This window comes from Rhinatrema bivittatum, chromosome 16 (assembly GCF_901001135.1).
Source record: "Rhinatrema bivittatum chromosome 16, aRhiBiv1.1, whole genome shotgun sequence".
Lineage (NCBI taxonomy): Eukaryota > Metazoa > Chordata > Amphibia > Gymnophiona > Rhinatrematidae > Rhinatrema > Rhinatrema bivittatum.
Genome location: NC_042630.1, coordinates 33,696,592 through 33,830,727, shown reverse-complemented (window position 1 = coordinate 33,830,727; position 134,136 = coordinate 33,696,592). Strand labels below are relative to the sequence as shown.

At 48.3% G+C, this 134,136-nt stretch overlaps 3 protein-coding genes across 6 annotated transcripts; 1 reads left to right on the top strand and 2 right to left on the bottom strand.

Annotated features, from left to right (window-relative positions):
- Positions 1–32,579: 32,579 nt before the first annotated feature.
- Positions 32,580–77,798, top strand: BCAN (brevican). 3 transcript variants are annotated; one of them, XM_029581663.1, is made up of 15 exons: positions 44,423–44,887; positions 44,959–45,046; positions 45,644–45,729; positions 48,254–48,643; positions 48,817–48,991; positions 50,108–50,235; positions 51,666–51,959; positions 52,455–52,922; positions 54,411–55,889; positions 63,455–63,562; positions 65,603–65,761; positions 70,242–70,324; positions 72,377–72,521; positions 75,698–75,914; positions 76,726–77,798. In XM_029581663.1, the coding sequence occupies exons 2-15, from the start codon at positions 45,021–45,023 to the stop codon at positions 76,739–76,741; spliced, it is 3,774 nt and encodes a 1,257-aa protein (XP_029437523.1). In that variant the 5' UTR covers positions 44,423–44,887; positions 44,959–45,020; the 3' UTR covers positions 76,742–77,798. The 3 variants fall into 3 exon arrangements, with proteins under 3 accessions (XP_029437525.1, XP_029437523.1, XP_029437524.1); XM_029581665.1 differs by lacking the exons at positions 44,423–44,887; positions 44,959–45,046 and adding an exon at positions 32,580–32,802; XM_029581664.1 differs by lacking the exon at positions 44,959–45,046.
- Positions 77,799–78,513: 715 nt separating this feature from the next.
- HAPLN2 (hyaluronan and proteoglycan link protein 2) lies at positions 78,514–89,091 on the bottom strand. 2 transcript variants are annotated; one of them, XM_029581900.1, is made up of 6 exons: positions 88,949–89,091; positions 87,320–87,434; positions 84,100–84,453; positions 83,503–83,619; positions 81,870–82,052; positions 78,514–80,736 (listed from the first exon to the last, which is right to left on the bottom strand). In XM_029581900.1, the coding sequence occupies exons 2-6, from the start codon at positions 87,405–87,407 to the stop codon at positions 80,453–80,455; spliced, it is 1,026 nt and encodes a 341-aa protein (XP_029437760.1). In that variant the 5' UTR covers positions 87,408–87,434; positions 88,949–89,091; the 3' UTR covers positions 78,514–80,452. The 2 variants fall into 2 exon arrangements, with proteins under 2 accessions (XP_029437760.1, XP_029437761.1); XM_029581901.1 differs by lacking the exon at positions 88,949–89,091 and having other exon boundaries at positions 87,320–87,719.
- A 30,109-nt stretch (positions 89,092–119,200) lies between these two features.
- PIGM (phosphatidylinositol glycan anchor biosynthesis class M) lies at positions 119,201–121,815 on the bottom strand. The gene has a single exon (XM_029581377.1). The coding sequence runs from the start codon at positions 120,679–120,681 to the stop codon at positions 119,401–119,403; it is 1,281 nt and encodes a 426-aa protein (XP_029437237.1). The 5' UTR covers positions 120,682–121,815; the 3' UTR covers positions 119,201–119,400.
- Positions 121,816–134,136: the final 12,321 nt, after the last annotated feature.

Genomic DNA, 134,136 nt, shown 5'->3' with positions numbered 1-134,136 from the left:
TAGTTACACCCAGCCTCTGAAGCAATGTAATTGAATTTATGCAGAGAAGGTTATTAGATTTTTTTTTTCCAGATTGTTATTAATTCCGTTGTGCATCGGGTTCTGCCTGCCTGGAGGATTTGGGTCTCGGCCCAGGCGTACCTGGGAACCAAGGTCACCGTTCAGCCGGCGGAGGTGAGACCGTACCCATTCCATTAGATCAGGTCTCAGCTGGCTGATTTAATGAGTTTGAATCTGCCCCAACTGCACCCCCCCCCCCATCTCATTCCACACCCCCCCCCCGGCAACGCCCCCTTCAGTATTAGTGGAGTGCACATCTTATCTCAAGGCCCTTGGACCGTGTCCAGAGACAATTAAGGCCTTTGTCGTCTTGAGGGAGGCCTGGGCTGTCTGAATGGAGCCCACACAAAGCCTGCCTGCCTAAGCGATGACCTCAGTGTGTTGACCTCACTCGGTCATCCAGCATCCCGAGCTCAGAGCCTTATAAGGAATTAGCAACTAAAAAAAAATAAATAATAGTACCCTTCCAAAAAAAAAACCAAAACCCAGTTTCTAAAAATAATGACGAGCCCTGTCGACTTCCTGTACAATCCATTCTTTATCGAGTTCACTTCTCATCCTGTGTGCGAGAGCTGTTTCAGTAGCTGTTCCTTACACTGCAGAGTGTCTTCCAACATTTCATCACCCAGAGAGACGTTCTCACATCTGCTGTGCTTCTGGAACAACAGAAGGGGATTTTGGACAGGGATAAGGGGGTGGGGTGAGGCGGTGGGGAGGATTAAGGATATACTGAGCATCCAGGGCGAGCTTTCATTTCACATCATTCTTCGGAAATTGATTTCAGCTCCTGATGATAGTTCTTCCTGCAAGAAACTGGGAGAGAGATTTCAGTGTCCCTGGCTCTGTAAAACTCATCTGCAGCTCCTTCCTTGGTGGAATGAGGTATATTTTGACATACAAATATGAATCTGCTGTAGCCGAAAAGTATAATAGAGAATTTCGGGAAAATCGAGAACCCCCCTCGATAGTTCTGTATCCCGGCTGCTGTAACTGCAACCTTTTTTCTTGTATCATTAGATAAACTCTCCTGACATCCTTCCAGACCAGTTCATGTCATGTTCGCTAAATGTAAATCATTTAAAAGAAAACCTTTTTCTGTGCATTTAATAAATAAAATCTTATGAACATTTTATCCAGAAGCAGAGCACTGGACCCTGGCAGCGGGAGGCACCTGGGATAAGGTACTCAGATGGCTGAGCTCTGGTAGCTGCATTGGTGCCGGAGAAAGCTGGGAGCTTCGCCTATGCTGGACTAACATAAGAATTGGTCAAAGACAGGGCTGCAGGTGAGATTTAGAGACCACCTGGTTCGCTTCTTCTGAGGCTAATGCAACGCACTCTAGAGATCCCCCCCCCCCCCCCCCTTGGTGGTAGGTAAGGACCCTATATCCCTGGGGTTTTCTGGGTCCTGATTATCACAACTCCCGTAGGCGTTTAGCCCCATTATCATAACTATCGCCTCTTCAAGCTCCTGGACCTGCAGCGGCTGAGGGGGGCAGGAGAGACTGAAGGGGGGCAACACGGGAGGCAAATCTGAGAACGGGGAAAGAGTTCCCAGCATGAGAAGAGGCTGCTTCCTCTCCTAGCGACTCCCGACGGAAAAAGAAGGCCCTCGGCCCTCCTTATCCCTTCCCCAGAACCTAATTACAAATCCTCCGAGGGCAGCTTGAGTTCTGCAGCTGTTGGTTCTACACTTAACAGCTGTTGCCAACATGAGACCAGAGAGACAAATGGTAGTTGGTTTTGAGGGGGGTTTTTTATTTTCAGTCCAAGCTGCAGGGGAGACTGACAGCCGGGGACAGAGCGCTGCAGGCTTTGATGGAATGGGGAGGCTGACGGGCCTGGTGGATAATCCCGGCAGAGAATGAATGAGAAGCTTCTCAAATGTTCTGCTTGAGCGTTGATGGCAACGCTGGGAAAGAAAGGAGGCGGGGGGGGGGGGGGGATTTTGGGGCGAGGTGGCCAGATTTTTTTTTCTGTTTGCTTTTTTTTTTTTTTAGCAAATAATTCATAGATGAGTGGAGAGAGAAGATTCTTTGCAAACTGCGACATCTTTTATCGCACCAAGGTAAAAACGATCCCGAGATGTTAGATATGACACGAGATCAGTTTTTGCCACTTTTTGGTAATTGTAAGGTTTTACCGGACTGCAAAGAATCCGGCTTTTTTCCCAGGACCGGGACAGGTACTAGGACTGCTGTCCTAAGGAGCAGGAGCGATGGGCCACGGACGGGATGGAGCTTGGCCTCTTGGGCCCGGGCATTGGACCTCGGATGAGAGGGAGGGGAAGCCGTTCCTTTCGGGGTCCCGGGACAGCTCATCACCCCCCACGCGGCCGGGCAGTTAGCTCCAGACCTGGCCCGGCTCCTAGGTGTGGGTCAGAAATTCACCCCCTAGCGTGGCGGTGCCTGCCTCTCCGTCTCCCATCTCCGCTCCCGCTGTCTGAGGACAATCAAGGCGCTTGTCGCTGGCAATGGAAGCTTCCAGAAGCAGCAGCCGCTGTGCTGAGCTTTCTTCACCGAATCCCGCCTTCCCAACCCTTTCATCCCTCTGCCCTTTGACTTTCACAGGGTCCCCGAAACGGGAGCGATACACCTTAAATCTTGGAGAGCCCCCTTAGGCCACTGAACCAGGCTAAGCAAAATGACAGGCCCAGGACTCAGCAGTCTGAGAGCACCCGAGCGCGCCCTCTGTAAACAGTTATTTTATGATGGCAACCATGAACTCTCCCATTAAAATAGCCCGTAATGTCAGGTGTGTGACTGCTGGGCTATCATTAGACAACAGACTAATAATTAAAGACTGAACCAAACGATGATTGTCCTGGAAGGGTCTCAACGCCTTAGGTCATTACCTCTCAATTGAAAAGAGCAATCCAAGATATCCCATTACTGGTGCCATCGCCGGGCAAATGGCATCTGGGATTCAGGCTTTTAGGATACAGGGAAACATCTGTATGCTGAGAACCTTAGTGAGGCCAGATGGTTTTCTTTCCCCTTAATATGAGGTTGCGTTATTTCTTTCAATTGGTGACAGCATCCTTGCGGCTCTTGAAGGTGAAATTCTGCCTTCAGACCTCTCTAAATGTCCTGCCTTCCTCTTTCCAGCTCTCCTTCTCTTAGTCTCTCTGTCTCTTTCTTTTCCTTTCTCCCTCTCCCTTCCTCTCCACCTGTCTTTCTCACCTTCTGTCTCTCTCTTTGCACAAAATCTTTCACATACCCTATGTGGTTTCTACTTCTATCGAATTTGCTGCGTGGTCAAAAGTTCCTTTTGACTTTCAGCCCCGCACACTTGTCCTGTCTTCTCAAGTTTCTGCATCCTCCGTGAGCCCCATTTGCTTTCTAACAATATCTACAAAAGATATGGCCGGGATTGGAAAGGGCTGCCCGGCTCAAGGGCCGAAGCAGGAATGTGTGGAGCACCCTCCTGGAGCAGGTGGCTGAGAGCTAAAACAGGGAGAGACTTCAGGAGGGCATGGGATAAGCACCAGAAGATCAAAAAAAGAGAAGAGAGAGCAGATGCTTGACCTAGCAGCACATGTTTAATATGCCCTCCTTGAACGATTAAAGGATGAGTGCCAGGGCTACCAGAATCTGAAATGTTTAATGCAAGCATCCATGCCTGTCAGGCTTCTGGTACAATAATAACCAGCAATCCTAGCGGAAACCCAGACGTTCATATAGAAGGCTTTGTTTGGCGTGGATGTTCAAGCAACAGCTATGCTACTGTTGGAAGCCATTTTGATTTTTATAAAGCTGTGTGGTTGTCCATGGGAAGGGAGGGTGCTGGGTGTGAAGTAAGGGGTCGATTTTATATAATCATCTGCCAAAGATGAAAGAATACAAAGCAGGAGGACATAAAAAACTGTCCTGGATAAGGAGAGACATCTTACAAGTGCTCACACTGCATGGTTGGCAGCTGAGCTATATCCTTAGCAGTGTGGGCCTGCTGGTCTTTTCCCGCCATCATCTACTGTGCCACCATGTTACTACGTAATAGAGAGATAGCCTTAAAGGCCACCAGTGCTCCCTAAAAGATCAAGTTTAAAAGCCTGGCGTGCACCAAAACCAAGAGATACGCGAGTGTACCTGGCCGGTGCAAGCCACACGGATTTTAAAAGGCACCCATGCACGCGCGTATCTCCTGGTACGCACACAAAGATGTTTTTCCAAAAAAGGGCAGGGTGAGGGCTTGGGCATTCCAAGATCTATGAATGAAACCAGTGCGGAAATATGCGCACAAGCGCACGCCGTGGTCCCCTACCGCGTAACTGTACGTCTGCTATGGATGATGTGTAAGTCTCAAAACAATAAAAACTAGGCTAGTCAGCGGGGTTTTAAGGGTCGGGGCCTACAGGGTAAAAGGGAAGCTTATTAACTAAGGAGATTAGGAAGTCCTGTCCTTTATCTGGGCAAACTGGGAACAAACTGGGGAAACTGGTAATGGTGTCAGCGCATGTGCCTACTAAAATCCCCCCCACTCACGAGGTAGAGGTGGCCTTTGTGCGCACATGCGCGCATCCGTATAAAATTGTGCGCACGTGTAATCGCCCGCGGCCTATTTTATACCGTGTGCGCATGTGCTCGCGTATGTTACGAAATGGCTGCGTTCGTTGGCGTGAGCCGACATACGCACGTACATGTGAGCTGGTGTCAAAGTTGCCCGGTCTTGGCGTGCTCCGGGCTTTTAAAATTCACCCCATGCGAGAAAAGTCGTGGCCTGGAGGATAGAGTAACAGGAGTTGGGAGTGCACAGATCCTGGCTCAAATCCGTCTTCTACCAATGACATCCCTCATGACTTTGGGCAAGTCACTTTATCTCCGGGTATCTCAGGTGCTCCTCCTTCTACAGTTTTACACTGAAGCCATCTGATTTCCCCAGGGGTAGCTCCTATTTATTTCTGCAACTGGCATTGGGTAATCATGAAATGTTCCATGATCTGTTCGTCTGTTCCTGAGAGCCAGAATTGCTAGCCATTGGCCAATTGGCTAGCCCACGTGGCACATCAAAACCAGAGACCTTCCATGTCTGGTCTTCCACAAGCTATTTATTTATAGTTTCCTGTAGTGCCCATTCAGCTCTCCATGCTTCATCAATGTTAAAATTGCTTTGCTCAAAGTTGAAACCATGGATCTGGAATGGGTTACTTGATGTTAATCTCTGTGAGAAATATTGATAAATGTTAGTGGCTTGGAAGATTTTCATTAACCTCAGGTACTTAGACTATAAGGTCTTTGAGGAAGGGACTTGTATCTGTATGTGATTTCTTATATTTCTTATAAAGAATTTTACCAAAGTATAAATACCATAGTAAAATAAATAAATAAATAAATAAATAAAAAATATATATATATACCCGGTGGAATATCTGAAGAGCACATAATAAATAGCAGAGCACTCCCACTTTCAAATGAACATGTTCCTTCTGTATTGTTAGATTTTAAAATTCTGTAAGCCATCCTTCCCTTAGTTCCCTAGTGATTAGCCACGTTGGAAGAGAGTCATAAATCACATTCCCATGCTCTGATTGGCTCAATCAGTGTGGATGTGATATTGCCTATGACATCACAGCAGGCACAGACCAATCAGATTCGGTGTACTGTGAACTAATCTATGACTTTCTTTTCAACATGGTTGCCTCTGTGAATGCAAGGACACGGGTAAAAAGAAACAAACTGGGGAACATATTCCTTGCTGTGGGATGTGTAATAGTCAATAGTTAATTGCTACTCAGTCTGTGCTAGTACCAAAGACAGGGAAGAGTCTCAACCAGTCTGTGCTAGTGCTAGGCTGGGAGAGGGACTACTTCAGTCTGTGTGTCAGAGATAGGGAGAGGAGTCCCTCAGACAGTGCTAGTGTCAGAGAGAGGAAGAGGGGCTCCCTCAGTCTCTGCTAGTGTCAGAGATAGGGAGAGGGGCTCCTCAGTCTCTGCTAGTGTCAGAGATAGGGCGAGGGGCCCCCTCAGTCTGTGCTAGTGTCAGAGATAGGGAGAGGGGCTCCCTCGGTCATTACTTGTGTCAGAAATAGGGAGAGGGGCTCCCTCAGTCTGTGCTTGTATCAGAGATAGGGAGAGGGGCTCCCTCAGTCTGTGCTAGTGTAAGAGATATGGAGAGGGGCTCCCTCAGTCTCTGCTAGTGTCAGATATAGGGAGAGGGGCTCCCTCAGACAGTGCTAGTGTCAGAGATAGGGAGAGGGACTCCTTCAGTCAGTGCTAGTGTCAGAGATAGGGAGAGGGGCTCCTCAGTCAGTGCTAGTGTCAGAGATAGGGAGAGGGGCTCCCTCAGTCTGTGCTAGTGTCAGAGATAGGGAGAGGGACTCCTTCAGTCAGTGCTAGTATCAGAGATAGGGAGAGGGGCTCCTCATCAGTGCTAGTGTCAGAGATAGGGAGAGGGGCTCCTTCAGTCAGTGCTAGTGTCAGAGATAGGGAGAGGGGCTCCTCAGTCAGTGCTAGTGTCAGAGATAGGGAGAGGGGCTCCCTCAGTCAGTGCTAGTGTCAGAGATAGGGAGAGGGGCTCCCTCAGTCAGTGCTAGTATCAGAGATAGAGAGAGGGGCTCCCTCAGTCAGTGCTAGTGTCAGAGATAGGGAGAGGGGCTCCCTCAGTCAGTGCTAGTGTGAGAGATGGGGGAGGAGCTCCCTCAGTCAGTGCTAGTGTGAGAGATAGGGGAAGGGGCTCCCTCAGTCAGTGCTAGTGTCAGAGATAGAGAGAGGGGCTCCCTCAGTCAGTGCTAGTGTCAGAGATGGGGGAGGGGCTCCCTCAGTGCTAGTGCCAGAGATAGGGGGAGGGGCTTCCTCAGTCAGTGCTAGTGTCAGAGATAGGGAGAGGGGCTCCCTCAGTCAGTGCTAATGTGAGAGATGGGGGGAGGAGCTCCCTCAGTCAGTGCTAGTGTCAGAGATAGAGAGAGGGGCTCCCTCAGTCAGTGCTAGTGTCAGAGATGGGGGAGGGGCTCCCTCAGTGCTAGTGCCAGAGATAGGGGGAGGGGCTTCCTCAGTCAGTGCTAGTGTCAGAGATAGAGAGAGGGGCTCCCTCAGTCAGTGCTAGTGTCAGAGATAGAGAGAGGGGCTCCCTCGGTCAGTACTTGTGTCAGAGATAGGGAGAGGGGCTCCCTCAGTCAGTACTTGTGTCAGAAATAGGGAGAGGGACTCCTTCAGTCAGTGCTAGTGTCAGAGATAGGGAGAGGGGCTCCCTCAGTCAGTGCTAGTGTCAGAGATAGAGAGAGGGGCTCCCTCAGTCAGTGCTAGTGTCAGAGATAGAGAGAGGGGCTCCCTCAGTCAGTGCTAGTGTCAGAGATAGAGGGGATCCCTCAGTCAGTGCCAGTGTCAGAGATAGAGAGAGGGGCTCCCTCAGTCAGTGCTAGTGTCAGAGATAGAGAGAGGGGCTCCCTCAGTCAGTGCTAGTGTCAGAGATAGGGAGAGGGGCTCCCTCAGTCAGTGCTAGTGTCAGAGATGGGGGAGGGGCTCCCTCAGTGCTAGTGCCAGAGATAGGGAGAGGGGCTCCCTCAGTCAGTGCTAGTGTCAGAGATGGGGGAGGGGCTCCCTCAGTGCTAGTGCCAGAGATAGGGGGAGGGGCTTCCTCAGTCAGTGCTAGTGTCAGAGATAGGGGGAGGGGCTCCCTCAGTCAGTGTCAGAGATAGGGTGAGGGGATCCGTCAGTCAGTGCTAGTGTCAGAGATAGGGGGAGGGGCTCCTTATCTCTGAGACTTGTGCCAGGCTGGGTCAGACCCAGGTCCTTCGAGCGCAGCTTGCTGTCTCCGACAGTGGCCAGTCCGGGTCACTTGTACCGGCAGATCCCAGATAGTTGATCTACTTCTTGTATCTCGCTCCAAAGGATAAGCACTGGCTCTCCCGAGTCTACCTGGCTAATAACTGTTTATGGACTTTTTCTTACAGGGACTTGTCCCACCCTCTTTTGAAACCCCACTATGTTCCTTCCCTTGACCACGTCCTCCAGCAGCAGATTCCACAGCTTGATCGTGCGCAGAGTCACGAAATACTTCCTACAGATCGTTTTAAATCTGCCGATCGCTTGTTTCATGGAGCGTCCCTTAGTCCTAGTGTTGTTTGAAAGGGTGAATTAACCGTTCCCTATTTACCCGTTCCACCTTGCTCATGATTTTATAAATCTCCGTCATATCCCTTCTCAGGCGTCTCTTTTCCAAGCTAACGAGCCCTCATCTGTTCAGCCTTCTCCATAAGGGAGCTTATCCATGCCTTTATCATGTTGGTAGCCCCTCACGGTCTGTGCTAGTGCCTGAGATAGAAGGGGGGGGGGGGGGGGCTCACTCAATCTGTGCTAATTTTAGGGATAAGCAGAGGGCTGTGGACAGCCTGCCAGTGTCAGAGAGGCCGGACACTCCTCCCTGTGATCTGATTTTCTTATGGCAGGGCAGCCAGCACAGCTCGGCGCTAGTGACATCAGCCCAGACAGCCCCTGCCCTTCCTCCCAGCCGGGAAAAGGCATCGACCCCCCAACGCCAGGAGAAGGAAGAACTGGCCCGTTCCATACCCATTCCTGGCCCGCCCTAGCCAGATGTGGAAATGACCTCAGCTCTCATTCTGTCCCTGGCTTCCTCGGCCAGGGACATCTATCCCTGGCCGAGGAAGCCAGGGATAGATGTCCCTGGTTCCTCGGCCAGGATAAGGGGTCCTGGTTCTCAAGGCGTTCCTTGCTCCCAGGGTTTGAGCGTTTGCTTTCTATGCGTGGATCTGAGTCAGCGAGGTTTGAGAGGAAGCGCTCCCTCAGCCCTCCTAATTTCCTCTAGCCCAGCTGGACCCAGGGAGAACAAACTCATTTTGTTCAGCGGGAGGTGAAAGACAATAGCCCTGGTGGACTCCTGCATCAGATGTTCGCTTTAGCTGCTGACTAATTCCTCCGGGGATTTGTGGCTAATCGCTAATGACTTCAGGATGGGATATGCCTGCTGTCTTTGGCAGATTGCCATGTGGCAGATGGGGAGGAATATGTTCGAGAGGAGAGGCACGGTCAATAGTTGCTTTTACTATTGCCCCGCGGACCACCAGATCCCTGCACGGTCCAGATTCCAGTTTCGGGCCTCCTGCGGGGTAGGTCTCTTGGGTTCTCCTTCTCCTCCAGCAGCTTGACTGCAAACCACCCCCTCTCCCCCCTTCTTCTCTGCTGCGGGGAGGGGCTGCGGGAGCCTGTGCGTCTCCCCCAGCCCAACCAGAAAATATCTGAAGGGATTGCGGTCCTGGAGCCACCTTCAGCAACTGGGCTGCCCGGTCGGATTTAGCTGTGACCCCCCCCCCCCCCCCACCATCCCTGACCTGACTGAATTCCAGGCCCCCCTCCCCCCCACCCAGCCTCGGGGGAAAAGAGAGATTTCTCAGCTACTGCTGCATAGAGGGGAGGGAGAGCAGTGGAGCTGAAGGTCTGATGGAATTCGCCCTCCATTGTCTCAGGTGCAATCCTAGGGCCTCCTTCACCATTCAATTTATTCCACGCACACAGAACAGGAGAAGAGCCTCAGTCAATCAGGCCCTTAGGTTGTGAACCCACAGTCAGCGTTTACAGTATCAACGTTCATATTCATGGTCAACGGACAGTGACCACTCTTCCAATTCAACGTCACAGAGAATACTGATTCTGGTTCGTAATTGTACATCTACATTGATGTCAAGGTAGTTCTTACCTAATTTAGTTCACATTAACTCATTCTGGGACTACATAACAGTAAAAAGATTCTCGTCATACCAGGAAAGCCTTTATCTCATTCATTATCTACTGATAGTCGGACGAGCGCTATCTCTTGGCCTGTCGGAGCCAGTCTCGGTATTGTGCTTATTCACGTTATCTCGCAAGCCTTTCTAAGGAGTTCCTGTTTTCAGTTCTTTCTTTCCGTTATCTGCCGCGACGGCTCTGGGAGTGAGCCCCACGGCTCCGGGCCCGCTATGGCGAGCATTCGGTCTCTTGTTCGCGTTAGGCGTGTGCTCCGAGTGGAGGGCACCATCAGGAGACCTTTGTTTTGTGACCTTAGGGCCCTCGGTGGTGTGGAGAGTTGCAGCGCCACTCCTAATGGGCATGGGTCGATGTTGTTGATGATGCTGAATGTAAGTGACAACACTTAATAATGGATTCTGTTACCCTGAATCAGTTCCACTTTCATACCATCCCTGCTAATTCATTCTTTCTATCCCCTGCCTCCCATCCGCTTCTTACCCTCTCTCCCACTCCTCTTTCTCTCTTCTCACACCTTCTTTCTCTTTCTCTCCTGCTCACCTTCTCCCCGATCCCTGTCTCTCGTCTCTCCTTCCTCTCACTTTTTTCTCCCTCTTTCTCCTCTCCCTCTTTCTCCTCTCCCCTGTCATCTCCCCTCCTTTCTCTCCCCCTTCCCCCTCACCGTCAGGGTTTGAGGCTCTGCTACTATTTTGCATCCCCTCTCTCAGTTCTCAGTATTGGATTCGTTTTGGGTCAGCTCCTGGAACCCTACCATTATTCAATTATTATATTTAGTTTTTTGGTATTTTTCAGGATTCAGTGCCAGACTTTGCTTACTCTGGTGCAGTAAAGGGTGCACTCAGCTTCGACCCATCCGAGGGGGATACAGAACCCGTGAGAATGTCTTCTTTTTTGGGTTTACGACTTGACTGCTGTCAGTGTTTCAGCATTATGCAGGCAGTGGGCGCCCTCTGGTGGGGGCAGAACCACTATGGATCCCTTCATCCCCTCTCCCATTCTCCCCCCCCCCCCCATCCACCAAGCCTTCAGGGTACAGCGACAGAAATCAGTCGGGGTCGCAGAATTGCTAGGCTCCCCGCAGTTTTGGGGAACAAACCGAAACAGCTGCCGCCTTTGGGAAGTGCGCTGGAGCAAACCGCGTTCTCATGAACGGCGCTGGAAAATGATTAGCCAGTCAAATTACCGACCCGGCTAACCTTCCCCATCTCTGCCCCATACTCTAGATCTCATCCAGCGAAAGTCCACTGTGCACCAAGGAAGAACTTTATAATCTGTACCTCTCTTCTCTCCCCCACCCATAATCTGTACCTCCTCTTCTCTCCCCCACCCACATACTCCTCCAGTCTATTGCTAAGGACCTGTAAATGAGAACTTAAAAGGCACTGCATAGCAAGCTAAAAGGTGCAGTTGGTGATGTCTCTTATTATATAATGGTAGCAATCATAAGTCTGGACCACCAGGACCTCTTGTCTGGCTGACCTCTTGCCGAATGTGAGAACGACGACCCACAAGTGATAAGAGAGGCCCCTATGTGGACAGCTGCAGTGATGCCCATAGGGAAAAATAATTCACACCATAGGTACACCATCCAGGAAAAAGATCTTGAAATCCTTGTGGACAATACATTGAAATCCTTGGCTCAGTATGCGGTGGCAGCCAAGAAAGCAAAGAGAATGCTAGGGATTATTAGGAAAGGACTGGAGAATAAAGCAGAGAGCATCCTAATGCCTCTGTATCGCTCCATGGTGCGACCTCATCTTGAGTATTGTGTGCAGTTCTGGTTACTGCATCTCAAGAAAGATCACAATGTTCCTTGTAACCCAATCACAATGTTCCTTGTAACCCAATACTATATAATCACAATGTTCCTTGTAACCCAATACATATAATCACAATGTTCCTTGTAACCCAATACTATATAATCACAATGTTCCCTGTAAACCGGTACAATGTGCAAACAGTTATCGGTATATAAAAACCACTAAATAAATAAATAAGAATAAATAAGAAAGATAGAGGGGAATTAGAAAAGGTACAGAGAAGGGCAACCAAAATGATAAAGGGGATGGAACAATTTCCCTGTGAAGAAAGGCTAAAGAGGTTATGACTCTTTAGCTTGGAGAAGAGACGGCTGAGGGGAGATATGAGAGAGGTCTACAAAATCACGAGTGGTGTGGAATGGGTGAATAAATCAAGGTTATTTACTTTTTCAGGTAGTACTAGGACTAGGGGATGCAACATGAAACAAACAGCCAGCAGATTTAAAACAAATTGGAAAAAGCATTTTTTCAGAGAAATGCACCAAGTTGAATGTGGAATTTGTTGCTGGAGGATGTGCTCAAAGTTAATAACATACCTGGGCTTAATAATGGTCTGGATGTGTTTTTGGAGGACGGGTCTATTAGCCCTGATTAGCCAGGCAGGGATTGGGGATCACCACCTGCAGCATCCGGGAGCTAAGATCTAAAGGGTACGTCCAAGTGATCTGGACTGGCCACTGTCCGAGGCAGGCGATGGGGCTTGAAGGACCGTTGACATGATCGAGCAGGGCGCTGCTTGAAGGCAATTTTCAAAAGCCACTTTAAGTGCCAATTTATCCTGGTTGAAGGATTGCATGGAAGTTGTCCATTCTTAACCAGGGGTTCTACAACGCCTTTTATCCGTTCCTGGAGGTGTATTTTCGTCAGGAGAGGGAAATGATCATGGCCAGATGGCATTCCCGAGTCCCTGCACGTTGCTTTCCGTGGGGAAAATAAAGCACCCATGGAAAATGCAGGTGCAAATGTCCTGGGGGCGCCTTGTCCCTATGGCTCTTTCAATTTCCAAATTTGTGCGACGATCCAGGTTAAAAAGCACCAATGGACTGCAGCAGTGTGGTCAGTTTGACACTCCCCATGGTTTAGAAATGTCTGTGTTTCCTTGGTTAATATTTTTATTATCTATTCAGGGCCATTGTCTGCGTCTTCTAGGGTTCTGTCGCCCGTAGTCTCATGCATTCCTGCTGCTGATTTGTATTTCTTGTTAATGAGATGGACGAATCTTTATACCCCACCCCCATATGCTGTAACATGGCCTTGTCGGGTTTTATTTGAATGCATTTATTCTTATTTGTATTTTAATTCTGTATTTCTTATGATTGACACTTTATTTCACATTATTTATATCAAATGCTTGAATTTGGAAACCCGCATTGATTTATTATATATTACTAACTAGTGAAAAGGACCCAGCCTTGCTCAGGTTGTCTGGTCCGTAACAGATATAAATTTTAAAATTGAACAAACGTAACAATGATATTCCGCATATGATTTTATTTTATTAAGTAATTAACCGAAAGCCTGTAAAAACTTAGAACCTCTCTATAAACTGCATTGACAATATATTTATTTATTATTTACTAGCAGTACCCGGCCACGCGTTGCAGTGGCAGAGTCAGGTTCTTTCCCCCCCCCCCCCCCTTCCCCTTGCTCATATACCTCAGTCACACATCGTCCTCCCCCTTGGTCACTCACCCCCCCTTTCCTCCCCTGTCTCCACTCCAACTCTCACCCCTCACACTCACCTCTCCCCTCCGTGTCTCTCCCCTGACACTCACCGCCCCCTTCATTCTCCCTCCCCTCACTGTCACCTCTCCCTGCCTACTCCCTACCCTTTTGTCAGTGACACCGCACCCTCTCTGAATCTCCTTCCCTGACTCTGATCCCCTCCCGCTCGCAATGCCCTCCCAGCTGATCCCCCCACCCCCCGTCCCTCTCCCTCTTGTGCGGTTCTGCGCGGCCCGCTCCCGAAGACGCGAGGTCAGCGAGGATCCCTCCCTGTCGTGCACGTGAGCCGTACCAGATCACCGCCGCAGCTCCTCCCAGGTGTCGAAGTTCGGCCGGCCGACACCACGCCCGATATTGCCGCCGGTCCGCCGCTGCTGCTCCTCCCAGCACCATGCTGGTCCCGCTGTGCCCGACGTGCGCTCCCGCACGCGCACACGCAGTACAGCAGCTTCATTTCCCAAAGTAGATAGCGTGTGTTGCATGTCTGTCCAACAGATGTCGCTGTTTTCCCCACACACATGTAAAAACATGTTTTTATCTGTAACCGTGTGACATCTATGTAATCTAGATAGAGAAGAACCTTGCCGAAAGTGAGAGCAAGGTTGTGTCCAAATTTGAAGGCAATTGGTGCAGTAGTTTCTGAGATTATTGATTACGTCCAAACTATTTTACATTTTTATTTATATAGATTTAAAGTTTTTTTTTACCGTCATTCGTCAGGGACATCATGCCGGTTTACATGGAACAAGGGTAACAAGTTAATAATCAGTTACAAAAAACAAGGGCATAGAAAACTGGGAGTTGCGACAAAGTATATAACTATAGATAGGACGGATTGAATTGGAACAGTAAAGATAACTGATGATGAAGGATATATTAGCGGGAAAATAAATAGGTAAAATTATGTACATGATATGTTTCTAAATCTAAGGCAGCAAAGAGCCAGGGGCTTAGCAAAGTGGCAAGTTTTCTACAACAAAGAGCAAGTTTCCTGAGGTTAGGAAGGGAAGCTAAAGGCAAGAAGGAAATTTGGGGAGATCGCGGAGAGAGCTAGGTGAAAAACGGAAGGAGATCCTTGGGGGTTAATGTGTGGCAGCTGAAGAGGCCTGCAGGATGCCCGCCGTGGATCCCATCCCGTGGCAGCCACAGCTGCCATGGACTCCATCCCTCTGTGGCCAGAGAAGGAGAGGGCTGCCACAGACCCCATCCTGCATCAGATGAAGAAAGGGTCTGGCGGTGGCTGAAGAAGAGGCCCTGTGTGTATGTGTGTGTGTGTGTGTGTGTGTATGTGTGTGGGGGAGCCTGTTTGTGTATGCATGTGTGTGTGTTTGCAGCTTGTGTGTATGCGTATATGTATGTGTGCGGGAGCCTGGGTATATATGTATCTCTGTGTGCACGTGTGGGTGTGCCTACATGCTTGTGCATGCCTGTGTGTGTGCATGCCTGTGTATGTGTTTGTGTTTCTCTGTGCGCGTATGGGAGCCTGACAGACAGGGCTTTGCACAGTGCAACTTTCACTGTTCCGGGCGCCACCTGGTGGTCAGACACAGACACGACAGTGTGTGACTGACTGACATAACGCAAGCCTTTTATATATAGATAGATTTTTCTCTTTTACATGCATGTATTTATTTACTTATTTAGTTTATTATATTTTATAGATCGCCTTTTTCTGACTTTCCTACTACCTCTCCAACCTCCACAGGGTTATGAGTGTTGCCTCCGCAGCAGCCTCAGCCCCAAACCCTCTCCCTCCACCAACCCAGAGAGCAGACCTGGGCATCAGAAACCTGGGTTTTGCATCCCCTAGAAGTGCCCCCTAAGCAATATCCGGTTGCAGGTGATGCGCTGCTTCCTTAGCTTTGCTTAAAGAGGTTGCTACACCTCCGAGACCGCACAGCTCCCTTCTTCAGAATAGAATCCCTGTGCCCTGTCCCCCCCCAGGGACTATCTAGTCCTCCGCCCCCCCTTACACACACACACACACACACACACACACACACACACACACCACCTGCTCTGCAGCTGTTTTGTCTTGGACTTTTGATTTCACCTTCCCCTTGCTGAGATCTTCTGCGGCTGCCGGTTCCTGGCTGGACGGAGTTTCTGGATAATCTTGTGTCAGACGCTCTGTCTGGCCAGCACTCGCCCCCCCCCCCCCCTTCCTCGGGCATGAAGCCCACTCTGAAATGCCATTGCAGCAGCTTCTGCCAGGTATGATGACAAGACACCAGGAATACGCTCAAGTATTTCTCTAAGAACGTTCCTGCCAGGCTTTCACAGATGTTTTCCCTTTTGGCTGCGTATTTCCAGTGGAATCGGGCCAAAATAAAACCTTTTTGAAGACAAAAAGCCAAGTCAGATCCATGCTGCTAAGGCCCAAAGCATGGCCGAACAGCGGTTGTTAGTATTTAATCCCTAATTAATTATTATTTGGCTCTTGTATCGCACGGATGGCGCAGACATCGCCGGGCCAGGTCACCAGTGCTAATTCAGTTCAAGACTGGTACAGGTGCGATAGGTGAGGGAGTTCCTTCTCCGAAGAGCTGAGCGGGAGGACAGAGGTTATGCAAAACTATGAGAGGATGGATAATAATTTGATGGGTGGATAGCCACTGAATTTCTTTCCCCCCTTATTGGAAAAGGGATTCCGGTCTTTTATTCGGGCCCTGTCCTCCTTATCCACTCCAGTCCGTCAGGCATGCTGTGTGTGTGTGCGGAGGGTGAGAAGTGATGTTATGCACGTGTCTGTGTGTGAGTGCTGTGGGGATGCATGAGTTTGTGGTGTGGCGTACAAGAGAGCATAAGGTTCGCATGTGGTTATTTATGTGTGCATGGAATGTTTGTAAGGCATAGCATGTGTGCGCTTGGTGTGTGCGTGTGTGCGTGTGAGGAGGGAGCGTTAGAGGAGTCTGCATGCATCTATGTGGAGTATTTGTTTGTCTATGGTTTGTTTGTGTGCGTTGGGCGACGACGCACGTTCGTGTATGTGGGGGGGGGGGGGGGGGGGCTATGAGGAGGATTTGTGACCCAAGGTGTCCGGACTGTGGCCGCTGGGAGAAGCTGACAGGCCGGGTTATCTGAGTAGCCCTGCGAGATGACTTTATAAGGATTTGGGGAGAAACGGACCTGTGTTTTTCCTGGCCCTACGAGTCAATGCTTTGCTTTGGTGAGCCCAGGGGAAGAGGAGAGCCCTGGGGAATACAAGATGGAGTGCGCCCCCTTATCTAGGACAAAAACAAGTTTGTTATTCAATACAAAAAAAATTGCAGAGTTGTATGACTGATAAGGGGCTTTATTTACATGGGTGAGATAAGCCTGGCAGGTTTGATGTTAAGCATTGACCATAATTACTCAAGAGCGGTGGAGAAGGCTCGGAGATCTGCGCCCAAAGCAATTACCAGTCACTGCAGAAATGCATGTGTCAGAGGGAAGAGAGGGGGAGAGGCGGTGTCTCCGGTTTCTAATACTTTTTTTCCTTGACCTTATTCCAAGGAACATAGTCAGCACTGGTTCGTTTCATCCAAGCCAGAATCGAGGTCCGGCGATTGCCTGGGTTCTGTGGATTCCGGAGCAGGGGTGCAGCGCCTCGGTTGGATCCACGTGGAGGGGGCTTGCAGGGCTGAAGTTCCTAGCTTTGCATTAGATGTCCACCTTGACTGCGTTGCAAGCTCTACGGAGCAGGGTCGGTCTCGTATGTGTTTTGTGCAGCACTGTGTACATCAAGTAGCCCTAGAGAAATGATAAGTAGTAGTAGTAGCTGATCCAGTTCGCAGAAATGTCTGCATCACTACAAAAAAAAAAAAAAGAAATGCAGAGAAAACCCTGCCGCCTTCACACTGCCCTTGCCCATGTTGTCCATGAGCCTAGGGGGTGGAGGTGGGGGGCAGAGTGTGTGTGTGTGTATGTCTGTGTGTCTGTGTGTGTGTGTGTCTGTGTGTGTGTGTCTGTGTGTCTGTGTGTGAGTGTGTGTGTCTGTGTGTGTGTATGTGTGTGTGTGTGTATGTGTGTGTATGTGTGTGTGTCTGTGTGTGTCTGTGTGTGTGTGTGTCTGTGTGTGTGTGTGTGTGTCTGTGTGTGTGTGTGTATGTATGTATGTGTGTGTGTGTATGTGTCTGTGTGTCTGTGTGTGTGTGTCTGTGTGTGTGTATGTGTGTCTGTGTGTCTGTGTGTGTGTGTCTGTGTGTGTGTATGTGTGTCTGTGTGTGTGTGTGTGTGTGTGTGTCTCTGTGTGTGTGTGTGTGTGTGATAGGATAAAAAGGCAAAATGTTTACTGATGAGCTGACTTCAGTATGAAGTGACAATCCCACGGGGTGAGGAGAGCAGCTCCAGATCATCGCGGGCACCTTGTGCTATCCATTGAAAACATCCAACCCTGCATACGATGCAGTAAGGAGGAGGATTAGAGTCGGAACGCAGGCCCCGGGGCCCAGTGCAAATCAGCAGGGAAGCAGTGTTTGCACTTTTCTGTTCTCTTTTTTCTTTTTTTTGCCTTTTACAGAAGCAATGAAAGAACGGCTAGAAATACCCAATGCAATAGCACATCTCTATTTATTTCAGTAATTCAGATTGCACCATATCGAAAATCCACGGCGGATCACAAAAGAGCAATCATAGTGCGATAACACGTTTCAATAGAATGAACTGATTAAAACCAACAGAATAAAACCATCGAAACATAGCAAACCACAAAAAAAAATGAGAGAGAATTATTCAGCAAATCGCCGATTCCTGCAGTATTACCTGCAGAGGAAATCCAGGGGCTGCCGAGTCTCTCAGCCGCCCCATCCCGCCTGAGCGAGGCAAGCGTCAGGACATGTTGTCTCGAAGGCCCCATCCCCCCAAAGGGCAGCTCTTTTCCCGGTCTCTACTGCCGGAAGAACACGAGATCACTTACCAATGGAAGTCAGAAGGCCGCAACCATGGGAAGGGTAAGCCAAGGTCAAACTCTGGCATTCCAAACCCAGAAGCACAGGGGGAAAACAAGGTGACCCGCCCCAGGGTCGCACAGGGAGTGCCGGGGACAGGGCCGGGATCTGAAGTGAGGCTCATCCCAGGGTCACACAGAGCCAGTGACAGAGGGGAAGCCTTCAATTCATGTCCCAGAACTTCTGATAACATTTCTGCATGGGGTATCCCGCAGGGAGCGGCAGTTACTACCTTTAACAGAAACATGCGGGTAACCTGCAAGGAGCGGCAGTTACTACTAACAGACACATGGTGGTAACCTGCATGGAGCGGCAGTTACTACCCTTAACATAAACATGGGGGTAACCTGCAAGGAGCGGCATTTACTACCCTTAACAGAAACATGCGGGTAACCTGCAAGGAGCGGCAGTTACTACTTAACAGACACATGGTGGTAACCTGCATGGAGCGGCAGTTACTACCCTTAACATAAACATGGGGGTAACCTGCAAGGAGCGGCATTTACTACCCTTAACAGAAACATGGGGGTAACCTGCAAGGAGCGGCATTTACTACCCTTAACAGAAACATGCGGGTAACCTGCAAGGAGCGGCAGTTACTACCCTTAACAGAAACATGGGGGTAATGTTACGGTCGTGGACCCTTGGGCTGGCTGAGACAGTGGATGGGATGCTGTGGAGGACCACAGCGAGTGTCACAGCCGGGAGTCAGTACAGAAGAGACTCGGAAGAGGCTTCGCCACTGGAAGTCCGAGGTCCCCCCAGGAGGAGCCCGTAGGACCCTGACCTCTTGGACTTAGGTGGGATCCTATGCGACCAAGGATCCGGGCTGCGGCCGAAGAGATGGACGAAGGACGGCTGGACCCAGGTAGCAGAAGAGTCTTCACCCTTGGAAGCCCGCGGCTACCCCGGGAGGAGCCCGTGAGAGCCCGAGCCACTGGGACAGGAGAATCCCTCTGGGTCAGCAAGTACCGGATACTTGAAATGATGGATGAAGCTGAGTCGGAGTCCAAGAGCGAAGCTGGGTCAGAAGCCAGAAGTCCGAGATCCAAACCAAAGCCAGGGACGCAAGCAGAAGACTGAGTCCGTGGGACGGAGCCGGGTCAAAGCCAGAAGTCAGAGGACGAACCAAAACCAGGAGCGGAAGCTGGAAGCGAAGTCAGGAGATGAAGCCAGGTCAGAAGCCAGAAGTTGGAAGTCAATACCAAAGCCAGGAGCAGAAGCCGAAGCCGAAGTCAGGAAGAAGCCAGGTCAGGAGCCAGAAGACAAGATGATCAGACACACTGCAGCAACTAGAGCGTCAGGGAACCTGAGGAACCTCGTTGCAAGGCCCCGTCCTGATGGAGCTGCAGGGTTCCCCATTACCTCTTGACATTGAAGCAGAGAGCAATGTTGGAGTGGCAGTTTACTGTCCTTACCAGAATGCAAGGGGGTAACCTGCATGGAGTGGCAGGTACTACCCTTAACAGAAAGTGAGGGGGTAATCTGGCCATGTTTCGACAAGATGTCTGCTTCAGGGGCGATTACATGTATGATCGTCGTGATCCCGCCTAGCTAAGAGGAGAAGCGGCTGACCACTGGACCATAAACGAGCTTAAAAGTCACCAGCCTAAAAACAGCTGTAAAAATGCATTCAATCTAGGGTGAAGTGCTGCAGACTGTCCACTGTGAGCTCTGATTTCTGCTTGCAAATAACCAAGGAAGAATTTTCAGGTTTGCCATTTCTGGTGCCTCTCAGGGTGCCTTGGAGTTTTTACAGCTGTTTTCAGGTTGGTGAAGCAGACATCTTGTGCAAACATGGCCAGGTCCATCGTTGTGCTAATTTTATGTTTCATTTTATTGTAAATATGCTTTTATTGACATTAAATTTGTAATATCACACATTTTAAATATTTATTATGATTATTATTTTTTGTGTACCACTCTTGTTGCTTTCATATTTATTTATGTGGTTCACTTACCTATTTGTTTTTGTTGTTTTTTTTATGTTACTATGTTCTACTGAATGACAGTCCAGTACTGTCTCTCCTAGTTCACTCCGGACCCTTTTATTTCAGGAATCGGAGCAGATCTGAGCCAAAAGTCACAGAACAGAGCCCAGAGTTGCCAGGAAGACCTCATTGCATGCCTCCAGGCTTCTCTCTACTCTGTGCTTGTGGGCACGCCGCTCACCCCCCACCTCCATGAATGTTATCTTTCCAGCCTGCACCCCCCCTTAATTTTCTCACCATGCCAGCTTTAAATGAAATTCCAGGATTGGCTGATGGCCGTGTATTCATTTTCAGAGCCTGAAACCCATTTCCAGGACCTGTCTGGACAGGGAAGATGATGCGACCACTGCGGTGTCAGCCGTGCTGTCCTGATTTCTGTGGCGCTTCCCTAGTTAACCACCAGAGGGCGCCAGCCCCCCAGCCAGAATGGAACCGAAGCTTTTTGCTGGGGTATCTTTAAACTGTGGTATACGAAGCTGCCTGTATGGGTCATTTGTTTTTTCCTACTTAGGATTTCAATATGTAAAGTAAAACTAAATGTAAAATATGGCCCAGGCAGGAGTTATAAATGAACAGAATGTGTCCTGTTAATGAGATCCAATGAAGGGACAAAGAGGCAGCACACATGTTTGGTTGGCATAGTAACACTTTTCCCAGATGTTTGACAGAAGATAAGGGAGGGTAGCCGGTGGAGGAGGTTCATGTTGATTTGGGTCCTATGCTGCAGACAGCCCAAGTTCCACCACCCGTAGATTTTTATAGAGCTGCCACTTTGCCCCTGGTCAGCCAAATGGCCTGATCCGGTCCTGGCTTTACCTCCTACAGCAGGGGTGGCCAACTCAGGGCCTTGAGAGCCACCAACAGGTCTGGTTTTCAGGATGTCCACAATGCATGAGAGAGACCAGCATGCATTGTATGCAAATCTTTCTCATGCATATTCATTATGGATATCCTGAAATCCAGGCCTGTTGGTGGCTCTGGAGGCCTAAGTTGGCTACTTCTACCCTTGAGAGAGAGGCTGTGTGCAGATTGTGCTCCTGCAGCAGAGGTTTAAAAACTCTTATGTTTGTTTACTTAGGCTTATAAGTTTGCCATATTTTAGTTAAGTTTGTGTTGTGGCATCAGTCCTCACTTTTAGTTGGAGTTTATTTCATTTATTTGGACTTGTATTTTGTTTGTTTGTTTCAGGGGAAGGCAGCTCCTCTGCCTTCCCTTGTATACTGACTGCAGCCTCTCTCCCCTTCCCCCATTCACTTAAACACACCCTTTTATTAGTTTCAGGGTGAGTTTTATTTTTGGCCAAGGTTAAGCCTATGGCACATTTTCTCTCTTATTGATTTGGTTTACATTCATTTGTAAAAATTCTGTTCACTTTGTAAACCGTTATGATGGCTTTCCGAATAACGGTATATAAAACTCTTCAAATAAATAAATAAATAAATTTGTGCTCTGCTCTCCAGCTCCCATAGGAGCTGAAGGGCAGGGTTCTTTCTCTACTGTTTTTGTTTGATTTAGTTATTTAATTTTAACCCTTCCCCCATAATTCCCTGTTTTGAATTTATTTTAGTTTTATAAACTAAAAGAGCAGCAAGCTTTTACCTTTTTTTTTTTTTTTTTTTTTTTGCTTGGGGGCGTGGGTGGGAGAAAGGGCCACAAGCTCTGAAGCGCCACTGAGCTAATCAGACACCTGCTGCAGTAGCCCTCCCAGTAGAGCCAAGGAGCCAAACATTTCTTTTCAAATGAGCTTCATCTTTAGTTTGTTTTTTTTTAAACACTCACTCCCTCTTTCATTTTTTTGGCATACTGGTTTACTTTCTGAATATATTTTTCACATATTTTATTTGTTATACATTTAATAGAAAAAAAATCAGAAGTTAAATATCCACCACTTCCCCTTTCAGTTTGCAAGAGGCTGCTTCAACCCCAGTCTCTATTGCCTGTATCTCAAGAAAAAAAACAGCCTGTGCAATAGGGAAGAAGAAGCCTCAAACAGGCCCTAAGAAAGCTGGGGGGAGGGAGGAGGTTCCAGCTGGAAATCAATGCCAAAAGTAAACCTCTACCAGCTTCTGGCTGGCACCCCTAAAGCCGCTGCGGCAATAACAGCTGCAGCTATTTTCCCCCTTCCTCCCCCCCTCGTGCATCTCTGACAGCTGCACCCCCTCAAAGTGCAGTTTTCACCCCAACGGTGGCTAATAAACTCTCCTCTGCCACTGCTGGGCACACTGCTCCCACCCCAGCACTATGAATTGCTGGGGCAGAGACCCCTCTTTTGAGGTTGCGAGTTCAGAAGCTCTGTTAAACAGGAAGAAAAACTTTTAAAAAGAAGGCAGTGGCAAAAGGATTTTCCCCAATCTTCACTGTTGCAGTCAGTGTAATAGTGCTCTCACACACTGTAACAGAGAGACACAGGCATTGCTTTCTATCTGTTCACTGGAGCAGGGTAGGACTGGAGATTAAAGCAATGCCAGTGAAGACTTTGTCTGATGCAGCACACTGAGCAAACATTATCTGCAGACAGAGAAACACAGCCTTGTCAGTCTTATTGGTTCTCTTTCTAACATTTGTTTTTTGTGTGTGCAAAAGCAGTGCACACACATACACTAGATGTGTGTGTGTATAACAAAGAAACATTTTTGCATACTGTGAAGGATTGCCCCAGAAAGACATAGACTGGTTTGTGCCACTAGCAAGAAGTTAACTTTGGCAAGTCGGCAGTGCTGGCTAAGCACTGAATGAGTGTGTGTGACAGTCAGACAGTCAGTATTAGAGCGGTACTAGTTAGTTGTACAGTATCAATAAAGTATATTGTAACATCAAAACCTACAGTAGCCAAATTATATCATGCCACAGCGAGGGGAGGGGAGAAAATGGCAGGGACAGAGGATTGGGTGGTGCAACGGTGCCAGCCCAGTCTGAAAAGTACAAGCAGTACTAGTAGTAGTGAGAAAAAGGGAGTCCTCCCTAAACTTAAAAGAGACTTTTTTGGCACCGAGAGCAGAACAAAATTTGGAGAACATGTGCCACTGCTGTCTGTTCATCTCCTCCTTGCTTTGAAGCAGATACAAGAAGCAGGAAAACTATCCCGGGCAGACGTGGGCAGGGAAATGGACAGGAGCAGCAGAAATGCAACACTCAAAACCAGGAGCACACCCCTCCGTGATTACTGCTTCTGAGATAATGGAGCCTTGGGGTGTTTTGGCCACTCTTGCTGCTGCTTTGCTCCTCTGATGGTGTCTTGGAGAATGGCTTCGACTGCTGATAGCTTTTTGCCCCACTACGGGTCCTTGGGCTATTCATGCCATGTTTGGTGCCACGTTGACACATGATGTGTTGGAGTGCTGATGCTGTCTACCCAAACGTTTCATTAGAAATGATTAGATAACCCCAATTTGGGAGCCCAAAATAGGCTTTAATGTGACTTTAATGTGAAACAAATGAACAACTGAAACGAATAAACGAAACCTTTTCTTGCTTGAAACAAACCCAACAAATGATTTCGAACTATATAATGAATAAACCAATTGAAACAAAATGTTCACCTCTGCACATTCCTATTCTACCACATGGTGGGGGCAGAGGCGCTTTCAAAAACTTTACACAATTATTTCTTACCCCAAAAAATGAAATAAGAATCAGAACATAGAAGGGAACAAGAGATTCTGTTTCTTTTCACCGCTCGGTTGCATCAGATTTATAAATATTTTCTCATTCTGCTATGTAAGTCGGTTCTTCTTGGCTTGTACCCAACTAGACTGGAGATGGTGAAACTAACACAGCCGCAGTGAAGTCAGGAGCGCCCCCTGGTACCCAAAACTGGGCATTTCAGCCAAAAAACATGGGGGTCGACAAAGTCGCAGCCCCATTTGCAGACACCTGTATCACACTGCAGTGACTCTGGAGATTTTAGGGTGGCGGCGGAGTTTGTAGCTCCCGTCCCAACACATTTTGCTGCTTGTAGAGAGGCAGGAGAGGGAGGCTTAAGTTTAACTTCACAATTGGGGCAGCTGGTTACAGCGCTGCGTATATCTAGCAGCGTTTTGTACCCGATAAATAGTAATAGTAGTAGCGGTAGTAGGGTTTGGGCCTGGGCTGGTTCTGGGTCAGTCTGAGCTTCTTTTTGCCCCCTCCTCACATCTGCGGCTTGCAGGTTTCTGGTGGCCCAGGAGCGTTCAATAGAAGAGTCAGTTTGGATCCGTTTTAAGGATAGGGCAAAATTAAGGGGGTGGGGAAACTCCGAAAAGCAAGCCGAAACATTTCTGCAAAAAAGCAGCCCTTATCCTTAGATGTAGCGTTTGGGGCTGAAGGCCCGCAGGACATTCTTTGCATGTACAGATTTTTGTTTTATGAAATGTCTCCATTTCAAGAAGGAGTGAGAGAGAGAGAGTGAGATTTTGCTGGCTCTCCGAGTTTCTCTGCCTGGGATAGGAGTTTCCATCCGGTCTGACCACCAGAATGACTGAAGACGTCGCCCGGCTGCCAGCGGGCAGGCCAGCTCCCAGCCTCAGAAGCGCTGAGTGGGCGATTTCCAGGAACCCAGACCCCTGCTTCTGCCAACGCTGGGAGGCTTTCCCTGGTGGTGCGGCTGCTAAAAGCTGGAAATGAAAGGGAGCCGAGTCTCCTCCGGTGCGACGACGTGGTGTGTCTGCAGGGCTCTGGGCAGAGGCAGGGATTCAAACATTCCTCCAGGGCCTGCTTGCCAAGGACAAATGGCACTCGCCATGTACTCCCCTTCCCAATGGGGAGGGGGGAGAGAGGTGCTTTCTTTCCCTGGCGAGTGCACCCTCCCACATCCCCAGTGTAGCCTTCCCAATTTCCGCCTCCATCGTCCACCCCACCCCTGTGCAGTTCTGTCTCCTCTTCCCCCCCCCCCCTTGGAAACCACTGTTTCCAAGGCTTCGATGGGGTACAAAGGTGCCTCCCCCTACTCCTGGACTGCTGCTGTCACACCCCCCCCCCCTCCCCCAGACCCCAGCTGGGGCCAAAGAAGCCTCCTCTCTCCCTCCCTGCAAAATTCCCTTTTTTATAACATAATTTCACGCACACACACACACATTTCTGTAATTTGTTTCACTTGCATGTATTCTTTTGGGAAGTGGGGGTGAGCAGCATCGCCAGGGTAAAAGGCTTAAGCTCCTCCCACTGTGTCTTTGTACCCATTATAAACACTGTGATATCACCTCAGTTCTTAGTTACCCCTTCTCTTCTATCCAAATACATTCACATCACCACCACATCCGCACACTCCTCTACACACACACACATCCACACCCATCCATACACATCCACACACTCCTCTACACACATCCACACACACACACACCTACACCCATCCATACTCACACATTCACACACTCCTCTACACACATCCACACACACACACCTACACCCATCCATACACATCCACACACTCCTCTACACACATCCACACACACACCCCTACACCCATCCATACACATCCACACACTCCTCTACACACATCCACACACACACACACCTACACCCATCCATACACATCCACACACTCCTCTACACACATCCACACACAGTCCCACACATACCTATACCCATCAATACACTTCCACACACTCCTCTACACACATCCACGCACACACACACACCCCTACACCCATTCATACACACACATCCACACACTCCTCTACACACATCCACACACAGTCCCACACATACCTATACCCATCCATACACATCCACACACTCCTCTACACACATACACACACACACACACACACCTACAGCCATCCATGCACATCCACACACTCCTCTACACACATCCATACACACACACACCTACACCCATCCATGCACATCTGCACACTCCTCTACACACACACACACACACACACACACATCTATACCTATCCATGCACATCCGCAAACTCCTATACACACACACACACACCTATACCCATCCATGCACATCTGCACACTCCTCTACACACACACACACACACACCTACAAGCATCCATGCACATCTGCACACTCCTCCACACACACACACACACACACACACACCTATACCCATCCATGCACATCTGCACACTCCTCTTCACACACACACACACCTACACCCATCCATGCACATCCACACATTCCTCTAGACACATCCACACACACACCCATCCATACCCATCCACATGCTCCTCTACAGACATCCACACACACACACACACCTACACCCATCCATACACATCCACTCACTCCTCTACACACATCCACACACACACACCTACACCCATCCATACACACACATCCACACACTCCTCTACACACATCCACACACAGTCCCACACATACCTATACCCATCCATACACATCCACACAATCCTCTACACACATCCACACACACACACCTACACCCATCCATACACATCCACACACTCCTCTACACACATCCACACACACCTACACCCATGCATACACATCCATACACTCCTCAACACACATCCACACACACACCCGTACACCCATCCATACACATCCACATGCTCCTCTACACACATCCACACACACACACACACACACACACCTACACCCATCCATACACATCCACACACTCCTCTACACACATCCACACACTCCTACACCCATCCACACACACACACACACCTACACCCATCCATACACATCCACACACTTCTCTACACATATCCACATACCTACACCCATCCATGAACATCCACACACTCCTCTTCACACATCCACACACACACACACACCTACACCCATCCATACACATCCACACACTCCTCTACACACATCCACACACACACACCTACACCCATCCATACACATCCACACACTCTACACACATCCACACACTCCTCTACACACATCCACACACTCCTCTACACACATCCACACACACACCTACATCCATCCATACACATCCACACACTTCTCTACACATATCCACACACCTACACCCATCCATGAACATCCACACACTCCTCTTCACACATCCACACACACACACCTACACCCATCCATACACATCCACACACTCCTCTACACACATCCACACACACACACCTACACCCATCCATACACACACATCCACACACTCCTCTACACACATCCACACATAGTCCCACACATACCTATATCCATCCATACACATCCACACACTCTACACACATCCACACATACACCTACACCCATCCATGCACATATGCACACTCCTCTACACACACACACACCCCTATACCCATCCATGCACATATGCACACTCCTCTACACACACACACACCCCTATACCCATCCATGCACATCTGCACACTCCTCTACACACACACACACACCTACACCCATCCATGCACATCCACACATTCCTCTACACACATCCACACACCTACACCCATCCATACCCATCCACACACTTCTCTACACACATCCACACACTTACACCCATTCATGCACATTTGCACACTCATCTACACACACACACACACACACACCTACACCCATCCATGCACATCTGCACACTCCTCTACACACATCCACACACACCTACACCCATCCATACACATCCACCCACTTCTCTACACACATCCACACATCCACACACCTACACCCATCCACATCTGCACACTCCTCTACACACACTCCTCTACACACACACACACACACATACCCATCCATACACATCCACACACTTCTCTACACACATCCACACACCTACACCCATCCATGCACATCTGCACATTCCTCCACACACATCCATACACAGTCACACACACACACACACCTACACCCATCCATATATAGCCACACACCAACACCTCATCTCTATTCACAACCCAATACACATCCACAGTCACACACACTAACGCACCTAAATCCATAACATACCTACACTCAGCCACATATATCCACATAAGTCATACACTCTAACACACCTAGACTCATCACAAATCACAGGCATTCACATATACTCCCACACACTTATACCCATTTACATACATTCACACACATCTACATACGGTCACACATTGCTCTCCCAACTGTCCATCTGAATACATATGTACAGTCACGTACATCTATATGTGCACATACACACTAACAGACAGTCACACACATGACACATACATCCATTCAATAAACAGATACAGACACACAAATATAAGAATATGCCATACTGGGTCAGACCAAGGGTCCATCAAGCCCAGCATCTTGTTTCCAACAGAGGCCAAACCAGGCCATAAGAACCTGGCAAGTACCCAAAAACTAAGTCTATCCCATGCTTCTGATGCTAGTAATAGCACAAGCTACAGTCAGACATATAGCAATGCATCTATTCCCAGGCACACGTAACAGATAGTCATATATGATTCATACTCACTACACATGCACTGACACATGTTCACAGTCACTCATACACACACCAAAACACCCATCTACACGCAGTTACACACAGACACCTAGTGACACCTCTCCCTGTGCACACACATCTGCACAACCCCCACACATGCCCTACCCATCCCTTCTCCAGACTCTGGCTATGGTAACACACCAAGCAGTGCCTCAAATGAACCATTAGTGAGAGAATGGAAAAGGTTTTGAATCCCACTCTGTTTCAGGACATTAAGTATTTGGTTTTCATGGTAACAGAGACTTCAGCAAAAGTACTTTCCACCAAGGAGAAATCCGGTAAAGCTTCAGCTAATAATATGCTTCATGTTCTGTTGATATAAGGCAGAATTACAGTATCCGGCTCCTCGGAAAATGACCCTTATTGTGCAGCATTAAAGGGACTAACCGAGGAGGAAATGATTTCCATGCTGTAGCATTAAATTTATCGTCTCGGGGGGGGGGGGGAAAAACCCTCCAGGATGCTCCCTTAGGCTCTGGGGAAAATGCCCCCCGCCCCTCCATGGTGCAACATTACAGAGACCGACTCTAGAGGGGAAATGACCCCCGTGCTCCTCTCACGTGGAGCCCTCTCCCCCCTCCAAGCCCTCAGTCTTTCCTGCCCTCCACATCTCCTGCCAGTTCTCCTCTGCCCACCCAGAAGTGGCCTCTTCGGGAATCCTGGGCATGGGCCCCCATCTCACACCTCCCCCCCCCCCCACCCCCACTGTGATCGCAGGGCTATGGAGTGGGGATGAGGGTCGTTTGCCCAGTGGATTCCTGAGTCCTCTGCAAACAGGGCTCACTCCCCTAGTGGAGAGGAACTGGCTACGAATGGGCTTCTAACTGGGGCTCTGCGTGCCACGAGCTCCGTGCGTTCGGGAGCTCTGTGGGTTGGCACCTGCAGTCTGAGCAAAAGCTGTCAGGGGGGAGAGGAATTTCGGAGCTGGATGAGAGAAGAAAACATTAAGTGCAACCTCAGCAGAAAAGGGGGTCGCGAAATGTGCCCTGCAGGACTTCGATTGAACAGCAGTAAGGAAGAGATGAGACCGATGTAAAGTTAATAAATATTTTTTCTGATTTTATTATTTTTTTCTAGATAAGTGCCAGAACCATTGAGCACAAGGTCCCTGGGGCCAGCCCCAGGGGCTTAGGCTGGCACACTCAGGGCTGTGACGGGGAGATCTCCCCCCACTCACACACAACCCAGTGGGGAAAGGCAGCTCCCAACCTCCTAACCTGTGGCTCTGATGATGCTACACTGAGGGGGTATCTCTGTAGTCTTGGGGTGGGTGAGGGTCACCAGCCCTGCCTGGGCATGACTGGGAAGGAAGCTGGGAACGATGGAGATCGCTGCCTTCAAATCTGGGGTCACTTTCTCTTCAGCACTTCCTCCTAACGCCCTCTCTGCACCATCGCTTATGGGAATCTCTGACTTAAACTGAGTTCATGCCAAGAGTTTTCCAAATATCCTGTTTTCCATGGGCTTCAAACACCAGGGCCATACTGGAGCAAAACTGGGGCAGAGCTTGCTCCATCTGCCCCTACAATCCCGAGGCTTTTTCCAGGGTTGCCACCTCACCCCGGGCCAGCAGAACAGACTGACCTGGTCCTGGTTTTGCCCCAAATGCATGCAGGGAGTTGCAGTTCCAGTTTCCTTAGGGCACTCAATGGGAAAAGTCAGATCTCAAACTCCCTGCATGCACTGGGGCAAAACTCAGGACTGGATCAGGTCTGTTCCAATGACCTGGAGTGAGCTGCCAAGCTAAAGACATGGCAGGGAGGTAAAACTACAATCCTCGATGGCTGGAAGCCAGTCCATATTTCCGTATATCCCAAAACGAATATGCATGAGGCTATTTCCACCTGCACTGCATCCACGGTATGCAAATATATGCACATTGCATATTTGTTAGGGATATCCTGAAAACCAGAGGGGTTTGTGGCCCTTGAGGGTTGCAGCTCGACATGTCCTAGTTTTGGCGAAAAATCTTTGATGGATCCAGAGGTTCCTGCAGAGGGGAAGGTTTTGAACCAAATGTGCTTGGGCTTCAGTTGCAGTTCAAGGCTTTGCGCACTAGGGCTGCACCTCATTTGCAAAGGCACCGATCTCTCAGGCTAAGCCAGGGAAAAAGCTTTGGGGGGAGCTGCATCCTTCACCCACGCAGTGACAGTTACCGCATGTGATTGCATCAGGTTAGGAATACGATTCGTATGTTTCTAGGGTCCACGACCTGAGGGCTTCCAGGCGAGACGGCGGGTAACACAAAGCTTCAAGTAGATAATGAGCAGCATTGGTTGGGATGGTGGGAGGTTCAGGCTCGCTCTGCTGCCTCCCCCCCCAGTGTTGAGCCAGGGAAGGGACAAAAAAATGCCAAAAGCAAAACCAACCAGTCCCCTCCCAAATACATAGTCACCCCACAGCGGAACTGCCCAAAATGTGTCCACGTCCCTGGACCAGCCCCTACAATCCAAGCCACCCACTGATCAGTGGTGAGGCTGAGAGCCAATCCTGTCCCTGGTGGGGGAAACCACAGTCCACAGCCTCAGCCCCCTCAGGTGTGCATGGAAGGGGAGGGGGTGGATAAAGGCTGCTCTCTCATCCAGGTCAATCCCCGAGAAGCTGATCTGGTCCTGCTCTGGCCTCCATTGCACGCAGGGAAAAGGAGGGGGGTCCTATCTCCAGGTCTGCGCCGGCAGTGAAACCAGGACTGGGTTGGCCCTGGGTGAGGTGGCAGACCCTAGGTTGGCGGAGGGGATTTCATCGACGCTGTGGCCCGGTCTTGGCTCAGCATTTTCCCCACTGGGACGCTGGCATGAACCAGACTCCAGCCTTTTTTTTTTTTTTTTTTTTTCCCTACACACTGCAGTAAAAAATCTGGATAAATTCTGCCTGGATATACCTTAACCCTCACTCCCCATCCAAAAGCCTCCTTCCCCAAGGCCATGCTGAAGCCCCAAATCTCTGCCCCATCCTTGCCCTGCGAGCTGCTGCTTGGCTGCAGATCCAGCCCCTGCCCTGCCTGATCCTGGCAGACTCTCCGGATGTATTTATGCAATGCTCTGGGCAGGTATAATTTCTTTGTTGTTGGTTAACAGTAACCCTCAATCAGTCCACGAGGACACCCAAACCACAGGCCCCCTCAGAAGGCAGATTCAGGCACCCCCCCCCCCAAAAAAAACCAACGTGGATTTAACTAAAAAGTCCTTGCTGCAGTTTATCTGCAGTGAAATTGATTAATGCCCTCCCCCACCTCTCCTCAGCAAATATTTCACCTCCCAAAGCTTTCACACCGCAGCCATGCACTTATCACGAGAGTTTAAAAAAAAAAAAAATCCCCGGTAGAGTTCCCCAAGCCAAATCCTATTTTCTTCTCGGCATCATAACAGCTGTAGTCCTTCTGGCAGCTCACCCCCCTTCCTTTCAGCTCACCCTGTGCCTCCCGGCCCTGTGTTGGGAGCCCCCCCCCCCCCCCGGGGCCCCCACTTCGCCCTCTCCCGTCGGTGCCCTGCGTGGAGTACTGCAGGGGGAATCAGGACTGCGGGGGAAGGGCTGTGTTCGCCAACCTCTAAAATCTCGCTTCAAACACAGATGCTGCAGGGTTGTGGGTTGGTTTTTTTTTTTATATATATATATTTTATTGCTATTGATGGAGTCAGCAAGTTCTAGTGCCACCGAATGGAAAAAAAAACCCCCAACCCCAAAACACCTCCCCAAACATATTCCACTCCCTCCTGGATCTCTGCTCCTGTAGGTTTGAGTCCTACAAAGGAGGAGGAGGAGTGTAACCGCCCTGCCATTGCCAGCCTGGTGCTGAATTAGAAATACACGTGTCAAGCCTGGGCAATTTACTTGGCAATAGATAGATACAATTTGGAGGGTTTGTTTTTTTTAATTCAGGGCAAGGCGTGGGGATGGGGGAGGGGGGGGGGTGGAGTGGAATAAAAGAGGAGAGAGAGACAGGCGAGGTCTCTCGGAGGGGTTGGTCCTGGATTGCTGCCGGCTCCGGAGCAAGGGGGAGGGGGTGGCTCACTTCTCAGCTGCTGCCTGCTCGATTTCGGACTGAGCCGCAGTTTCCCACTGCATCATCATCATCATCATCATCATCATCATCTCTCTCTCTCACCCCTCCAACCTTACCCCTGCAAGATCCCGGGAGAGGCTAAAACTTCTTGTCCCCCTCCACCAGAAGAAGCTGCTCCGGCCAGAGCCAGAGGTGGGTAACACCCTTTCAACCATAGCACAAAAAAACCCCTAAAAAAATAGGAAAGGAGCCGGGGTGGAGGTGAATTCTTGCACAAAGCTCCCGAGGTCCCTCTGGCTCGCGCAGCCCGGGATCCCATTCATTCTGCGGGACCTCTGTAGTCAGTGCATGCTCTGGGAACGCGTGTGCTCTGCTGTTTGCACTTATCCGGCTGTGTGCTTAAAACAACCAAAAGCCACCCCGGAAAAGTCCATTCGATGTTGGGATATAATTTCGGGGGGGGGGGGGGGGGGGTTGATGGAGAGCTGTATCTGTGCCATGCATCCGTCTGCCTCTGTAAAACCTGAAATAGTTCAAAGACAGGCAATGCAGGAATGGGTTTCAGTGATCGGAAAGTCCCCCCACCCTCCCCATCCCTCCAGGACCCCTCCACCCCCAGCACCTCCGCTCTCTGGATACTTGATCAGCACCGGGGATGCTGACCCCCGGTCCGTTTCCTTTCTGTGCAGTTGTCATTGACTTTTGACTTTCAATTGCTGCTGCCTCTGCCCTTCCCGTCATGGGATCATGGGATCAATCCTGCAGAGGTCTCCGGTGCTCTTGTGGCTGTAATAGCAGAAATATTCGTGGGGGGAGGGGTGGTGGTCTTTCTTTATGTCACCCCGCTGCATTTTATGTGTGTATCTGTAAGTGCATGTGCTCACCTGCACTTAACATCTTGCTTTGCACTGTTGTAGTCAGGGGAAGCGGGGAAGAGAGGGGACTGGGACTCAACCAGAGATCCCTGTGATGTTAATTGCCAGAATGAAATAGAAAAGTGACTCGTCACCTCATTCTGTGGGGTTTGGGAAGCCCAGTGGAGATTTTTCATCCTTATGGTCTTGGCTTGAAGTTAGAAAGGACTGTATATCCGAATTTTCTCATTCCTCGCAGACATTACAGTTAGAGATAGAAAGATCTATGGGGGATGCAGATACATCCTTGAGGTCATGGATAGAAAGAATCCTGAGGACGCAAATAGATCTCAGAAGACGCTCATAGATCCTTAGAGAAACAAATAGATGCATGGGGACACGGATAAAAATATCCCTGGGAACACAGATCAAGTCACAGAGGCAGAAATTGGCGGGAGCATGGATAGAGAGATCCTGTGCATATGGACAGCAGGATTTCTAGGGACACAGCTGGAAAAATCCCTAAGGTCTCAGACAGATCCTTGAGGACAGATCCCTGGAGACATGGATAAAGAGAACACTGGGGACACTGATCAATCCCTGGGGACATAGATTGATCCCTGGAGACACAGATGGTTGATACATGAGAACACAGATAGAAAGATCCCTGGGGAAATAAATTGATTCCCGGGGATTCAGATAGAAAGATTCCTGAGGACTGAGGTAGAAAGATTCAATGGGACTCAGTCGGATCCCTGGGGGCACAGGCAGATCTTTGGGAACATGGATAGATGGATTCCCAAGAACACAGAATGATCCCTGGGAACATGCATGTAAACATCCAAGTGAACACAGATACAAAAATCCCCGTGCACACAGATCTCTGGGGACATGGATAGAATGATCCCTGGGGACACAGATTGATCCATGGGAATGCAGCTAGAGAGATCTTTGTGGAACCAGATAGATCCTTAGGGACACAGCATGATCCCTGGGACACAGATAGAAAGATTCATTGGGACACAGGTAGATCCTTTCGGACATGGATAGAATGATCCCTGGGACACAGATAGAAAGATTCATTGGGACACAGGTAGATCCTTTGGGACATGGATAGAATAATCCCTGGGACACAGAAAGATTCATTGGGACACAGGTAGATAATTTGGGACATAGATAGAATAATCCCTGGGTCGCAGATAGATCCTTGGGGACACAGATAGAAAGATTCATTGAGACACAGGTAGATCCTTTGGGACATGCATAGAATGATCCCTCGGACACAGTTCCTGGGGACACAGATAGAAAGATTCATTATGACACAGGTAGATCCTTTGGGACATGGATAGAATGATCCCTGGGAACACAGTTAGATCCCTGGGGACACAGATAGAATGATTCATTGGGACACAAGTAGATCCTTTGGGACATGGATAGAATGATCACTGGGACACAGATAGAAAGATTCATTGGGACACAGGTAGATCCTTTGGGACATGGATAGAATGATCCCTGGACACAGATAGATCCCTAGGACACAGATAGAAAGATTCATTGGGACACAAGTAGATCCTTTGGGACATGGATAGAATGATCCATGGGACACAGATAGATCCCTAGGACACAGATAGAAAAATTCATTGGGACACAGGGAGATCCTTTGGGACATGGATAGAATGATCCCTGGACACAGATAGATCCCTAGGACACAGATAGAAAGATTCATTGGGACACAGGTAGATCCTTTGGGACATGGATAGAATGATCCCTGGACACAGATAGATCCCTGTTGATACAGATAGAAATATTCATTGAGACACAGGTAGATCCTTTGGGACATGGATAGAATGATCCCTGGGACACAGATAGATCCATGGGGACACAGATAGAAAGATTCATTGGGACACAGGTAGATCCTTTGGGACATGGATAGAATGATCCCTGGGAACACAGATAGATCCCTGGGGACACAGATAGAAAGATTCATTGGGATACATGTAGATCCTTTGGGACATGTATAGAATGATCCCTGGGACACAGATAGATCCCTGATGATGCAGATAGAAATATTCATTGAGACACAGGTAGATCCTTTGGGACATGGATAGAATGATCCCTGGGATACAGATAGATCCCTGTTGATACAGATAGAAATATTCATTGAGACACAGGTAGATCCTTTGGGACATGGATAGAATGATCCCTGGGAACACAGATAGATCACTGGGGACACAGATAGAAAGATTCATTGGGATACATGTAGATCCTTTGGGACATGGATAGAATGATCCCTGGGACACAGATAGATCCCTGATGATACAGATAGAAATATTAATTGAGACACAGGTAGATCCTTTGGGACATGGATAGAATGAACCCTGGGGACACAGATAGATCCCTGGGACACAGATAGAAAGATTAATTTGGACACAGGTATATCCTTTGGACATGGATTGAATGATCCATGGGACACAGATAGATCCCTGGGGAAACAGATATAAAGATTCATTGGGACACAGGTAGATCCTTTGGGACATGGATAGAATGATCCCTGGGACACAGATAGATACCTGGGGACACAGATAGAAAGATTTATTGGGACACAGGTAGATCTTTTGGGACATGGATAGAATGATCCCTAGGACACAAATAGATCCCTGGGGACGCAGATAGAAAGATTCATTGGGACACAGGTAGATCCTTTGGGACATGGATAGAATGATCCCTGGACTCAGATAGATCCCTCATGATACAGATAGAAATATTCATTGAAACACAGGTAGATCCTTTGGGACATGGATAGAAAGATCCCTGGGATACAGATAGATCCCTGATGATACAGACAGAAATATTAATTGAGACACAGGTAGATCCTTTGGGACATGGATCGAATGATCCCTGGGACACAGATAGATCCCTGGGAACACAGATAGATCTCTGTGGACACAGATAGAAAGATTCATTGGGATACAGGTAGATCCTTTGGGACCATGGATAGAATGATCCCTGGGAACACAGGTAGATCCCTGGGGACACAGGTAGAAAGATTCATTGGGACACAGGTAGATCCTTTGGGACATGGTTAGAATGATCCCTGGGACACAGATAGGTCCCTGGGGACACCGATGGAAGTATTCCTTGGGACACAGGTAGATCCTTTGGGACATGGTTAGAATGATCCCTGGGGACATAGATAGAAAGATTCATTGGGATACAGGTAGATCCTTTGGGACCATGGATAGAATGATCCCTGGGAACACAGGTAGATCCCTGGGGACACATAAGAACATAAGAAAATGCCATACTGGGTCAGACCAAGGGTCCATCAAGCCCAGCATCCTGTTTCCAACAGTGGCCAATCCAGGCCATAAGAACCTGGCAAGTACCCAAAAACTAAGTCTATTCCATGTAACCATTGCTAATGGCAGTGGCTATTCTCTAAGTGAACTTAATAGCAGGTAATGGACTTCTCCTCCAAGAACTTATCCAATCCTTTTTTAAACACAGCTACACTAACTGCACTAACCACATCCTCTGGTAACAAATTCCAGAGTTTAATTGTGCGTTGAGTAAAAAAGAACTTTCTCCGATTAGTTTTAAATGTGCCCCATACTAACTTCATGGAGTGTCCCCTAGTCTTTCTACTATCCGAAAGAGTAAATAACCGATTCACATCTACCCGTTCTAGACCTCTCATGATTTTAAACACCTCTATCATATCCCCCCTCAGTCGTCTCTTCTCCAAGCTAAAAAGTCCTAACCTCTTTAGTCTTTCCTCATAGGGGAGTTGTTCCATTCCCCTTATCATTTTGGTAGCCCTTCTCTGTACCTTCTCCATCGCAATTATATCTTTTTTGAGATGCGGCGACCAGAATTGTACACAGTATTCAAGGTGCAGTCTCACCATGGAGCGATACAGAGGCATTATGACATTTTCCGTTTTATTCATCATTCCTTTTCTAATAATTCCCAACATTCTGTTTGCTTTTTTGACTGCCGCAGCACACTGAACCGACGATTTCAATGTGTTATCCACTATGACACCTAGATCTCTTTCTTGGGTTGTAGCACCTAATATGGAACCCAACATCGTGTAATTATAGCATGGGTTATTTTTCCCTATATGCATCACCTTGCACTTATCCACATTAAATTTCATCTGCCATTTGGATGCCCAATTTTCCAGTCTCACAAGGTCTTCCTGCAATTTATCACAATCTGCTTGTGATTTAACTACTCTGAACAATTTTGTGTCATCTGCAAATTTGATTATCTCACTCGTCGTATTTCTTTCCAGATCATTTATAAATATATTGAACAGTAAGGGTCCCAATACAGATCCCTGAGGCACTCCACTGTCCACTCCCTTCCACTGAGAAAATTGCCCATTTAATCCTACTCTCTGTTTCCTGTCTTTTATCCAGTTTGCAATCCACGAAAGGACATCGCCACCTATCCCATGACTTTTTACTTTTCCTAGAAGCCTCTCATGAGGAACTTTGTCAAACGCCTTCTGAAAATCCAAGTATACTATATCTACCGGTTCACCTTTATCCACATGTTTATTAACTCCTTCAAAAAAGTGAAGCAGATTTGTGAGGCAAGACTTGCCCTGGGTAAAGCCATGCTGACTTTGTTCCATTAAACCATGTCTTTCTATATGTTCTGTGATTTTGATGTTTAGAACACAGGTAGAAAGATTCATTGGGACACAGGTAGATCCTTTGGGACATGGTTAGAATGATCCCTGGGACACAGATAGATCCCTGGGGACACCGATGGAAGTATTCCTTGGGACACAGGTAGATCCTTTGGGACATGGGTAGAATGATCCCTGGGACACATATAGGTCCCTGGGGGATTCATTGGGACACAGGTAGACTTTTGGGATATGGATAGAATGATCCCTGGGACACAGGTAGATCCCTGAGGACACAGATAGATCCCTGGGACACAGATAGAAAGATTAGTTTGGACACAGGTAGATCCTTTGGACATGGATAGAATGATCCATGGGACACAGATAGATCCCTGGGGACACAGATATAAAGATTCATTGGGACACAGGTAGATCCTTTGGACATGGATAGAATGATCCGTGGGACACAGATAGATCCCTGGGGACACAGATAGAAAGATTCATTGGGTCACAGGTAGATCCTTTGGACATGGATAGAATGATCCATGGGACACAGATAGATCCTTGGGGACACAGATATAAAGATTCATTGGGACACAGGTAGATCCTTTGGGACATGGCTAGAATGATCCCTGGGACACAGATAGATCCCTGGGGACACAGATAGAAAGATTTATTGGGACACCAGTAGAAGGAACCCTGGGTCACACTAATAGGGACGTTCGTAAGGGGCTGTTTATGAAAAGATTCTGTAAACCCTGGAGGGGGAATTTTCAGGCTCTGTTAAGGCATATGTACCTCCTTTGCTCTCAGTATTTGCATCTTTGGGATATCCTTGCTTCTCATCCAGAAGAGATTCCAACCCAACATGTTCATCTTAATAATTTACACTCTCACCTAGTCCACTTGCATGGCAGATGCTTCTCCCATTGGGAATAATGGGAATCCCATGGATTGATGGCGTTCAATGCCCATCATCCATAATTTGGATCGCACTATCTGCTTTGCTGTCCTGCTGTCCTTGGGTGTGAATTATTGCTTTCACTTTTGCCCACTAAGACGAATCTCCGCTTGGTTGCACTCTAGATATAATGAGAGCAGTCACCCCCTGCCAAGGCCGGCTATCAATCCCGGCTCATGCTGTACACTCTGTGGCAGAAGAAGGTGGAGGTGACGGGGAGGAGGGGTGGCTGAGCGTGGACAGCTCCTCTTCACAGGGCCAGTCTGTCCAAGAAAAGACAGCAAAGCCCCTGCCGCTTAGACTAAAACATGCCAAGGCAGAATTGACTGTGGTAAGGAGAGGCGGGGGGAGAAAGGATTGGCCTGTGGGCACAGTAGGCTTGTGGGGTAGAGAGGAGGGGGACAAAACCCACCACTCCTGCAATGTACAGACCGCAGAGAGCATTAAGGCAGGGATGTGGACTCGCCAAGGGCGTCCCTTTGGTGATCATTTCCATGTTTGTAACTTCGTCTTGCTACTGATCTCAAGGTGATGCTCTTCTCCAGCTCAGCGAAGCTAAGGGTCCGTTTTCTTCTGTCACGTTAGTTTTTCAGTTTCTTCCCTAATTACCCCAGCGAGCAGGGTTCGCGTGGAGAGTAATTACACACGTCCTTTATTTTATCATCCACAGATTCTGTTTCCACACACCCCCCCTCTCCCCCTTCCCCATGTCCTGGGAGCAGAATAATAATAATTCCCTCATTCTGATGGACGTCGGTGGACCTCGCTGCCCTGCCCCCCGCCCTGTGCTGACCCTAAGAGGGGAAGGGAGAAGCGCTGGTCTGTATTTGTGCATTTGGGGTGGTGAGAGACTGGGGGGTGGGGGGGACGACCGGCTCCGGGCGATCCGGACAGGCCGAGTCGGCCCTGGGTCTTACAGCTGAAAGCCCAGAGATGGGAGAAAGCCAGAGAGGACTGGGAAAGGAACCGGCGACCACGGGGAAGGCAGGGAGCACGATCCCCAACTGCTGGCTTCCTTTTCCAGGGCCCTGATGCGATGATTCAGGCAGCTGTGCTGGTCCCTGGTCGACTTGGGAGGGCGGAAGGGCACCAGTCTCTTTGGGACTTGCCAAGTTTCCTCACCAAGGCGACGTTTTTTTGTTTTAATTTTCCTGGCTTTCTTGGACGTCTCTAGACGGGTCCTCTGTATTCTGAGGCCTGTTTTGCATTTGCTTCCTTTCTTTTGTTCCATTAAGTTATTTTCAGCTGGTGGCGGTGGTGGTGGGGGAGGGGGGGGGGGATGAGTCCTGTGTGTCCTGGCCCGCTGTTGGGTTTTACATTAAGCTAAAAAAAAAAAAAAAGTGCAAAGCACTTCATCGCCCCAGCCTCAATGCTTGGTCTTACCAGGCAAGCGAAAAGCTGCCAGTTTTGTGGTACAGTCCTGTGCACTGAGAGCTGTGCCCGACTGTCCAGCCGTTCCAGAGACGGCTCCCGGAAAAAATATGACCGCAAAGGAGGTGGCGAGCGAAAGCCCAGGACCTGGCGATGTGGCTAAAAGGGATGAAAGGTGCAAAACCGGGGTCCTGAAGTTTAAGTTTCACCAGCAGAAGGTGCCCGGCTGCGGCAGGGGGTGGGGGGCAGGTACAGAGGGCAGGGGGGTAAGGGTGAGGGAGACAAACTGGAGATGCGAGCAGGGTGTGCGGCGACACCAGCAAGCAGGGCGTGAATGGGCAGACTGCTGGTGGGGGTGGGGGATGGAGCACACTTACCACCAGCCTTAACACTTAACAAGGCAAGGTTGCCTTCCCAGACTCCAGCTGGCGAGGGGGGTTATCCCTCCCAGTTACCACCAGCCTGACCATGCCCTGCCACCCGCTGACTCCTCTGCCTCCAACTTTCCTGTAATCCTTCTGGGCCATTTCGTTCTCAAGCTGTTTCCAGGGGGCTAGGATGCCTGAATTCCAACTGAAGCCCACTGGTTGCCCTTCCCTGAGAGCTGACAGATCACAGCTGACTGTATTTCTCCTTTGGAAGTGAGGCCTGGGCAGCGCACTTTAATTTAAAAACATTTAAGAATCGCTCAAAGCTACGTACCATCAATGTCATATAATACAAACCGGCTAGGATAAAACAGAGCAGGACAAAACTCTGCACACAGAATTAAAATGCTGAGCCCCTCACCTAACAGCCTAGATTAGCCCTCCAATGTACTTTATTTACTGCTACTACTGCTCCCCTCCCTTCCATACAACTTAACTGCTTGCCTTGGTTGGGTTTGAGGCTAGAAAAGGAGCTGGGGTGGGGACAGAGAGAGACCCAGGACACTGGTTGGTACCTCTGGCACCTTGTGCCACTGGGGTTCAAATCCTGCTTCTCCCACTGCTGCTCCTTGTGACCTTGGGCGAGTCACTTCAGCTTCCATTGTACTCAGGTACAAGATTGTAAGCCCTCTGGGGCAGGGAGGAACCTACAGTGCCTGATGTAACTCGTCCTGAGCTGGCATTTGCAAAGGCCGGTAATTAAAAATGCAAATCCAAACTGTCCGATTCATTCTGCAGGTCACAAGCAGCCAAGATGACCTCTCCACCCCCCCAACTCTCTCCTTCCGGTATCTGTCTGTCTGTGCCTGTTACATTCCAGTTTCTTATAGCAGTGGATTTCCACTCAAAAAGCTTTCTCCATACCCAGCAAGCTTCGGCTCCCATCCTGACTCTTACAAAGAAAGCTGACAGTAAAATCTGGGATTTTTTTTTTTTCGAGGGGGACAGAGCAGGGTGCAAGTCTTCTTAACCCCTTGACAATATTTCGTTCTTGCTCAGCACAGGCTTCGGTAACCATGCAATCTTGCCGTTATGGGAGGGCCACGTCTCCTAAGGAGTCCTCCTAGCCAGGAACCTGTTTCCAGGGTCTGATATTCCTCAGCCTGGCAATGTGGCCCCAGGGAGCTGCAGGGGCCCAAGGGGGGGGGGGGGTTGGAGGAGGGGGGAGAGTCCCAGTTATTTTCATAACACTGTGAGTTCTCAGCTAAAAAAAAAATATATATATATATATATTCAGGACTAAGAAAAAGATATTTCCCTTCCAGGTCTTCAAGCTGCTTTTACAGCAATGTAGGAAGCCGCTGGGTTGCCCGGGCAAAGCTCTTCCACGGAGGGGCTGCCTGGTTTCAGAGCTCTGGCCAGGCTGGTTCTGACCGCTTTGCGCTACCAGCTGGCGTTTGAACCCCTGCCAGATATTCACATAAAAAAAGGCTTTTTGTACTTCGGGCTTTCTCTCTCTCTCCATTTCCCCCAAGGAGTTGCAGAAATGCAGCACAGGCTGTGAATTCCAAATGATCTTTGCTAGTCTGAAGCAGCTTCGTTTCATTAGTGCTGCCCCTCAGTGAGGAGGTCCCAGGGGGGAAGGGATGGGAAGGGGGCTGCTCTGTATTTTAAGTTCTTTCTCGCATTGGAGGGTGGGGCAGAGGAAGGCTGGGGGGCAAGCATTACCCATACACAGGGACAAAGAAATTGATGTTTAAGAACATAAGAACATGCCATACTGGGTCAGACCAAGGGTCCATCAAGCCCAGCATCCTGTTTCCAACAGTGGCCAATCCAGGCCATAAGAACCTGGCAAGTACCCCAAAAACTAAGTCTATTCCATGTAACCATTGCTAATGGCAGTGGCTATTCTCTAAGTGAACTTAATAGCAGGTAATGGACTTCTCCTCCAAGAACTTATCCAATCCTTTTTTAAACACCGCTATACTAACTGCACTAACCACATCCTCTGGCAACAAATTCCAGAGTTTAATTGTGCGTTGAGTAAAAAAGAACTTTCTCCAATTAGTTTTAAATGTGCCCCATGCTAACTTCATGGAGTGCCCCCTAGTCTTTCTACTATCCGAAAGAGTAAATAACCGATTTGCATTTACCCGTTCTAGACCTCTCATGATTTTAAACACCTCTATCGTATCCCCCCTCAGCCGTCTCTTCTCCAAGCTGTAAAGTCCTAACCTCTTTAGTCTTTCCTCATAGGGGAGCTGTTCCATCCCCTTTATCATTTTGGTAGCCCTTCTCTGTACCTTCTCCATCGCAATTATATCTTTTTTGAGATGCGGCGACCAGAATTGAACACAGTATTCAAGGTGGGGTCTCACCATGGAGCGATACAGAGGCATTATGACATTTTCCGTTTTATTCACCATTCCCTTTCTAATAATTCCCAACATTCTGTTTGCTTTTTTGACTGCCGCAGCACACTGAACCGATGATTTCAACGTCTGTTCCTCTGGCATAAGTTGGTAACTGCTAGGAGAGTGACAAGCCTGCTCCATTTTACTGGGACAGACAACTCCAGTCCTGGTTTTACTCCATTGCATGTAAGGAGTTGTAGTTTCAATTTCTCTGATAAAAAAAAAAAGATTCAGGGTGCATGTAAATACTGCAGAGGTAAAACCAGAACAGGATTACCCTGTCAGTCACCCTAATCAGTAGGGAGAGCTCTTCCTCTGTCAGGGGCATGACAAGGCTCTAAGCTATGTTAAGTTTAAGAGATGCCCCAGCATCACCAAAAATTGCAAAACTCAAAATGTAGGAGTTTCTTTGGATTTAGAGACCCTTCATAATGTGAGGTTCTAGACTTAGGCCCTAGTTTAGGTAGTTTATGCCTAAATATGGAACTAGGTAGGCAGAACAGGCAGCTAAGAGGGCTCTTCCATTGGCCGGTGGCTGTAGCAGGGAGTGCAGGCAATTTGGAGAGTTCTTCCATTGGCCGGTGGCTGTAGCAGGGAGTGCAGGCAGCCTGGAGGGCTCTTCCATTGGCCGGTGGCTGTAGCAGGGAGCGCAGGCAGCCTGGAGGGCTCTTCCATTGGCCGGTGGCTGTAGCAGGGAGCGCAGGCAGCTGGGATGGGGTAGTGTGTCAGGCCTGACGGGTGTTTTGGGGAGAAGAGAGGCCTTCTCCCCCTAATTCCACAAGCCTTGGGCATGCACCTTGAGGAGGTGCTAGTACCCCGAACTCCCCGCCACCCTCTTGCCAGGGTTATGACTTACCCTTTCCCCACCTTATGTTTCTTTATCACGGTTTTTTTCCAGACTATTTTTTTTTTTTAATATGGTTTCACACCTGGAAAAAGCCTCCTTATCGCCTTGAATTCCAGCTGGCGACTTTAGTTCACAGAATCCAATTAAGGATTTTGTCTGAGTGTCCAGTCACCAGCAGCTCAGGCAGTTGATTTTCAATGTGGCAGCCCGTGGGATGCGGGACCACACAAAAAGTTCGGTACCCATTGTTGTTCCGGCTGCAAAGAGCCGCCCTTGGCGACTCGCCACGGCGCCCGCCAATCAAATAGGAGCAGGCAGCTGGGCGAGCTCTTCTATTGGCTGCACCTTTTCACATGAACGTGCACGCACGGGGGTGCCCCTTCATCACTGTCTGATCTTGACCCGGGAAACAGTGCTGGCTGTGTCAGAGAGAGGCGGCCACTGCAGTGCAGCAGAGCCGTTACAGTGCACGCGGGCTGGGGGGGGGGAGGCCGCGTTGCCTCCCAGGGGTCATGATTCATTTGCATGTGCCCCACCTCTCTGCTTTTCCCAGGGACCCGGGGAGACTGACTCTGAGAACAACTGGAAGCGGAGTGTGGAGGGTTGGGGGGGGGGGGGGGGGAACCAAGTGAAACCCAGCAGAGCGGTGCAGACTGAAATGCATTCAAGAGTTAGTCTTGGGAAGAAAGTTGCTTTTGTCTCTGAACAAGGCACCCAGAAAAGAATAGCTTTCCTCTCCACTCTAAGTTCACATGAACCACAGACAGCAAACCGGGACCCTACCATGAGAGCTGAATTTCAAAGAAAGGCTCCCTTGAATGTAAGATCTCCCTCTCACGCGCCCCCCCCCCCCCCAACACACACACACTTTTTAATTCTCCCTCTCTGTAGCTAGTGCATGGGCCAGCTACATACAGTTGCTTCAGAGTCGAGCCCCTGCCTGGGAGCAGGAGATGAATATGGGAGCAGTTCCCATGAGGTCATTAATTACTATGGTACCTTTCACTTGAAATTATGCTATATGGTTTCCTTTTTTTGTTTGATGTTTGTCATTGATTGTTCTTTGGTTGTATTTTTTTTTTTTTTTGTAATCCACCCTGAGCTGGTTTTATAAATGCATGTAAATAAATAAATACATTAAAAAGCAATAATTGTTCGACAATCATAAACCGATTAGTCAACACAACATTCCTGGTTCTTTGGACTGTGTAGGAGAAGAGGGAGGGAGAGCGGGCATTGTGTCCTTAATAGAAAGGTGGCGGAAACCTGTTGAGAGGTGACAGTAATGTGCTGGGAACCAGGAAACCTGCATTCAGGTCCTGCTTCTATCACTGTCATACACCAAGACTTTGGACAAAGTTGTTTCAGCTTCCTGTGGCTCGGCCGTTTGGGGAAGGGACTCTTCCTCCTTATACGTCATTCAGGTGCTAGGCAGATGCAAAATTAAATGAAAGTCTATGTCACACAGTGAGTGGTGAACTGAGAGCTGTAGCTCAGGGCTTTAACCACCTTGTACCACAATTCTGATGATGTTTTGGGTTTTTTTGTTTTCTGACCTGTGTAGTCTCTTTAACAGGAGGAGAATGATGAAACACACCCTGCTGCTGTTTGTATTCTGCCAGGCTGCGTGCATTGCCGCATCGTCTTCCAGGGAGCATTCAGGTACTCCAGGCAGCATTCAGGTGCATTCATCCCACGGCGCATTCAGCTCATGCCACACCCATCCCCTGGAGAACTCATTCCATGATGCCCTCATCTAACGTGTACATTCATCTCATACCACACCCGTCCCATGGAGCACTCATTCTATGGTGCCTTCATCTCGCCATGGATATTCATCTCATGCCACAGCAATGTACGATGCATTCATCTCAAGATGTGCATTCATTTCATGGTGCACTCACCTCACGCTGCCATGGTATCTCACACTACATCACAGTAAAAAGGCTCCTAAGGAAGAGGAAAACAGAGGGAGGGGGGAGTGCAAATCCCAGTACTGGTCAAGAAGGAGCAGATTTATATGTGGTTGTCAATAGATACCTTGTGTCTTTTTCCTTTTCAGATTTTACAGGGTTGGTTTGTGAATACGTAGTGGCAGCTTAGATTAAGGACTGCGGAGGAGAAAATGCTTTCAAAGTCTTGCAGATATACTGTAAATGCCTCAACTGTACAGATATGATGAATCTGCCAAAAAATAAGATATTTAAGGTTCAAGTAGCATTAGACAAGGACTGAATTTGGCATCAGAGATTAATGATTGCAAATGTAGCGTTTGTTTTGTGCTTTCCCGCCCATTATCTTGAAATATTTCAGCACGTTGTGGTGAGATGAGGGTGGGAGCAATGGTCGTTCCCTGCATTGGAAGTGGCAGGCCTCAGATCAGATTTACCGTATTTTTCGCTCCATAAGACGCACCTGACCATAAGACGCACCTAGGATTCAGAGGGGGAAAATTTAAAAAAAAAAAAAATTGTGCTAAACCGGCTCTGCGTCTGGGCGTCTTATGGAGCAAATTAGGGGAGTGCATAGGTTTTTTTTTTCTCCCCATTTTGTTTTCGGGTCTGGGGAGGGCCATTTCGGTCCACTCCCCAGATCAGAAAATTTTTCTTTCTGTGGGAACCCCCAAACCCCCCCCCCCCCATCCCTTTAAATTAACAACCTCCACCCCCCTGACCCCCCCAAGACCTGCCGAATTAATTTCCTGCAACCCCCCACCCTCCTGACCCCCCCAAGACCTGCCGAATTAATTTCCTGCAACCCCCCACCCAAGACCTGCCAAACGTCCCTGGTGGTCCAGCGGGGGTCCGGGAATGATCTCCTGGGCGCGGGCCATCGGCTGCCAGTAAACAAAATGGCGCCGACGGCCCTATGCCCTCACTATGTCACTGAGACCGACCGCTGCTATTGGTCGGTCTCAGTGACATAGTGAGGGCATAGGGCCGTCGGCGCCATTTTGTTTACTGGCAGCTGACGGCCCTATGCCCTCACTATGTCACTGATACCGACCAATAGCAGCGATCGGTCTCAGTGACATAGTGAGGGCATAGGGCCGTCGGCTGCCAGTAAACAAAATGGCGCCGACGGCCCTATGCCCTCACTATGTCACTGAGACCGACCAATAGCAGCGGTCGGTCTCAGTGACATAGTGAGGGCATAGGGCCGTCGGCGCCATTTTGTTTACTGGCAGCCGATGGCCCGCGCCCAGGAGATCATTCCCGGACCCCCGCTGGACCACCAGGGACGTTTGGCAGGTCTTGGGGGGGGGGAGGGGTCAGGAGGGTGGGGGGTTGCAGGAAATTAATTTCAGGTCTTGGGGGGGGGGGGTTGTAGGAAATTAAGTCGGCAGGTCTTGGGGGAGTCGGGGGGGGGGGTGTTTGTTAGATTTTTGTTTGGTTTTTTTTTTATATTCGCTCCATAAGACGCACATACATTTTCCCCCCACCTTTGGGGGAAAAAAAGTGCGTCTTATGGAGCGAAAAATACGGTATTTTTCACCTTCTTTTGGTTTATAGGCTGTAATGAGACAGAAGTGCAAGGGAAGATTAAGGAGCTTCACTGACAGTGCCGAACTTCAAATAGCAGCATCTCTCTGGAGATGAAAGTCACCAAGTTTAAGCAGAAGTAAAGGAAAGAGATTGTGGAGGTATCCGTGTGTGAGCCCACATCTGGCTCAGGCTCAGCTACTGCAATGGCGAAAGCTGATGAGAAAGGGCCAGGTTGCAAGGGATAATCTGCTGAAAGCAGCTGTCCTGGGACCTTCCAATTTCACGGTGGGGTGAAGGGCACCAGCTGCTCCCCTCAGCTCAAGTGACCCACCAGGGTGCTAGGATTTCCTTCCCTGGCTGATAACGCAAGCTTTTTCTTGCCTTCCTGTGGGTCACACCACACGGTAGAGTCATTGGAACAAGGTTGGGACTGATGGATCTTCTTGCAGCCTAACCAGAAAACCAAAGGGATTTGTACCGCTCTCCTCTGGTTCACCACAAACAAATAATTGCCCTGTTGAAGGTAGTTTGAAGGGATTGAAAAATAATAGTCTGGTGCTTTTCTTTCACTTTATATCGTGACCATGTAGCCTTGAAGCAAACTGCAATTCAATATGGATATGATGTAGAGACTGTAGAGAATGTGATGCATTTTCTCATGTTTAGGAGTTAACTTCTATTCCTTCTTTCTTCTCAAACAGATGATATCAAGGCTCTGAAAGTGTCAATTTCCAACAACCCCCCTATAAAGGCTGTGCTTGCCGGTATCCTCACCATCCCCTGCCATATCACACACTTGGCACCAATGACAACTCCCTCTCTGGGCCGCCGAGCTGTTTTAGCCACACCCCGGGTCAAATGGACCTTCATTTCCACTGGGAAGGAGGTGGAGATCCTGGTGGCACGGGGTCCGAAGGTCAAGATCAGTGAGGGATACAGATCCCGGGTGTCCTTGCCATATTACCCTGGGTCTCCCACAGATGTCACCTTAGAGCTGACTGAGCTGAGGTCAAATGACTCAGGCATATACCGATGTGATGTGCAGTACGGCATCGAGGATGATCACGACCTGCTGGAGGTGAAGGTCAAAGGTAAGCAGATTCCATACCTGAAGGGTGGTCATCTGCTACAACTACTGCTTACCATCTCAATAGTACTACCTACATAAGAGACATTTCTATAATAGTCCCTTGTGTTCATACTGTTCCTGGTGTTTTGACAGATGTTGACATGGTTGGTTGATAACAGGGTTTCTTTTCCTCAGGGGTGGTCTTCCTTTACCGGGAAGGAGCCACGCGCTACGCCTTCACCTTCACCAGGGCTCAGGAGGCCTGTGCTGGGATTAAGGCGCAGATCGCCACAGCGGAACAGCTATTCGCTGCCTACCAGGGTGGCTACGAGCAGTGCGATGCGGGCTGGCTTGCCGATCAGACTGTCAGGTGAGCATAGCCTAGCTTTTGAAACTTGGAGAAAGTGAAAGAGGGCTTTTTTTTGTTGTCAAGCTGTGTCACAATGAATCCAGCTACAACCACAGCATCCACAGGTCATGGTTTGCTTCTAACAAAAGAAGGATATTCTGCTCCCGAGTTAAGATGCTTCAGGACCTTGGACAGCAGCCTATTGTGCACCGATTTCTACATAAGCTCCTGTTCGCACACTATACAGGATATAAATACTTCCCATACTGGTTGAAGGCAATGCATGTTTCAGTCTTCAAATGTTTTGAAACCATTTTACAGAGACTGGGAAGGAGAGGAAGGGGGGAGGGGGTGGAAATTGGTCCTGTAGGTTTCTCATGGTAATCAGATTTCAGTAAAGGTGGGAGGGATTGAAGTAGAGGGAGTTTTCCAAAGTTTCAAACATGCTGGGGTGAAATTTCAAGTGGGCAAGATAGCCAGCTAGGCAGTGGCTGAAGATTATCCTAGGTCTAGCCTGCTCCAACGTAGATGTCCAGAGTTAAGCCTGCTGCTCCTGTGCACATGGATAGCTTCCCAACTTAGCCAGCTGGTGCTGAAAGGTTGCATTCTTGTGTTGGAAAATCAAGGGGTGGGCTGGGGGTGTGTGTGTGCAGGCTGGAAAGTATGCCCCTAACCCTGCAGTTTCTCTCACCACTGAAAATTTAGGCCAAAAGGTCTTCTGCAAGCCCAGATGCAGGGATGATGGGGAGAGGAGGCAGGGGGCACTGTTTTAATAACTGGCAGTATAGTACCACTGACTGGCACAGGCGGGCATCCAACCGTCTGAGCACAAAACCGGGAAACAACTTGAGAGAATGACTAGAACGAGTCAATGGAGTGTTCCTAAAACACCTACAGATGCAATGGCAGCGAAGACAAGCGCTTTTATCCCCTTCCTCCCTTATTCTTCTTTGGAAGGTTTGATGAGGCATCAGAAGCCTTCTGCTGGGGCACTGCACACTAGATGTGGCTGCACGTCTGCATCTGAAACAGTAACCCCCATCTAATCGGGGAGTGGAGGGGAACGGGGGGGGGGGGGGGGGCAAAGATACTATCATAATGCAGAAGAACATTTTTTGGCTACCATCATTATTCCAGGTACCCAATCCAGACTCCTCGGGAGGCTTGCTATGGTGACATGGATGGATTCCCGGGCGTGAGGAACTATGGCGTGGTGGACCCAGAGGAAAAGTACGACGTGTACTGTTATGTCGAAGACCTGCACGGTAATTGGATCTTGCTGAGAACTCTCTCCCTGTCCTAGGGGGTTTTTTGCTGCTCAAGAGAGCTCAGGGCAGAGTTAGTCTGCAATAGGAGGAAACTGGCTCCTCAGTTCTTGTGCTTAAGCACTGAGATAGTGCCGGCAAGCTCTGTCTCCTGTCACTGCCTGGATTTCTGTGTTTATTCATCCCACTGAAGTTCCCTTTCTCAATATTCCAGTAGGGTGTGCATAGCATTTCAGTGCCCTGTTTTAGGATTTATTGTATGAGGTCCGTTAGGTGTTTAGCAGGATTGAGCAAATTCAGAAATCCTGTCCTTGGCGGGGGGATCGACACACCAAAGCTACTTCTTATAGAAGTTCAAAAATACTAGATTAGTCCATACTTTATTAATATTAAATACTGTATCTTCTTTGGGGGAGGAGCGTACCTAGGTTTTCTTAGGGTGGTGGGGGGGGGGGGGGGTCAATGCCCCCTTCTGGGGCATGCTTGAATTCAACACTGGCTGGGCGAGTCCATGTTAAATGTCATCAGGATCCGCCCACCCCCCCTGCAAAGTGTGAGGTCATGCTGTCACCTGCATTCCCTCCCTCTCGCTGACTCACTGAAACACCCCCCCCCCCCCCGATAAACAGGCAATAGACCCGCCGCACGCACGGTTAAAACGGAATAACACTTTTTCATATTTATTTCACACAAAAGCCAGCAAGTGGACGGACGTCCTGGGACTACCTCAGTCTGACATTACAAGATTCGGGGTGGTGGTGTGGGGGGTGGGGGAGACACTTCTGACAGGCCAAAATTGAAATCTTAAAGGGAGGGGGGAGGGGAAGCCGGAGTGGCTCAGCGGTGGTGCTCTGTGGAGGAGCTGGATTCGACGGTAGTGGGGGGGGGGGGTGTCCCCCGTCATCACGCAGTTGCGGAGCCCCGGTGCGTGGCCCCCTGGCTGAGGACGGCGGCTGCAATGAGTTGGGAAGATGTTTTATTGTGACCCACCCCGAACACTGGAGGGCACATGTAAAACATTATTTTAAATAAATAAATATAAAACTAGGTGGGGGGGGGGGGATGAATCCCCGGGTATTTGTGAATGAAGGCTCGTGGTGCCAGGATCCCAGCTCTGGTTCAGACTGAGCTGGAAGTGCAAAGGAGCAAGAAGTGACCCACCCCCCAAAAACCTAAAAAAAAAAGGGATAAAAAGCACAAAAATAAACCGTGGCTGGAATACTCTGGAAACCAGGATTTTCCTCCTCCTTTCCCTGGCATTAAGCAGAGCTCTGATCCTCCCTGACAGGCTGCTCCAGTCCTGGTTTTATACCTCAGGGCATGCATGGGGGTCCCTAAGAAAAGCAGCAATCTACAAGCCCAGGCATCTTCATCACCATCCCCCCTCCCCTCTCCTCCCAGCTCTGTTCAGTTATCTCTTTGTGTTTCAGGAGAGGTTTTTCTGGGTTCTGTCCCAAGCAAATTCACCCTGGTGGAGGCCAAAGAGTACTGCAAGAGGGAGGGGGCAGATATGGCCACCCCTGGTCAGCTCTACGCAGCCTGGAACGAGGGCATGGATCACTGCAGCCCTGGCTGGCTCTCGGATGGCAGTGTCCGCTACCCCATCACGACCCCGCGGGAGAGGTGTGGCGGGAGCCTGCCGGGCGTGAAGACCATCTTCCAGTTCCGAAACCAGACTGGATTCCCCGACTCCCTGGCAAGATATGACGTGTACTGCTTCAGAGGTAAAGCTCTATGCGCTTATTCGAAGGCAGTCAGAAATGAGCGACTGGGGACGGGCCAGCTGGTATGGATAAGGGGCTCCCCGCCTCCTTCCCTCTGCTGGGTCCAGCTCAGCTTCGCCCGCACCCTTGATATTTAATGGTCACAATTATACATTTGTTCTTCCTTGCCGAAGAAGGTCATGGACAGTGTTGACCCTCCGCAAGCCTTGGTGGCATTTTTTTGATTGGGAGGCAAAACGTGACTCGTTTGCCTTTTTAGACGTCTGAACTAGGCCGGAGTAGCCTCAAAGACGCGGGAGAGCCAGAGTTGCATCTGACTCAGGATAAAACTGTGGAACCGTGGCAGGCGTGGGCAGGGGTATTTTTTTTTGCCGGGGATCTGAGCTGAGTCCACAGCCCAATTGCCCAGCCATAATTTCAGCTCGCCGGGTGACAAGACTAAGCAGAAACCTTGAACCAAAGTAGGCCATGGTCACTGTTCTGTTTTCTTTGCAGAAACATCTGACTCATTCACGGAGTCTCCAGAAGATTACCAAGCCACGCAGGCTGAAGGGATAAAGCAGATTATTACCCTAACTGAAAAATTGGAGGAGCTGATGTTATCGAAAGAAGTAGCAGAAAGTGAGATGAGGGGGTTTGTGGAATCTGTGCCTATGCCTGTGGACAGCAATGGTACCGAGCTCGAGAACCTCCATACTCTGGAAGAGACATCAACATCAGTGCCCAAAGGACCCCCAGTGACGCCACAAGATAGCTCAACATTTTTTAACCAGGGGCTTGACCAGCAGGCACCGGCCACAGACGCCACCAGTGGGCCCCAGAGCCTGCTAAGCCCAGAAGAAGGATCTGGGATTTCTGGAGCTGATGTCAAGGAGAATAGGAGCTTTGTTCATCAAGAAGAGGAAGAGGAGAACGTGAGAACGGCAGTAGCCACAGTATTAGGGCAAGGAAGGTCCAGGAGTGGTAAGTGGAGAACTTCTTGTCAGCTCTGACTTTCCCTTCAGGTCTGTGGGGTCTGCGGAAATGATGTCTCTTTGAGATTTTGCTCCTCGTTTCCCATTTTAATTCCTAATTCTTTGGAAAAGATAAAACAGTCTGAACTAGAGAACTGAAAACCAGAGATTCTACAACAGCAGTTGTACCGTACAAGTAAAAACGAATAGTAGACTCATGGTATGTTTACGTATAAATGTAGGGATTAATAATTGTTTTGAGGGTAGATTTTCAATAAGCCGCTTAACTGACCCCTGCACAAATGTACCTGATCTTCAGACACAAATTGGTTTCTATTCAAAGATTGGGTGGTTACGCGGATAAATAGTATGTATGTACTTTAAGTCATCTCAAAAGAGGGTCTAAAGGACACGTGTCCACTACACGTCCGAGTACATGTTTTGAAACTTTAATGTGTCTGTGTAGTTTTCTCCCCCGACCAGGTAACGTGCCTTCCATTCCCCCCCCCTCCCCCCCACCTCATTTTACTATGGCTAAAAGGATGCCCACTGTGGAACTGCACACAAACCGTCAACTGGTGGAAAATCCGCTTAGGTGGATTCAGTCACTCTACTTCTATATCTTCCATTTTTGCTCAGGTTCTTTCCAGCTAGGCCTTTGAAAATGTATCCCGATAGGGCCTACTTGCTAGATATCTTATTAGTCTGAATCTCAGAACTCTATAAAAGCAGCAGTTTAAACCCGAGTCCTTCTGGGGAGGTAAGCAGCTTCCCCAGAAACCTCTGCCTGCTTTCAGCCATTCAAGAATCTGTTTATATTCCCAGTGCCGACATTTTAAATCCTGAAGGTAGCGGGTTATCACGGAGTTCAGAAGAGGAGAAACCTATTGTGATGCTGCCCAACCTTACTAAAATAGAACTCCGCCTACGTTAAAAGAGAGGAAATAAAATGTCAGTTAGCTCCAGAACTAGATACGTTGGAGAGAGCCTGGGATATCTGGAGTTTGCCTTAGCTGATTTAGATCCCTTCAGGAAGTATCTAGGTGAATAAACAGTTGGTCATGAAATTGCTCTAGTAGGCATGTTGTCCCTGGAGGAAACTGGCTTCAGTGTCTGTTGTGACACCTCTCATTGAGCAGACATAAGACAGTGATGTACAGTAGCTTTTAAGGATCCACATGGTCTCTTTGTTAATCCAGTAGAAAGGCATACAGCCAGCAAAAGTCCCATTGCAGTGAATCAAGAAGGTTGATAGAAATGATGGAGGGTTGTTTCAGTATTGAATCAAGCAGAAATGTATTGGAGGGAGGGTGGAGATTTGCACAGATTATCCGCTTCTTATTCTTTTTTACTACATCCGACATTGATAACGATGGCTCCCGTTAATAAATCATCACTTTGTTGTCATGGTTATTCCAGCAGTGAGAAGTATTTACAGAACTGTCTGTACTTTAAATAACGCTGTGACTGACCTGCTTTCTCATTTTATTTCTGCCAGCTTCCTCAAGCGAGGCAAGCAAGCCGCCAGAAGATGGGCGGCACCAGAGGGAAGAGGGGGAACAAAACGTGAAGCATCTGGTTCACCCCACTGAGGGTCTTCCAGGTGAGGCCTTGTCAGCTGTGCCCTACACAGAGTTCAATTTACTTGGAGGGTATGTTACAGCTAATCCCACTGATGCACCAAAGCCAACTGCATCTGGTTTCCTTGAAGCAATAAACCAAACTGATCCAGTGATGCCAGCTCTTACAGCTTCCCAAGAGAGTGACACGGATCCTGAAGAAGCAACCACCCATGCTACATTGCCTAGCATTTTAAAGAGTCACATCTCCAAAACGAGGAATGAGTCAGATTTCACTTTTGGAGTAAAGCCCAGAAATGAAGAAACTTCTGTAGCTCACCTGACAACACATCAGCCTGAGAAGCATGATGATGCTTTTGTTGAAACCATAAGTGGAGAAAATGCTGGTACAGAAGGCCACCTGGCAAGTGGGATTGGCCATAGTGACATTGAAGGCATTAGAATTAATTCACATCCTGAAAGCAGCACAGGGGGATCTGGATCACATTTTGAAGGTTCTGGCCAAGAGGTTCAAGGTGCGCTCACAGGAGGACCTGCCATAGTGAACTCATACTCCGCCACACAATTTTTGGATGGGTTTGTTTCTGGAGAAGCTTCTGGAGTGACCAGCAAACATTCCTCTGATTTGACCACACCTCCAGATATTACTATAGATCCAGAAATATCTGGAGGGTCTTCTAACCCAACTGTATCTACTGAGTTTGAAGCTACCACAAAAATTTGGGAAAGTACAGAGTCAGAAACCCACGATGGCTCAACATCTCACATCCAGGAGGGAAGTGGAGAACCTTCAGATCCCATTTTGTTGGACGTCACGGATGTTTCTTTGAATAATGTTCCAGCTTCTTCAGAGCCTGAAGTCACTATGGTTCCTCTCATTGTTGCCACACAAGAGACCACTCATCACTTACATTTAGACCAAACTTCTGGAGCTGCAGCTTACTCCATTCTAACTCCTACTGGAGAGCCACTGAGAAAAGCCAACCCACATCCTAAAGAAGAAGAGGCTGAGACTACAGGTTCACACAACTCTCCCACTAGTGAGCGAGCTCCTGGCATGAGAAGCCAAGGTACCCCATTTGCCTATAGATCAGCAATTGCTGAGACAAGCGAAGAGGAAACTCCATCTGGAAGCCACCCATCTCCAGTTACTTTAGTAGAGACATTTCATACAGGAAGCTATGAAAGCCCAGGGGCAAGTGTCTATGACTCCTCTGCACCTTCTTTCCGCATAGTGACATCCCAGTATGAACTCAGCTCATCTTCTGTCCACAACCCAGAAGAAGCAACCAGCCAGACCTCCAAAGGGACTCCTGAAATATCCTTGACCACAGCTCATCTTCTTCCCATTTTGCCAACAGAGAGGGCAAGCCTAGGAGCAGCAGTGAACCTTACAGGTAATTTGTGCCAATACACGGCTGTGGCCGTGTTTGTAGCCCTTTACGTAAATGTTTTGTGCTAAAATTGCCCATCTTCCCGTGTCTGCTACTCTCTCTTCCTTTTCATTAGACTAAAGATAACGCCAGGACTCGAGCAGCACATATTTGTCAAACAAATCAGCCTAATGCATGCACTTACGCACCTCCTACTTCTATGAAGTATTTTATGATTATTTCCATGAAAAATAAAAGAATTAAAAGTGATCTCTAGGATGAAGACTGTCTTGCTAATATCTGTGACCTCTGTGGGCTTCTTTTTCATTCTCTGAGTCTTCCTTGTGTTTCTGTCTCGTTCTTTGACTTAAGTCTGTCTTGGGAAAGGAAGGGAACCTCTTATTCAATGCTAGCATAGAGGCAGGTGCAGGGTTTGCTGAGGCCCTCGTCTTGGTAAAGTTTGGAGGAGCGACCAGAATGCAAATTGTAGAATCTACAATGAAAATTGGGATTCTAGAAGAGAAAGTAGGGTGGGGGATTGGATGCTGATGGATTTAGGTTTTTGCCATGCCTTGGACAATAGGGAGCAGAAGATCTAAGGCCCAGCTCTTCTTTGCTCTGCTCTGCTCCAGGCCTAGCTTCTCCTCTCCTGTCAGGACAGGAGGGAAGGGGCTGGATTAGGGAGCAGAGCGGCTCTTCCTTGTTTCCTGCTCCAGTCTCACCCCCTGCCATCTTTTTCCCTTCACTGGGAACAGGAAGCAGAGGGCTCTTTTCTGCTGAGTGAGATTCTGCACCCCTGGAGGGCAGCAAATCTTCAATTGACTTGCTGTCCCTAGAGTTTTGCCTCCCTATGCACAGGCCTCTAATGCTACTATTGACAAACCCGGGCCTGGGAGTTGGGGCAAGGGAGGGTGGACACAGAAGGTGGGGAATAGAAGTGATTTTGGGCAGGCAGCTCTATTGTTTTCCGGATCAGCCCATAACAATAGCTTTTCCAACACAACCATTTATTGTACGGTTTAACTCTTTTGGCTCTGATGTGTGCTTAAAGTTATTGCTTTATGAAAATTGATTTCAGATACAATGCATCACTGCTAATATTATAACAGAACAGTACAACATATTTTTTTTTGGGCAGGGTAGGGCATTCATTTGCCTTGGCATTTTCAATTGGGTAGGGTTAGGATAGGGTAAAGGATATCAGTAAAGACCCTGCTATGGCATCCTTGGTTAATGATGTTAGCACAGACGTATCGTAAGGTCCCGCGTACAACATGGACAGTTCTGATGGGTGAAAGGATGTTGCAGTTTTGACATTGTCTCTCCCCTGGATCCAGAATACTCTCTCCACATAGTTGAGAACTCGTGAGGAGTGGTAGAAACAAGATCACGAGCTGCACTGATCTGATTTAACCATTAAGGGAAAAAAAATCAACCAAACGTATAATAATAGAAGACTACACACATACAACAGTCCACTGGAAATGTATCACCCCGCGCCACACAGTGAAAATTTTATGAAACTTTAGCGCTTCCACTCAGCAAGGCAAGTCTCTAAAAAAGAGACCAACACAATAGCACACATATGTTCACTTCATGTCTTCCACATGAATCTTGCTTTGTTTATTTGACTAATTAAGTAATTTCTTATCTCAACTACTACAAGACCAACCCAGCTGAGGAACCTCAACCTGAGTCTCTCTCTCTTTCATGCATCATCAGCTGTATACATTCTGGAAACCTAGCCTATCTTCTAATTAATGATGAGTACAGAAGAGAATATGTAGCTTGGTAGCCAATGGCTAATAGCTGAGGCTAGTAGATATGGCATTACGCTGCGCATAGAAGGTATGGAACATCTTTATGTCATTTAAATCCCATTGTACCCCTCATCCAATCAGATCATGGCATTCCAGCGTACCGCACTCTAGAAGTTCCAGCTTACAACCCCCTTCTTTATTGGCGATGGCCAAAACCATAAGCCATTTGTTAACAATGGTCAAAGCCATAAACCATTGGTTAACAATGCAAATCATGTTAAGAACAAAAGATATGCAAAGTTCGGTCAAACCAAGGCCCACTGAGCCCAGCATCCTATCTTTGACAGTAGCCAGTTCAGGTCACAAGTACCCAGAAGATCCCCCCCAAAAAATAGATCTATTTCTTGTTATTCACTCCCAGGGCTAGCAATGGCTTTCCCTAGACCACGTGGCTAATAATGTTTTATGGACTTTTCCTACAGGAACTTGTCCAAACCTTTTGCAATCCCTGCTATGCAAGTCACCTTGATCAAATCTCTGGCAGCAGAATCTACAGCTTAATTGTGTGTTGAGTGAAAAAGTATTCTCAATGATTTGTTTTAAATCTGCCGGTTTTTGGTTTCATGGAGTATCCCCCTTGCTTAAGTATTATTGGAAAGGGTAAACAACCATTGTTTATTTACCTGTTCCACCCCACTCATGATTTTATAAACTTCCATCATGTCCACTCTCCGCCACCCCTTTTCAAAACTGAAGAGCCCTATCCTGTGTAGCCTGTCGTCTTAGGGATATGTTCCAACCCCTTTATCATTTTTGTCCGATCTCCTCTGCACTTTTTCTAGTTATGCCTTTTTGGAGATGGTGTGACCAGAACTGCACAAATATGCAAGGTGTGGTCGCACCATAGCGTGACACAGTGATATTCTCTGTTTTATTCTCCATTCCTTTCCCGATAATCCCTAGCATTCTATTTGCTTTCTTGGCTGCCGCCACACACTGAGCTGAGGATTTCAATGTATTCTCCAAAAGGACTCCAAGGTCCTTTTCCTGGATGGTGACTCCTTATACAGTAGTCTGTACCTGTAATCGATTGCCTGCTTCCCTACGTGCATCACTTTGCATGTGTCCACATTATATTTCATCTGCCATTCAGATGTCCAGTCTCCCAGTCTCGCAAGGTCCTTCTGCAGTTCCTCACAATCTGCTGCTGCTTTAACAACTTTGAATAATTTTGTCACCTGTGAATTTGATCACCTCACTCACTGTTGCCTTTTCGGGATATTTTCTGAATATATTAAACAGCACAGGTCCCAGTACCGATCCCTGTGCTACTCCACTAATGATCTTTCCCCATTGGGAAAATGGACTATTTAGTCCTACCATCTGTGGCCTGTCTTTTAACCAGTTCTCAATCCACATTAGGACTCTGCCTTCTGTCCCATGATGTTTTAATCTTCTAAAGAGTCTCTCATTGGAGACTTTGTCAAATACCATCAGAAAATCCAAATTCACTATAGTAACCGGTTCATCTTTATCTGCATGGTTTTTTTTACACCATGAAAATATCTAATAGATTTGATTGGCAAGACTTTCCTCTGCCAAAACCCTTTCCCATTAAGCCATGTCTGCTTACATGGCCAGTAATTTTGTTTTTAAGAATATTTTTTACCTTGTTTTGCCTGGCACTAACATCAGGCTCATCAGTTAATAGTTTACATTGGGCAACCTCCAGTCTTCAGGTACTGTGGCTCTTTTAAATGATAGGTTACGGATTACCTGTAAAAGTTTGCAATTTCATGTTTGAGTTCTTTCAGGATTCTGGGGTGGATACCGTCTGGTATGTCAATCTGATCTCTTGTATCTTGTATCTTCCGTTATCATGGCGATTTGCTTTAGTTGCTCAGAGTCGTCACCATCAAAGAATGTTTCCATTGTGGGTATGTTCCCAACCTCCTCCTCAGGAAAGACTGAGGCCAAGAATTCATTCTGCTTTTCTGCTATTTGTTTGATTAATATTCTGCCTTTCAGGCTCTTCAAAGCAGATTACATTCTGGTATTGTAGATATTTTCCTATCCCCAGAAGGTCTTGACTTTGAAAAGCATTTACATGCCTAATACTGGGTCTTTACATATGTAAATACATTTTACCCATACAATATATACTATTGAATTATCAGTAGATTTTACCTATGTTAAGGGCATTTAACATGGGTAATTGGCTTTTGAGAATTGCTACAACAGGATGTTACCTTTACACGTGTAACACCTTTGAAAATTCACCGGTAAGTTTATATCTGGGGGGACATGACTTGCCCAGGATCACAAGGAGTGGCAGCAGGATTTGAACCTGGCTTCCCAGCCTGCTGCTCTAACCACCGTGCTATTCCTCCATGAACACACTCCTTACCCCTTGGCTTTCTAGTGACCCAACTGGCGCCCTCACAGACATTTTGCTTTGCATTTGAAAAGGTTTTGGTCATTCATTTTTGCCTCTGTGGCAAGCTTCTTCTCAAATTCTTTCTGGGCCTTACCTCTGCTTTACCATCCAACATGCTCTTTTCTGTCTTCCTCATGTGGGTCTGCTTTCCATTGTTCGTGGCACGGTCTGGATTATACTGCACTACCTCTTCTTGCAGAGTCTGGGTTATAACAAAGATTAGGCCTCAGAGTAAACTTTGTACAGGGATCGCTATGGCTGTGAAATCCTAGCTAACAAGCCACGTGCTGATCACGTACATTTGGTGGGTGTGAAGGATCACTGGGGTGTATACCTCAAAGGCATAAATAATGGGCAAGAAGCAAATCTTTTTTTTTTTTTTCTCAGTGGAAAGAGATTTCTAGAGCAAGGGTTCATGATGTGAGGGCTCAAAGCGGGCAGAGACCCAGGAGTAACACTAGGAAGCATTTCTTTAAGGAAAGAGCGAGGGGAGGCAATGGAAGGGAAAACGCTAGCAGGATTCACAGCAGCCTGGGACCAAGCACAGATAACCCCTAGTTGTAAAGAAGTGAAGGGCAAAGCCAGAGATAAACGGGAGTCTATGGCATTGTAAAAGGAGGCGATTGAGGCAGACCAGATGGACTCTGGGATCCTTATTTGCTGTCATATTCTGTCTGGGTTGCCTGCCTGAGCATTAGCAGAATGATACAAAACATAAGCGAGACAGCTCCTTAGTCCAGTCCTACTTCACAGAGAGGCCCTTCCCACGATTCCTGGATCTGATGAGCTGGCAATGATATACCCACTGGGTGGGTACATTTTCTGACCACTTCACAGCAAGAAGAGGTGGTGAGGTAAGGTTCACAAGGACTACTCTTTCACTGGTTGTCCTGGCATTAGTGTGTCATACCTCTGTAGCCCCCTTGCCGTCATGTCACTGTAACATGGGGAGAGGGGAGGAGAGCCCTTGTAGACATGCCTGCATGATTGTTGCTGCTTGCAAAGATTTGTAAGCACTCTGCTAACATTAGTTTGTAAGAGAAAGGCTTACATTTCTCCCGTCACAAAAGGCGATAAAGCCCTAATCAGCTCACAGGACATTCTCTACTGAGGTGCTCTGTGTTCAAATCCTCCACCCTCCAAAAGGAATAATTTAATTGACCCCCCACCTGCCCCTCCAAAGAAATTGTTGGCATGATGCTATGTCCCGTCCTGTCCATTCCCCCCATCCTCAGTCCCTTCCTGGCAGAAAGTTGCTTAGTACAGGAGACAATGAGACAAGGAGTGAACAACACACAACTGACATATATTGAAGGGAAAAAGAGTGTCATAGAGGATCTAGAGGCTTCTACAGCCTGGTCGTGTCTTGTGTCAGTCAAATGCGTGACCATACACTGTTTGTGACTTGTGTTGGCCACTTGTTGCTGTTCATGTTCAGTCAACAGTCACTGTCCGTGGCTCATGTCAGCCATACATGCGATCTCTCTATCCATGTCTTAATATCATCAGTCACATGCAGGATCATTCACTAAGTTCATGCTTGTTTCCAAGACGCGTGTTGTCATACAATCGTTCTTTTTCACGTCAGTCACTGATTGCACAACTGCGTCTTGCTTTGGACACGAGTGACTGAAATGAGACTTGAACAGTATTACACATTCTGAGAGAAGGAGAGAGAGAGAGAAAACCAGTGATGGAAACGCTGTTTCCCACATCACGGTTTGCAGTGTGTTAACTTGAACCAGCTCTTGGACGCCATTTGAGGGTATGTTTCTGTGAGAGAAAATGCAGATAACTGCTATAGAAAAGTGTGTGTGCCATTTGCGTGCAGCAGGCAAGCGCACATGTGTACGTAGGCCATGTAACATGCTTGTGCCGACTATCTGAACATGCTTCCTCTGGGGGGACTGAGAGGCACAGCTATCCCTGTCATGACTTTTGTGACAAGGTAATGGCCCTATTGGCTGCTTCTAATGCTCCAGTAAGTCCATAAGATACCTGGGCTGGCATGTTACAGAGGAAGCAGGCCTACGCCCACCTAGGGCTTTCAGAGAAAGCTGTGAACCTGCGTAACAAAAGCGCTCTGCAGGGAGATTACAAATCACCCAGAAGAAGTCCTCAGCAAGGGCTACAATGTTTTTAAAAAGATTTCAGGACAAGGAGATAAGGACATTCCAGTGCCTCACAGGTATCAGTAACGCACAAGAAATAAATCTTTTCCAGAGGAAAAGGATGCTTTAGATGAACAAGAGGTCATGATATGGGGCTCAGAAAGGTAATTAGGAAATATTTCTTCACAGAAAGGGTGGGGGGATGCATGGAACGGCCTCCCGGGGGGAAAGGTGGAGGCCAAAACAGTAACAGAATTCAAGGAAGCCTGGGAGAAGCCCAGAGATTAGTTAAATGCAAGGATGTGAGAGCAAAGCCCCAGTCTAGGAAGGGGCAGATGAGATTGGCCCTGCGGAACTCGCCTGGCTTTGTTACCTTCTGTCGGCACTGGAAGGCAGGTCCCGTGATGGTCTCAGAAAGCTCCTGTCCAAGCAACATCTTGGGATCATTCTTACGCTGATCCAGTAAAAGACGAGCCAGTCTGCAAAAAAGGTCACGATAAACGTGAAAGCCATTCATGAATGGTTGCAGTCGACCCTCAGTTACTCGAGCAGCATCTAATCGTATCCAATGTGACTTCTCTACCAAAGTCAAAGCATTGGATGACACTTATTTCAGGAAGAGAAGCCTCACACAGCACGTATGTAAGTAGGGTTGCACCTGACCCGCCGCAACCCTGAGAGACTGAGCCAGTCTTGGTTCCGCCCCCATGGCTTCTAGGGACTGGGAATTCAAATTTTTCCGGGAAAGGCAGAAGCTACAAAATAATAAGTGTAATGGGATCGAAATGGAGATTAGATCAGCCTTTCATGGTTGACCTGGGTCAGGTGGCAACCCTATATAAATATTTATCTATCTATCTATAAGTGGGTCTCCCAGTGCCATATTAGTAATCGACTCTGTAAGGAAAAGAGGGCGAAGTCAGAGGGGAGCTAGGTCTTAGCCTGGAAGCTTCCTTGCATCCTCAGCACTAACAAAGCCTCAGTTATCACCCCTCTTGCTCTCTTTTCTAATGAAAGGGCTGCAATCTTTACATTTCTAGCATGTTTATGGGATCATCTATGATAGATATTTAGGGTGCCCAGATGGCTGCATGTCATCGAGGCTGGGCTGAGCCAGCCCTGTTGTGCCACTGGACTCGAGATTCCCGTTTTGCCAAGAGACCCCAGATCTTTAAGTCCTGTGGCCATCTGGTATCCCGACTCTGAGACTTTCCCATTCCTAAGACAATTGAAAAAGAAAATGTTTAAATCCATCCATTGAAAGCTTCCCTGCTGTTTCAGATCAGTGCATCCCAAACCCCTGTCAGAACGGAGGGACCTGCATGGAGAATGGAGACAGGATCACCTGCCTCTGTCTGCCGGGCCACCGAGGAGATCTTTGTGAAACAAGTGAGTCTGGGCAGGGATTACAGATCCCTCAATGCAATGGGATGCAAGTTAAATATAAAAAACCAGGACTAAACCAAAGGCCTGTCCTCCAGAGCGTGGCCACTGGCTGCTTCTTGTAATGGGTTGACCAAGCCAGTCTTGATGTCCCAGGAGTCAGCCTGGTCGTCAGGCGATCCACAGGGTTTTGCAAGCCTACAGATCTCATGCATATTCATTGTGGATCGCCTGACAACCCAACAGGCTGAAGGAGGGGTCACCAGGAGAGGCTTGCAAAACCCTCTGGTTGTGATACAGATGAAGCTCTAGGACTCTCATCCTGGTTTTCAGGAGGCTCAGTGTGAATACTCATGAAATGTGTTTGCCCACAACAGCAGCTCTAGTCCGTAGTCAGTCTGCAGGTGTTTGTTGTGCGGAAAAGCAGATCTGGTTCCAATCCCCAAAGAGTGGAGTCTGAGGCCTTCTCCCACCCTCTTTTGTGAATGCCTTTGCCAGAATTTGGTATTGCTCACCAGTTTGAGGACAGATTTTGCTGTGTGTCGGCCTGACATCCTGGATGCAGAATCCACGGGAGGAGTTGGGCAGAAAAATCTATCCCTCTTCTTATTACTATGAGGGAGAAATAGGAGGCCGCAAACGGTAGTCAACGCTTGGAAAAAAAAAAACCAAGGGAGAAAGCAACAGGTCAGAGCTGCCAAGTGACCCAAGTCAAGAAAGGAGACCTTAGTCTGGTCCTGGATTTCTGACACCTTCCCCCTCATCACGGTGCATTCTGGTACCCGCAGTGGCTGATTTCAAATGATGGAAGAAGGAGGGACTACAAACCCCATAATGCACTGGAATGCAAGGTCAAAAACCAGGACTGGCCAAAAACCTCCTTCCTAGGCCTGGGGTTTACTTGGCAGCTCTCAGGGAGTTTGTAACAAGCTTGGGTACTTTGGGGGACAAATATGAAAACATTAAGGTGAAAAATGGTTTTGTTTTTTTTTTAACAAGTAATTTCAAGGGCCAAAAGCCTCCAGGTTTTGTACTTTTTTGTTTGCTTTTTAGGATCCTACCATTTTCCAACAACTCCAGCCAGGGTAGCCACCTGACCCAGGTCAGCCTTGAGACTGACCCTGTCCCCAGTTTTGCACCTCTGGACTTGTAATTCAAGGCTCTCCAAGAAACTAGAAAATCCGAAGAGGCAACGGGGGGAGGTAACCTTGGGCCTGGATCGGCTTGTCAGGGTCACCAGGGTCAGGTGGCTACCTTATCTCTTGCAAACCCCTCACGAGGAACAATATCCCTTTGATCCTGTCGTCCAGTCTGGTCCAGAATGGTTTTGTAATGTTTGCAAGCAAACGTTAGGGTACAATCTTTTTACCAGGAAGAGTTTGAATGCCGACTTTTGTTCGGCTTCAGTGGCTTTCACCGTTATTTCATAGACCTGGCTGCTTCTTTGAACCCGATTGTTTCTTCTCCTCTGTTGCGTGTAGGGGTTGCTCCCTCACCCAGAGTAAAGCCAAAGAGGATGATACAGCCCTGGTCTTGCCTCCTTGCAGGCATGGAAATGTAGTTCTGATCCCCCCCCCAAAAAAAGGAACCAATACCGGTTACGCATGTTATGAGGGCGGAACCAGGACTGCCCCAGCCTGTTGGGGTTGCCCTGGGTGAGGTGCTGATCCTGTTCCTGCCCTCTCTGCGCGCACGGACTGGCGCTTGGCATTGATCTCAAAGAAGCGCAAGGGGCAGGTAAAACCAAGGGCTGGGTTGGCCTCTTCCGGTTGACCTGGGTGAGGCAGCAGTTCCAGGTTAACGTTACCCGCTCTCGTCTCCCTGTACCTGCTGTGGTTGTAAAGTTGCTGAGGTCCCCTTAAAGGCGCGAGGGGGGGGGGGGAGGGGGGAGGGGGGTCTCTCGAAACCCACACTGCCGCAATCCAAGGCTTTTTCATCCTCTTCGGTAACCACCTCCCTCTAACGCGACATGGAGTATACTAAGCGCCTAAACAACAATGCCTGACCTCGGGACCTCTCTCCCGTTTGTATGTCGCTCTCATTCAGACATTAAGGAGTGCCAGCCCGGCTGGGACAAGTTCCAGGGCTACTGCTACAGGCACTTCCTGACCCGCAAGAGGTGGGAAGATGCGGAACGGCACTGCAGGAACTACAGGGGGCACCTAGTGAGCATCATGAGCCCCGAAGAGCAAAGTTTTATCAACAGTAAGTGCTTGGGGTGTGGGGAGAAGGCAGTGGGACAGGACCCCGGACGTCAGTAGAAGGTTCCCTGTCACTGTTTGTCGAAATAGTGCCTCTCTTTATTTTTTTTTAAGAAATCCATTGCCTTTCATATTTTTCGAGGGTGTCATACTGGGCGTCATTGGGGAGTCATAGGCATGCCAAGCTGTTCTCTCTCTCTCGCTCTCTCTCTCCTTAGGCCTGGAGGTTGCTTCCTTTCAATAAAATCAACACAAGCCAGTCTCTGTCTGAACACAAATGTATTGCAACTGTGCTTTTAACTGGAAGGTCATCCATAAAATTCCAGCAAAATAAAATAAACCGTTTGGGCTACAGGCTCACTTCAGCCAGCAACTCTCCTTACTAGTTCATTGTTCTCAGCAGCTTGGTCCCTTCTGCTCAGCTTCCTGGGTTTTCTGGGTGAGGAGGTTCCTGTTCCATTTCATAGAAACATGATGGCAAAAAAAGACCATGTGACCTATCCAGTCTGCCCATCTCTACAATCCCTACCACTCTCTCAGAGATCCCCTGTATTTATCCCATGCTTTCTTGAATTCAGATCCTGTCCTTGTCTCCACCACCTCCACTGGGAGGCTGTGCCATGCATCCACCACCCTCTCTGTAAAGAAATATTTCCTAAGATTACTCCCGAGTCTACCCCCTTTCAACCTCATTTCATGACCCCCCTCGTTCTAGAGCCTCCTTTCCATTGAAAAAGGCTCACATCCTGTCATGGAAACCTTTGGGATATTTAAACGTCTCTATCATATCTTCCCTATCTTGTCTTTCCTCTAGGGTGTACATGTTTAGATTGTTGAGTCTATCCCCATATGCTTTAGATCAAAGACTGCTGACCATTTAGTAGCCACCCTCTGGGCTGAGCCCATCCTGTTTCTATCCTTTTGAAGGTGCAGTCTCCAGAATTGTACACAGTATTCCCAGTGAGGTCTCACCAGGGGCAATATCACCTCCCTTTCTCTGCTGACCATTCCTCCCCTTATGCAGCCAAGCATCTTTCTGCCTTTTGCAGTTGCCTTATCCACCTGTTTGGCCACCTTAAGATCAGGAGATACAATCACCCCCAGATCCACTCTTCCTTTGTGCTTAGAAGAATTTCACTCCCTAAACTGTACCACTCTCTTAGGTTTTTGCAATATGAATGCATTATCCTGCATTTTTTAGTATTAAATCTTTACTGCCAAAATCTAGACCATTCCTCAAGCTTCACTAGATTCCTCCCACTCCTTCCAGAGTGTCTACCCTCTTGCAAATTTTGGTATCGTCTACCAAAACATCATCTCCCTCTCTCATCCCCGTCGTTTCCCAGTTTTTGTTTCCTCCCAGCCTATTTTAAGCTGCAAAAGACAGGTCTCCCCGGTGAATCAGGAAGTTTCGGTAGATTGGTCTAAATCCTCCATGGGACCTTTTTAAGGTCGGGCTGCTTTTCCCCTTGCTGGCATCAAATTAGCATCATGGTTTTTGTGCGCTAAAGGAGACCCATTTTCTGCTCAGACTATAGTGTTGGATGCAGATAAACAATGCAGCGGTGTAATCAAATTGCACTTACTCCTCACCAAATTTTATTCTCCAGTAGTCACCCCCCTGGCGTAGAGTGAGCTGGGTGGCGTAAGGGTGCTGCTGCCACTGGCACGAACCACGGTGGGTGGCAGAATCCTCCCTCCGAACCTTTCTTCCCGCTGCTTCCTTCAGACGGGAAACGTGCCACCGACAGGCACAACCCTAACAGGTCATGAGAAAGCCGTCATTTCAACAGGCTAACAGTGAAGTGAGACCAACGCTATTATGGATTGCGGTTTTTTAATTTTCTATTTATTAGATTTTACAGTACATAAGTCAGCACAGACATATCACAAGAAGTTGGTATTCACAAAATAAACAATGCATGAACATTAGAATCCAGAAAAAAAATGATCTCATCACCTCTGAAATCCACAAATAGGTATGGAGGCAACCATAAGAACATTAAAAAAAAAGAAAAAGAAGATATACCCAATATAGCAACATGCCACAAGCTGTTTCAAAGGGAATGCAAATTATCTCAGAGAAATTAAATGACAGAGGGGTTAAATGAACGCCTCAGAACTGAGCCTGGCAAGCCTCCAGGAACCTGGGGGTGGCGAATGTAGGTTAGACACAGAGTCTGAGTGCTGGTTCGGGCCCGAAAAGATTTTACTGAAGGTCTTTGTGAGAGCTGCAAACGCGTCGCAGGGGGATTGAAGAGCAAAGGCTGCCCCTCTTTTAACTACTACAGCCCGCGTTGAGTCAGAATGGGAAACATCTGGGAACGTTCCCATCTTGGAGCCAATACATTCTTTCAACGTATGTCGGAGAAAAAGAAAAAGAGCGCGCATATAATGAGATCCTTGTCAGTTTCCAAAACGAGCTTCACCACAAGAGTCCCCACCACTTGACGGTGCCGTTAAGAGCTGAGATCTCCAGCTCCTGTGCAAGAGACAATGACTAAAAGGGAGAGACAACCTTTGAAACATAAATAGCCTTAACTATGGGTGGCAAGGACTTCGCGAAGGAATTATAAGCATTCCACAAGATAGTCCTTAAATAGTTTGAGTCCGGAGATATTACTAAAACTTGGAGCGTCCATCACTTTAATATTCTGAAGAGCTCCAATTCTTCTTGAAGTAATCATACAGTATTAGCTTTCTCCGTCAAGGCCTTGAAAGACTCCAACTCTCCCAGGATTTCTCCAGATGAACGTTAGAAACAACCCAAGATTGCACAGTGCTTTGCTCTGCTTCCAGTTCTTCCTTCAAAGCTTGAATTTTCCCTCAAAGTTCAACCAAATCAGGGAGCAAATCCCTCCTTGGATCTTGAATCATTTGCCATAGCATTGGTAAAGTAATATTCCTTAAATTCTTTTCCTCTAGAGCAGGCCCTGAAGCTCTTTGCATCCTCATTGGTGTTGTTGTCAACCTAAAAGCCACTCCAAAGCAAAGATCTCCCTTGTTTCCTTGTATCAAGAACATATCCGAGCCATCAACACAAAGGATGGAGCTCTGTGGTGGTTGGGGGCTGCAGGAAGTCAGGAGCAGTGGCTCACCTGGTGCAGTGGGACTGAGGAATTTGCCATCACCTTAGGCACAGGCCTAGTGTGTCTGTGCCTAAATCCAGGCCTATGGAAACAGAATATGATGGCAGATAAGAACCATGCAGTCTTTGCCCAGATTCACCCCTGGTGCAATGTCGTGGACCCCAGCTGATCTCTGGCCTTCCCTTTACTTCTTCCCACCTAGGGGTCCTCGGTGCTTATCCCCGGCTTTCTTGAATTCCGTTACCAATTTAGGCTCCGCCCCCTTCTGCTAGGAGGGGCCCATTCCATGCTCTCTCCAGCAGCTCTGCACCTTGTCAGTATCAGATGCCTAACCCTGCCTCTAGAAATCGGACTGAACATCTACCCGGGCACCTAGTTACACCTCAGGTACGTGACGCAGCAGTCTGGGGGCGATTTAGATGTCTGCCATGGAGAATTAGCCGAATGCATCTCACGCAAAGATGCACCTCCAGAATGGTCACTTGTTTAGGCGTCCGCTCTTAGCCCATCTAGCTCTCATCTAGGGGGCTCAGCTCGCTTCTTAGCAGTCACCTAACTGGGTTCTTTTGCAGGTTTACACCTGTAATTATAAATGTCTCGCTAGCCATTTGGTAGACGATACCAAAATTTGCAGACTTTCGGAAGGTTAGCCCATGAAATATTTCATTAATTTCTGACTCACATTCCGTCTTTCATGGCTGGTCAGCCACTTCAAAGCGGATTACTTTCAGGCATTTCCCTGTCCCCAGAGGGCTCACCATCTACGTTTGTACCTGAGGCAATGGAAGGTGACCAGCGGGATTTGAACCCTGGCTCATAGCCCGCTGCTCTGACCACTAGGCTACTCCTCCTCCATAGGAATACAGACAATGCGTGGTGGCGAAACCGATCTGGAAGGGGCAGAGGGAAGGGGGGGGGGGGGGGGCAGAAGGCAGGAGGAAGCACAAGTCACAAACAGACACAGCAGGAGGTCAAGGTGATGAGACCACAAAGCCGAGGGGCTTGGAATGGGGGGGGGCCTCGTTGAGAGATGCTGAAGTAGGGTGGGTAAGGGACAGGCAGCAGGGAGGTATAAATGTGGCGCCATTAATGAATGGCATTGGGATGGCTTTCTCCAGGCTGGCTGGCTTGTCTGTTAAATTGCCAACGTCTCAGGGGGGGGAGGGGACGTATCTGTTACTATGGCTTTAGTTATATTGCTTTTAGCCTTCCACAGCCCACATGATTGCAGAGTAAGTGGAAAGCAGTTCTCCTTTAAAAGGCCTCAGGCCTCATCCAAAATTATAAATAATTCTGGAACACTTGTTAACGAGTAGCTGCTCCTATTCGTGGGATTTCTCTGCCTCTCCAGTTTGCTCTTTCCCTGTCCTCTAATTGCCGTCTTCTCTTCCACAGACAGATACAGGGACTATCAGTGGACGGGCCTGAATGACAAGACCATTGAAGGGGACTTTCAGTGGTCTGATGGAAACCCACTGGTGAGCTGCTGCCTCCGTTACCTGGGTGCCGGGGATTTTATTAATGTGGGGGTTGTAGGATGTGGTGGTAGGGAAGGGAAGGGGATGATCAGATGGTCTACAAGGCTTTAAGATCACCGCGGGTCCATACGAGGCTGCGAGACTGCAGTCTACAAAGGTTTTCCGAGGTCGTCCTAGACACGGAGAGTCAAGCTCAGGTCATGGGAAAGCGGTGGAGGACTGGCACGCCCTGAATCAGTTTTCTCTCTGTTATTATGCATTGCGAATGGATCCCATCTATAGAAACACAGGGTCAAGACTCAAAGTGTTTAGGCACCTGATTTGGGGAGTTAAGAGCCCAAACTGATTATGGTTGAGCTCCTAAATTTAGCAGGCTAAAATGTGGGTAGGGCTACCGGAGCTAAGGTAGATCAGGGGGAAATGGTTAGGGGTTAGGGACTTAGCACAGAGTTTCAGCAATGAGACACCTAACTTAGGGACCTCCATGTAACCCCCGCCTCCTTTCACTTCAGAGACTGCAAAACACTTCTCCACTCCCTGCAGCATTTGGAAACCGGATTCTGTTAATGGGGAGAGAGAGGTTACCCTGAATGGTCCCAAAGGATCCCACTCACCTAATAAAAAATAAAATAAAATCACAGTCCACAGTTCATGTGCTGCGCTTCAAAGCACGATGTAATTTTACTGAAGACAAATCAAAAATTCAGCAGTCCAAAAATTGGGGGGAAACGCGGACAATAATTTTTCTGATAATAGCAGAGATTCTAAGATAGATCAGACATAATCCTTAAATGGTCCCCAGACACAGGAATGCGCCTTGAGCTGATTACTGGCAAGATTCCTCAATGGTCTATCTTCTTCTGATACCCCCCTCAGGAACTGGGAATCACCTTTCCACTTCCAACAACATCAAAGACCTGCCTGCGCACTCGGTCATCCAGATAGATCCCCTTCCTCGTGTAGAGCTTAGGACAAAGAAATCCTCCAGAGCCCTTTTTGCTTGAACTCCCCTTGGAATTCTTCTCCAAGCAGATGAGAAAACAAGATGTGCTTTCTCAGAGGAACAGGAGGCGAGAGACCTTGCCCTCTCCTGTCCTGGAGTCCACAGAGCCTCCCACTGCCTCTCCTCAGCAGAGTCGTTGACGATGCCCCCTAATGGATTCCAGTCCCCCTCCTTTATTAATTTTCCTGTTGGTCCTACCCATAAGGGAATGACTCTTTGTTATCATTCTAACTCAGTGCTATACCCCTTGAACCTTCTATAGAACCTCCCAATGCTAGAATGTTCCTCGGTTTCTCTAAGAGAAGACCTGGCCATACCTAGATAAGTCTAGGAGAATGAACTGCAGGCATAGATTTAGGGTACTAAGTTTTAGGGCCCTAAATTTAGGGGAGATTTCCAGTCAAAAATTCAGGTACCTAAATTCAGCTGAAAATCTTCCTAAATGTAGGCAACTAGGTTTTGAAAATTGACGCATCCTGTTTGCCGATTTCTCTTCCTACTGCAGTACCACAGATCCTGCTTGATCTCCCATCTTTTCTTGAGGACTGCTGAGGACCTTGTTTCATGTCCTTCTGAAATGTATTACTGTTTTGGCCTTCCCACCTTCATGGGGGGGTTATCCCATGCATTCCCCCCCCCTCTCTATAAAGAAATATTTCCTTATATTATTCCTGAGTCTGCAAACAACCCCCTTCCCCCGCTCCCTCAAACTGCTGTAGCCCTTAACAGAGAGACTGTTGACATTATAACAGTGGGGTACCTATGAATCCACGATAAAAAAAAAAAAGACCTATACAAGCCCAACAGCACAACGTTCCAGTAAAGGTGAACGGGGAGGGAACTGGGGAAGGGAGGGGTCTTCAGAGCTGAATGCAGGAAGTCCAGCCTCCAGCACCTTCTGACCAGGCCTGGGCGTCTTTGCCCCAGTAGGTTACCACTCAGCCAGAGGCAGGCTTAGGAGCTTCCCATGGAACTGCGCTTGCAGCTTTCTGCTCTGTCCCAATAAGCCTCTTTTAATTCCCATTTTATTTCTTTGCTGCCTCCTGTAGCTCTACGAGAACTGGCACCATGGCCAGCCTGACAGCTACTTCCTGTCGGGGGAGGACTGCGTAGTAATCGTGTGGCACGACGAGGGGCAGTGGAGCGACGTGCCGTGCAACTACCACCTCTCCTACACCTGCAAGATCAGTCTCAGTAAGTGCCATGGGAAACACCGTGTGCTCTTTGCATGTTTTGTTAGCCTCTCTGCATAACAGGGCATCCTCCGAAAGCTGAATGCTGGCTCCGTGGCGAGCCGGTCCTGGTTTTAGCCCCACTGCATCTGTGCCCTCGCTCTGCCACTTCTCGAAGGAGCGGCGAGTCCACGGATGGAGCGGAGGTAAAACCAGGACTGGCAACAGCATGAAGGGATCCAGCCTCCTTAACCTTTGATGGTCCCCTTCATGCCATCTTTGCCACTTTTGGATCTCCTGTTGTTTTCTGTCATCTCTGGAAATCTGGAGGTCCATATCCGGCCACTGTCCAGATAACAAGGTCAGCCGGATAAACTTATCTGGCTGACTTTGGAGGTGACTGTGTTCAATGCTGCAGCCGTCCTATGCAATACAGATGGCAATCTAAGTCGCAAGGAGCACTTACTTGCTCAGGAGAGAGTCCACGCCCTTCGAGAAAACTGGGATCATCACCGAAGAGCAATGATTCACAGGACTCACAGCAGTCACTCACAGCACTCACTCACAGCACTCACAGCACTTACAGCAGTCACTCACAGCAGTCATTCACAGCACTCACAGCAGTCATTCACAGCAGTCACTCACAGCAGTCACTCACAGCCCTCACAGCAGTCACTCACAGCAGTCATTCACAGCAGTCACTCACAGCAGTCATTCACAGCACTCACAGCACTCACTCACAGTACTCACAGCAGTCATTCACGTCACTCACAGCAGTCATTCACAGCAGTCACTCACAGCAGTCACAGCAGTCATTCACAGCAGTTATTCACAGCACTCACAGCAGTCACTCACAGCAGTCATTCACAGCACTCACAGCACTTACAGCAGTCACTCACAGCACTCACAGGCCAATGCAATAAAGTGCACTCAGCTTAATGAGCGAGTGGATGTGCATTTTGGACGTGCTAGGCTAACAGTCGATGCAACAAGGGGATTACCGCGTCCAAAACTCGCATCCAAACTCCCGCGTCACTAATGGCTATCATGACACGTAAATGCCATATAGTTGAGGCTATTAGCTATTCCCCGCCCCCCCCCGAAGCAGAGAATAAGCACTCAGCTAACGCACCCTTGTCTATGCGGCAGATTTAATGCCAGCCCGGAGTTGGCATACCACAAGTCAAGGGCCTATTAACCGAGCGGCGAAATGTCTGCTTCCTCCGACTCGCGAAAGTTAAGATCTGGGTTTGGACCGCAAAGGACTTCAGGTCGCATTTTTATTGCATCGGCCCCTCAGGGAGCAAAGCAAAAGGCAGTGGGGGGGGGTCGGGATTCATATCCGTGATACAACGGCGACACCTGCTGGCTGGATTTGGTACCCATGAGTGCAGGGTTCCCGAAGGAGCCCAGGACCGCAGCCGCAGTGCCTGGACCACAGTAAGAAATCCCCGGGTAGTTTGACAACTCAAAGATCCCAGCCCTGCCTTCCGACTCAACAGGAGGAAACTGCCAGAGGTCAAACATTTTTTTTCTGAAAGTGCTTTGCTTGGGCAGTGGTAGGCAACACGATTCCCGCCCTGCCTTTTTTTGCAGTTTGTGCCACAGCTTGCAGGCGTGCTATAAATAAACGTGTCGCTGCTGCTCAGAGGGCGAGACCTGGCATGGGGCGCGCCCTTCCTTCCAGATGTTCCTCTCTCCCTTCCCTTTCCCACACCTCTTCCAGTTGTCCGCCAATTTCATCTGCAAGACGCACGAGTGACAGACAGATGGGCAGCTCAGAATTACAATAGTGTTGTTCAAATTGTGTGAAACACACAAATACAAGTAGGCAGCTCTCTATATGATTACTGCAACTCATTACTTATTGGAATCCCTTCATCATCCCTCAAACCACTCCAAATACTGCAGAACTCAGCTGCCAGAATCCTTACCGGAAAAAAAAGAAACGAACACATTACACCCATTTTGGCCTCTCTTCACTGGCTTCCTATTTCTGCACGAATTACCTACAAATCTATGACCATCATTCATAAAATCTTAAATGATGATCTTCATGGACTAAAAGGCTTAAACATAACCCCCCAAAACCCACAAAGAAACCTACGCTCCAACAACACAGATTCCTAAACATCCCCACCTTAAGAGACGCTCATCTTTCAACTACACGAGAAAGAGCATTTTCCATTGCCTCCCACAAAATTTGGAACACCCTACCCAAAGAACTGAGGACCCAGCACATCCTGAAAACATTTAAAAAAGACCTAAAAACATTTTTATTCCGCAAACTCTATTCTAACTGACACCTGATCATCCCAGTCCTCAACAGAACTCGCAAGCATAATCCTCCTCCTTCATGCTCTCCTGATGTACCCTCCTTTTCTACCCCTCCCTGCTCACTCACTTGATCCGTTAAGTTCTTTGAAAATGTTCTCCGCACTATTCTGTTATTCAACTACTAAGAAAATATGTTGATTGTTCACAAAACCCTACTGTTCCCAACTACTATGTTAACTCCATTTGATTGTATGATAATTGCATATTTTGGATGATAACTGCATATTTTGTAAACCGTTATGATGGCTCTATCGAATAACGGTATATAAAACCCTACAAATAAATAAATAAATAAAATATACTGTATAGAAACATAGATACGACGGCAGAAAATGACCAAACGGTCCCTGCAGTCTGCCCAGCAAGCTCATGACAGCATCTGCCGCACCATACAATTCCCCCCATACCTAACTGCCTCCCAAGATCATCAAGCCAGGGGCCTTGCTGGTTGCTGTTTGAGTCCAATTTCCCGTCACCTCTTGCCGTTGAAGCAGAGAGAATGATGGAGTTGCATCAATGGTCTGAAGTCTTATTGGTTAAGGGTAGTAATCACCACACCAGCAATTTACCTCCAAGCACTTTTTTCTTCATTTCCAAACTCTAACCGTTAGTGATCCACGGGTGTTTATCCCAGAGGGGTAGCCATGTTGGTCTGGTGTCAGATGTGGGTGGCAGCCAAAATGATTTTGTTAAACTTGGCGGTAACTAGTTGCAGAGTATGTATATTGTAACCTGTGCCTGATGGATCTGCTGTTAGGTGACATTGTGTGTGTGTGTGTGTGTGTGTGTGTGTGTGTTCCGTCACCTGCTGTATTTTGTCGCGAGACTGACCTTCGGATCCTCCTGTCTCCTCGGCTCCAGTTTCCTGCGGATCGCCGCCAGAGGTGGCCAACGCCCTGGCCTTTGGGAAACCCAGGACCAACTACGAGATCGACTCCGTCGTGCGGTACCGGTGCCTCGACGGCTTCGTCCAGCGCAACTCGCCCATCGTCAGGTGCCAGGAGGACGGCCAGTGGGAGCAGCCGGACGTCGCCTGCCTTCCCAGCGGAGAATCCACCCCCAGCGCAGGTTACTCAGGGTACAGCTGTGCAGGATGACGGTCTTCACAGTAGATTTGGAGGAGTGTTGTTTTGAGGGGGGGGGGGGGTGGAGGAATCCCCTCCCGCCTTCCCAGTACATTTCCAGCTAAAGAACTGCCTGGGAAGCTGCTCAGTTTGCGTCTGGGAGGGCAGAGGGTTACCAGGTGATTGCAGGTCGCCTAGGACAGCCTGAGCCATTCCTGCTTTTTGCCCTCAGTGCATGCTGGGAGATGCATCGCCTGCTTTGAAGTTTCATGTGATGTGGCCTACACAGGACTGGCCTAGGTGGCCCAAGCAATCACCTCGGGCCTAGACTGCACCACCCTCTCAGTTCGAGCCTGGGGGGAGGGGCCCACTCCCCCAGCCCTCCAGCTCTGCTAGGGCACCTGACTCCTGACCTGCAACCCCCCCCCGTTCTATCACAGGCACCACAGGGATCCCTTCCCTCTCCAGTGCAGCTCAGGCCCCGCTTTCAGCACTTTTTATCCCACCCCCTCCTCCTTCCAACCCAGTGCCCGAGTTTCCAGTGAGCAGGATCCGGTTTGTAAATTTATTTTTTCTAACACCAGGGGGAATGGTGGGGGCGGGCAGAGATTACTGGGAGGGGATAAGGAAGACCTTTCCGCCTCACCCTGCAGCCAGTATTTCAAGAGTTAACAGAAAGACTGTGACCTGAAGCCCTGTTCCTAAAATTGCCAGTGAGGGACAATGGGTCGAACTGGACAGCCCCCACCCAATCCACGCACACGCGAAGCGGGCCCGACGGAAGCTAATAATGGCGTTTTCTCCATGTCTGCCTTTTCCTTTCAGGGCTACAGCACTCTGAAGTGTGAAGCTGCTTACCCAGTGCCTCTGGAGACTGAGGTACCCCCCCCCCCCCTCGCTGTGGGACCCAGACCTATGCCGTGAGCATAACACCGGGGGATCCCTCCTCACTCAACCATCTCAGTCAACTGGCATCAGGACAATAACACAAACTCCCCCCCCCCCCCCCCAGACTCTCACAACACCCCCTGCAGCCTTTCACTTCCCCATAGCATCTGGCAGAGGAAGGAGGGAGGCTCGTGTGGTAGCAAGGCAAACCTCTCTTTTCCTGCTTGTACTCTTCTTGGGCTTTTGAAGGCAGCTGCCTACTCAACTGGGAGGCTGTCTTGAGCGTCACCTCACACGCGGTGATACCGGATGTCAAAATGAAGGTCCAGAGGATAAAACTCGCTCACCAGATGGAGGAGACCAACGCCTCGGATTGCAGGGCCCAGAGAGCGCAGTCTTCTCCTGACACTACAAAATGTACTTTTTTTTTTTATTCCCCTTTCAGGTAGTGTTTATGACTGGACATGGAGCGGATGACTGGTTCCTCTCCCTGCCCCCCTCCAGGCATGCATGGATGAGTTATCTCCTCCCCACTGCATGCAGAGATTCATGGTTCTGACTTTTTACCCTTTTTGTGTCCCCTAAGAAAACCTGAGCTACAGATCCATGCATGCAACGGAGGACAGCCAGGGCTGGCTCGGCCTGCTCTGCGCTCAGGCAGAGTGATGTCATTGCGGTCGGCTTCGAAACGCATCTGTCCCCTAGGAAGAGGTTGTGGTTACATTGATAGAAGGAGGGCTTCTCTCTTTAGCTGGGTGAAACTGAATTCCCGTTCATAATTATAATGCACTGTGCACCCCGACACCTTACGTTGTGTTTCCCCTCCCCCCTCCTGTTTTAACTTGGCATGCATTCCATTGCCGGCAATGAGGCATACCACAGTCACTCTTAGGGGAGCTCAGACGAGGTCAGGGAATAAAGAAGCCAGAGATGGAATGAAGGTGAGCCTCACGTTACTCTCGGAGCGTCCTGTAGCACAAGCAGTGAGGCGCGAGAATAAAAAGCCTTACTCTCCGCTTGAAGCCTCTCTCGTGTGTTTGAACATTTTTCTGATGCACCTTGCTTGAGCACCTCCAGCTCCTGTGATGCTTTGCACAAAGACCTTAAGGGGAAAGTCAGGGGAGCGGAAGGCCCTAGCACTGGAGGGGGCTTGTTGGTTTGAGGCAGTCAACGGATAAGAGAAATGGTTGAAATCTGGAATGGGGGCAGCCACAGCTGAGAAACTATCACTCTCGGTTCTGTAGCTCTCTGTCCTGTGATACTGTAAATAGCAAACAGGCCAAAGGCTCTTGTCTGCTGCTGGCTGACGGAGAGGAGGGAGAAAGCCAGGGGACACCAGAGGAGGTGACGTGAACCGAGCACGAGGCTAGACTTGATTCGATGGGCGTCTTGATGGAAGGCGCAGACAAAGAGTGCTGGAAGGCTGGCAGCCAGAATGAGATGGGTTACACACATCCCGCCTGACTTGTCTCTAAATCTCAGGGACAGCTTCTCAACGTCTCACGGAACGCTCCTTGTCTAAGAAGCTCACGGCGATGGGGGTAGAGGCTTAGTAGTGGTGGTGGTGGGGGGGGTGGGGGGCAGAGGGGAGATTGTGGAGTTCCACTGGGGCGGTTCAGCGGCCGGCATCCCCCCCCATCTTCTGCACCACTGGAAGGCGAACACACCAGTTCACGTCACTTGAAAACCATTTAATGATCTGATGAATTTTATTTCAGTGGAAAAACAAAACAAAATAACAATTGCACACAGAATTATCTGGGCACCTTCCTGTTGCAAGCCAGAAGCAGAACAAGGCAGAGCTGAGCTGGGTGAATAATTATAAGGTCAATGCGAGAAATATGATTAGCTTCTATTGACAAAGAAGAAATGAACCAGTGCACTATAGAAGGTGGAAGTTAGTTTCTTTCATTTAGATTATATTAATTTAGCTTTTTTTGTTTTTAGGGGGAGAGGTTAATGTTTACACTTGCAGCACACAGCTGGGGCGCATATCTGATATAATAAGAGAAATATTGGATTTCTTTCATTCATGGCCTTGTCTGATTTGGGAGCGCCAGGCCGGTGCATTCGCTTAGGGAGATTTTGATTCCCAAAACGGAGAACGGGGAGGCGGGAGCACTGTTGGAGCCTTGGGCTGCTGCAGAGGTTTCGCTCACAGCACCCAGAGGGAACGCAAAGCCCCAGGGCCCAATTCACCCCAGGTTCGCCGGATAGGCTGATCCACTCCTGGTTTCGCCCTGTCACATGCGGGGAGCTGTTTTGATATTTCCCATTGAGGTCCTTACAAAAAAAAAAATAAATCCATGAATGCGACAGGGCAGGAACAGGACTGGATCGGCTTGTTCGGTTAAGGCGAGGTGGCCACCTTATATCGCACGTCATGGTCAATATAATTTAGCAAACTTGTCTCTGCAGAGGCTCGGGGTGAATTCCTGGCCGCTCTCTATTCCCCCTGTCCCCAGTGTATTGTGAAAGTTTGCCCTATATATATGTTTGCCCTATATATATGATTGGCATTGTACCATAATTACAGACTGGGGCTGTGCCATTCAAGGGACAGGTTTGATTGGCTGGATACCTACTGACACTTTAAAGTTTGGGATTTGGAGTACAACAGTAAAAAATCGATAACCTTTCGTTTGGTGTTAGAAATGGGATATGATAGGGAAAGTTTCAGCTTGGATAAGTAAAACGAGTTTTAACATGATAAAGTGGAAAGAAAAAAAAAGTTCCCTCTGAGTTATTGGAAGGGTTTAGTAGATAAGAATTTCACTGTCTTTAAAAGTTAAATCCTGTTTTTCCTACTGCAATTTCCTTAGTTGTGCCTTGTTGATTTTTTCAAGTCCTTCCCCTACTTTTTAGCCCTCTCCAACGGTTGAGTCCCCGCTTCTCCCCAGGCGACTTGCCCAGCCAGCTCCGAGGACTGAAGAAGGGGGGGCAGCCGTCTTCTCTCCGTCCCTGGGCTTGAGCTCCCCCCCCCCTCCTCGGCAGCACAGCCTGAGCCCCCCCGCCCGCTGCAGCACACACACACACACACACACCGCGCTGCGGCCCGAGTGGCGGGCCTGGCCCGTGTCCTGCCTTTCCGATGAAAACGCGGGCATTTCCGGCCCCTGGTGCGTCGTGCCGCGGTGGGCTCCCACCTGTTTACGCTGGCGGCGCGGCAGCAGAGATACCGGGAGACCCTTTTTGCCCACGGGGCATGGCTGCTTTTATCTTTCGCCTTCAGGTCAGTAACGTCAACGCCAGCTCTGGATAGCAGTGACTGAAAGTCGTTGCCAATTGAAAGCTGTTTAGTGGCCTTGATCCGGTTCCCAGTGAACAGGTGCCTCCAGCACTAAAGCCACATCAGGATTTGACAGTACTTGGCCCTGTCCTTGGCAGGAGAGAGGACAACGATTGCCCAGGTACGGAAGAGCTGAATTAGACTCCTACACGCTGTCCCAGCAGGACTGAGGCACAATGACAAGGCAGCTCAACAGGAATTAGCGTAACGAGTTTCCATTTCTGCAGTGTGGCCCTTGGTTTGGAGCCAGAGGGGTCAAATTGCTGAGCTCCCTAGTTGCAAATGTCTTAAGGGCCACGGCACCGCCCCAACGGCGCAGAGAGAGAGAGAGAGAGAGAGAGCGCGGAGCCCTCACGCTCTGCACGACCCGTCACTCTACTTCTGCGCGTAGCAGTAAACTCCGTATGTCCTCTGCTCCTTATCGGGGAAGCCGAAGCTCCGCACCCCGGGGTCTGGGTAACCTCCGCAACGGGCTCGAGGGGTGGTGATGGGAAAGCGGACGCTGCCGTCTTCCAGCCAGCCCCCATCGCAGCGGTCCAAGTGCAGGAATTTCCAAGCAGCGTAGAGCTGGCCCACCGTGGCAATCGCTGCCCCCTGCTTCTGGCAGGCCATAGCTGCCTCCGCGTAGCTCATGTGGGCGGGGATGAAATAGACCTGCCCTAGGAAAAGGAGGGAACACAGAGAAATGTCACAAATCCGGCTGCATTTCGGCGTCCCCCCCTCCTCGCGCCCCAATGATGCATCCCATTACGTCAACCCATTAACGCTCAGCGTGAAGGGGATCCCCAGTCCACCAAGCACTTATTTTCCAGTGGCTGATTCAGATAAAGACCAAGTGGCCCATCCAGTCTGCCCAATTATAAAGCCTGGTAAGTACAAGGCTTACTGATAAAACCTTGTGGGTACCCATGGCTGCCTATGGGAAGCTTGAGGGCAGCTCAGGTGAGATCTAGGGATGTGTAGTCATTTAAAAATGACAGGGAAATAACGACTACATTTGTTGTTTTGTTTTGTGTCATTTCCAATTTCCTAGCATGCGTTGAATGGTTTTAATGTGAACTAAAATTGTTTAGTGCACACAAAAGCAACTGAAATGAAATGAAATGAATTAATAGAAAAAGAAAAGAAACAAACTTTTTTCTCTATACACCCCGAGTGAAATCAGGAGCAGTCTGGTCATAAATACCAGCAGAGTTTGCAAGAGGTAAACAGCACGGTAGCTGACAAACTACAGATTGATTGACCCTTCCAAGGCAGCAGAATATGGAAAGCAAAGCACAGTGTAACATAAAATGTCATTCAAAGGAGTATTTTTCCAGAAGTGATACATTTATTGTGGGGTAACTCAGTTATCAGAGTTACCTTTTTCATTCTGTACCTACAAGGTAATGCACCTTGCCGCGGTGCCCTCTGACTGCGGAAAAGTCTGGGAGCAGTTATTGCAAGGTCAAATGTGCAAAAGAGAAGCCTCATATCCGATAAGAGATATCTCCCCCCTCAAGAAAGGTCAAATTGTTTTACAGTGCCTGGGAACTGACCATTTGGATGGAGTAGAACACCTACAGCTTTTAGAAATAAAAACCCCAAAATTGCCATGGAACAAGCTTTTTCTGTCTCCTTGCGGTAGGATGGTCCAAATATCATTCCAGCTGTGCATAGCAGCCAAGAGAAATGAGTTGGAGGATGTTCCCCGCCAATTCAGCAGTCTAATCTTCCACGAGATAACCCCTTCAGCCCAGACACCTGAACCTACCTTGCAGGCAGAGGAATGCAACTGCCGACGCTAGCTCACCTTTTAGGGTGGACGTGAAGCAGAATGCATCATATTTGTCCCTCTTTGTATCTTTTGGGCCGTAGGTGCGGATTCCCGGGGGAATGTTCCCTCCGCAGGGCTCCCGTACGTTAATGATCGGATAGTGAACGGTGCCATCCAGCAGCCAGCCTGCATTACACCAGTCCAGGCCCTCGGTCCAAGCTTTGGGTTTCAGGGCAGAAAGAGAAGGAACAGGCTTTAGGGTGTGGGCTGATCTCACTGAGCTGCAGGATCCAAGCTGTTTTTTTTTGTTTCACTTACTTAAGGTGGAACCCCCAACACGTGCAAAGCCAGCACATGAAAGCTCACAAGAGTGAACCTTTTAACGCACCCTCGTAAATATCAAAGTTAATTCATTAAATGTTTTAAACTTTATTTTCTTTTCCTTTAAAAATACCTGACAAAATCAACCATGATGGGAACTTGGGATTGCTGGAAGCTTGAGGAAAGGGATATTCAGGAAGAAGAAACAGAGAGACGCATTAATCTGCCTTTGGAATATATTCTTAGTGTCGGGGAAGATCGAGACAGGAATCAGTGGGAAAATGTTAGGCTATTTTTACACATCTTAGTACAAAATTACTCTCAAAATAAAAAGGAACACATGGTGGCCAGGTCATGGCCATTTGTGACCCTGTTTCAGTGGCTAAACGAGAGGAGAAATTGCGTCATCCTTTGGGCTATGTGGGCTCCTTCATGACGCAGATTGAATCGTCTCTGTATCGAGGTTGACTGCAGTCCTCATTGGTTGTGTGGCAGAACGTACAAGTAAACCAGGAGCGGGAGCATGGGGTTACCTGGGAGGAAGGCAGATGTGTGAGAATGCGGGAAGGAGGAGAACACCCTGGTGTGCAATTGACTTGGAAATGGCGTGTGTACTAACATGCCACTGCCACATATGTGCACCCAGTGGGAGTGCATCCTTTAATCTTGCTTTTTTTTCTTTCTTTTTTTTTTGGGGGGGGGGGGGGTAACAGTGGGGTTGAAATTAAAGAGATAATGTTAGCAATGTAACCGTCTATTCTCCAGTAAGGTAAAAGGGTAGGATAGGGTGGAGTGGGATATGGATAGCTTAGAGTAGGATGGGAGAGAGTAGAATAGAATTGGATAGTTTGGGCTACAGTAGAGTAGGCAAGAATAGGATAGTATGGAGTAGGATATGGTACAATAGGATAGAAGTTGATAGCTTAGAGTGCAATAGAATAGGGTAGAATACGATAGGTTACATTACAGTAGCATAGGTTAGAGCAAGATAGGGTAGCTAAGGTTCAAGTTACATTTCTCTCATTGATGCTCCTTGTTACAATGAGCAAGTTACTTCATTGTCCATTACCTCAGGCACAAGGCTTGATTTACTAAACATTCCTCCCATAGACACAGAATGGGAAAAAAGCCTTAGTAAGTGAGGCCCTTAGACCGTAGGCCATCTGGAACAGGAAACAGCCTGAATTTAACTTGTCTTGAGCTTGGAATCAAAAGAGCAATTAATTACTCTAAAATCCAGACATCCTTTTTGATTGCTTGCATTGCAGCCTGCATCCATCACTTTCTAAGGCCAGGATTTAATGCCGATTATAACGCACAGCATGGCCTCTGAGGGGGACGCCCTTACCTTGGTAGAGCTGTGCGTAAGTGGCCAGTATGGAATCCTGCTCCTCGCACTTCTGCCTGGCATCAAAATAGTTAAACATGTAGCGCCCAAGCCTCGCCTGGTACGGGAAAACAACACCTTGGATGGATGAGAAAGGAGATAAACAAGAATTACAAAAGAAATCAGACAGTATCAATGGGGGCTTCTTAGAAAAAGAGCAAAGACCTTTTGTCCTTCTTTCTTTCCAAACTCCATGGCCAAGAAGCAAATCTATAGGGATTCAAATTATTCCCAGTTTCTTTTTCCCTCTGGATTGTTACGGCTCGTGAACAATGAAGGACAGAAACAGAAGTCCTCAGTTTTTCTGCAGAAAGAGTAATGACGATGTTCGCCTATTATTTCAGGAACATGGGGAGTCCTACGCTCCTTTTGGTGTTGGGCCTCGCCTACGTAATGTTATATTTCTGTCTGAGCTGCTGAATTTTCCTGGGGCACTACTGGAAAAAATTCAGAGTGCTGGAGGCTTAAGCATGATCGGAAGTTCTAGTATGAATAGATAATTGGAATGCAATACCCATGATTTTAATAGAAAAGAGAAAACAATGGGTTTTTTATTACCATCCAACCGCAGAATCAAAGTCAAGCTTTCGTCTTCAAGACCATTGACCAGTTGGCACCTGTATTTCCCATCGTCCTCCAGCCTCACATCAGTGACGATCAACGAGGCATCGTTCCGGTGACCGTGGCGCAGGCGTACCCTCCCAGAAAGCTGGTTGTAGTTCTTACGTAGCTGCCCATTAGTAATGAGGATAATGTTTTCCAGGGGATCCGCTGGGTTGACCTTGGTCCACTTCACTTTGTAGACTCTGGGCCGGGTGTGGAGGACACAAGGGAGTGTGACGTTGGCGCCTCTGTGGGTGTGGATCACTTCATAAATGGGCTCCAGCAAATGCTGTGTTCTTGGTGTATTGGCTGGCCAAAAAAAAAAAATGTAGATTACTGATCAGAGACTGGAGAAGGAATGGATATAGAGGAGACCTGTTTATCTTGATACATAGAATTTTAAAAGGAGAGCCCTTTGTCACAGTTGTTTAATATGATTGCTTCCAATGGTCAATACAATATTTGCTTTTTATAGAAAATTTGAAATCAAAGTGCATGTATAAAATAAAACAGACAAGGTAAGTTTGATGTGAAGGGCAAATCAAGGTCAATGGCAGGTGTTCCAAACCCAGAGGCTGGGGAACTGGGCATCTAAATGGCAGATGAAATTTAAAAGTGGACAAATGCAAAGTGGTGCGCACAGAGAAACGTAATCCTTCTTACATGAGCAATGTTGGTTTCCGCAGGCTGAGTTACCCCTTCGGAAAAAGACCTTTCAGGTCTTGTAGGCAGTACATTGACATCCTTTCACCTCCCACCCTTCCTCAGCCAAAGTTGCACACAGACTCAGTGGCAGAGTTGGGGATTAGAACTCAGTCACAGGGAGGAAAGAAATGGCTCACTGCAAGGTCACATACAGAGTCAATGGCAGAGGGGGTCTTGAACTCAAGGGGCTTCAACTGCATTATCAGATGCTATCACCATCGCCTCTGGGAAAAGTCTCCCAAATATTTATATAACCCTTTGTCAAAATCCCAAATCACTGATTTTACGGTAGAGTTTAGCTGCTTTGAGACGCGTTTTGCCATTTATTTATTTTATTTATTTAAATTCTTTTAATATACCGATGCTCAAGACGAGGTCTTATCGTACCGGTTTACAATGGAACTAGGGGAAAACCAATTAACAACAATATAGAAGGTAAAGTTACATTGAACAGAGAAGCGAGAGAACACCCGAGCACAAACTTGTTTCTCTAGTTCGGGCCTTGCATTGCATCGTTGGCAGCCGCCATTACTGCATGGTGCTACAGTTGCAACCCTGCAGGCGAGGATCCCCTCGATGACAGACCGCTGCCTCTTCCTCGCCCATAAACCAGTCCTGTCCTGATAAGGCAATTGCTCCCTCTTGTGGGGAAAATTTAAACTTGGAAGGAGAAAAGGAAAAAGAGCTCATCCTTAGACTGGTGGATGATGGCAGATCACGCTTACCAAGCGACCAGTGCTTGGTCAGTTTCTATGAAGGGCTGCTGGCAGCCGGCAGGACCTTTAAACTGGCCAATGCAAGAGCTGGTATGTCACTGGGCACTGGCCTACCAGACCGGCAGAGACTCTCCCTCCCTTTCCGCAAGCCCTCGTCGTGCCCTGCAAACCCTCTCCTTCTTCAGGCCAGTGCGAGGCTCCTGATTGAGGTGGTGGGCCCGGGCAGGGGGATGAGTCAGCGCAGGCTCCGCTCCCAGGGTGCTCCGTAAGGGAGACGGGGCCTGGGAGCAGAGCCGGCGTTGATTCGATCCCTGGGGCCCCCTCGCCTTCAGAGCGTGCTGCTGTTGCAGCTGCCACTATGATTGGGCCACAAATTGGACCCTGCCTGAGGAAGAAAAGGTCCGTGGAGCAGGAGTGGTTGGGGGCACTGATTATAGAGGGAGAAGTTATGTTGGTGGGAGGGAGGGGGGGAATGGGCACTGGGGTAGGTGGCTACTATTCCCCTCAAAGTTGGCAACCCCTGTGATAGATGAAGGCCCGATTGGCCCATCCCGTCTGCTCGGTTAATACTGCCCACACTGCTAAGGCAGACCCCCAGCTGCCGGCCACAAATCATGACTGATTGTAAGATTTCGCTCCTTATCCATCACACATTTCTGATTTCTCCCTCTTTGGCCCTCTACCTGTCCTGGATAGATAAACATACAAGCTGCCCTACTGAATCCAACACCCAGCTTCCTCCATCCCCTAAGTCTCTCATGTACTTCCTGAACGAAGAAATGACTCCCGAAGCAATGGCGCTTGACGTCCCAAAACTCTGGATTCAGTTTGAAGCCAATTTTTTTTTTTTTTTTACTACATTATTGGAGAAGCAGGGTTCATAGCGCAACAATATAAGTTGCCCTTCCCCCACCTCCAACCACCTAATAATTGAAACACTGGGTATATTGTCCGGTTATTCACAGCCATCTGGGCAAGGCTTGGAGGCAAGAGACCCTAAAGCAATGTAAAGAAAAACAGGATCCTCCTCCCACCCAACAAAACGTATGAACACCAGAAATTTACCAAAAAAAAAATTAACAAAATCAAATCTGCGTTACCACGTTGATAGTGCATCGCTGAAGGCAACCCAGGAGCAGCTGCTCTGCTCCCTCACCTTCCATCCGGGGGAGCGCACGCAGCACAGCTCCGGAGCGCACATTTTCCTGTGAGCAGCTCGCTGGCGGCGGCTTTCATGAGCGCATGCAAGGCTTAATCTTTTCTTGCACTTCACGCGCTGGCTGGAAAAAATGCGGAGTCTGCATTTCTGGAGCCGGCGCTGCGCAGCGCATCCCTCTGCAATTAGTACCCCATGCACGAGGTGTTAGGTAGGATGGGCCACCCCTTTGGGCTGTCCTGAGATACATGGGAGAAATTTGTTTCTAGTGTCACAGGGTGCCCTTTGCCTGGCGGCCTCACTATTGCCTCGCTTTGACGCTATAATCGCACGCCTAGGAAAAAATGCCCCGCAAAAGGAGCCCTCCAGAGCCTTGTAGTCGTCTTTTGCTCCTGAGGAATGGGGAAAACTCTGAATTACAAATCCCGGGACTGGGTCCACCTGTTTGGTTGACTTGGGGGGGGGGGGGGGGGGGATTACGAGCCCTCTGGAGTCAGGCAAATAATAACCTGCAGCACCGGATCGCAACCCACTCTGAAGGGCCCCGAAGAAGCAGATTATAAAATCAACTTAAGTGAATGCCACGCGGAAAACCGACCTTGGCTCTTAGCGATCGGGCGGTAACTAGCGCAACAGGCGGGGAGAGAGGAGATCCAGACGGACGCCAGGAGCAGCAGCCCTCGCATTCTCAGGACGTGCGGCTGGGAGCTGGTCTGAAACAGAGAAGGAGGGAGACGACACCATTTATTGATCTTGCATCTCAGTTTGGTCGGGGGGGGAGGGGGTCTGCATTGCACAATTTCAAAACTGCGCGTCTTTTGACCTAGAATTGAATGTCCTGCGACTACTGGCCTGGGGAAAACAAGAACCCTTGTGCAAAGACACACTTCTGGTGAAGTGTAAGATCCAGTTAGAAGCCCTGCCTGGGACACCCTGCACAGATTTAATTTGCTTGCAAAATTTTTTTTTTTTTTTTTCGGTGGAATTTTTCATTTTCCCTTCCGGAAGTGACAGGATAGTCCATCCTTCAGGAAAAGATGAGCTAGTTTAGAACTGTACTGTGGAAAGCGGCTCGCCGGCTTTCTGCTGTCTTTTTTTTTTTTGGGGGGGGGGGATGGGTGAGGGCAGGGGTTTGCCCAAAACTTAAATCTGGGGCTTTTCTGATTCTAGGTGTGGTCGAGTTCCAGTCACTGGGGGAAGCTGAGACCTTCAGCATGGGAGCAAGAGATGGGGCTGACGCAGCCGCCCCCTTGTCCTGATTACAGGGTGGAAGGGGGTGGGAGTCCCGTGTAACGGGGGGGGGGGGGGTCTTGTAAGATGCTGAAATGAATCCTCAGCGGCAAGGAAGAGAGTGTTGTGCTGCACAGCGGGGCCGCAGATCCCTGGGTTAGGGGAATGGATTTTAATGAGGTCAGGGCAAAGGGAGCCTTAGACTGAGGTTTATTATTTGATGACATTTGGAGCCCTTTGTGCTCCCCGGCATGGCCATGCCCATAATATGCCAGTTTGCAAAAGAACCCATGGTCTTTGCTTTACGGTTTTGTGTTGGTCTGAGAACCAAGGATTAACTCATGAGTTGCCATTCGCAGGTGCCACGAGGGAGGCTTCCCATGCTTGCATTCCAGAGCTGGGAAACACAGACAGCCCTTCAGTCATTCACGCCAAGGAAAGCGCTTTTTAAATGCCAGAAATCTTTGGAGCCTGGATGAGGCATTGGCTCAGCAGGGTGGGCCCCCTCCTGTTTTCTGCCACCGAGAAAACAGCGTGCACAGCTCAGTATGTGGGGTTTAAAAAAAAAAAATGTTCTGTAGCTACCTTTCTCTCGGATGAAATTTTGAGTTTCCCTGTGGCTTCCACGTGGCAGCTAAGCACCTGGAAAGGCAAGTGATTCTAACCGGGAAGCAGAGCAAATGTAAACTGGATGTTGCAAGACCACCGCAGAGAGGCAACCTGAAGGTCCTCCTCCTTACTGAGTGAGGTTTATCGTTAGAAGGGCGCGTCAAGGTCATTCGTTTAGGGTAGAAACAACAAGAGAGTCTGACCTGGAAAAGGTGCTCGGTCACCAGCCAGAATTTCTGCTCCCGACCTCGCCCACTACAGCTGCGGCATCGAGGCTTACGTCCATCATGGTTCGCATCCAGGAAATTCCTAATCCAACGGTTTTCCCCGAAAGAAATCCTGCAAACGTTGCTAGGTTTGTGAAATGTTTGCCCCCACCTTTTCTTACCTGAGGAAGAGGGTACCCCGTCTCCCTAGCCGGGTGACCAGGTCAAGGAAGCAGCTCTCTCCATCCTCTGGTCAAGCAGCATGTGTGCGTGTATCTAGCGTTGACCTGCCTTCTCCAATGTGCGAGACGGTAGGAAAGCACAATTTCCCTTTGTGTGGCGGGACCTTTCTCTGCATTGTTCTGGTCGGTCCGTGGTTTGAACACAACAAGGCTGTCTTTCTTTACCCGCCCCCCCCCCCCCCTTCCCCGCTGCTCCAGCAGCTGCTAAAACAAAAGTCAACAAAAAAATGTCAACCTCTGGACGTGAGGATCTTGGAGGTTATCGACAAGGTTGCTTCTGTGCAGTTTTGCAAATCTATTCACACCCACACATACAAACTCTTAAAAAATATTGCCCTTCAAATGAGAGACTTTGATACAGCTGAGAGCCTTGCATTTGCTGCTACACGGTGCAGACTACTATTGACAGACATTGCATACCTCTGAGACGGGGAAACTCTTCTGGGTGGTAGGATACCAACTAGCTCCAAGCCATCCAGGATTGGCCGAGCCCCATTGCATCCATGGATCTGTAGTCTCCTGCTTGACTTGGGGCAATCAGAACTACAAGTTCAGAGATGCAATGGGGATAAAACCAGGACTGGCTCACCAATGCCTGAAAACCAGCAACAGAGTTGCCATTTTAACCAGGTCGACCCCAAGCAGGCTGATCCAGTCCTGGGTTTTGCCTCTAGGACATGCATGGGCTTGTGGTTCTTGATCGCCCTTGATCTGCATGCCCTGTGAGTAAAACCCAGGACTGGATCGGGCTATTTGGGTTGACCTGAGCGAGGCAGCGACCTTAACCTGGAGCCGCTGGTAACCGAAATGCTAAGGAGGTGGGACACCGATGGCAAAGGGCCACTCTTTTTCCTTGCGAGGAGACAGGCCACAGCCTGCTTGAGAAGGGTCTTCAATTGGCTCCATTCTTTCAGGACAGGCTGATCCGGTCCTAGTTTTACCTCCAATCACAGTTCTGATCCCAGTATGTGTGTGTGTGTGGAATCAGAGCTACAAGTTCATGCATGCTGGGGGGGGAGGAGGAGTAAAACCAGGACTGGATCCATCTATTCCTCAAAAATGGAGCCCATTGGTCAGCTGAACGCTGACTGGCTGATAGGGGAAAGAAGTGCAGAGGGTGGGGTCACCAGGTCAATCCACAAAAAGCCAATCCAATCCTGGCCCTGCCCCACCCATCCCAGTCCATGTCTGGATTTTTGGTTTTCCGCCTCTCTGAGAGGAACTGGAACCAGGAGCCCAGAGGTGCAACTATGGGGGAGGCGGGGGAGGAGGAGAGGGAAGAGAACCCCATGCGTTCAGGTCAGGTGGCAACCCCAGCAATGAGTTTTCATTACTAATTGGGAGCAGGTGCAGTAGAGAGGGCCATATGAGTCAGGAAACAGGAGCGCCGGGCAGAGGGACGAGATGACTGGCAGGAGCTCCTTGACTTGCAAGGTGAGAACATTAATGGAGACTCTGCTGAAGGTAAGGAGAGCGAACTATCTACAGTCAGGAAGATTGCTGGACCCGAGGGCGCATGGATTCACCAGGGGGAAGGTCCTGTCAGACCAATCTGATAGATTTTTTTTGATTGGGTGACTAGAGGATTGAATCGAGGAAGAGCACTCGATATTATCTACTTGGATTTCAGCAAAGCTTTTGATTCGGCCCTGCATAGAAGGCTTGGGCATAAAATGAGAAGCTTGGGAGTGAGCGCCAAGGTGGTGGTGGCATAGATTACAAACTGGTTGACTGACAGGAGACAGCGGTAATGATAGATGGAACTTACTCTGAAGAGAGAATGGTGATAAGTGGAGTGCCACAGGGATCAGTGGTTCTGTTCAGTATCTTTGTGAGCGACATCGCGGAAAGGATAGAAGGTAAAGTCTGTCTTTCTGCAGATGAGACTATATTATGTATGTTTCTTGTGATCCGCTCTGAATGGATTAATTCGGATATAGTGGAATACAAATATTTTTAAATTAAAAAAAAAAACCTAATAAAACGATACTAAGATCTGCAGCAGAGTGGACACGCCGGAAGGAGTAGAGAGAATGAAATGTGATTTAAGAAAGCTTGAAGAGTGGTTGAAGATTTGGCAGCTGGGATTCAATGCCAAGAAGGTCAGAGACCTGTATCTGGGGTGCAGTAATTCAAAAGAGCTGTATGTGATGGGGGGTGAAAGACAGATATGCACAGACTGGGAGAGGGACCTTGGGGTGATAGTGTCTGGTGATCTGAAGACGGCAAAGCAATGTGACAAAGCGATAGCTAAAGCCAGAAGAATGCTGGGCTGCATAGAGAGAGGAATAACCAGTAAGGAGGTGATAATCCCCTTGTACAGGTCCTTGGTGAGGCCTCACCTGGAGTACTGTGATCATTTCTGGAGCCCGTATCTCAAAAGGGACAGAGACCGGATGGAGGCAGTCCAGAGAAGGGCGACCAAAATGGTATGGGGTCAGCACTGGAAGGCTTATGAGGAGATGCTGAAGGATCTGAATATGCACACCCTGGAAGAGAGGAGGTGCAGGGGAGATAGGATACATAGTAACATATAAGATGGTATTGATGGCAGAAAAAGACAAAATGGTCCATCCAGTCTGCCCAGCACGTTTCTTATGGTAGTAACCGTCGTTCTGTGCAGGTTACCCCCGTTTTTCTATTATGCACAAGGTCCCTCAAAGAGCCATCCGCTGACCTCGACGACTTGGGCCTCCCCATCCAGGTCAAGATCCTTCTTAGGCCTCTTCAGCTGGGACTGAGCCACTGGGGCAAGAGTGGAAGAAAATCCCCATGGACACAAATTTCTTATTTTGGAGCTCCTCACTTAAATAAGCCCCGGTGCATTAAAAGCTACAAACTCCTGGTTCCTCCGAAGAGGCTTCCTCCTCCTCCTCCTCCAGGACCCCTTCAGCTCTCCCGCCAGTACCAGAGGATCCACAGAACCTGCCTGACCTCTGCAGCGCTGGTCTGCCCTGCCTCCAACATGGAGATATCTCAGCAGCACGTGAGAGGTGTCCTCCCCTTAGAAAGCTACCAAAGGGGCTCGGCTTTGAAGGCCTTTTCCCAGCAACTGAGGCCGCTCCTGTGCAAGCCCCGTGCTCGCAACGGTGCAGGCCTGACAAAGTCCTCCTGACATCAACGAGCCTGCCACGGTGGCCCCCACGTGAACATTCTTCTCCTGACAGAAACCAAATGGCCAGCAGTGTACAAACACGCTTTTCCAGGGGTTATCCTCTCCGAGAACGTGCAGCTCCGGGAATTCCTTACACTCTCTGCATCCATTTATTCCAGACAGGCTCTACGCCTCGTGGGTAGGGCCCACTAAAAGATGGTAGACAGAATAAGGAGTCAAACTCAGCATTGTGAATTTTCTACATTTTCACGCTTAAAAAAAAAATAAATTAAAAATCACAAATCTGGTTGCTTTTCTGATTAACAGTAGTAGGGTGTATCTGACAGGACTGAAAGCAGCCTGTCCTTTCAGAAACCAAATGGACAGAGAGCCATGACCACCAACAGGGAGGCATTGATCCAGGTGGAAACGTTTTATAAGGCGTGCCATAAGAAATGAGCCAAAATAATAAAAAAAACAAAACACATCCTTCATTTTCCCCTAAATCTTATAAAAGCTGAAAGGTTTTAATGATGCATAAACCTCAAACCTTTTCTGTTGGAAAGGAAACTGTAGAACTAGGGGTAATGAAATGAAACTCCAGGGGGAATGACTCAGAACCAACGTCAGAAGATATTTCTTCATGGAGAGGGGGGTGGATGCCTGGAAGGCCCTTCCGGAGGAGGTGGTGAAGACAAAATAGTCAAAGAATTTAAAGGGGCATGGGATAAACACTGTGGGGTAGATTTTCAAAGGGATACGCGCGTACCCCCCGAAAACCTACCCCCAAACCCCCCTGCGCGCGCCGAGCCTATTTTGCATAGGCTCGGCGGCGCGCACAAGCCCCGGGACACGCGTAAGCCCCGGGGCTTGCATGGAGGGGCGTGTCGGGGGCGTGCCGGTAGTGACGCGGCGTTTCGGGGGCGTGTCGCGAGTGACGCTGCATTTCGGGGGCAGCGCCACGGGGCGTGGTTTCGGCCTGGGGGCGTTCCGGGGGCGTGGCCGCAGCTTCCGGACCAGCCCCCGGATCGGAACATGGAGAGCGGCATGGAGAGGGGGGGGTTTAGATAGGGCCGGGGGGGTGGGTTAGGGAAGGGAAGGGAAGGTGCAGGGGGGTGGAAGGAAAGTTCCCTCCGAGGCCGCTCCGATTTCGGAGCGGCCTCGGAGGGAACGAAGGCAGGCTGCGCGGCTCGGTGCGCGCAGGCTGCCGATTTTGGGCAGCCTTGCGCGCGCCGACCCTGGATTTCAATGGATACGCGCGGCTACGCGCGTATCCATTGAAATCTTGCGTACTCTTGTTCGCGCCTGTTGCGCGAACAAGAGTACGCGTGTGCGCAGATTTATAAAATCTGCCCCTGTGGATCCCTATAGGCTGGAGGATGGAAATGAAGACAAGGTGCTCGGTGGCGGTTACTATCCTTAATAGAAAGTATGGGGATAACTACCATTAACTGATTAGCCTTGATGCTTCTGATACAACTGCAACATCACTCTTCACTTCAACAGTGTGGGGGGGGGGGGGGGGGGGGGGGGGGGGATAAAAGGAATTGGATTTGGACAACAACCAAGAAGGGCCCCAACATTTAAGGCCTGGAGAACTGATAAGCCTGGGGGTAACCTGCTCGGTGCAGCTGTTACTGCCCTTTACAAAAGGCTTGGGGATTACTAACCTTAACCAATAAGCCTTGATGCTTTTGACACAACTGCAACATCTCTCTCCGCTTTGACGGCGGTTGGGGGGGGGGGGGGAAGGGAATTGGATTCAGATGAGAACCAACATGAGCCCTGACTTTTACGGTCCAACAAAGAGCAGCCTAAAACAGATCTCCATTATCCTATCAAAAAAAAAAAAGCTTCCTCTCCTAAATCATCACGAACGTCAAGAAAGCACAAAAGAACTGTTTCAAGATTCACAAAGACCTCCTCTATTTGGTCATCAAGTGTACAGCCCACCACTTTTCACTGACAAATGTGAAGACCTTGCCTACCACTTCACCAACAAAATCCTAAAGCTCTAACACCAAAGTACTTGATAAATCAGCCCCAGAACCCTCCAATGTCTCTTCCTCTCACCCTCAAAAAATCTACCGCAACCTGCCTACACTCTCTCACTTTGAAGAAGTCTCCAATGGCTGAATCATTTGACCTCAACCCATCATCCAGCTCAGGTGAGCCCTGCCCAGCCAAAGTAGTCAAAGTAGCCAAACCTGCTGCCAGTTGGGCAATCCAGCCTCTCCAGCTGGATTGCCCAACTGGTAAACTACTCCTTAGCCAAAGATGTCTTGTCAGCTATGTTTATAAAAAGCTGACGTGACGTCTTTGGCTACTGTTTGAGATGGGCTATAGTTGTCCAGGATCTTGGGATCAAGAAACCCTCTCTTGATCCCAAGATCCTGGGCAACTATAGGCCCATCTTGAACACTCCCCACTAGCTAAAGTCATTGAAAAGCATCTTCTACCAATTCCAAACCCTACTGGATGAAAGACACTCCATAGATAACTTCCAGTCAGGCTTCAGGAAGAGCCACAGAACTGAAACCATCCTCCTGGCTCTAATCAACACTTTTCTCAGAGCCTCAGATGCTGGAAATCCCTCCATCTTAATGCTTCCCTGCAGCCTTTGACACAATCGACCATAGCATCCTACTTGACAGATTGTCTGACACAAGCATCATATGCCAGACCCTGAAATGGTTCTGATCATTTCTAACAGGAAGAATAGAATAAATTATCATGGATAATTCTTCCTTGTCTGCCAAATATCTGCCATGATCCTCCATTGGCCACCAATTCCTATTGGGCCCAATTCAAAACCCTATGCATTGCCTTCAAATCGCAAAAAGAACTAGGCCCTACCTATCTCTGATAGACTGTCTGCCCCCCCCCCCCCCCCCCCCACTACCACACACACACATACACAAATTCACCAATGCTGTGGTAAGGTTGGTTCAACCTACAGGGAAGGTCCCATAGGTCAACAGCTGGCGGAGCTGTGCTGGGGAGAGATGGATCAGGAGCTTCACCTACACCAACCCTTTTACCCTTGGGTTGAGCCCTTGCGTTCTGGGGGGCCTGCAGGTCTTAGGTGAGAGTTTCTAAGGAGATAGTGCGGGCATAAGTCCAGTGTCAGGCTAGGAAAAGAGGCAGGCAGAAAACTAGGAGGGTCAATATCCAGGCAAGAATCAGTGGCGGGTGGCAGACTAGAATGGTCAGTATCTGGGCAAAGGTCAGAGACAGGCTGCAGACAAGAATGGTTAAAGTCCAGGCTAGGGTACGATCCAGAAGTCAGTCCGAGGGTAGGCGGAGGAGACAGGGAGAAGGACTGACACAGAAGGACAGGATGGAAGGCAAAGTCTAGATATGGCGAGGCAGGATGGGCTGGAGAGGAAGAGAAAGAGGTCTAGGGAGCCTTATATATGCCTGAGCCAATGACATCATCGCTGGGCGCTACGGGTCTTTTCCCACTGCGGGCCCTTTAAGACATGCACAGTCACGTGTGAGTGCGCCTAGAGAAGCTTTAGGAATTGGTGGCATTGGCGGCTTCCTGCAACGAGGGAGAGGCGAGCAGGTTGATGACATTGGATGAGTGCTGCAGATTGCGGGGCCTTGAAACATGATACCCTTGGGCTGAAATCTGAAACAGGAACTCTCCAATGACCTCCTGGTTCCTAAAGACTCTGGCCTCCTTTGGGAGAGAATTCCAGAGTTCGAGGATGCACAAGGAGAAGACAAACTTACAGATCCAGCCCAGTCTGAAGTTTGTCTTCTCCTTGTGCATCCTCGAACTCTGGAACTCTCTCCCAAAGGAGGCCAGACTGGCCACCAGTACATTAGTGTTCTATCATACTATCAAAACCTGGCTCTTTCACTAAGCCTACCCTTCCTACCTATCCCGTACCCATAGGTGCCTCCAGTGAACTACGATATTGCCCCCAACACACTATATAGCCCAGTACACCTCATAATATAAATTTGTCTTGCATAGTAGGTACTGCACTGCTTGTCTATCCTACGAGCCTTGCCCCTCTCCTTGTTCATGATCTATTCAATTATTTATTCTGTGTTCTCCCCATCTTACAGATGTAAGCCACTCAGTTACCCTGTACCTTGCTCCATCGGAGCCAACATTTTAAAATGGGGGGGGGGGGTGCTAAACTCAATACAAATTACTCCTCTCTGGACACAGTGAGGGAGTTTGCTCAATATTGGGGGCGCTCAAGTACCTACTGCACCCACAGAACTGGCACCTATGCCTTGCTCTGAGTAACCTGGTATGAGAGCAGGTAACAAATCTCTATAATAAATAGATAAAATAAATAAATAGGTATACAGCTCACTCCAGGTCCAGAGTGAAGCTGAGTCCATCCTGATTGGTCATTCATCCATTTTCAAAAGGTTTATACTGACATGAACAAGAGAAATCCCAGAATTCTTAGCTGGCCTGCAGGAGGACTCATGTGCCAAGTCTCAGCTGCTCCTGTGGCAGTGGCCCAGAGTGATGAGTTGGATGGGACAGTGCCAGGTCCCTCCATCGCTGGAGGATCTGTCAGACTGTCCCTTCCATCGCTGGGAAAAACAATCACAAACATGAGAGGACAATCAGACTTGTGTTTGTCAAAATTCAATATGTAGAAAAGTCGCTTCCTGTAGTCTGTTCCCGCCCCCAGTGTCTCCAGGAAAACATGGGCATCTTTATCCAACTGAGAAAAAAAAAGCAAATAGCAGCTTGTCTCTGCGGAAGTCAGAGCCGGAGCACGCTAACATTTCTGGAAAAAGCCACCAGAATAAGCTGCTCCATTCTTAGCAGTGGTTTCCAAGATGATCTGAGGTTAGGGCTGGCGACTGAGAGAAAGAGACTGGGTCTAGGAGCTCAGAGCTGGGTGGGCGGGTAATTCAAATTGATGATATCTCCTGTAGTTAGTTACCTCCTATAAGTCAACCCCCCTCGGCACATAATCTATCGCAGATCACAGCGCAGTGTGGGTCTTGCTGAACTGTCAATGGACACCTTTTGCTGCTGGGTTTAATCTCTTTCGAGCCTGACCGTGTTCCCAGCCAGATCAGCACTCCTGAGGAAGTTAGTACACAAGGGAACAGGAAAAGTGGAAGCTTGGAGCTGTAAGGGCATGGGGGAGACGAAGTCTAAAGCTCAGAATATGGGACTGTGATTCAGATGCCTGGTATAGAAATTCAAGATTGTAAAACACATCTTAAGGCTCCTGGGGACAGAGGAATACTGTACCTGAGTGTAACTCGCTACCAATGAAAAGGCCTGAGAAAAATGAATAATGAGTAGTAATAAAACTATCACTCCCTGTGACCTTGGGGTGAGTCACTTTATCTCCCTGTGCCGCACTTTAATCTCTTCCCTCAGGCAAGGAAGGACGGGATAAGGCTGGAATGGAACCATTTTTACCTGTGGCCGAGACCTCATCCAAACTCTCACACCTTGACCCATAGTGCAGTGAGCAAACAGCTTCTCCCATTTCCCTGGTGAACGTCAGACCTGGTACAGATCCACGGCGAATCGCACCGTCCTGTAAGCTGGTTCTGGTTCGGCTGGGGCAAAGTTTACAGCGATTCTACAAATTCTGAGCCCAGCTCACGATCTGGCTCGTAAGCAGCTTCGCCCGTTACCACATACCCTTGGATAAGGAAGGGGCATTTAAACTTCAGGGAACACACACTGAAAGCTCTTGTGCGGGAGAGGAGAGGGGAGTGGCACAGATCTCCTTTACATTTCTACGACCTGTTTGTCAGCCTCTCATTCCAACTTCTGTGCTCCCCAGTGCACCTTTCCCTACAGCTCTTTTGCTCGGTGCACGTGGCAAAAGCCTTGTGCATCCTCTCAGTGCAGTACTGCAAGGGGACCACAAGATGGTGCTGTGCTCCAGAAAAGCCTCACGCTCAAACCTTGCATTAACCTCACATCACTGCTAGGGACCAGATCCAGGCTCGAGCTCACTTTCCTTCTCTGTCTGCCTCCTACGGCATCTACTGTAAATTGCACATAAGGCTCACTGAGTGGGGCTTTTACAGCCCTTTTCATTTCACTGATTTTGCTGGACCCCAGTCCTTCAGCATTATCTCTTACTGTTCTTTAAAAAGAGAATGATGGAGTTATGTGAGACAGACCTCCCCCCCCCCCCCCCCGCCCGCCCGCCCACCACCCTCCAAGGCTCGGAGGGCTCGATGACACTTCAGCAGCACCCAGGGCTATTTGAAATGCCCTTGGACAGACCAGACAAGGTCACCTACCTCTTCCTGGGCATCATTGCAACAGAGGACCACATGGTTGCTCACAGGACTTTGTGAGGCAACTCAGTAAATTTAACCTGTGGCCCAAATAAACTGTTATCAGGGTTAGTGGGGAAAAGAAGCCAAGGTAATCAGACCAGTTCTTTAACTCATGCTCCACTTTCTTAGCTTGGAATAAAGCCTTTGAAGAGGAAATGATTGTCTAAAGCTAATTTGGGGGCTGGATAGATCCTTTTTGGCAGGACGGAGCAGAGATAGGCCCGTTTTTTTTAAAGCCACCAGCCCGCCAGTTCCCCCACCCTCTCCGCACCCTTCAAATGTCGGCCAGTTGACCATCTGACCTCCCATGGCTGACTTGTGGATCCTGTTACCTTCTCCTGCGGGGTGTCATATTCTTCCACCGTGACCCTTCTAGAAAAGCACGTTATGGGGGTTCAGGTTGTAGGGAACCAGAGGCTGCGGCGGCAGCCAGAGGTGAAAAGCGATGCAGATGCTTTGAAGTTGTTGGTGCTTTAAATTTCAAAATTCACCTTAATTAAAAATAGTAGGCATAGGGTCACAGGGTTAGTTACCTTTCAGTTATCCCACTGCTGTGCAGGCTGGAATAACGGGGGCAGGAGAGGTCAGAGGTAGTAACTGTTCTGCATGACAGATTGCAGAAAGCAGTTGCGTAGAGGGGCCGATGCAATAAAGCTGCGCTGAGCCCCTCCCGGGTTTTCACTCATGTTTTTTTCAGCACTAACATTGCCCGGTTATGTAACAAGGACTTTAATGCCAAAAAAAAGCTTTGCACGTCTGATGCAAACTGCAGGGTGAAATTAAAGAACTTCGTGCTTGTCTTCCAAACCAACCCCCCCTGGCACTCTAAGGTCATCAGGCTCAGCTACGCTGACAGGAAACCACACCAGGGTTTCCGCCTCCGTGGGCACTGCCAGTTGAGCTTACATAGAGGTAGATTTGCCAACCTTCCATTAAAAGGTTGTAGTCCCTTCTCTGAGGGGAGGGGAGAATACATTTCCAGGGCCCAAGGCGTAGGGTAAGTTTATTTTCAAGTGAGTGGTAGTTCAAACTCTGTGTCTGTAGCTTCCCAGTGCTGCTCACATATGTCTGGTTCCAAAAAATGCAAATTCACTCTTCAGCTCGGTCCGCGAGATTGGTGCGGCACCAAGGTACTTCTCACATCCAAAACCACAGCGATGAACCATTTCCAAAATGATCTGCGTCTACGGTTCCTCGGCCCTCTTCCGGGGGGGGGGGGGGGGGGCGGTCCTCCTTCTTCCCACGGCTGGAAGATGAGGCTGCCCGGGGTAATGCCGGATGGATTTTCCTGTCCCTTAGGGATCTTTGCACAACCCCTGGGGGAGGGGGGACCCCACTGCTTGATCCTGAAATCTCTGATCCTCTCCTCGTCGGATCCCTTGCTGAAACCTGAGGGCAGTGTCTCCAAATAGATGTGGTTTGCACGCAGCATGACAAGAATGGCCCTCACTCGTAAGCCAGGGTATGCTGAGCATGATGGCGATCTGCAAAATCTCCTGCGACCGCAGCCAGAGAGAGCTTCCTTCTGGAGTTCATGTGGCGTAATATGTGTAGGCAACATGTCAGGGTCTGTCTGGAAGTTTCTTACAATCAGGTCGGTGCTGGCCAAAACAGCTGGGGCTCTTCCTGTATCTTTCTGACCCATTTTCTTCCTATGTGATTGCATCTTTTGGTACTCAAGGACCTTCTCTCTCTCCGTGCATTGGAAAGAATAGTTGCCTGGTGCCAGCGCTTCTGGGCTGTTGCTGTGGTTTTTCTCCTTTGCCACAGCGTCTGGTTTTCTTGCCTCGAGCTTTTTATTGGTTGGGACAGGAATGTCCCTAGATGATCACAACGTCTTCGTGTGCTACAAGTCTTTCACAGGGGCGATCCCGGTGTTCTTCTGGTACGGTGAGGGTAAGGTGCTTGCACAGTTCCCGGTGGATCGTGCTTTTCTGTGCACGGGCCTTCTGAGGTCAGCGCGTCGCACCCATAGCGAGATCCGCGACCGTCTCCAGTTCTGTTTCACCGAATCTGCATGCATCTGTTTTTACCATTTCCCCCCCCCCCCCCCCTACGCTGGCTATGAACCGTCTTGTCTGTAGTGCATTAACCCGCGCTGTAATTATTAATCTGTCATCTTTAGGTTTAACTTCGCCTCTCCATAACCATTCCTGTGTCAGGTCTTCATTTGCTTGTGGCTGTAGGCGCACTTGTCTTTATTTTCTGCTGTTTCAATATTGGATGTGTCCTTACTGTAATCCGCGTTGACTTTGCACAAGAGCAGAATAAAAAGTCTTTTACATGAATAAATATTTATATTTTAGCCCTAGATGCTAGCTCAGCGGGTGCAGTGGGTGCTTGAGCACTCCCGATGTTGAGCAAACTCCTTCACTGTGTATCCAGGGAGGGGTACTTTGTGCTGAATTTACCGACCCCCCCCCCCCCTCCCTCCATCAGCGCGAAACGTTGGCTCCTATGAATTCAGCCAATTGTTGTTACTTGTTTGCAGGTCGGTCTCTTTATTTATTTTTTTTTTCTGGTTTTGCAAATTCCATTACCTTTTTCCCCCCAAATGGGCTGCTGAATTCTCGCTCATTCCTTCTGGTCGTGGAAATGATTGAGCGTAAGGCTGGAGAGCGATTTTGGCTGTTTCGGGGTGTTTGGATCTCTTGACGCTGTTAGAGGGGCGTGCAGACCTACGATAGGAGCTCTATACTGTATGTCCGAGCGCTTTCTATAAGGCCCACACCAGCTCCAGCTTTTGGAACGGACACTGATTCTTGGGGATCACTTGGTGGGCATGGAGGAGTTTTTCTTGATCGTGCGTCTGGCCATTCGAGATCCTGATCAGGCCAGGCTACAATTTCAGAACCGCGGGAGCGTGCGGTGGGATGACACGTTGATTGATCGCTTTAACAGCACAGAATAAGATGCAGGCCCTTTTCAATATCTGTTGCAGTCTCCCTTTTGTTGATCATTTCTCTCAGTAAATTATGCTGGATTGTTGCGCCTGCTTCTGCTCCTAGACATTTATGTACAGCTTCCCAGGCAAGCTCTTTTATGTTACGGTTTTCTGTCACAGAGATGTTTGCAGTCTTGCCTAATTGTCCTTTAAGGAAAGTCGCCTTAGCAAATTTGTCCAAATGCCATCCTCATGTCATCTGAGAAACTTTTCACTACTCAGGTTCCCTCTGCTGAATGCTAATTAGAGAAGCTATAAAATTATTCAAATGATCCGCAAACAGTCATGTTACCTCTGAATCATTAGTGTCTCTAGGATTAAGGCTAAATCCATAGCTCAAGGAGTTAACAAGATTACTTGGCAGATCCAGTGCCAGACAAATCAAGGGAAGACAGGGAATGGTCCTGAAAGATTCCTTGGTGTTAGAAATGACGTCTGGTCCATCTTCACAATTCAGATGGAGTGGGGTCGGCCACATTTTCATGGTAACCTTGATGTACTCGATCAATCCAGGGTTCACTAGGTACATAGCAAGGGCAATTTATTAGCCAAGAGCGCAAGATGCTATCAAAAGCCTTTTTCATAGCCCAGTCACGCTATGCTGGTTTCAACCTTTCTTACAGATTCAAAACCAACTGGCATTTGCTTCCAAATGCTCCTGTTTTGTGGCCTTCTCTTATTAAAGTAATTGTATATTCTCTCTGCCTCTGTTTTCATGTTATCGGTCAGTCATTTTTGGAGTTGTTACTGGGGTCTCTCTTTGGAAGGACAAGCATTCTTCCTGTTATTAGCCATCGTGTTGTGTGATCAATTGTTTATTTTATTTATTTATGTATTTATTTATCTATTTTATTTATTTATTGTATTTTTTTTATTTTTGCTGTTTACTAGGTCTTAGTGGAGAGACGTTAAGTATCTGAGCCAAAAGCGGAAGGAGTCTTCTTGTTTCTGATAATTTGAAGGGGTAAGGACAGCCTGGGTCGGTTGGTTAAAGGCAGCAGATAGGGTGGAGTACCACTCATGCAAAATATGGCGCATTACGCGTATAATAGTTTAAAGCCAGTTCTTCATGTAAGAGCCTTAAGCCACGGTTGGACAGGTTCCTGCATTTTTTTTTTTACCCCCGGTGATCAGGCGAGCAGCTGCACTGGGTGGTCTGGCTTCCTTCTCTGCCTTGCCGCTTCCCCTTCTGGCATCCATTAGACCGGCAGACCAAGACAGGTCGTGCAAAGGTGAGGCCGCTGCGTACATGCCACCGCTTGCTCGGCAGGTCTGGAAGCCCTCAGCCGCCAGCATCTCTCTCTCTCTACGCCATGGAGGCTGATGACAGACCGCCCAGCAGCCGTCAAATCCGGGGAAGAGCAGGGCCATTCAGTGGGGTGAAAACCCGGACTGGAACCCGCCTTGGCTAACAATGGGTGACAATAAGGGGAGAGATGATTCATTGTGCTTATGGCTGTCTTCCAGTGCGAGGAACAGGGTGGGGACTCAAATAATGATATATTGCCCTCATCTCTTTAACTTATGGGAGGCTCTTTTTCTAATTCAGCCCTGGAGGGAATCTCTTGGTTAAGTTTTGTGGCGGGCGATGAGAAACAGTTACGTGCAAGGTTGGAGGTGGAGAGCAGATTGCTCTGGCAGATAATGGGGTGGAGGGCAAGGTTGCAGGTTGGTGGTTTTATTTTGCCTTGAACTATAAGACTGTTGAAAGTTCTGGTCTCTCTGACTCTCTGTGGGACCTTGGGCCACCTCTCTTTATCTTCCTGTGCTTCAGGACTAAGCTCAGTTCTGTCCCTGACACTGTCTGAGTGACCTTGGGCCACCTCGCTTTATCTCCCTGTGCTTCAGGACTAAGCTCAGTTCTGACCCCGACACTGTCTGACTGACCTGAGGCCATCTCACTTTATCTCCCTGGGCTTCAGGACTAAGCTCAGTTCTGTCCCCGACACTCTCTGAGTGACCTTGGGCCAATTCGCTTTATCTCCCTGTGCTTCAGGACTAAGCTCAGTTCTGTCCCCGACACTCTCTGAGTGACCTTGGGCCACATCGCTTTATCTCCCTGTGCCCTGAGTTCTAATCCAGGCTCTGTTCTTGACAAACTCTGTATAACCTTGCAGGAGAATCACTTTATCTCCCTGTGTCCGAGTTCTAATCCCCAGTCATCACTGACTAATCACTTTTACTGCTATCCTCTTCCATTATACCGAGCTACTAAGCCATCATTCCCCAGAGGTGGCTACATGCCCCTTTCTAAAATATCCTGGGCCAGTTATAAAGTATGGATCAGAGGGAAGTGATAACGACTTCAAAACTGAACAAGGAACCGAGAGGTCGTTTTTTTCTATTTTTTTTTTTTTTTATCTGGGCTGAAAAGCTGCAAAGAAAGGGGAGAGGAGGAATTTGAGGAAATGTAAACCCAGATCAAGGGAGATTTTGGAGGCGAGGAGAGGATGTTTCAGTAACTAGAACGGTTTTTTTTAAAGCAGAGAACAAGGCAGGTGAGCTGAAAAGTAGCCAAAAACAGAGCAGCCCCAGCATGGCACAGTGCCCCGAGCTCACGTAAGACGCACTTGTATAAAATGGAATCAGGAAAGCAGGATACTGTGCTCCGAGGAGATGGTGTGACCTGGCCTGGATCACACGGACATAGTGGCAGAGCTGGGATTTGAACTTAAGAGTTTCTGCCTAGACTCCCAAGCCCCAGCACTGAGTTCTAAGCCCCAGCACAATACCACCTCGCTATTTATTCCAGCAGCAGGGCGCTGTCTTCCCCCAGAGACCTCCAGGTGCCAAATGGGAGAGAAAGCGGCCAGCCTGAGGGCTCCTGGCTCCTCGCCCACTGCTCTGAAGACTGGGCCACCCCCTTCTCCCTGTTACATAAAACAGGACTGGAAAGTGTTCTGCCCATTGCCTGCCAGTAAAGTCTCCGTTCCTGTCTTTGCCCCCTCCCCTTTCCATGGGCTCCTTGCTGTCCCCAGTTTGAGGACCAGTGCATTCCTCTCTCCTCCCCCACCCCCTACCAAAGTGCAGTCCTCTCTGCCCCCCTCCCTCGGATACTTCCTAGGCCCTGATTGGGGGGGGGGGGGGGGCACAGATCCTCCTCCCCTGCCTGGGGCCCCAATTTCAGTGGGTGGGGCAGGCTGTTCTCGCCCCTGCCTCCTCCTCTTCCCCATCTGCCTTAATTTTATTTTTTTTTTTTAATGATTCCCTCATCGTTTCTGTCACCTGCGTAGCTTACCATGGGCGGGAAATGTATTCGCCCAAGTTCCTGGAGAGGCTCGCTAGGCCTGCGCTGGGCTTTCTGGGTAGCCGCGAGGCTGATTGCACGTGAAAAAAAAAAAAGCGGGAACTACAGATCCCATAGTGCCTTGGAGTTGCAAAGTCAAAACCCAGGACTGAGCCCCCTCACTGCTGTCTGAGAGTTCAGGAGAGCTGCTTAACTGTTCGGGGGGGGGGGGGGGGGAAGCAGCTTTTTAAATGAAATGGAAGCTAAACGTTGTACTAAGTAAGAATGAGTAATCATCCATATTATGGCAGCATTCTGCTCATACCACAGATGTGTGTGCCTCTTTATTGCTGAAAACATCTGGCAGGCAAAACTGAATGGAACAAGACAATTAATTCCATGCTTAATGATTAACGGAGTGCTGGCTTTGATGCTGGGCGGGTTTTATGGCTGCCAAGAAAAGGAGCAGATTGAGGGAAAGAATTCCATTAAACCTTCCTCCGCTTTGGAGGGGCCCAGTGCATGCCAGATCTGTTAAATGCAACCGCCTTAACCTTCGAGCATGAGCTGTGTTAATGATGTTTGCCAAAGATGTACACTAAAACAAACATTAATTCAGGTCCATATTTTGTTCATGGATGAAAAAGAAAAAAAGAAGCCATTTTTGCATTTGTGTCTGCTTTGGCTCAGAGAAGTCTTGCGTGCCTATAACAAACGCTGAGATCTGAAAACAGAGAAGATGCCTAAACGGGGCTCCTCGTTAGTTTAATTCCCGTTGCAGCAACCCGTGGCCGGGTTGAAAGTCTGAATCCGCCCCCTTCTTTGGTCGCTTACATTTTGCCGTCTAACTCTTGGCTGGCGCGCGACTTGTTTCTTTGAAATTGCATTACAGTTAGGGATGGGTCGCCCGGTTCTTTTGCAGGTCCATGACTGCAATTTTGGATTCCTCTCTCTGCTCAAACGGAGGAACTTACAGGGCAGGGGTCCCCCAGCCGCACCACCCCCCTGCCAGCCTGGAGTTCAGGAGATTGCGCCGGAGAGGGAGCTGCAGCCGGCGCTGTGCGTGCAAATATATCTCGTGTGCATTCGTTCTGGCTATTCTGAAAGCCAAGCTGGCTGGGTGGGTCTTGAAAGCCGCTTTGGGGAAACCCAGCCCAGGATCTGGGCCCGACGACTGGACGCAGAGTCTGGCAGGCTGACGAGGGAGCCTCAAAGGACGGCTTGAGAGCTCAGGCAGGGAACGCAATTAAAGCAATTAAAACTTAACTCAAGTAGTTTGTAAAGCTTTGTTATTAGGGCAAACAAATACACATCTCTGGACAAGGATGGTTTGGGGCTGTATAGTCTTGAATAAAGATGTCATAGGTGCTTTACAATTGAAAGAGAGAGTTTCTGGTGAAAGAAAAAGGAGAACCCTGATAGCTTATGAGACCTTGGGGGCAAGTCACTTTATCTCCCTGTGCTTGAGTTCTAATCTCAGCTCTGCTCCTGCCTCTCTGTGTGATATTAGGAGAGTTACTTTATCTCCCTGTGCTTTGAGTTCTAATCCTAGCCCTGCCCCTGACTGTGTGACTCTGGGTGAGTCACTTTTTCTCCCTTTGCCTCAGTTCTAATTCTGGCTCTGCTGCTGACTCTCTGTGTAACCCTGGGGTGAGTTGTGTTACCTCCCTGTGCCTCAGTTGTAATCCCGGCTCTGCTCCTGGTTCTCTGTGTGACCTCGGGGTGAGTTGCTTTACCTCCCTGTGTATCAGTTTCCCTGACAACATTAAATGGCCCATGCAACCCAGCCTGTCTGAGCGAAAAAGATGGTGGGATTCAGAGAGGATTAAAAATGCCAGCAGAATGCAAACTGCAGTCATTCTTCTCTAAAAATACAAAAAAATCCTTCTCCCGTCACCTGCATTTGTGGTTGAGATGCAGAAATGGAGCAGCTGAATGTCTACATGTGTTGTAGGAAAAGGTGAATCAGTGTCAGGAAGCTGAGCAAGCATAACCGGCCTTAGAAGTGGGCAGCTCAGAGGCGGGAACGTGCTACTGGGCTCACTCAGTTAATTTTCAAGATCAGACATCTGACTTGCCCTGGGTTACTGCACCAGATATTTAGGCCTCAGACATGGTCTTGAGCACCTCCATCCACTCTTTGGATAAAATTTTAGACGACCAGCACTAATGGGCCTGGTGGGTATTTTTTGAGGTGGGAGTGAATAACATTAGCAACCTGGCTGACCTTGAAAGTTTTCTCCTTCCTGTTGCCTACATCTTCTCCTGGTGTTCCTGGAAAGCACAGAGAGCCAACCCTTTCATGTTGTTTGCTTATCTGAGTGCTTTTCAAGTGCATGAACTGTCCAAAGATACTTATCATGACAGGCTGATGCACGCTGGGGAATCCAAAGCCCTGTGCCTGATTTATGTTCTTTCAGATCTGCTGGGGTCGGCTTTGCCTCATCGAGACTGAAAGCGCAGCCACCATTTTAATTCATGGCAGCCCCCTTTGAAGTTGCACGGGTGCTGCCTGAGGCATAACTGCGGCACTAGAAGAGAACATGCACAAAAGTATGTGTGCCTGCTGTAACATGCGCCGAGCGCACTGGCGGGAGTTGCCGCCTGGCCCATGTCAACCCAAAGATGCTGATCCAGTCCTAAATGTATGCCATTACCGTGGGAAAGAGGCAGGGATGGTGGCTTCATCAGACCATGGGGCATTTGCCGGTTTACAGGGCCTGCCTCTGGGAAGGAATCAGCTGGCACAAAATCACTTCATGAAATTATGCCAGCTATAAGATCAACCCTATCTGAAGGCCTTTAATTTGTATTAAAGAGAAGAGAGGAGAGACAGGGGGATATTGCAGACATATTTAAAAACCTCTAAATAATAATACACAAGAATCAAATGTTTTGATAGGAAAGAAAGTTTGAGAACAAGGGGCCATTGTTGTGGGAGTGGACCCTTGGGCCGAGGGCGAGTTGGCGCAACCTGCAGGGAGGAGCCCTGCAGGTCCCCACCGTCGGCAGGCGGCGCTGACTGAAGCAGAGGCCCAACCGGAGCTTCACCAATACCAGCCCTCGTTCCCCTTGGGTTGAGCTCTTGGGTGCCAGGGCTGGCTGGACTTAGGTGCTGGCCTTTGTGGAGGAGAAGATCCGTGGCGTAGATGTTGTAGGCCAGCACAGTAAGAGAAAGCGGAGTCAGGTCAAGCAGCGGTCAGGGCAGGCGGCAGGCAATCGGAGCCAGGTTCAGGCAGTGGTCGGGTCAGGCAGAGTTCAGTCAATAACAGTAAACAGGCAGTGGTCAGTGGCAGGTGGAGTCAAGCAGTGTCAAGGTCCAGTCCAAAGTCAAGTCAGAAGTCCTAGCCAAAGAGACAATCAACAAACAGGAGCAGGAAAGGACCCTAAAGATAGGTGAGGAAGACTGACGAGGAAGACAAGAACTCAAGACGAATCAGACTGGCAACGGAACCAGGAAACAAGACACGGGAACTCAGGGGGCACACAGCAGGAATCAGGAATAGGAGACAGGAACCAGGAACACAGCGGCAATGCACTTTTCCAAGTAGATAACCTATTGCCGAGGCACTGGAGAGGTATCCAAGGCAGGTTTAGATAGGCAGGAATCTTGACGTCATTGACGGACGCCTCTCTGGTTTTCCTGCCATTGGCCCTTTAAGTTCAGCACAGGCGTCGTGCACATACACTAGGGGGAGTTAGGGTTCGAGCCGACGGCATCCTGCCATGAATGGAGGAGCATTCAGTCACACCAAGGCATGGCCTGCCATGCCGGTGGAGGAAGCCAGAGTTGGAGCACCCCTGGGGAATCCCTGTGGCAGAGGTAAGAGCAGTTGCTTCTGGGAGGGGCCTATGAGCCGCAAATGCAACAGTCATATTATAAGGCTCAAGAGGGGCAGAGTGAAAAGCAACAATAGGAAATGTTTCTTCAGGAAAACGGTGGTGGATGCATGGAAGAGTATACAAGGGGAGATGTAGGCAAAAACAGTAACAAAATTCAAGAAAGCCTTGGGATATGTGAGAAATTGAAGGGAAAACCAGAGCTGACTCTTGAGGGAAGGGGGAGACATGGCCCAGAACAGATTGACTGGAGAGGGACCTGAGGCTGAAGGGTAGAGGGGTTGTTCCCCCTGAAGCTGAAGAGCAGGGAGGGGTGAATGTGTGAGGGGGGAGTTTCACACTAACCTCTCTCCTGGCCCGCTGCCACGCTAGTGCTGAGACTTTCAATCCAGTCCTCGGGACACACCCAGCCAGTCTGGGTTTTCAGGATATCCACGTGAGAGAGTGTTTCATGCACTGCCTCTATTCTATGCAAATCGATCTCATGCATATTCACTGTAGATATCCTGACAAGACTGGCTGGGTGTGTCTGGAGAACTGAGTTTAGACGTACTCTGTGGTGGCGAGAGGAGAACAACGGAAAGTGACGGCTGCCAGGATGTGCCCGGAATGGGCCTTCAACCTCAGCATGGGTCCCTGCCAAGGATGGACCTCTTTAAAAGCCAGAGATCAACTGAGGTCTATAGAACTGCAATAGGAACGAAATTGGGCCAAGACTGGATAGGCCTTACAGTACTTATCTGTCATCAGATTCTCTTCTTCTGTATCCAAAGCCTGGAAATTGTGATAGATGCATGTGTTAGATTGGACTAGCCTCTTGTGGTTGACCTAAGGCAGGTGCATCTTCCATCTATCTGCTTAGTCTTTGGGATCTCTTGACAGAGCATACCCAAGACTTCTTACAGCACTAAACCGTGGTGAGGATGTGTGGAGAGGTCCAGAAGGCTAGAACAGAATGCAAAATAAATATCAATAGATAGCACTTCAGTTTTTGGCAATCTCAATCTTTAAGGCTGAAAAAAGTCATCTTTTAATTACTGAAAAACAGGTACACACAGTGATGTGCTGTAGGGGATTTTATTTATTTAATTTATTTAGCCATTTTATATACTGTCATTCCAAGTGAAGATCACCACGGTTTATATCATGACATAAATATTATAGGTAGACATTTAGATTCACTTGATCGGTTCATATATATCATACATTTTAGCGAAAGACACACATTGACTAAGGTGGTCATGGATATACAGGGATGAGGTAGCACTTTGAACACAAGGTGCCAGAGGGATATAAAGTAAGGGGTAGAGAGAAGATGTTTCAGATATATTTATCTGGGCTGGGTTGGAAAGTAAAGTGGTATTGAGTTCTTTAGTTAGGTTCATAATCAATTTGTCTTTGGCGGGAGCAAGTACTGATTTCAGAAGAGCTTAAGTTAGGTTATAGGCATTTTGAAATAGCCACGTTTTAAGGCTGTGTTTGAATTTCTTTGTTTCAGTAGTCAGTCGTAGAATCTCAGGTAGCGAGTTCTAAAGTATAGGGCCCCTCTTTAACTTCTTTTTTTCAGTGTAAATTTCAAACAGACCACACAGCCGTTAAAGTCTGCAGGACGTTATGCAGAACTTATGCAACCCCTCAGGTCGTTGACCATGCACCTGCACACATTCGGTCGCATAAAGTGATGCCTCCTCTTCAGAGGCGCAACATAATGGCCTGTACACTTCCATGCATACATTTAAAAAATCCAAAAAGGATGTGTGCCACTGCCAACTCCACCCCCCACCCCCTCCAGAAAGCCTCTCAGTGCATGTAAAAGTAGGCACAAAAATGGATCTGCTGATAGTTCTACACCCACTGAGCCAGGGCCAGTTTTAGAACATCCAATGATGCGCCTACAACTGGATCTTATGTCCATCAATAAACTTGAAATTTACCCCTTAGAATAAAGCAGATCCAGCATGTACAATTGAATACGTTAGAAAAAAACCTCATACTAAAATGGAAGTCAGCAAAAAACTGCAAATACAGAAGGCAGGAACTAAAAAATGGAAATGTCAATGGTTTGTCTACTCTTTTGGTCTAAGAAGCAAGGAGAAGACAAAGGTACAGCTCCCATCACCATTCGGGTCAGCCCGAAACCAACACCTGCTGTCAGCCCTCCCTCTTTTCCAGCCAATCGGGAGAGGCCTTGAACTGTGTAACACTGAGAGTAGCGTCTCCGATGAAGCATGGTCGGAGCTGAGACTGAAGAAGTCAAGAGAGTGAGATCTTATTTATTTATTTATAAAATGTCTATCCCACCCAATTACCAGACAACTGTTCTAAATCTTGTTTCATCGAGGGCAATTGAGGGCTTGGAGTCATCTATCAGCGCATGATGAGTCAAAGCAGACATGCTCTGTTGGTGCCCGAGGCAAGAGGGGCGGCTGGTATGTGCCTGTCACGCCATTTCAATGAAAGGTGAACTCAGTTCAAAGACCTAATGTTGGTTTGTTATATGCATGCACTGCAATCTTCCTGAATCTTTATCATCTTCACTGTGTTAGCCTGGATCTTTGCAGGATTTGAGATCTTCCCAGCAGGGGTTGCTAGAGGTTCCTTCTCTGAAGGTTCTGGCACAGCAGTCTTCAGCTATTTTGGGCCCGTTTTGTGAAACAAATGGCCAGACAAAATTAGGAAAGAGGAAAACTATATTCAGTTCAGAAACCAGGTCCAATCCTGGCGTAAATTTGGAAAGAAGTAGAATGGATGGAAGAGGCAGGCTGAGGTTTGGCTTCGTAATGCACTGTTATTCTATTTTATTATGCAGGTGTGTGATGATTTCGTTTTATTGTTCTGTATAATTTGTCCCTCGACTTGAGGGTTTGCTTTGTGAGGCTTGTAATCAGATTCAGAGAAATAAATAAATACAGGGGGTTTTTTGTTTGTGACAGAATCTCATCCTCATCTCCAGGAACTCCTGCCCTTTATAGTCCTCCTTCATTGTAGAGTACAACAGGTTAAGTCCCCAGCATGGCTCATGGCCAAGCACAAACAGCTTCACAGGTATTTACTTAAAAATAAGATCAATAAGATAAGCTTTCTGTTACCAAAACATACTCTGAATTGGCTTGAAGTCTCAGCAGCCTAAATATTTAATTGACTGTTTTGTTTCTCCTACAAATTCCTCATGGGACATAAATTTTTACCCCAGAAGTTAAATACTCCTAATTTGCTTATTTGCCCTGGCAGAAAAATGATTACATGTGATGTTGAAGCCTGTCAATAAACTGAGAGAGAAGTGGAGCTCCCCTTCTTAGGGCCAGTGGTCATCATCAATGATGACCAAAGGCTCTTAAAGCCAATGTAGGGTTAAGCAAGCGTACACGTAGGGAGGATGACTTGATGGGTTCCTATGAATCTGTCACTATTTGCAATTCTTCCTGTAGTGCAAATGCGCGTCCCAGCCTTGTCTGTCTGGCTCTTTTATTGTCCTTCTTCCCAAAATCAGTACAAATGAAATTGGGTAGGCTAAGAGAATGAAGACCTTGGTAGAGGAAAGGAGGCTCAGGGCAAATTCTGGTGCACTTAAAAGAACAATACATTTTTTATTAGTGCACTGGGAAAGCTGTGGAGGACAGCACCATAGGGGCAGGAGAAGTGGGGTCACAGCAGGGGCATCATCTCTCTCTCTGGCTATCTTCAAATCCCGCACAAAAACCCACTTTTATGAGGCTGCTTTTCCATCTTGACTCAGACTTCCCCAATCATGGCCTTGTTGATTTTACTTATTTATTTATTTTTATTTACCAACATTCGATCTGACATATCACATCGGTTTACAGTAAAGCATGGAGCTAAAAAAGACATTGCTTTCTTAATATTTCTTACAGTGTAACTTAGAATCAACATTAACAGACATTAATGTAACATTAACCTTGCTTGCTACTATGAACATAATCAAAGAGTATCAAAGGTGCTAGGGAGGACCTAGTCTTCATTGGAGAAATTACTTACCTGATAATTTCGTTTTCCTTAGTGTAGACAGATGGACTCAGGACCAATGGGTATTGTGCTCTCCTGATAGCAGATGGGAGACAGAGTCAGATTTCAAAGCTGACGTCAGCCTACATATACCCGTGTAGCGTGCTTAGCTCTTCAGTATTGTCTTCGAAAAGCCAGTGTGGATATATGTTGCTTAATTCTTGCTCACACTCGATTAACCTTGAACTGGTTCAGCTGATTATATATATAAAACTTTTGAAACTGGAGACCGCCAGTGCACTGAAACAATAAACGCCGACACCTGAGCAACTGCGGGTGTCTTGGATTAGCGGTAGGCCGTGGCTTACCCTTACTTGTTCAGTCTTGAGATTTGATATCCGAGGTTCTCTATTTCTGGAGCAGCCGTGGGCGGGACACTGAGTCCATCTGTCTACACTAAGGAAAACGAAATTATCAGGTAAGTAATTTCTCCATTTCCTAGCGTGTAGCAGATGGACTCAGGACCAATGGGATGTACAAAAGCTACTCCCCTATAGGGTGGGAGGCTGCCCTTGCGAAGGCTGTATCCTCCCTGGCCTGAACATCCAGGCGGTAGAACCTGGAGAAGGTGTGTAGGGAGGACCATGTAACCACCCGACAGATCTCGGCTGGCAAAAGCAGCCTGGTTTCAGCCCAGGAGACTGCCTGGGCCCTTGTAGAATGCGCCTTGACCTGTAGAGGTAATGGTTTTCCTGCCTCTATGTAGGCAGCATTAATAACTTCCTTGATCCAGTGGGCTATGATGGCCCGTGATGCTGCTTCCCCTTGTTTCTTCCCCGCTGTGAAGAGCGAACAGGTGGTCAGTTTTTGCGCAAGGATTCTGATCTCTTCAGGTACTGGACTAGGATTCTGCCGACATTAGGTGGCGAAGGAGTCGTGAGTCTTCCGAATCCCTGTGCTCATCTGGTGATGGTAAGGATATGGTCTGTTTCATATGGAACTGGGAAACCATTTTCGGAAGGAAGGATGGTACCGTACGCAGCTGTATGGTGCCCAGAGTGAACCTGAGGAATGGTTCCCGACAGGATAATGCTTGAAGTTTGGAGATGCGCCGGGCTGAGCATATTGCGATCAAGGACACTGTCTTTAAGGTCAGGAGACATAGAGACAGGGCATTTGTTGGTCTGAAGGACTCCCCTGCTAGGAAGTCTAGTACTAGGTTGAGGTTCCATAGAGGCTCTGGCCACTTTAGTGGTGGTCGGAGTTGTTTGACCCCTTTCAGGAAACGAGACACATCAGGATGAGTTGATAGTCTGATACCATCCACTTCGGACCTGAAACAGGCCAGAGCTGCGACTTGGACCTTGAGGGAGTTGAGGGGCAACCCCTTCTGCATGCCGTACTGTAGGAATTCTAGGATCATGGGAATCTTGACTGTTCTCGGGAGGAGACCGCGATCTTCACACCAAGCTTCGAATACTCTCCAGATCCTTATGTAAGACAGAGATGTGGAGAACTTATGTGCCCGAAGCAGGGTGTCAATCACTGGTTTTGAGTAGCCACGCTTCTTTAGGCTAGTCCTCTCAAGGGCCATACCGTAAGAGAGAATCAAGACAGGTCTTCGTGTGAGATCGGTCCCTGCTGAAGCAGGTCCCTGTATGGCGGTAGATGCAGAGGATTCCCCACCAATAGTCTTCGCATGTCCGCGTACCATGGTCTTCTTGGCCAATCCGGGGCAACTAGTAGGACTAGTCCCCTGTGGTGTTCTACTTGTGGATGACCCTGCCCAGTAGAGGCTAGGGTGGGAAGGCATACAGGAGGCTTTCCTCCGGCCAGGTCTGGATGAGAGTGTTGATTCCCTGAGATTGTGGTTCTCATCTGCGGCTGTTGTCTTTTCCCGCGATGTGGGAAGCTGAAATCACTTGTAGATTTATTTCCGCCCACTCCATGAGGGGGTCAATTTCTAGAGACACCTGCTGGCTCTTGGTTTCGCCCTGGCGGTTGATGTAGGCAACGGTCATTGCGTTGTCCGACATGACTCTGATGGACTCGCCTCGGAGACTGTGGCTGAAAAAATAAAAATAAAAATAAATAAATAAATCATAGGCAGGCTAGTCTGACCGCTCGAGCTTCTAGGCAGTTTATGTTCCATCCCGCCTCTTCTTTGTCCCATTGTCCGTGGGCCGTCAGTTCCTGACAGTGGGCTCCCCACCCTCGCAGGCTTGCATCCGTGGTGAGCAAGATCCACTTCGGTGCGGATAGGTTTATGTATGCCTCTGCTTAGGTGCTCTTCCTGTACCCACCAATGAAGCTGCTCCCGAACCTCTGTCGGTAGCTGGAGGCAAATTGAGTAGTTCTGGGACACTGGGTTCCATCGTGACAGTAGGGAACATTGTAGCGGCCGCATATGGGCCCTTGCCCACGGAACAACTTCCAGAGTTGATGTCATGAGGCCGAGGACTTGGAGGTAGTCCCATACCTTGGGGCGGACCGAGGTCAACAGTTTTTGTAATTGACCCATCAGCTTCCTTCTCCGTGGAGGGGGAAGGTAGACCTTGTTCTGTTTGGTATTGAACCAGACTCCCAGGTATTCTAGTGACTGGGAGGGCTGTAGACAGCTCCTGGCTGTGTTCACAACCCACCCAAGTTCTTGTAGTAGATTCTTGACTCTGGTGGTCGTGTGGCGACTCTCCTCCGGAGACTTTGCTCTGATCAGCCAATCGTCCAAATAAGGATGTACCAGGACTCCTTCTTTCCTCAGTGCTGCCGCCACTACCACCATGATTTTGGTGAAGGTTCTGGGGCGGTGGCTAGTCTGAAGGGTAAGGCCCTGAATTGATAATTGAATGTTCCTTCTTTCTTGGGAACGATAAAATAGATGGAATAGTGGCCAGTATTTTGTTGAAGCGTGGGCACCAGAGCTATTGCCTTCAGGCTGAGTAGTCTTGCTAGTGTGGTTTCCACTGCCAGTCTCTTGGAGTCAGAGTGACATGGAGATCTCATAAATTTGTCTGGGGGGATGCTTTGGAATTCCAGAGTACCCCTCTCAAATGATAGTTAGGACCCACTTGTCCGAAGTTATCTTGACCCATCTTTGGTAGAATAGGGTAAGTCTGCCCCCTATGTCTTCTTCCTGTGGATGGGTCTTCATCTTCTCATTGTGGGGTCCAGCTGGGGCCTGCCCCTGAGCTTGCTCCTCTCTTAATGTGCCTGTTCCAAAAGGACTGAGACCTTCCTGAAGGACGAGGTGCTTGGGACTGTGTATTCTTGTAAGGTTTAAAGCGCTGTGATCCTCTGTCCTTGGTTCTTCTGGGGGAGGACCGCTGATATGTTCTTTTGTTCCTGTCTTCAGGTAATCGGGGTACTGGAGATTCACCCCATTTGTTGGCTAATTTCTCCAGTTCACTCCCGAACAGGAGGGATCCTTTAAAAGGCATTTTTGTAAGGTTCGCTTTGGAAGTCACGTCAGCCGACCCATTCTGGAGCCATAATTATCTTCTTGCCGCCACTGCGGCGGTGACATCCCTGGACGAGGTGCGTACGAGGTCTGCGGTAGCATCGGTGAGGAAGGAGACCGCAGGTTCCATCGCTTCTCCAGGCGTGGTTGCGTCTCTGATGAGGTTCAAACAGGAACGTGCCACTAAAGCGCAGCAGGAAGCAATTGTAGCGTCATTGCTGATACATCAAAGGACTGCTTAAGGATGGCTTCCAGCCTTCTATCCTGGGCATCCTTCAGTGCCGCTCCTCCCTCCACTGGGATCGTAGTGCGTTTTGAGACTGCACAGAGCATAGCATCCACTTTGGGGAAATGTAGAAGTTCCTTAGCCGTGGGTTCCAGCGGGTATAGGGTTTCTAGTGCCCGTTCCCCTTTGAAAGTGGCCTCTGGAACATTCCATTCCAGGTCAATCAGTTCCTTAAGGACTCCAGCATGGGAAAATAGCATGAGGCCTTACGGAGATACACCAGCATGGGATTCTTCTTTGGTTCCGCTGTGGGCTCCATGCCTGGAAGGCCCAGTGTCTTCATAGTCTGGGACACTAGGGTTGGTAATTCGTCCTTGTGGAAGAATCGGAGCATGGTTCGGTATGGCTCCATCCCTGGGGGGAATTTCTCCTTCTTCCAGGGAATTGGTTTCGTCCTCTGAGGTATCTGGATCCCCATCAGATAGGCTCCTGGTTAGGAAAAGCATGTCTCGAGAAGCCCGGGAGGTGCTGGGAAGGGCTTGTGCTTCCGGCCGGGTTTGAGTCAGGTGGGCAGCAGGGGCTGGTTGTGCCTGGACAAAAGTTTGCAGCCCTTTGAAAAATTCCACCCAAAAGAAGGTTCCTGGATCCATGTTAAGCCCAGGAGGGGTTGCAGTGGTAGCCCCAGAGGAATTTTCCGGTGGGGACGCCGAGTTGGAAATACTTAGGTCCGGGATGCCATCATCAGTGGTTCCGGATCCCTCTCCTGGCTGTAGAGGGTCTTGATTCGGTTCACCCCGATTCTGTTCGCACTGTTGGCACAGGAGGGATTCCAATCCAGGCTGCATGGCTCTTAAGTGGCAGGCTGGGCAAAGGAAGGGGCCCTTGGCTTTTTTGGATGGTGGTGCCATTGTTTGTGAGCGTGTCAGGCTTGAAAACTCACCTGTGCATGAGTTATGCACGTGGATGCGCTTGGTTGTGAGTGGAGGCATAGAAGCTATGCGTGTGGGCAGCAGAGTTTATGCACGCAGCACAGTTATGCGCACAGTTGTGCGCGTCACTGTGCGTGCGGCCTAGTGGTGCGCATCGCTGTGCACAAAAGCTAGATGTGCGCGCTGCTGTGCGCTCACCCCTTAGATAAGCGTTTAAGTTAGGCGCTTTGGGCCTTCGGCCTGCCCTGCGCGTACTGCCAGTTGAGGCGAAAATGATGCCAACAACCCCAAAAACAAGATGGTGACCCCCCACCCTGGAGGGCCTCCACGTGTGTGGACCCTCGTACCGAATCGGGGCCTGCCCAAGGAGGGCTGCTCAACACGATTTTAAAAGCCTCGTCGGAGGAAGGACAGTACGGCTATTCGAGCCTTGGAGACCGGAGACTTAGAAGTAAAGGTTTCTACCTTACCTGGTCTCAGCGCTTACCGGTCGCATGCCGGGCGGTCTCCAGCTGTGGGGGGAGAGGGAAATACCTTCACCGCCGCGCTCGAATCTGCATCCGCTGCCTTTCAGCTACCCTGGGGCTAAATCCACGCCGGGATTCGGCCATCGGACCAAGGCTCGCCTCTGAGGGATATCGAGAATCGACCTCAGGAAAGTCTCGACTGGAGGAGGGACCGCAGGAGAAGCGGGGGTCTCTTCTTAAGGTAAATTTTCTTTCTTGCTGTAAATGTAACACTATTCTTGTTTGGGATAGTGTCCGCATCTGCTGTGGAAACGGAGAAATACTGAAGAGCTAAGCACGCTGCACGGGTATATGTAGGCTGATATCAGCTTTGAATTCTGACTCTGTCTCCCATCTGCTGTCAGGAGAGCACAGTACACATTGGTCCTGAATCCATCTGGCTACACACTAGGAAATATTATGTTACTATGAAATACAGCCAATTTTTTTTCATGGATATTCCCCATTGTTGCTAATCTGCTGTCTCTTAACTCATGCTTGCTTCCAGTTCAGGACAAACAGCTGTGGTTTTACCAGAGTATTAATGGTAATGCAATGCCTCCGCTGACAATACTACAAGGGGTTTGTTGTTTCAGAGTGGCAGAAGCAATCACTTCTTTTATTCCTCAAGAAATCTTGGACAATAGTACAGTGTTGCTCATGTATTTCAAACTTCCTTTTCAACATTTTAGTCTTTACTGTTATAAGTTGGTGCAAAAAATAATTTGAGTTCAATTTTCAAAAGCCATTTATGCAGGTGGCTATTTACCCTTGTAAATCAACTGTCTGAAAATTGCCCACCCTCCCGGAGGGTAAAAGTACACTTTGTTTTACCTTCAGTTCAGCGAAAGCATTCCTTGGGGCATGGACAAACTGCAGAATGCCTCAATACGTGGAGTTTTAAATTTTCAAAACTATATCCATTGTTCGAAAGGGAAAAAGTGTCTGCAGAAAAAGCAGGTGCAAATCTCTTTTTCCCTAGGTAATTTTCAGAAGTGGTGCAAAAGCTGTAGGTTAAAGTACCTATGCACTTTGCAAAACATCATGGTGCTTTAAAATTGCCCCTTAATATTTGCAAGGTCACTCGTTCAATGCTGGACTTTGAGACATACTCCATGCATCCCTTCAAAGAATCAGACATATTTGCATGCATCCATGAAAGAAATTAGGGCTGGTGGGAAATAAGATAGCCACCTTCTCTTCCCCATTTTATTGCTCTTTAATTATTTGTTTTGTTAAATGAGGCCTAAGAAAAGTATTGAAATACCTAGAAGATCCAAAATTGGGAATAAGGATTTTTTATTTTTATGCTTTGTTGCTTGTGAGAACTTCCCTGTCCAAAATTCTGACCCTTTTTTTTCGTGTTCTTGGAAAACACATTATTATAGTATAAAAAGCATGTAACAGCACCAGCAGTTGCCGGTGCAAACCCTTGATCAGTGTGTCACTTTTAGAATAGGCTCAAGTCCAATCCCAAGTGTAGCAGGAACGCCATGGAACCATACAGAAAAAGTCACACACAGGTGAGAGACCATTCAATCCATGCTGGTAGTGTGATCACTTCCCAGCCTTTAGGGTAAGGTCCAAGCTAAGATCTGAGCTATGAGCTGAGGACAATCCCTGCTACTTTGCACTGAAAAAGTAGGAGTCTTAAGCCACCTGTTAAAAATGAGAGCTGATGCAGAATATGTATTGCCTCTTCAAAAAGTAAGAAAATTAAGCAGATCATTTCCCAAGACGTCTTACTAAGGCTACTAAAGTAAAAAATATTCCCCTTGCCATAATTTTAATAAAAGGAGAATCACATAAGTCAAAGTAGAAAAAAAATTACATGAATATGCAAAATAAACCATCTAAAATAGTAATATTTAGGAGGCTACTGAATTGTGTTCAGGACTATTCAGTGTTCACTAATTCTGTTTTTCAAGTGGTTTTGGCTGTTGTCTCTGTTTTTGGTAGTGAGCAATAATTTGGACTACAATGAAGCTGTTAATAAGCAGGAAAAGCAAGCCAGCTAGCCAAATAAGTAAAAAAGTGTTCTGTCCTTTAAATTCCAGAAAGTAAGCAGGAATCATCCAAAGTGCCTGTCCAATGAACCACAGCATGAGAAGGAGAACACCCTGATGCCATGGTATTACCAAAGCTGGCATTACCAGGGGCAACAAGCAGAGGTACCAAAGGAAGTACTGTGATGTGCACACTTTGTTAAAACTGACAAAAACAGCAGTGTGAAGAAAACAACAGAAGACGAGGTCCTTGTAATACGCCAAAGACACAGCTATAAGCAGGATGCACTGAGGCAGGAAAGCAGCCAGTCCCAGGACAGACGTCCAGTCACTAGCCGCAGTCAAGTACAGCATGTAGAAATAGCAGGAGAAGTTGTGGCGGATGTCCCGTCTAGTCATATGATATAAATAGGTGTGCTCCAAAAACTCCCAGCCATACCTGTAGTAAAATATGAAGTTTAAGACAGAAAAAGTAATTCCAGCAATAGTCCCAAACAATAGTACATCTCTGTTCAGAAGCCTTAGAAAACGTTCCCAGCAATGATGCAATGGTCGACATTTAGATTGGTCTGCATGGCCTCTTCCTTTCCCAGGACACCTCTCAGCCTGCAAATGGAGCACTATGGGCAGGAAATAAGTCACAGGATAAATCTTCATGTGTACCGAAAGCCCATAGAGTAGAGATGCTTTCAATATGTGACCTATCTGCACGTAATACAGCATAGCAAGCACAAGTACTGCTAATATAGACTCTGCATTTCCTCTGCTGGACACTGCCATTGGCAAGGGGTTGAAAAGCCAGAAAGCACAGTACCAAATTGCTTTTCCATTATCCAGACCCTGAAGCATTAAAATTTTATACATGAGATATGCAGCTATCAAATCACATGATATAAAGAGAAATTTCCCATACAGTTCTGTAAAGTAGATGTTTGGTGTTAGGATCCATCCCAACAGGGGTGTATAACGATATGTGGATCTCTGGTATGGTGAACTACCCTGTGTGATGAATCTGGCAGCATCTGTAAACACATGGTAGTCAATATCTGTATATTTCACCAACATAGTCCCATCCTGATACACTCCATAGAAGACAAGAAAAATTCTGAAGGCTATGCCAAAGAAAACCTGTGGCCACAGGACAGTGCTCAGACCTTTCTTCCTAAATGTCTTCTGGGAGGGCATTTTTATTTTATGCTTTATCCAGATGTCTGAAAATCTAAGATAATGTTTGTAACAACAAAATTATAGCTGATCAGCAAAGTCAGAAGAAGTTGTTCTCAAACAGGATATTCCCAAGTGATGTAAATTATGAAATAAGATGGCTTTGTCTTGTGTTTCCTTCGTGAACAATTTGTGATAGCATTCTTCTGTTGAAGCAGAAATTCTACTTCTACCACTTCATCAAGAAACATTCGGCACTTCAGTATTTATCTATTATTTTTTTCACTATTATTTTCCAAGAGGTAAGGAGCCACCAGCAGCAACCTTATCGCGGAAGAAGGAATATTGCACCCGCCTTGGTGTTGTAGAAAACGTTCGTAAGTCAACCCGGAAGTGTGAGCTGAGTCTCCAGTGTCACGTGACTGAACGTTGTGCGCAGGGAAGAGGCATCGAGCCAGAGCAGCGCCTGCAGATTTTACAGTTCCCCGGTGCCCGATTCGCACATCTTTCCGCTTTCAGCCCGGCGGCAGAGGACCGCGAGAAATGCCAAATTTGGCGGAATAAATTCTTGCTGCGCTTCCTATTTCTCTCTTTCACGTGTCTATCGTTGCTATTTGCTGGTGCTTCCTCGGGCCCCCCTTCCCAGCTTTGTCGAGGGTGGCTAAAGCATTCGGACACCAAGGCAGTAGGGGCGTAGCTACGGGTAGAACTTGGGGGCTTGTGCCCCTCACTTCCATATGCTGTTGCAGCCATGCCATCCACATCTGTAGCGGTTAACAACGGGATGACAATAAGTCAATGGTTATTAGTAGGCCTCAAGCACACTTACCCAGTGCTACATCCATGTTCCGCTTAAAATCCAAATCCAGCTTGCCCTGTGTAAGTGTCTTCCTCCCCAGGTATCCAGGGGTGGAATGAGGGTCGCCTAGTTTAAGCAGTTCTCCCTTTCCAAGAAATATCGGAGGTCTGCTTCTGGTGTCCACAATTTAATCCTCTCAATCTTTGCTTTTTTTCCAGGTTAGAGACTACTGTGAGGGGTTGATAGTCTCTCCTCTATTCTCTTCAGATGTCACTGAAAACTCTGACAGGCCGATACAGAAAGAAGAGCAGCGAGCGCCCAGGCCAGTGTCCTGGGCGCGCGATCCAGTAAAGAAAAATATGCTAATTAGGACCCACGGTAAAAGGAGGCGCTAGGGACACTAGCGCGTCCCTAGCGCCTCCTTTTTGACAGGAGCGGCGGCTGTCAGCGGGTTTGACAGCCGACGCTCAATTTTTCCGGCGTCGGTTCTCGAGCCCGCTGACAGCCACGGATTCGGAAACCGGATGCCAGCAAAATTGAGCGTCCGGTTTTCAAGCCGCGGGCTGATTTTAAATTTTTTTTTTTTTTAAATTTTGGGAACAATTTAATATCGCCATGACATTAAGTCGGAGGGTGTACAGAAAAACATTTTTTATTGCTTTTCTGTACACTTTCCCGGTGCCGGCAGAAATTAACACCTACCTTTGGGTAGGCGCTAATTTCTGAAAGTAAAATGTGCGGCTTGGCTGCACATTTTACTTACTGAATCGCACAGGAATAACTAATAGGGCCATCAACATGCATTCGGGTGCTATTAGTTTTGGGGGGGGGGGGAGGGTTGGCCGCACGTTTTCGACGCGCTATTACCCCTTACTGAATAAGGGGTAAAGCTAACGTGTAGAAAACACGCGTCCAAACGCGGGTTAACACAGGAGCTCCACCGGAGCATACTGTACTGTCTCAGCCTGTGAGTTCTCTTCTCCAATGGTAACTACATCTTTCAGGTCCCAAAAATCAGCACAGCAGAGAGAAAATAACAAAAATCCTATTTTCTTCCTACTCCTGGGCAGGAAGGGTGCCCACAAAACTTTTCTCCTGACACAAGTCCCACAAACTTCCAGAGAGTCTCAAAACGATACTATACTGCAGCCTCTGGGTATGAATTGTAAAACATTATTTGTCTTTCTTATTAACCTTTTCCAAGGCAGGGGTGCTTTATCCAGCTAAGTAGTGGTAATCTGTGCCAGATAGATGGATAAGTACTGATTTATCCGGCAGCTCTTACCCTCTGGGTTAGTGATGGCAACTGCTACTTAGCAGGATAAGTTTTGACTTATCTTGGAAAGTCCATACTTATCCGCAGACATTTTTAAACTTTCTAAAAAACCCTTTATCCCTCTTTTTTTAGGGGTTGTAAGTGTTAGCGCAGTAGTGCTGCAAACTTAACTCCAGCTCTGACCTGGAGTTAAATTTCCATCGTTCAAAAATCTGCATCGAGGGGGATGGGCTGCACTGCTTAAGGCCCTCATTTACATGGGATTTCCTTGCAAGGGCGCTAAGCACAACTCCTGATTAGGAGTGCGCATTTTCTTTGTGCAAAGCTCCTTGCTGCAACAGGAGAACGTTTTGCGAGCAGAAATGCGCGTTGAAGATCAGGCAAAAAAGGGCACACAACTTAGCGCACCTTTCTGCATCTGCCAGAAAATGTGCAGGTATCATTCTATGTAATTAACAGCATGACAAATTGCTGATACCGAGGGCACTTTCAGCATGCATAAGCTCATACACTCGGCAAGATGCCAAGACGTTTCAAGAAAATATAATAAGGATGGTTACACCATCTCAGCTCAAAACAAAAGTGCCGTTTCAAAGTTAAAAGTCTGTAACATGTCTTAACTTGATAAATTGTTGATTTTTGCACTTGCTAAATTTTGTATTTGTAAATAGTTAAATGTTGTTTAAAAACAAACAATGTGCATGGTTTTCAATAAAAAATTGACTTTTTTTGCATAGTCAGAGGCGTGAATCTTTATGCAGAATTATGTAGATTTGTCACATAATTGTCACAGGATCTTGAAAACATTCTGCCAGAAACCAGGAGCTCTGCTTTTCATCTTGAGCATGACTAAGGGAACCTGTTGCACCCCATCCGCGTCCGGCCCGCACACGGGCCTGCTCACCTCTCTCGCATCTCTGCAGGCCCCGGGTCAGCCTCCCCAGCAGCAGCCACGAGCACCTCCAGGCCTTGGCGTCCCGCGGCGGCGGTCGCCGGGCCTTCCACTGCGCATCAGACCTCATGCTGGAGTTCGGCGTCTCCCATGGCATTGGCCACGCCCCTACGCGCAAGCGGTCCACCCGGCCTCTTGTAGGGCCAGGGGCGGGTCCTGGCTCCGCGGCGCGCCCTAATTGAAGGAACTACTTAAGGAAGTCCCTGCCTTGGCAATGGGGTCGGCCTGGAGTTCGGCGTCTCCCATGGCATTGGCCACGCCCCTACGTGCGAGCGGTCCACCCGGCCTCTTGTAGGGCCAGGGGCAGGTCCTAGCTCTGCGGCGCACCGATTGAAGGAACTAATTAAGGAAGCCCCTGCCTGCACTTCCTTGCCTTGGCAATCGGGTCGGCATTGTATTACGTGCTAGATTGTCACTGCGTCCTAAGCCTTGTTCCAGTCTTTGTTCCAGGATCCTACTGTTCCTGCCTTGTTCCAGCGTCCTTCTGTTCCTGCGTCTGTCTGTTCGTCTCCCCAGGTAGTACCCCCGGACTGTCTCTTGGTACTGATCTCGGCCTGTTCCTCGACCTTCCTGTCTGCTGCCTGCATCCTGACCTCGTCTGACCTCCAGAACCTGACATCTGCCTTGCCTGACTACTCCTCGCACTGACCTTCGGATTCTGACCCCTGCCTTGCCTGACTATGTCTCCTGATTCTGGCTCTAGCCCTTGCCTTGTCATCGCCTACGCTGTTCTGGTCTTCCTTGCTCCATCTGAACCTCAATCTCAAGTCCAACCGCGCTCCCTTGCTGTCCGTGGGCACGCCTGTCTACCACCTCTCCAGGAAACCCTGCGAGGCCCACCTAAGTCCAAGCGGCCCGGGTCCCTACGGGCTCCACCCGGGGGGACCGCGGGCTTCCAGTGGTGAAGCTCATCCTAGCCTCTGTCTCCTCCAGTGCTCCGCCCCCTGGGGGACAGGTGCTTCCTGGTTCCTACCAGGGAGCAGTTCTCCATTGCCCCAGGACAAGGGTCCACCCCCGAGCGCAACAGAACCAACAAAAGACAACACTGAAATTGCTTAAAATTCAAAATATGCTGAGACTGGGTGTGGCCCGGCAATGTGTTTATCTCACTTCTTACTGTATTCTGCAAGATGAGCAAGTCCCAGCTAAATAGGAAGAGGGGACCTAGGAAAAAAACCTCTCATTTCAAACTCTAAACAAAAAAAGCTGCATTGATCCCGGGCGCCACCTGCTAGCAGTCTCATTGGGAGGGAGGGGGGGGGCTGTCGCAAAGTGGCCTGCGCCAGCGCCTACTTCCCTACTAGGGCTTGATTCTCATGGAGATCCCCAAGCTGTCTCTGCACCATCACAAATTCAATCCATGAAATCTTGTATTTGCCTTCTCTGTGTGTATCGACTAGCTTGCAAGTGCCGCAGGGCAGGGATATCTTTTATATGTTATCCGTACGGCGCTGTGTAAGTCTAGTAGTGCTATAGAAATGATAAGGCGGAGGGGATTATTGGCACTGCCAGGTGCTCAGAATGTAGCCAACTAGGTGCCTATGGGCTTGTAATCAAATTTAAGTGCAAACCCCAGAAAATACGTATGGCGCCCATTCGGTAGCCATATTTCAGATGGAGAGAGGGGAATTTTCTCCAGCCGGTTCTGTTTCCCTGTCCTCAGCTTCCTTTCATAGCCCAAGCTTTCTTTCTTTCTCAATGAGAAATGCAATAGACCTTTCAAGACAAAAGGACCATACTGGGAGTTAAGCTTCTGTTTTGTCCAACGCTTGCCCATTGACCCAACTATTCCTTTCTGGGAGCTTTCTGCATCTTTAAGCTGCCTGCACGGCTTGCGTGTGGGGGACATAGATGCAAGATGACCTTATTGATTTATTGATTTGATTTCTATTCCACTTTACCAGGCACTTCAGAGAGGATTACGTATTTCTCTGCTCTGGGACTGTCTTGGTTCCTTCTCCGAGGGCCAGGAGCCGCGCTGGTAACCCCTAACAGTCAGCGCGCGCAGAGCTGATGGCATGGGATCAAAACTTTTTTTTTTTTGGTTCTTGAGCGCCATCGGGTTTGGGTTCTGCGCTACAGAAGACGACATCAAAGCTCTCTCGGGCTCTTCCTTCATGGGAAACCCTTCGCTGTAGTCCCAGAATAATAGATGTTAATTGCAAACAGAAAACGAAATCCCATTTCTGGGGAGGGGGATCCAGCTAGACACATTCCCACATGTGGTTTCCATAGCATCTGCCACATCAAAGCCTGATGTCAGCGTATAATGTGGGGAGAAGGAGCAGGGCCAGTGCAAGGGTATTAGGCGTCCCCCCGGGGCAAACCTTCAGCCTTGCGTCCCCTTTAACTTTCAGCTCCGTAGGCCAAGTTCCCCCGCCCCAGAGATTGTAAACTCAACAATCATGATGACCACGCTACCAGCCCTCCCAGAACAATCCTGGGAAAAATCCCAGGTTTGGGTGCAATTTTCAAAAGCCAGTTACGTGAGTAAATAACGATTGCCCGGGGCAACAGGGCTTTTGAAACTCGCCCACCCTAAAAGTGCCTACAGCTAGACGCGGTTCGAAGGGAAAGTGTGCTCGAACTTTCCCTTTGAGAACTGATGCACAGCCCGCTGGTAAACGTTACGAAAAATACAGTTTTAAAAATTGTTCCCTCTACTTTTAAATATTAAACTTAGTTCTGTATGTCTATAAAGAGAGATATAGATAAGAGACATAGAATACAAATATGTTTGAGGAATCATGTCACAGTGTCTGATAAATGTGTGTCATCTGTGATTTTTAGGAACAGACTGCAACAAAATAATCAAGAAATTAAAAGCAATCTATACTGCAGTGGCTGAAAGCAATCTGTGAAGTGGCTGGCTGGGCCTCACTCCAATATTTCCCCTTACTACTCACCCTACAAAAAAAAAAAAAAAGTAAATTCTTTTGTCAGCTCAATAACATATGCCCTCCACTGCCAAGCATTTTGTGAAGTAACACAAAACCCTGCAAAAAAAAAAAAAAAAGTCACTCAGAACCTATACAGCAAACCTGTCATACCAAAACAGCACTAACACCTCAAACTCAAATGGCAACAACCCTATCTATGAAAAGATAGCACTGCAGATAATATCATACCCTAGAACAGCATTACTGTTCTTTCCAGCAAGGAAAAAGCTTCGTTTTTAGAGCAATGGGCTGTGAATCAGGATAACCCCTTCCTCCACTGACACACTCCTTGTAACCGTGAGCAAATCACTCTATCTCAGGGACCCGCCTAGGCTGGTGCCCATGTCAGCATACGGTTCTGTGCATTGAACGTTACTGCTGATGCAGCAAGGAACTTTCTGCTCAGAAAATGTGCAAACTTTGAATATTTATTAATTTTCAAATTTATAAACTGCCTCTCCCCGAGGAGGCTACAAAGCCGTGATGAACAAAAGTACTCAAATACAGTTTGAGATCAAAACATACGGTTCGTACAGTTCGCATCAATTAAACGCCTTAGTAAAAAGTCACATTTTACATCTCTTTTGAAAGCTCAGATAAACATTTTCCAGTCTTACAGGCTCTTTGTCTGTTAGCTTGACGGCTGGGGTCTTCAGCAGGGCCTGATGAGAGGGCTGGTAAAAGCTGGCAGTGCTTGCAAGTAAAACCGTGCCCACAGCTTAGCGCCTCCTCCTTGCAAATCCTATGTTAAACCGAGCATTAGCTATTACTCCGCGATGCAGAGAGGTGCGTAGGCTTAGCTCATGTTTCCTTAACACTGCAGATGTAAATCCTGAACAGAAATGGAGGAAAGTTTCTGGGTCCAGGCCTGACGTGACCGGGTGTGCATACCGTGCATTTGCACAGGACGGCACACTGGGGGGGGGGGGGGGTGAGCGGCTACAGGATAGGCTGTTTTGAAATATTTTATTGCTTTTTTGGGAAATATTAGAACATTTTTTAATTATTGGATTTTTTTTTTAAATATTGTATCGGTTTTTGGGAAGTTTTGGATATTCTAGTCATTAACTGGTTTGAAATATTTATTCTTTTTATGAATATGATTTTACTGTTATTATGTTTTATATTTCTTGATTTTATTATTTAATATTTTATGAAGAATGGTAATGTTCCTGTTTTTCCATTGTTGCTCTGCTTATAGAGAGTCTGGCTTGTTGTGCGTTCCTGTTCAGTTCCTCTCAGCATGTTTCTATTTATACTTTCTGGTCTCTTTATTCTGTATTCGGTCAGGGTCTCTCTGTATTCTGCATGTGACCGAGGTCACATGCAGAATACAGAGGTGAGGTATTTCATCGGTGTGTAGTTTCTGTGTAGGGATCTATAGCAGCCTGGCTTGTTCCTTTTTCCCATTAGGAGGTGCATTGGTGTTCTCGGGCCTGGTGTAATATTTGCAGTGTTGCCTTTTCATAGATAAGGTTGCTACTGTTTGAATGCTGGCAGTTAGGGTTGTTTTGGTATTTACTCTATTGTAATGGCAATTACATTTATTCATGGCTTTCTGAGGTGCCATTATAAATTCCATAGGAGTTCCAAGTGTCTTTTTTGCAGAATTTTCTGGTTAGCATCACAGCAGTGCATGTAAATATATAATATATATGAAGTAAGTGATATTTTGCCTCAGCAGACTGTACTTTTGAATGTTCTTTTTCATGTAACATTTGTTACAAGTGCATAATTAAATTTTGCATGGCTACAGAGGGTGTGAGAGTGTGTGGGTGAGGGAGGGGGAGGGGGTTCAAGGCTGTAAGGTTTCCCTAGGGTATGTAATACCCTTCCCTTGACCATGGGTTCTGCGGAGAAGTGGTTGGGTGTCAGTTTTTAAAAATATAGATTGCTGGAGGGAGCTGGGCTTTGACAGGCCTGGGATAGAGACTGAATGAAATGGGGGGAGCAGAGGCGGCACAGTAATTGTACGCACAGGACAGCAAGAAAGTTAGCAGCAGCCCTTGCTGAATACAGAGTTCGTGGTGCTGAGGTCCTAAATAGATGATTTACAAGCATAAAGCAGGTTTTCTGTGCACAATTAAGCTTTGAACTTATGTTTCATGTGCACAACTTTTAGGAACATAACTTGTGCCCCTAACTCACGTTTTGTGCACAATTTTTTATGTGCACAGATCATGGTTTGTGTCCATTAAACATGAAGCATGCATGGTAGTCATTTTTTTTGTACACATTTTTAGCATGATCTGTCTTTTTTAAAATCCTGATGCATTTGCATGGTATTAGCTTACTGCATCGGGCGAGCGTGTGAAGAAAATGGATGCTAAAATATAGCTCACATTTTTTTTTTTTTATTCCTGCCAGATTTCATCAGGCTCTTAAATTGTATGCTCTTTGGAGCAGAGACTTTTTGTAATTGTAGTCTTGAATAAACAAAACTCTAAAAATACCGTAATCCGCCTCGAGCGTTATTTGGACAAGCAGACTAAAAATCAAAACTTATTATCAGCACTGCACTTCCACTGGGAAGTGCACCGAGACAGCAAATTAACAGAATACCTCACATCAGTCACACACACAACACAGAAAATCCCTCACCAAATAAAGAATAAGTAATCACAAAATATAAATAGAAATATGCAGCCAAATCTGATCTCTTGTCCACTTCAACCACACCCCCTCCCCTCCTGCTCCCTAAAAGACAGGATAGGGAAGACAACAAGGAGGGGAGGAGCTAAATTAGGAAGAAGAGTGACTTTTCTTAGCTTTGCCCTATCCACTCCAGCCTCACCTCTCCCATCCTGTTCCATGCACACAGTGGTGCAGGGGTGGGGGAGGGGAATAGGAGGGTAAGGGCAGAAGAGGGGATGCATTAGGGAGCAAGGCTCTTCCCCCCCTCTCTTCCTGTTCCCTTCATTCTACCTGGGAGGGGAGAGGCTGGAGCAGGAAGGAAAGGGCCTCTTCTCTGCTGCCTGATTCGGGGCACTGACCAATAGAGTCATGGGGCAAAGCCCTGTGTACTCATGCACAACAGAGTCCCCGGTGCTGCCCCCAACATTGCTGCGCTGTCTGGGCCGCCTAACAGGTCCATACAGTACAGTGCGCTCCGGCGGAGCTCACTGTTAACACGCGTTTGGACGCGCTAGCTTTACTCCTTATTCAGTAAGGGGTAATAGCGCGTCGAAAACGCGCGTGCAACCCCCCCCCCCCCCCGAAACTAATAGCGCCTGCAACATGCAAATGCATGTTGCAGGCGCTATTAGGTATTCCCGTGCGATTCAGAAAGCAAAATGTGCAGCCAAGCCACACATTTTACTTTCAGAAATTAGCGCCTACCCAAAGGTAGGCGCTAATTTCTGCCGGGGAAGTGCACAGAAAAGCAGTAAAAACTGCTTTTCTGTGCACCCTCCGACTTACTATCTTGGCGATTTTAAGTCGGAGGTCCCAAAGTAAAAATCATTTTAAATAAAAAAAAATTTTTTAAATCGGCCAGCGGCTCGAAACCTGGACACTCAATTTTGCTGGCATCCGGTTTCCGAACCTGTGGCTGTCAGCAGGTTTGAGAACCGATGTCGCTCCTGTCAAAAAAGAGGCGCTAGGGACGCGCTAGTGTCCCATGCGCCTCTTTTTACCGTGGGCCCTCATTTAAATACTGAATCGCGCGCACAGGAGAGTGGCCAGTGCATGCGCCAGGCTCTTCCGCGACTCTTACTGAATCGGCCTGTAGGTTTGTGTAATGGAAGAGCCAGCTCTGAGAAGGCGTGGCCTAGTGGTTAAAGCACTGGGCTAAGAACCAGGGTTCAAATCCCACTTCCACCACTGACACTCCTTTATCTTCCATTGCCTCAGGAAGCTCCTTTGGGCAGGGAATTATTGTACCTGAATTCTAATAATGCCCTGAACCACCTTGACCATCACTTGGGAAGGTGGGCGAAAATACTAAAGTTATTATTATTAATGTGCAATTCAGTAAGAATTGTCACGGTCAGTTACTATTCCCCATGCTTCAAGAACCAACCCTGTTGGTTTCTGTAGGGGGGGGGGGGGGCACATCTTGGTGAGAGGTCACGCTGGCATCCTGTTTGAAGGTGACCCAGTGTGTTGGGCGTCTTTGTCTTCTCTAGGAAAATGAAGATGATTAAGACAAGAAAAGGGTAAAATCAGGACCTGCACATGCCTGTCCTGGGATTTTGGATTTGGCAATCCTAAGGCTGTTCAGTTTCACCAGGAACAAAAATGGATCATCTTCCACTAGAAAAATACTTTGGCACGAGAGCTCAGGGCCGTATTTCGGCTTGGTTGGCTGGTTGTGCGCAGCTCTGGTCACCTCATCATGGCTCTTCTTTGATGAGAGGCTATGCAGGCTGGGGTGAGTTGGCTTGAAAAACAGATGTCCGAGAGAGGACATGATAGACGTTTATAAAATCACGAGTGGGGTGGAACGGGTAAATAAAGGATGGTTATTTACCCTTTCAAAAAATGCTAAAACATGAGGACGCTTCATAAAACTAGCAACCAGCACAATCAAAACAAATTTTTTCACTCAGCGCACTATGGAATCTCTTCAGAGGACTGATGAAGGCGATCGGCCTAGTGGGGTTTAACGGAAGGTTTGGACAAGTTCCTAAGAGCAAACGGCCGTAACACATTCTGAGCCAGTTGGACTAAAGAAAGCTATTGCAGTTCCTGGGGGTGAGTACCAGGAATTAGACCTACTCCATGGGATCTGCTGGGTACTTGCGCCCTGGACTGGATGCCGGGGCTCGATGGAAGTTGGTCTGACCTGGCATGGCGCGTCTTAATGCTTCTCTTAAGTTCTTATCCATGAACACTCAAGATCTCATCACCAATGTTTTGTAAACGTGCACAACGCTCCTGGTGCAATTAACTCCTGGTAAAAAAAAAATATTTCTGGCCGAGGTGTTGCTGTATCCCGGCAAACTTTCTGCTTATGCAGTCTGTTGCTTTTTGGATAAAGCAAGCCATTCGATTCTATTATTTCCGCTAGGTTTTGGCATGCATGATATTTATGTGCGTTTTTTGTTGTTTTTTTTTAAATTTAAATGATTAATAAAATTAAACACTTTGTTTGGGAGTGGTTTTTTTTTTCAAGGGTTCAGGTGAAGATTACTTTTTTACATGATGGTCTGATACATCTTGTGACAGAAGCGTTTCTTCTGACCCTGACCCGCTGTTTTTCATTCTGTTTTCTGGTTCTATGATTTGGTCTCGTTTGATTAATATGATTTACATCGTGGTGAACCCCATTCTTTGTTTGTGGAAACTGATTCCCCCCCACAGATAACATGGCGTGTCCAGAATGGCCTCATCTCCAAAAAAAAGCATAAAGAATGTTAATCAAAGCAAAGAATTCATCGGCTAATGGGTCCTCTGCTGTCCACAGGGAGTCATTTTCTACAGAATATACACGCTTTAAATCGGGTTTCATGTGGAAATGAATTGCTATGATATATCTATTTGTATCCTGATTTTAATGTTTGGGTTCCTGGAATTGTTGTACACCGCACTGACCAGGTTTTTCCCGAGTGTGCAGTTTAATAAGAATGAACACATAAATAAATAAATAAATAAATAACGATATGTGACACTTTTATGCACATTAACTCTTTTGGAAAGTAGCCTCTAGTATCCAGAAAGAGAGGGCTCATCTCTCCAAAGGATTATAAGCAGCCATCCTCCATGTCTCAAAAGGTCACCCAACTCTTGGAAAGATAAATCCTGAGGGGCTATGTCAGAGACGATATATTTAGCTCCCGGGCAGCGCCGCCCTTGCCAAGCTAAGCCCTGAAAGTGCACAGGGGTCTTTGCAGGCTCAGGTTGCAGGGACTTGAAAAAAGCCCTCCTCTCTCTCATGCCTCGGAATCCAGCCTGGGCCACGGGGGGAGATTGATGATCTGATTTGTGAGCGGCTGAGAAAGGCCAAGATCTGATTGTAGCATTCCTCTGTCTCGCTGACATCATCCATCAAAGCTATCAAAAGAATTCTAGAAAACCCAGATACAGGGAAACGCAGAAACTGGAGACCGTCCTGGCAGCCTTTCAGCACTTCTGTCTTCTTGCCAAAATCAGAAGGCTGTGCGGATATTCAATTATTTCGACGTGGACTTTCCGTGCTGGAATGTGGCACTACCAGTAGATGTTTCGGGTTTTTTTTTTTCTCCCAGGGGTCTGTTGCTATCTTTGTACCACTTGTCTCTGTCCTGACCTTTATCAAAACCCAACAGCAGAGAACCGTCCCGAGCCACTGAGTTTCCCCTGTTCAGTCTTTGGATCTTTGCATCTACATCTTGATGTAAGTCAAGAGGTGAACGAGAGCTTTTTCCATGTAATGGATGATTTTTTTTTTTCCTCCTTCAGGCATTCTTTACAGTAAAGCACCGTAGGGAACGCCTTTTTGTCTGACCATATGTCCATCTGTGCAGTGTGCAATCTTTCCTCCCGGCCAACTCAAAGCTGTGCTCTCTAGAACATAGGCTGGGAAAGTGGAGGTATGATAGGGTTACGTATCTTCAACAAAGTGGCATTTTCCCTAGAGTGAAAAGCTCAAAGGACAGATGGGAGAAATATGAGAAAATGCTTTATCACCCAGAGGGGCGGTGGGACACCTGGAACAAATTTCCAGCGGAGGTTATTGGAGCCAAAACAGTGGCAGAGTTCAAGCATGCATGGGACAGACAGAAAGGGAGGGGGTGGGGGGGAGATGACCCCAGCTTGACCTGCGATGGCCCAGGAGGCAGGCGCAAATGGGCCCTGGAACCCTGCGCCACTTGCTCTGGATGACTCCTGCACCTCAGCCCGTTATTAAAACGTGGCCCTAATTAGCACCAGGCTTGGCCCTCCCTCCCTCTCCCCACCCAGCTCATTTCAACACTGCTTCCTCGCAGTGAAACCTGTCGACAAATTCTGACGGAGGATCGCAAGCATCTCCCCATCGGCAGCCAGTCCTTCCCAACAGCCCAGTGTCATAAAATGAGAGGAAAAGCTGCCAGCTGAACATCGGCCCATGTTTTCTGTACCCGTGCGCTTAAAAAAAAAAAAGTGTTAACTCCCTATGTAGTAAGCTGATGGTACGCCAATGCATGAAGAATTTAAGAAAGCACACTATCCTCAAAATTGTGCACACAAGGGCATGCTTAGTGCACACAAACCATATCCGGTACACAGAGAATGTGTTACGCACCCAAGATCCCGAGTTACCAAGGCTCCCTCACGGCAAACTCCATGGAACAGCGCGCGCCCCAGAAAATTTACTCCACCTCTGACCAGGAGTTACATTGCCAGCATTAGGAAAACGGGCGCAAAGCCCACGCAGCTCTCTGCATGGGGGAGTAATTAATGCCTTTGTCAGCATAGGATTTGCACGGAGAAGCATCAATCTGTGGGCACAGCTTTAGTGTGCGCTGAACTCCTGGCAAATCGGGCGTGAAGTTATGCACGCCCCAACACGTGCACTCAGCTGAGCCTTCTTGCACGGGTGGCCACCTCT

Excerpts from the sequence above, each read along its gene's own strand:
- BCAN (XM_029581663.1), top strand. The coding sequence starts at position 45,021 with ATGAATATGGGAGCAGTTCCCATGAG. Across the intron at positions 50,236-51,665 it reads TTATGTCGAAGACCTGCACG|GAGAGGTTTTTCTGGGTTCT; the intron begins GTAATTGGATCT and ends TTTGTGTTTCAG. Across the intron at positions 72,522-75,697 it reads CACCTGCAAGATCAGTCTCA|TTTCCTGCGGATCGCCGCCA; the intron begins GTAAGTGCCATG and ends CCTCGGCTCCAG.
- PIGM (XM_029581377.1), bottom strand. The coding sequence starts at position 120,681 with ATGCCCTCCCAGAAGACATTTAGGAAGAAAGGTCTGAGCACTGTCCTG.
- HAPLN2 (XM_029581900.1), bottom strand. The coding sequence starts at position 87,407 with ATGCGAGGGCTGCTGCTCCTGGCGTCCGTCTGGATCTCCTCTCTCCCC. Across the intron at positions 84,454-87,319 it reads CCCGATCGCTAAGAGCCAAG|CCAATACACCAAGAACACAG; the intron begins GTCGGTTTTCCG and ends TTTTTTGGCCAG. Across the intron at positions 82,053-83,502 it reads TTACGCACAGCTCTACCAAG|CTTGGACCGAGGGCCTGGAC; the intron begins GTAAGGGCGTCC and ends TGAAACCCAAAG.